General features: G+C 37.6%; 1 protein-coding gene and 1 long non-coding RNA gene across 15 annotated transcripts; one reads left to right on the top strand and one right to left on the bottom strand.

The window, feature by feature from the left end:
* Window positions 1-19,756: 19,756 nt before the first annotated feature.
* tai (taiman) lies at window positions 19,757-121,078 on the bottom strand. Of its 10 annotated transcripts, none has more exons than XM_067764004.1 (14): window positions 120,917-121,078; window positions 120,563-120,702; window positions 68,108-68,333; window positions 35,141-35,984; window positions 33,058-33,219; window positions 29,536-30,325; window positions 27,958-29,486; window positions 27,670-27,837; window positions 26,165-27,542; window positions 25,877-26,065; window positions 25,456-25,817; window positions 25,084-25,381; window positions 24,152-24,547; window positions 19,757-23,733 (listed from the first exon to the last, which is right to left on the bottom strand). In XM_067764004.1, the coding sequence occupies exons 3-14, from the start codon at window positions 68,134-68,136 to the stop codon at window positions 23,702-23,704; spliced, it is 6,177 nt and encodes a 2,058-aa protein (XP_067620105.1). In that variant the 5' UTR covers window positions 68,137-68,333; window positions 120,563-120,702; window positions 120,917-121,078; the 3' UTR covers window positions 19,757-23,701. The 10 variants fall into 10 exon arrangements, with proteins under 10 accessions (XP_067620105.1, XP_067620100.1, XP_067620107.1 ...); XM_067763999.1 differs by lacking the exons at window positions 120,563-120,702; window positions 120,917-121,078 and adding exons at window positions 76,388-76,613; window positions 88,961-89,465; XM_067764006.1 differs by lacking the exons at window positions 120,563-120,702; window positions 120,917-121,078 and adding exons at window positions 76,388-76,613; window positions 88,961-89,465 and having other exon boundaries at window positions 25,084-25,378.
* Window positions 121,079-124,750: 3,672 nt separating this feature from the next.
* On the top strand, window positions 124,751-134,830 carry LOC137239094 (uncharacterized). 5 transcript variants are annotated; one of them, XR_010949286.1, is made up of 5 exons: window positions 124,751-124,901; window positions 124,965-125,951; window positions 126,011-126,489; window positions 126,568-126,874; window positions 134,184-134,830. It is a non-coding gene; the product is annotated as an uncharacterized lncRNA (long non-coding RNA). The 5 variants fall into 5 exon arrangements; XR_010949285.1 differs by having other exon boundaries at window positions 126,015-126,874; XR_010949288.1 differs by lacking the exon at window positions 126,568-126,874 and having other exon boundaries at window positions 126,011-126,233.
* The last annotated feature ends 829 nt before the right edge of the window (window positions 134,831-135,659 follow it).

Here is a 135,659-nt window from a genome sequence, read left to right as displayed (position 1 = left end):
ACATAGATACACAGAAATACATACAATAATGATATATATAAAATATGAAAAGGAGTTGTCCTTCTGGTTTATAATAGATTCACGTTAAGGTATATATGTTAAAATTATTTTAATATTAAGTATAACTTTCGAGGGCTATTTATTAGTTTGCATGTGTGTATTTATGGATAATGTAATAGTTAAGTTTAATCAATTCGTAAACCAAGTTATCACTTATACAAAGTTGGTGCGACTACAGAAAAAATATGCAGTTTATAAAAATATAAAAAGCCTGGAATCTACAAAGACATCATCAAAATCTAACACAAAAGGGATGTGCGATTAGTCTGAATTAAATGAATATATCCATACATTAAATTTATTGACTTTTTGATTAATTGAATTTTGTTGTTATAGACTCATCACTTCAGCAAAACTAATTATTTAAATATAATACAAACATAGTATGGGTGCCATAAAACGACAAGATTTTCATGTATTTTAGCCACTTTCGGCATTTAATAAACTCACCACTCACCGAAATTGTTCAATTTAGCAAACATTATTTTATATTGTGTTTTTTGTAAAAAATGTCTATATCTACAATTTTAACGAAAACAATATTGAATTTGTGTTGCGTAAACATTGACGCTAAGGATATGTTTAGTTAATCTTTCTGATTGTTCAGACTAACTGAATATTATTTTAAACGATCAATCGCATATCCCAACAAAAAATGTATGTAGTTTGTCATCATGCTCCAATAATTTATAGTGAGTAGACAAATAATAAGTACATAAATAATGTCTTGTAGTTTTTTTAATCTTAAAAAGTTTTCCATATAAAAATGCATATGAAATGTTTGCAATTCGACATGAGGAAATAAACAAATACAACTGCAATATAAAAGCTAGTCAAATCGTAGTAAACTATAGAAAAAAATATATACTGAAAAAACAGTAATAATTGCAAAAAAAAAATTTAAGATATGTGTAATATACATACAACTATAACAAAATGTAGCAAGGGTCATCATATGTCGAAGAAGACAGTAACAACAACAAGTACTCCTATAAACAATATATAAACTGAACTAAAGAAACGTACCAAATACATATGTGTAAATATATACATATATATGTATTTAATACGTTAATATAACGTTGATTCAAATATTTTCACATATGTAAGAACTTAAGTTTATGAATATGTACTTGCTACTTTAGAAGCATGTAGTCACAAAAAAACTGTTTTATGGAAATACAAAACCTGATACGCTTTTTAAAACAAATAAATAGGTGATACAAGTATATATAAAAGAAACAGAAAAAGTTACGAGCGAAGCAAAAATGTTTGTGATTCATATGAACAGAGGAACGATAAAAAAATGCTGCAGAACTGTAGAAGGAGAACGCCGTTAAACGGAACACTGGAAAGCCTGATTGGGAACATTATATCATCAAGGTGTGACAGACGGAATATTTGAAATAAAGCGCATAATTACTTTTGAATGAAAATAAAGTTGGATTTACGAGTCAGTTGGGTATTCTGGGATTTAATATGAAATATAAATTTAAGGTTAAATGAATTAAATAAAAATTATTGTAAACATAAACATAATTAATTACCGTTAATTTTAAAAACAATATATTGATAATCATCATATAACTTGTATTCAACAATAGTAAAATTAAAACGGAATTCAAAAAGCATAAAGGCTTTACAAAATCGAGCGATGGATTTAAGGCTACCTGCTAGGTTATGTTGAACAAACCGCGCATTGAAACTCAACTGGAAAACTTTGACAAAATCAATGTTTTGTGATGTGAATTTGTAATAATCACTTAACTAAACCAAATAGGTAATCAGGCGGAATAATCAAATCAAATTTGATTGAAAAGCAATAGCAAATGCGTCATTATTGCTAGTAAAATAATTGCGCGTGAGCAAAAAACATGAGGTGTGACATCATGAAAAATTAATTAAATGCTAATAAAATAAATAAAAATTATAGAGTATTTGTATAAGCTTATATAAGCCTCATAACTGTGTAAACCTTAAGTGGTTTAAAAGCTTTATGTGGCCTTTATAAGTTTATATGAATTGTGAATATATTCATGCATAAATTGAAAAAAGAAAACCGCAAACTATTCGAGCTAATAAGAAAAGCAATCTTAAAAGCGGCTGCAAGCTTTTGAGAACAATTTACTGCCAAAGAATTTTAAAAATAAAAAAAACAAAGTTTTCATAGGGAAATATTTGATAATGTAAAGAGGATTGAAATTCTTAAATGCTGTATTTACATCTTGTTGTAGTGTAAGCATTTAGGACTTCTCTGCTGACGTTGGATTAGATATGGAAGCTTCATCAAAACACACAAAAACAATAAGTATATTAGGTATAAGTAAGCATGCTCTTTATATCTGAAATACAGAAATATATATGTATGTATCGACCTATCCTAATTGAAAGGTCGTAACTTAAGTTTTGTTAAAAAGGACGTATCTCTGACATTATGCTAACAAGCGAAGACGTTAACAAAATTGTATCTCAGGATTCCTCTTTTTAACCGGTCTCCTGAGATACGACTTTATTAACGATTCCGCTGAGAAACGGCCTTATTGACATTGTCTGAGATACATGCTTTTTATTAGGATAGGTCTATATATACATATGTATGTGTAATAAGCAAAAAAATAAATAATATGTATTTACATATATGCAAGTGTAACGAAATCTATAAATAGCAGTATGATATTATACATCATCATTCATCAAAATACGAGTTACTTAATATGCACTACTATACAAATGAAACAAATGTTACACTTTTTTCATCACCCTAATATACCAAGTATTACCGTTTTTAGTCATTACCTAAAGCAACGAAATATTTTAAACGTCTGCGTTTCCGCAAAATTTAATTGGCCATAGCTGTTTGTTGAAAACCCATTTTAGACCAAGCAAGTTACGTTGGTAGCACTGCCGTTCGTGTAAATGCTTCTGGCCTACAAAACTGACTTATTAACTTTGTCATTGAGCCAAAGTTAAATAAGTAAGTCAGTACGGTGTTAAGATGCTTTCGGCTTAGCGTAGCTCGAAAATGTTTCAAAGCTTGGTAATAACATTGGATGAGTAGGTGGGCAAGCAAAGGTTCAAATTCGACTAGTTTCAAATTTTAATAATCCTTCGTATATAAAATAAAATAAGTACACATACAAAGAAAATAGAAATCGTAACGCATTTGTCATTCAAGATCTGAATATGCGCTTACGCTACTTTACTTAAGTATATTTAGTATACAATAGAATTGACATAGTAATATTGTTCTAAAATACGTGATTACCATAAAATACATATGTATAGCGATTTAAAGTTGATTCATAAACGTTATCATGTAAACGCAATCAATCAACAATTCGTAGACCTAGAACTGCAACTCAATTCATAAACCAGAGAAATTATGCAATTTCAAAATAAAACACAATTTTCAGAATGGTCAAAAACGCAAGCAGAAAAATTAAAGTACTAAATATTCTCTCAACCTAAATTTTAAATAAGTTCTCATCAAGAAGGAATCATCAGCATCGATTTAGTTGCCATTGATATAGTTAACTGTCCTGTCAGTAGCTACTAATTAAAAGCATAATAGACATCTTACTAATCTAAATATCCAGTTGCAAAAAATTCCGAACAGTAAAACTAATAATATTAAAAGGTCAAAATAGATAACAAAAACTATCAAAAGCGAAAGAAATATTGCAGTGAGTGAAGGAACATGGCGAATATAGGAACAAAGAACATGCGGTGCGGTATGAGTCAATACATAAATCCTACAAAAAAGGTTTGCACGAAACAGAATAGCGTTGCCCAATAAAAATCTGAAACACATATTCAAGTTGAGGCAAAACCATTTGGGAAACCATTGGAAAGATATGTCGAAATTATATAATCTAAAAGTATATAGTTATGTAAGGTATTGACGTTTAGTCATATAGGTTGATGTTGAATTTATAAACTATATTGCAAAATATAACAGCGAAATAAAAAAATAGAATATATTATATTATATAGCAAAATAGTAGAAAAAAACGTTTGAAGCTCTCATATTTAGACACAAAATATAAATATCTGATAACATGTAAGCAAAAAATAAATCTCGAGTCAAAGCGCTCCAACATTTATGCTCATTGTACAATGTACATGTATTTGTTAATTATAACTTGTAGTTTAAACCAAATGTAATCGAGAAAATGATTGATATTGAAAGTTGCCCAAAATTTACCAAAATAAAAAGCAGTAAATTACATCTATTCTGCAATTCATATATCGTTTTGTTCGGTATTTGCTTCATATTTTTTTTTAATAAAAGATATACATATATTAGATAAACCTTAGGCCTCTATATATTTAGACAAATAAGTGAATAACAAAAATTTTAAACAAAACGAAAAAATTATAATTAATATATTAAATAAATCAAAAGGAAAAAAAATTATATAACTAACTGAAAACATACATACAAATATATAGCGTGTGTAGAAACAGTTACAGTTACATATGTATATGTGGTAATTGAACCTCAAAAGCAAAATACGAACATTACTTTAGAATACAGAATAAGTAAAAAAGTATTAGAAAGATATTCAAATTTAAAAAATATTAAAGGCGTGCTATTTAGATCGGAAGTTTCTAGACAACAATTCATTTTTTAGAAAATAAAACAAATAAGTGCACGTCAATTTTAAAATATTCATAATTTATGAATTGTGAAACGTTAAATTCGAAAATGTTACGTAGTAAAAAAAATCCAAATGACTAATATTGGAGTCAAACAGAATAAGTTTTAGAAAAAAATGTCCTAAAAATAAAACGCCCTGTTACCATACCAGTTATTCATTCACAAGATTAGTATAAATAATTAAAATGTAACGAGAACGAAAATACGAAAAACATAAAAACAAAAATTTTCAGACTCCTAAATGAATTAACTACCCTTTCAAAAAAAAAAAAAAAAAAAAAAAAAAAAAAAAAAACTTCAAAAGAAAAAAGGAACCCAAAACTACAAATAAAGAAACGAATGTGTTTTATTTTTGTCTCGCTGTTACAGCGAAAGTAAACCCGAATATATCCTTTAACCCTCCCTGGTAGAAAGTCCAAAATTTATCATTTAATTATGCTATTTTCTGCACGTAAAAACTTGATTTATTAATACACATTTTGGGCTACTGCTTTGCTTTTCTTTTTATTAACATTATTTTATACTGGCATTATCATATCGACTTATCGTTCTTTAATTAAAATTTTATTCAACAATCATAAGAGCTATCATGCAATGTTGTAAATATTAGCAAAGTTGACATATCTACTCATAATGCCTTAGTCACAACCATATTTTTAGTTAATTATATCTATTGACATCGTCTATTGGTGTCTTAATCTAAAAATTTTGAAAGTTCCCAGGCAGTTAAAATATGTAAACGCATACATTAGCTATTGACTATTTCTTGTAGATTGCGGTATGTGTGAATGTGGTCTTAGAGGGCAAACCTGCTAACCGGCACACAAATTTTACATGGCAGGTAAAAAACTATTTATTGAAAGCATAAGAATTGAACAAATCTTAACGTGGATTTACTTTTTATGTGGCTAATGTTAGAGATGTTACTGTTATGCCTGGTTTATGCATTAGCTCCTGCTCTATCAAACTACAACAGTCATTTATGGAAAAATTGGTACTTAGCAGGTTTGCACTCTAAGCCGACCATATGTACATATTTTTCTTTTAAACTATACATTTATTTATGAAAGTGTTTAGCAGTACTTACATATATGGCGAGAGAAACAGCTTAGGTTTCAGAAAAAACGCGACGAATAAATCCAAGATAATAAAATATGGTAAAATGCTGTGCGAAATAACCAATCATCTCCCGTTAACGTGACTTGTCTAGTATATTAAATTTTCGAGCTATGAGTTTTTGAATGCGCTTACTTTAACCTATAGAGTTTTTACGTTGAACACTTTCTAAAATATGAGTTCCGATAAAGCTTTCTCTCCGGCGACACACGTACCACATAAATGAAATCAGTGCGAGTTTAATCTATAGTTAAAGCTAACTAGAGTTCAAACGTGCCACTTTGTTCGATAACGTAAAACTCTGCTGCTCATCTCAGCTAAACGGTCGAAGTGGCAAGGTTAAACTCTAGTTAATTTTAACTGAAGTTTAAACTCACACTGAAAACCCGGACCTTAAATTTTGTCTTCCTTCTAATATCTTTTTGAAACAAGTTACAATAAAAAGAGGATCTCGTAGCGGTGGCCGTTGAGCAAAAGAATAAGCAGGCATTTATCCTGGCGTCCTGCTACATGGCCCATGCTGCGGAGGTTCCACCGATGGAGTGCAAAAGGCTAGTACAGGAGGAAGGGCGCAAAGGGCGGTTGGTCATAGGCGCAGATGCAAATGCACACCACAATGCGTGGGGAGGAGCAGATATGAACGAGAGAGGCGAATCTCTATTTTGTTACATCCTGCAAACCAATTTGCAGATAGCCAACAGGGGAAATGTTCCTACATACATTGGTCCAACATCCAGCAATGTTCTGGATATTACATTGAGCTCCGAGCGTGATATATCAAGGTATGATTGGATGGTTCTCGATAGACCATCCTTCTCCGACCATGCGTATATAAGCTTCAGCATCCCACTAAAGAGGGTAGAGAAGGGAGGAACCTTTAGAAACCCTAGGGCAATGAATTGGACTAAATTCGAGAAACATGTAGAAACGAAACTGGGACAACCCAAAGAGGTTGCTAATGTAGAGGAACTGGAGGAGTCGAATGAATTCCTAACAAGGACGCTTATGACTGCGTATAACAAAGCTTGCCCTCTAAGAAGATTCAGAGGAAAAGCAAAGCCGCCATGGTGGAGCAATGAGCTGAGTCTTCTAAGAAGGCAGGTAAAAGAAATGTTTAAACTCGCAAAGACCGCGGAAAGCGAAGCGTGTCGGGACGAGTACAGGGATCTACTGAGGATCTACAAGCGTGAAATTACCAGGGCGAAGAGAAACTCATGGAAAAGTTTCTGTACGGACATAGAGTGCTCCAGTGAAACAGCACGGTTGAAAAAAGTCCTAGCAAAGGGAAACATAGTCCAGGGACTAATAAAGAAAGAGAACGGGGAATGGTCACGTGATAGTGTGGAATCCCTTGAGGTGCTGCTCGATACACATTTCCCATCGGGAGACGGTTTAGAAGAACCAGCAGACATCACTCACACTTCGATCACGGAGCTAGTGGTGCCGGGCTTGGTGACCGATACCAAGATCGAGTGGGCAGTGAAGACGTTTTCTAAGTTTAAATCGCCGGGCCCAGATGGTATATTCCCGGCCATGCTACAAGTCTCAAGTAGGGCGGTCGTGGAATGGCTTAAAATAATATTCGATGGGTGCATAAGACTGAATCATGTACCGCACTCTTGGAGAACTGCTCGTGTAGCTTTTCTACCAAAGGCGGGGAAGATCGGTCACGTGTATCCCAAAGACTATAGACCCATTAGCTTAACATCATTTCTGCTCAAAACCTTTGAGAGGCTGATAGATGTGTACATAAAGTCCAACGTGGATGAAAAGCTGCTCTCCACAACACAGCATGCGTACACCAAAGGCAAGTCGGTAGACACCGCATTGCATAGGGTGGTAATAAGCATAGAGAAATCACTGGAATATAAGGAGTATGCTCTAGGAGTCTTCTTGGACATTGCCGGGGCTTTCAATAATGTTGCAAAATGGGCGATTATGGATGGTCTTAATTACATTAAATTACATCCTGCCTTAATCAGATGGATCGGCTGCATGTTAAATTGCAGAAAGATTACATCACAATGGGGATTGTACGAGGCCACGAAATCAGTGGACAGGGGCACGCCGCAGGGAGGGGTGCTATCACCTCTGCTGTGGACACTGGTCATCAACCAACTGCTCAGGCAATTCGATGAGGGACCCGTAAAATTTACGGCTTACGCAGATGACGTTGCAATTGTCATAAGTGGAAAATGCCTTCCAACGATTAGTTCTTTGATGGATCGGGCGCTTCGGGATATTCATACCTGGGCATCTAATGTCGGGCTGAAAGTCAATGCGGAGAAGACGGATATGGTCTTGTTTACAAAGAGGTACAAGTTCCCAAATTGGACCAGGCCTAAGTTAGGAGCGGTGACCTTACAGGAGAAACCTTGCACAAAATATCTAGGAATCATCCTAGACAGTAAGCTGTCATGGAAGCTCAACGTGGAGGAGAGGGTCAAGAAGGCCTCAACGGCACTCTATGCATGTAAAAGAATGCTGGGGTGTACGTGGGGCCTATCGCCCTCTCTTTCTCATTGGGTTTTTACAGCGATTGTAAGCCCTATTATATACTATATAGTTCTTGTTTGGTGGAAAGCCACACAAAAAACAACATACCTCAAAAAATTAGAGGGGGTATGCAGACTATCGATGCTTTGCATTACGGGAGCCCTGAAAACAACCCCGACGGCTGCACTGTATGCCATTCTGCACATTCCACCTGTAGACCTGGTAGCAAAGAACAAAGCGTTAACGACGCAACCAGGCTCGATGCTTCGGGGCAGCTTGAGCGCCGACCATATGGCCATAGTAGTATAGCGTCCTCAGTCACAAGACGAACAGACTACATGATTCCCTACCTGCACTTTGAGGGAGATCTTAAGGCCACAATAGAGGTGGACGGTTGGCGCAAGGGTGCGCAAATGGCGGACGAGGCGATACATGTGTACACCGATGGTTCCAAAATAGTGGAAGGAGTAGGGTCTGCGGTATACTGCGCTGATCCGGAATTAAGCAGATCCTACAGGCTGCCGGATTGCTGTAGCGTTTTCCAAGCGGAAATATTAGCCGGAACCAAAGCATTAGAAACCCTGGAAGAGAATAGCTTAAGCTGCAACCGTGTTAACTTTTATATTGACAGTCAAGCAGCAATTAAGGCAATAATCTCGCATAGCACAGCATCTAAATGCGTGTTAGAGTGTAAGCAGTCTCTGGAGAGAATCGGGACAGGGAGAAGCATACATCTATATTGGGTCCCAGGGCATATGGGAATAGATGGGAATGAAAAAGCCGACGAATTAGCTAAAAAGGGCGCATCCCATGAAGCTTGCTCCGTAGACGTCCCAATTAGATTGGGCGAGATTAAGCGAAGGCGAGAGGTGCACATGATCGACCAAGCAGAAAAGGCGTGGGTTCAAGCGCGGGGCTCTGAAGTGTCGAAGATTATGTGTAGGTCTTACAACCTTAGACTAACACAGTTGCTTCTATCATTAAAAAGAGAGGACTGTAGACTCATGACGGGTATTCTGACTGGACACTGCCTTCTGGCGTCACATGCCTTTAAATTAGGCTTGGTCAATGATAGCAGGTGTAGGAAGTGCGGGTTGGAGGAGGAAACGATCGAGCACGTTCTGTGCTCGTGCCCTGCACTTGCCAGGCTAAGACTACAGCTATTAGGAGTGATACAGCTGTCAGATCTAGAAGCAGCAAGTGGCTTAAGTCCTAGGAAGCTTCTAGTATTTGCCAAGAGGACGGAGTTATTTTATAACATAGGTCCTGGTTTTTGATAGGGTTTTTCAGTTTGGTCGTTAAAACAAACTTCTGGTAACACTACGGAATCAATCAGTCTATGTGAGGTCCTCATGGACCGGCCAGTTCAACCTACCTACCTAAAAAGAGGCTTATTTGAAGAATCAAAAAAGAATACCTCGATACCTCGTATTAGAAGCAATGTAAAACCCAGGGTTGGGCCTGTAAACTGTTTACATAGTTTACAGCAATTGTTTACATGTAAACAATGTAATTGTTTATGCAAACAATTCACTTTTGTAAACAATTGTAAACAATTATTTTTTTTTGCTTTTTTTATGAGTCAGAAACAATCTACCACTAATTAAGCATTTTCACTATTTTTCAAACAGTTTTCCAAGCTTGTAAAAAAATAATAAAAAAAACGCTTTAATATTTAGTATTTTAATATTTTTTATACATTTTCACTGCCCGATTCTTCATTGTTTTGGTCAATTTTCATTTTATAATAAATAAAAAGTTACTTTGACCTTTCAAATCGATCAGTTTGACTTGACAGTTTATAATATAAGTTGAAATGATATATGCTGGTAAATGTTTACAATTGTTTACATTATTTACAATTGTTTACAATGAAAGTGTAAACAATCCAAACAATTTTGTAAACGCGCAACCCTGGTAAAACCCACGGAAATATTGATGCAAATACATTTTTGTGTTCAAAATCATTTATAAAATAGTTCAAAATTTTTGAGATCTAGACGGCGGCTGCCAAGAAGTAAGTATATTGAAATGTTCGCCTTCCCCACCCGTCAGCGATATTTGGATACTTCCTTAGCATGAACATCATCCTTCAAAGCCAACGAGCTAGCGACGGATATGCTTTTAAAAGAAATGTTTGGTATGTATCTTTTCTGAAACTGCTTAATGTGCATATCATAAAAGCAACGTTTTAGCTGCACATTAAAATGCGACTATAGAAATGGTAAGTCTAATATCGATAAGTTATTCCTGGAGAAAGCAAGTAAAATTTAAACAGATGTACTAAATATGCCACCAATTTTCAAAACAACTCTATAATACTTTGAAACGGCCTATCCACGCCAACGTTTTCCAACTGTATTTGAAAATGGAAAAATATATTTGAAAAAAATGGGCAAATTAATTAGAGAAATATATTTTACTAATGTTTTTGATTCCTCTGAAGTACCAATATACCTTTCTCAAATACATTTGCCAGTTCCTTAATCGGTTGACTAATAAATACTGTCAAATTGAACGATTAAACTTCTACGTGCGATTTATCGGTTGATCGATCAGTGCTGACTACTAACAGTTCTTTGTGTATATCTCTTGAATAAGGCAAAAATCAAGTTTTTTTTTGCATTCATATAGCTGCTTACTTGTAGATTAATCCACAATTTGACTCGGTGTCCTCTCGTTAACGGTTAAGGCGCTAAATTGAACCGTTAATGATAGGACCCTGAATTAAATTATGGCTAAATCTGTAAGTAGGCGGCTATATAATGCAAAACAAGAATTTAGAAAATCTTGCTTGGTTCAAGACATGTAGGGCAATTTAAGTGTTGGACCATTTGTGTACCAATAAACTCGCATTTTTGCCTTGAAGGGTTAAAGTTGGAACTTTATATCAAATTGTGGACTATCTAGAGGTAGGTAGCTATATATTGCAAAAACAAAAACTTTGTTATTTGACTTGGTTCAACAGATATACGCAAATATACAGTAGTCATCTGAGTCGTTGCACTTGGAATAAAAGGCATCGGCCTAAAAGTATGCAATGGTCGTTGTGAGGAAGCAACAAAATTTTACACACACACCCACATGCTTTAGTGAAAATTGTCTGCCTTTATAGTTCTGCGAGCCTGGTAATTCATCAATTTCCAAAAACGCGAATGGAAAAAATTAGCCGCCACGAATATTGATGGATGATGACGTTTCTGTTCTGTGTGGAGTAATTCTAGCAAATACAGGTATTCCTGCTACCGTTCACAAAGATTCTGAGTTCAGTAGGGAGGGTCGCTTTCCGTAAAGGTCCTTTCGTTAACGGTTAAGACGATACGTGGATTTATACATTTTTAGATAACTACATCCATTTGTGCATATATTTTGAACCAATGTCAACGTTTTTGGTTTTGCAATATATAGGTACTCACCTGTAGATCGACGTACAAATTGATTTAACATTCTATCATTAACCTTTCAGGGCAAAATTAGAATTTATCGGTACACAAATTACCCAGGGCCTAATTGTCCTATATCTCTTGAACCAAGCAAGTTTTTTGAGTTAATACACTTAGCGCCTTAACCGTTAACGGGAGGACCTTGAATCAAGTTGTGCCTTAATCTAATAGTAGGTAGCTATATAATGCAACAAAAACAACTTCGAAATTTCACTTCGTTCAAGAGATATACTCAATAATCTATTTGGTCGTCAGTAGTTGTCGATTGACCGGATATCTCACGTAGCGCCTGAACCGTTAATGATAGAACCTCGAGACAAATTTTTGATCAATCTTTACGCAAATAGCTATATGAATGCAAAACAAGAATTTAGAAAATTTTGCTTGGTTCAGGAGATATTGGGTAATTTCGGTGGTGGGTCATTTGTGTACCAATAAACTCGCATTTTTGCCTTGAAGGGTTACAGTTGGAACTTTATATCAAATTGTGGACTAATCTATAGGTAAGTAGCTATATATTGCAAAAACAAAAACTTTGTCATTTGGCTTGGTTCAACAGATATACACAAATATACATAGTCATCTGAGTGATTGCGCTTGGAACATATAACATCGGCCTAAAAGTATGCAATGGTTGTTTTGAGTTAGAGGAAGCAACAAAATTTTACACACACAGCCACACACCCACACGTATTACTGAAAATTGTCTCCCTATATAGTTCTGCGAGCCTGGTAAATTCATCAATGAATGTAGATTTCCAAAAACGCGAATGGAAAAAATTAGCCCGCCACGGATCATGATGACGTTTCTGTTGTGTGGAGTATTTCTAGCAAATACAAAATAAGTTATTCCTGCTACCGCTGTGGTTCGCAAAGATGCTTAGCAAATATTCCGAGTTCAGTAGGGAGGGTCGCCTTCCGTAAAGGTCCTTTCGTTAACGGTTAAGGCGCTAAGTGGATTTATACATTTTTAGATAACTACTATCCATTTGTATATATATTGTGAACCAAAGCCAATGGCAACGTTTTTGTTTTTGCAATATATACGTACTCACCTGTAGATGAACGTGCAAATTGATTTAACATTCTATCATTAACCTTTCAGGGAAAACGGGAATTTATTGCTACACAAATTACCCAGGGCCTAATTGTTCTATATCTCTTGAACCAAGCAAGTTTTTTGAATTTTTTTTTTTTTGTATTATGTAGCTACCTACTTTTAGATTGATCCACAGTTTAATATAAACTTCCAAATTGTGGATAAATCTTCAAGTAGGCGGCTATATTATGCAAAACAAGAATTTAGAAAATCTTGCTTGGTTCAAGTGATATGGGGCAATTTAGGTGCTGGGTAATTTGTGTACCGATAAACTCCCATTTTTGCCTTGAAGTGGTAATGATGGAACTTTATATCAAGTTGTGGATTATTCTAAAAGTGGGGATATGCATATTGCAAAAACAAAAACTTTGCCGTTTGGCTTTGTTTAAGAGATATACGCGATTCGACAGTAGTAATCGTTAAGCTTCAAAGGACAAAATGTGAGCAAAGCGACACTTGTCTTCTTCAGCCACATCCTGCCTGCCACTTTATTTCTTCTCTCCAAAAATCACGTTTTTATGTGACAAGTCATACGATTACCATTTGATACCAGGTTTTGCTGGGCCATTTCGCAAATTAAAAACCCAATTTATTTTTTATACGTATATTTATAATTAGATTTACATCTGAATAACTTAAAAGCTTTCCGACTATGACGTGCGCATTTGAAAGACATTATATAATGCTACATACATGTGTACAAATTTAGGAAATAATAAAGTGAAAGGCTCTTGCTGCAATTAAAGCAGACTTTTGGTTTTTGTTATATCGAAAAGATTTTATTGGATTTATTTACCTACGTATGTATTACAATTTTCATTTGTATCCCTTCAGTTTTACTTAATGCACTTTGCAATGTACTCTTTAGTATTATTATTTGTATGAAATTTTTATATTTTGTGATTTTTATTTAAACATTTTTTGTTTTATTTGCTTCTGAGTGTATAAAGATTTTTACTACTTACAATTAGTCTTAATTAACATTAAATGCCACTTGTCGTTAAATTTCGTGTGCTCTGAGCTTTAAACAACTGAGCGTGTTATAAATATATATCTTTTTAATTCTTTTAGTTTTGTGTTCATTTGTTTTACAGATTTACTTCCTATCTTACTTTTATAAAAAAAAAAACAAAAAAAACATTACCAATATATAATCTGTGTTCGTTTTTAAATTTTGCAATCAATACTTTTATTTATTTGTATGCACATATATTATCCCCAAATATACCTTCTTATAATCCCTTTAATAACACCGCGAGACACAAAATGAAATTTAATAGACTTTTAGACATAAATGATATGCCGACCTAGTCGAACATACAATAACCGCATTTTCATATTTTCGAATAATAGTCATCACTAATAACGCTTTAACTCAAAACTCGGTTTAAGAGCGCCATATCCTAGAATTTTTTTCATAAACTCCCTATTTACTCTAAAATATATTAAGGCAGTTCACGAGCCAGTGCAATTGGGCTTGACTCGTTGCATAACAAATTTTCATTGCATACTATACGCAATGCAAGAAACAAAATATATGCAAGTGCATCTTTCGAAAAATTTTAAGAATGCAATACTAAATATCCATTGCTTTTGGGATGCAATCCGCAAAGCATCATTTCGAACAGTCGATATTCTCCGCAAGAACATTCAGTTAGTTTGCCAATGATATCATTAAAGGTTTTTACGAGTTTATAAAAGAATATTACCTAACAAACAAATTGATTTCAGTTAATTCGCGATTCAAGAGTTGTCTTTAAACATTTTTTTTATCTAAGTCTTCACTTAAGTCGTGTCTTATAGGTTTGCTTTCGTTCGTGCATAACTTTTTCACCTCATATGCAATTTATAGAGCTCTTTTTAAACAAATTCTAAGATATGGCGTTCTCGAATAAAAGTTTTGAGGTAAGTCCAGTGCAGCCACTTTATAACAATTGCGTTAGATCTACCAAATTTTTGGCAAATTTCTCTTTCCACCTCATCTAACGCATTTTGCTACTACAATTTTATTTGCAAACACAAAATATTTTAGAATATACAGTTTTGTTGGATTCGAATTTCATAAAACTGTTTAAACGTTTTAAATTATTATGAGGTGTAGCTTTTTATATTGAAATTCATACAGAAAACATATTTTAGCGACCTCGGTTGGCATTTGCCGGGTGTAATGCAATTGGAACAAAATCGTTTAAAAGTTATACTATGCTTAATTTGGAGATCTGCCTTAATATTGTTTTTAGACATACCATCAATTTGATTCTTGAAGTGGCAACACTGGATGGAACGTTCTTTAGAACATTTTCGAATTGGCAGTCGATTTGGATGATATTCAAGTACAAGTTGATGTATAGTACAAGAATAGAAATTTCTTACATACTCCAAAGGCATCAGAGCTGAAAATATCGAGTACAATTACCAGTACCTGAAATTGAGCTGACGTGAACACAGCAGTTATGAATAAAAAAGGTAACAAATTGCACAAAAAGTGAGCAGCGCCCCTTATATCAAAGTGCAGCAACTTTCTGATTCCTCGAGAACAGTTTGAAAAATTTGGTGTACGTATTTTTACGAAATGTTTAAACTTTAAGGCCCACTTGCAGAACGGCAAGTTATCTTTTTAACTCAAGAGTTAACTTGGCATGAGGGGTTAAACTGATACATTTTTAACAATTTTTTAAAATTAACTTTGAGATAAAAATATAACTTGCTGTTCTGCAAGTGGGCCGAAAAGGTACCAAAATCTTTCTGGCTGAGTCTTAAACTCCAAGGACACTTGCCAGCCAATGTGGAATGGCAAGAACGAGAAGAGTTTCATATATTTTCAAATCTAAATTCCACGGAAAATTATTTCATTCTTTAAAAAGAGATCCAAAAGTTTGTATGATTTACAATTTTTTCTTTGTTCCTATAAACTTAATAATATTTTTTTCTATTACAGTTACATACAATGCAAAATTTAACAGATTTGTATAAAAAAAAATTGTACAGTGTTCTAAAAATTATCGACAAATGCTTGGCTTTCATTAGGTCAAATTGAAATATTAATACCAAATTTGCCATTCCTTTGGGCAAATGTCGTTTTCACTTATTGGTGAATTTAATTGTCATTTGTAGTCAAAACGGACGACAAACGCATTTGACTTGGTATGACGAGCTTTTTTCATGATATCTTCACCTAGTGAAAACCAAGCATAAGTAATTTTATAGCTTGTTCAATTTTTTTAATAAAGTTGATAAAAAAGCACAAAAATCAGCTTTTTAGTGCATTTTTTTAGAATTATTATAAAGGGGGTCACCTTATGCCCGGTTTTTAAGTGCGAATTTAAACTTCAGTTTAATTTGACTAGGGTCTAACACTGCCGCATTGGTCGATAATATAAAATTTTGTTGCTCATCTCAGCTTAAGCGGCCAAAGTGGCAGGATTAAACTCTAATCTACTTTAACTGTTGTTTAAACTCGCACTGAAAACCTGGGCCTTGATCAAAGAAATACATAATTTGTATCAAGTTCTTAACATTTAATATTTCTATACAAATTTCCAATTACAGCAACTTAAATAACCTATTTTATTTTTTATGAATAAGAGGATTAGTCGATGACATTTGTTTTTCCATGAGTTTAGCCAAAAAAAATTCGAAATTTTTAAAAGTTGACTAAGTCCTGTAAGTGAGCATTAAAGTTAATCAGACTCAAAATGCAATTATTTTTATTTCGTTATTTCTTCTCTTTTCAGAGATATTATAAAAGAATTTTAGTAAATTAAATATTTCCCAAGCATGATGAAGTAATTGTATTTAATAACTGAAACTTTTAACTACTGAGCATTTGTAATTAGCCAATTTCAGCTCAAACTGACCTCATCTGCCCCTAAAGCGCTCCTGCGTCAACAAAATCCTCCGTAATTCGATGCATATGCTGCATACAAATATAAGTTTCCAGTATATTGCGCATAATTTTTGCTACTTAATGCTATAATTCATTCTAATAAATTAATCATTGAAAACAGTACGGGCTTCACACATTCAAAGTAATTTTTTTTTTGTTTTTTTTTTTTTCAACTTCATACGTTTTTTTGGAGTGTACGAATATGTACATGCATGTGCACGTATATACATATAAATGTATGTATGTGCTTCGTAAATCTATAATTTTGGTTTCTATTTTAATTTATCTTATATTTTGCCTTTCTTTTATTTACAACTTGTTTTAACTGTGCTTTTACTTTATACGGCACTATTAACTCATACGTATTTTTCTTTATGTTAACGGATTTGCAAATCTTTCGGTTTATTAGTTTAGGGTCTGGAGCATATACATACTCAACATTTTTCGAGTTCACACCTGATTGCACATTTTATAGTAATTTTATTTTAACATCAATTATTACATATATTCATTTATTTCATAGTTTGAACTTATATGAGAGGTATTTCTATTTTCCCAAATGTTTTTTGTTTTCGTTATTGACCTGTGCTTTCTAAAAATCTTTCTTTTCCACGTTTACACTTATAAGCACATTAAACGCTTTTATTGATTTCTAATCATTTCAAAACTCATTCATAAGTGAATTCTCATACCATATTAAACAAAATTATCAGTTAAAATGAGCTAGGGATGTGCGATTAATCAATCGAAACCGTATACCTGATTAATCAAACCTTCTATGATTAATTAATCAGAAACTAATCCGTATCTGCCGATTAATCCATTTTGTTTAATCAAAACATAATTAATATGAGTAAACAGTAAATACTCAGTATTAGATTCATATTACAAATATGAGTAATCAATCATTTTTAACACGCTTTTATTAGCTTGGCGTGTATGTAACGGAATATTTGAGCTTATTATATTATTTATATATTTATTTATTTATCTTTAACCGATTAATCATGAACGACGGCAGGCATAGCACCAGTGTCCTAGATGTGCGTACACTCCTTTGAGCAGAGACGAGAGTGCGCTCAGTGAGAGGCTTTTTTACGACGCAAACGCTTTCTTTGACCTGATGTTGGAGACCATAATTCTGCAACTCAACCCAGGGAAAAGTGCTATCCTTTTCCTGTAACTTCCTTGGTGCTCCCAATTGGCATACACACTCTTTCAAATAAAGTTTAAAACTCTATAAAACAAAAAAAAACATGTATTGGCATGCATTTCTATAAAAGAATAAACAGCGAAAAATGTTGAACTTTTTTGTTAATTCAATATATGTAAATAAACGATTTTTAGCCTTACCGCTTCAAATGGTAACAGCAGCGCAAAAATAGCACATGCTTAATTTTGGTTCCCACTTGAGTCGTAAAGACGGTCGCACAATGATCGAAGTAAAAAAATTTGTTCTGCGAAGTCTCAAACAATTTATATTTTAATTTGTATCTAATGTCCAAAATTTCGAATACGATAGTAGACAGTTTTACTGGAAACGGTTCGACAGTGGATTAAATATCAGGTTTTACTATACTATTGCTTAGGGTAAGCTAAACTTGGCGTGCTATAAAAATCTCTGTATGTTTACAACCCGGACCAAAATTTATATGCCATATCCAAATAAAAATATTAATTTGTTGAGACCCCAAAGAAAATATCTTAAATTGACCGCCGTGCGACACCCCTTGAACATCTCCAACCGGTTACCAGTGCATCAAAAAACTCTCTTAGGCGCCACTCATCTGTCTTTTGGTTAGGTTTACAGCGTTGGAATAATAATTTGTACCATTGATTGGAATAATCAGCAGAGTAAGTTACACGAGTTTGTTTAAAACTCGCATCTCGTATCACCTGATTTAATTTTATTATGAAATGGGAAAATTTAAACCAAACCCATGTTTATTAAATATTGATTAATTGATTACTCCAAGTATAGGCCATAGCGAGACAATATGAGCATTATTTTTTAATAGTGGCATGGTTATTCTTGTGCTAATTTTAATACATACAGTTATCCAAAATTAGTGTTAATAAAATTTCCAAAAAAAAAAAAAAAGGACCGCTATCAAAACTAATGGCTCATATGAAGAAGCTATACGCAACTGAGGTGAATAGTTAAACTATATCCGGAGTGTGCATCAGCATATGAGGAACTACGTTTTTTTGTTATCAGCGGTAATACACAGTATTAAACGGCTGAATGGTGGAATATTAAACACTTCACCTTAGGCTCGTCCGTGCGAGCCCCACATTGGGCGCCATTGTTACATAAAATGTGTGGGTCGCCAAATAATAGCTGAAGTATTGCTAAAGTGTTACTTAGTTGATGGAATGTTGCTAGTACTTAAGATGAAAAAATGTGCTGCAATAGCGTAGTGAAATTTTTATGTTGCGTTTGATTTGCTAGCGATGACCAATAGGTTGTCAACACTTTAATCACCAAACGCGTAACGTTTTCCACACCTGCACCAACAACATCTTGAAATCCACCCTCACGATGAGTTTTAGTTGGTCTCGCCACCATGCTAATTTCCACATTACCAGTTACGTAACAACTGACAGTCAACATGTTAAAACTTTGCACTGATACCTGTCGTCCAAAATTAGAACATAAAATCCTTCAGAAGTTTTTTTTCACAACACTTTAAGTGAAATTTCAAGTTAAGTTGAAACTCTGAACATACCGGACCCTAAAACAAAGAGTCACAACTCAAAAAAAATTTGTAATGGATTTGTTTCCATTATTCGATTCGAGCAATAAATAGCTCATACATTTTTATTTTGTAAAAAATTGTTTTATTTCGTCTCATTTTGAGCTGTGGTTATTTTGGGTGCGATATGTGATAAGTACGCATTGCGTTAAAAAAAAAGAAAATAACAGCATTTAACAATTGCTTTTTTAAATGTAAATTCAATAGCATTCAACAAAGATAATCATAAACAAACACAAAATTAAACATTTAAACATAGCGTTTTTATTCTGATATCAACTTTTAAATTTTATTAATTTCCATTATAAACTTAAGCAAAAGAAACACAAAAAGCTTAAACATTAGAAAAAATTTACTATTAATTTTCGTTTTATTTATTCAATGTTTAACATTATTATTATTAACTACGAAAAATAAAAAGTAATACGTTTGACCTATATGAAGGAATACAGACGTCTACATGCATATAAATACATACACAGATACAATCGTGTAAAAACTTAATTGTTAAATTAATAAAAAAGATAAATTCTTTCAACTTTTTCTTCTATACATAAATGAAAATAAAAATAATAATTTAAACCTCAACTATTACTGCATCATACTTTAAAAACATGTATTGTGTATGTATACTTTTTTTGTATGTAATAAAATGTTTTTAACAAAAGAAAATAGCTTCATAACCTGTTTGCATTTATTTTTCATTAGAAAACCATAAAATAAACAATAACGGTTTAACCACTTAACATCTGAAGTAAAAAAAAAATATTAAGATCATAACATATATATTTATTTATAACTATGTGTTTTTAATATACATGTAATTAACTAAGTTTAATCATCCCTTATTTTAAATTTTCATTAGCGATATGCGACTGTAAATTATACATATTTAACATGCATATCCTTATTGGACTAATATTTAACAATTCAAAATATCTGCCTGTAAAAAAGGTAATGAAACAGAAATGAGCATATGTTATATATGTACATATGTTGTATATATGGTGCCTGCATAGTACATACTATTTTAAATAGAAATAAGCTTAGCCATTAAATTCATAAAAAATATTTAGTCGAACTAACTTATATATGTAAACGTAAAATATCATAGTTTAAACGGCCAAGAATTGATATGGTTATAAAAATGTCACACTTTTTATATTTAAATTATGATAATTCAACTTAATTAACAGCAATTATCGAAATAATAGTTATGTACAATTTTATATAATATATATACATACATATACGTGCGCAAAAGTTATAACGAATAAAATCTATACATGTATGCGAAAAATGTGTCCTACAACCCAAATGGAGGTTCTGGTTTTCTTTGTATACGTGGATTTAGATAACAGAAATTCATGGGGGGGGGCTTCAGTTTTTATTTATGCTGCCACCTAAATCTTGTACTTTGGGTTAATTCAAGAACATACAAAGATAATCATTGCAAACGGATCAAGCAGCAAAAATTACTTACCAATTTTACTTGTTATTTTCTTTTCTGTTTAAATTCGTTAAGTTAAGAAAATACTTTGATGCTTTCACTACCATGAGGATCATGCATTCCAATAGAAATTAAAAAAGTCGACAAAAACCGGCCCTATTGGAATAGGCAAGCATGCCCTTGGTATTTATAAGTATTTTCTCTTCACCATCAGCTGTTTTATGCTCGTTAAGTGAGTTTATACATTTTTACAGTTATTATTTTGGCAACTGTTATTGACCAATATGACCGTGTCATTGAATCCCATCGGTATGGTTTAGGACACATAAATGGGACATGTTATCCCATTGGTGTACACATATGGGACAACAAATTTCATGTTCGTATAAATGATACTGATGGGCTAATAATTTCCAATCAACGGTTAGTAAAAATAGCCACTGGGACATTTTACAAGGACACTCGATTTTTTTTTAATCTTTTTTTTAGCAAATTGAAAAAATTACCCTTATACGTGTTAGTAAAATGCTTATAGTACGGTAGTGAAAACGTTACCGATTTGTATAACGAAAACAAAAAGAAACAAACTAATATCAACGTTCTCGAATGAAGTGTTTAAAAATCGTGATGAACATTTTTACTTTGAACTAAAATATGATCCACCATACTTTAGATCCCAAAAATAGTTAATTCTAAATAAGACACGATTTCTTTACTAACGTACGTTATAATTTCATTCAATTTATACGACTGGCGTATCGCGCAATTTTCTTTCTTTTCTTTGTGATCCGTGATCACACCAGATTTTTTTAATTGGTTTGCATAGCTTTAGTTATACAATTCGTCAAGGTTTTTTCTTAGCTCAACGAAGAAAATATAAAAAAATTTAATAACTGATAAAATTTAATATTTGCTAATTTGTACTACATTTATGTTCACAGCTGCATCTTATGAGGTTTTCAAAAAAGGAAAATAGGCGAATTTTTAATTTTCCCCATCATATCCCTGAACTCAAGGGTCGAATAGGGAGTTATTGGAAAAAGGAACATCGCTGTTTTCATGACGTGCTGAAAACAAAATATTAAATTTTTATCTGATAAGCTCCAAAATACGATTTACCCTTTTTAAATCTAGTTTAAAGTGTTGACGTTTTCTTGGCAACACAAATATGGAATTGTTTTCGAAATTATAATTGACATAAATTTAAAATAATAATAATAATAATAAATAATAAAATATGTTCTCCATCTAAGTTGTGCATGTATGAGTTTGTCATGTCGCTATATTGAATTTTTATGTAGAAATAACATTCGCAAAAACTTCATTCTTCATATATAACTAACGTCCAAAGGTGCGACATACAAACTTCATCGATGCAGGTCTTCAATTATTTTGTCAGTTAAACTAAAAACAAAATTAAACTTTGCGCACATACTAATGTACATATCTTTTTATGTATACGACATTATTGTTATACAATTTTTGGCTATATCTCCCCCACCTTCAATTGTTCAACGGTATTTTATACTACATACATATGTATATAATGTATAAGGTATATATTTCTATTATTTATATTTCCGATAACTTTTTATATAATATTTGTTTCTTTATCACTGAGTTGTTTGTTTGAAACATTTAACTAGTCCACTAATTTATACTAATACATTTTACAATTTGGTTGAAATGAGAATTTCAACCTTTTTATCTGGAAACTTAATTGGTTGATAGCTATTCAAATGTTTAATTGATGATAATAGAAAACATCGTTGCAACTTTCTTTGCTCGCTTTTAATTAATAAAACGTAGTTATAGAAAATTGTGCTGTTTTGCAGTACCGTAAATTTCAATTGTTGTTCATCAAAACGACGCGTTAATTATATATATATATATATATATTTTTTTTTTTTTAATTCATTTATTGTTAAATATATATTCTGGTACGCGTAATTATTTGTATGTGCTTTCATTAAATAATTAATGTCGATTCCTCCACTACAAATCTTTTAAGCGATTCAGTTGTTGGTAATTATATAAATATATCAGCCGTTTTTTAATATCGACACAGATCTACGCTGTGGGCGGTCTTGTGGAGCCAGCCTTATTTCCTGTATCATTCATAACAGTATCAAACGTAACTAAATATTATTAAACACCTTATCAGCTCGTAACTTGAAATCAATTTAATTTTGTACAGTTGTCATTATTTGAAATTTAATTTGCGTAAATATTTTTTTTTTTATAATTTTACTACTTTTTTATACAGAAATTAATTCAATTAATTTTTTCATAAGTGCTAAGAGCATTTATTTTGTTTCTGTCGTTAATAACCAGGGCTTATTATAGTTGTTGAGAATTTAGTTCATGTAAAGATGTTTTATAATAATAGTTTGTATTACATTTTTTATATTGTTGTAGTAAATAAATGCTAAATTCTATTGCACATCGTTCGAGTTTAATAACTTTTTCTGTTGTATTTCTCAATTTGCTTAATTCATGGATCCATACAAAATTTATCATTTAACGATTTTCTAAAATTTAGCAGCTGGTTAGCATAACGGTCTATAGTTAGCACGTATGTACATACATATATTTAACACATACATATTACATTATTATTTGTTTTATTTTCTTGTTATGATCACAATGTATTTTCCATTTTTGCTACATAGTGGTCTTTTTTATTTATGTTACTGTTATGTTGTTTGCGTACGTTAATAGAGGGCATTTTATTGTCACCTTGTAGAGCTGCTTCCAAAAAAATCTTCTGCAAGTGAAATAAAAAGTAAAAGGTAAATTAATTTAAAACCATAATTATAGGGAATCTGAAAAGCATTGATCATACTGGCTGATGTGACAGGCATTTGGGCCCTGTTAAACACACTCTTCGGACATCTATGTATTTCGGCTTTTTTTGGAAGCCGGAATTCAAAGATGTCCAAAGAATGCCTTTGTGAACGTCACACTTGCTGAATGAAAGAAAGCCATGGTAATTTTCGTGATTATAGAACGTGGTAAGGAAGATGCAATGCTGCTAATAACTAACTTTCATCTGAATTTTAGATCTTATAGTTTGTTGGCACAGAACTAACAGGCGCCAAATTAGAAAAACAATCGTTTGAGTTTTTTTCCTTACCCTGTGATAACCACTAACTACTTAGTTGTATGCATGGGTCGTTACTCACGTGTATCGAAGTTAAAATTTATTGATGTATCAGGTTGAGCATTCAGTAGAGAACTCTGGCCTGAACTACTAGAATTTCCCGTTCCAATGGAAACAGTTTGCTGTTGTTGTTGCATACTAAGATGATTCGTACTGTTCATACCGCCACCACTGCCCCCGCTTCCCAATGATCCCTGCTGATGATTGCTTAACGGACTTTGCGGTGTAGTATTAATACGCATACCGCCGGGGCCAATAGGACCGCCGTTTCCACTGCCTACCCCACTTCCAGGTACTCCATTGCCACCAGTCGATGTACCCGCTCCCCCTGCTGCAGCAGCGTGTTGTTGAGCTCGTACACTCACCACAGCACGTAGCTCTTGTTTTACGAAATCAGAAGAATTTCCAGTGTTTCCAACTGAAAAAAAATGGTAAAAATATAGGAATTTTATTTCATTTAAATTTAAATATTTTATCATAAATTTTCTATATTTTTGTATATTTTTTTTGCTTCTTCTTAATAAAATTTTTTTATTTCGAAACATCAGTATGGACCTAACTTGATAAACTGCAGTTTTTTTTTTCTCGGACGTTGTCGCAGCGCACTACCCTCAAGTGGCCCGATGAAACCAGGCTAATCCTTTTTTGTTTTTTTAATTCATACATATTTTTTTTATGTTTTTTTTCTTGTTGCTTTGAAACATTTGATTCAAAATGTATATGAAATTTATTAACTCACGATGTTTACAAAAGCTTGAGGTACATAGTTTAAATGTGGTGTTGTGAAAGTGAGTATTCGCAATTACCTATCTATACTTGAATAAATAATTCGTGTACTGTGTACATTTTCTCTTGATAGGAACGTTGTCATAATAATTTACTACTTCGCCTCTGAAACCTTTTTTTGAACTTATTTGGCGATTTCGGCCGAATTATTATATAAATATTACATACCAGGTAAATGCTGTGCTCCTTGTGGTACACTACTTTGGCGTTGCATGCGCTGCTGAATGTGCTGCTGTTGAAATACGTTACCGCCAGATCCTCCGTACGGTGATTGTGGGGATGCAGAGCCCGATGTACCACTAAAACTGCCACCCTCACCACCATGAAACGAATTCTGTCGCTGCAATGCGACATTGGTACTAATATTGTTTCCGACAGCATTCCCAGGAATGCCACCACCACTTGGAGAGTTAAGACTGCGCCGTTGATTATGATACGGACGAGCTGAATAGGGGCTTATGCCCTGCTTTAATATAAAAACAAATACAAATATTTCATATTTATGCAACAAATTTAAAAACAGGGTGGTTATCCACTTACTTGCAACTGTGCACTCAACATTGGATTATGTTGTTGTAACGACTGACCTCGTTGAGTTTGTGCATTGCCACTTATTTGCGTGGTAGGTGCACCGGCGGCATTACCACTAGTATTCCACTGTTGTGGTGAAGAGTTCGACAAACTACCGGGTGACTGTACGGCACCTGTTCCTGGACCGCCTCCAAAAGGTGGTTGACGTGGTGAAAGCTGGGATGCTACATTGCCGCCAGCCGTTTGAGCAGTCTGAAATGCGATCTGCTGTTGTTGTTGTACATTTATATGTTGTTGCTGCTGTTGAGAGAGATGCTGTTGCTGATGGGGCGATGAGCGTTGCCCACTTTGCGAGAATTGAGAACCATAACCTGTAAAGGAGCTTACTTTAACAAAAATACTGTTATCTAAACTTGGTCTTATCCCATACCAGCATTCGTTTGTGGACTGAAGGGTGTGTTGCGTTGTCCAGGGCTAAGTTGTTGTTGTTGAAGCAAACTCTGTGCGAAACTAGGGCTCAATTGCGAATCAGGTGGCAAGTTGGTACGAGACAGAGCGACATTTGGTGCAACAGTGTTATTCAGCAAGGAACCAATGTTGTTAATATTGGGATTAAGACCTTAAAACATTGGTTATTATATACATATATGTATATATTGGTAATTATGTACATAAATAGCTATAAATATACAATTTTAAATGGCAAATTTCTACTCACATAATTGGTCTGTGCGCGCAGTCGCGCTCTCAGGTACCAAAAGCTGCTGTTTTTGTTGCTGCTGCAGTAGCCGCTCTTTTTGCTGCTGCTGTTGCTGGCGTAGGCGGTATTGCTGTTGCGCTGGAAGAACTGCGCCCCCAGGCGTCGTAACCGCGTTCATGGGGCCCCGATTACGCGCTGCCGTATACATAGGGGGTGGACGCTGAAAGCCTTGATTGGCATTAACGCGTAGCACCTCCAGCATTTGCTGTACCTGGGACGGCTGTGCATTTCCGCCAATTGCTGCATGCTGTCTTTGTAGCATTTGCAAGTGTTGATGAAGCTGTAACTGGTGTTGTTGTTGGTGTGTCAAACCAGAGCCACCAACGCCACCACTTCCTAAGATATTGCCTGGATATGCAGGCGGTTGTGGCTGTTGCTGATGGTGTTGCTGTTGTTGGAGTTGGGAAGTTTCCACCATTAGCGAATTCTGTATGGCGTTGATTGCCATTCGCTCATTAATCTCTTGTTGCGTGAGACCAGCCATGGCAGTGGGTGTGGGCACAAAGGGCCCATCGTCTGAAACGTAGTCCATAACGCTGTCAAGGATTTTAGAAAGTTCTGAATCGCCATCGGCATTGCCTATTGGCGCTAGCTGTGCATTCGGTTGCGATGTTACAATCGACGATGTAACAACTGACGTGCCTGAGGTAGCTATGGTGTTATGTGAAGGGGTTACAAAAGAGTCGGATGACGAGAAATTTATATGCGGCTGTGAGTGTTGTGGTTGATGAGGCTGCTGGAGTCGTAGCATACTATGCTGTTGGTGCTGTTGCTGCTGCAATGTCGGGTAGGCATCAGCGAACTGTTTACGTAGGCTATTACCCCGTCCAACGCCACCGAGTGTACTGCTGGCACTTACTGCTGGAGCCGTTGTCATTGAAACGCCTTTAGATGGTATACTTCCTAGAGTATTTGGCGTTGAAACGCCTATCCCACTGATAGTGGAACTGACGCGACTTGCTGTAGGCGCAATATCGGGTATAGTTTTTATCTGAGGCGGAACAGTGACTATAGGGTTCTTTGGTGGATTTTCCAGTAACGAAGCGAGCATTTTGTTGTTCTCACGTAGTTTGGACGGTCTGTCATTTTCTCGCTTTGCTGATATGCCATCGTCTGGCTCATTGAGCGAACGTTTGCGCGTGGTTGGATCGCCTTGGTACTTTAAACTTTTAAGCAAATCTTCTTGTGACATATCTTTGGAATTATGCGGTCCATGACTATGCCCATGCGAATGACCATAATGCCCATCGTCTTTCTGGAGCTGACGCATTAATTCACTTGGACGCCCGACCGAAGAGCCTTTTCCATCATCATCTTCAGATTTTTCATTGAGCAGCTGTAGAGAAGAGAAAAAACAAGAAATTTTCATGTGCTTTAGATATATGTGTACCTCTATTTATGTGGAGTGCTTAAAATTGGATAAATGTAAGTGAAGCTTAAAGGGATGGTGGGGCCTTACTTACCGACAGTAACATGGGATTGCTAGAATTCGTAGATTTTGGCATAGCGCCACCGCCAAATAGGCGCGCGCCCGTCAAACCAGCAGCACCCATTTTAAACATGCCGGATGAACCCATGTTGCTACCGCCGGCACCGCCACCATCCTTATCATCATCGGCACTGAGTAGACCCTGATTGTAAAACTTTTATAAGTTAAAAAAAAACCACATAAAAACATGTAAAAGTCGATATCTCTTAAGAAGTAAATCCCTGAAACGCGTAATCTAAACAAATATACAAGGAAAACATACCTTATGACGCATATTATGGGAATCCTTATCACCTTCGGCCGGATGCAGCGAAGAGGGCATTGAATGCGTTTTATTTGTGAGTAAATGACGTAGGCGTTCAGATTCGGGTTGTGGTGGTGTAGGTTGTGTATGGGGCTGACCCATAGCTCCAATTGATGTTAGCAGTGATAGGCCCCCATTCTGTAAATTTCCAACGCTATTCAATGTACTACTGCCGACATTCATTTGAACTCCTTGTGGGGTATTATTGTTACCGCTGCTAGCATTGTTATTACCACTGGCGCTCATATGCTCCTTATCGCTATTCTTATCACATGCGTCGAACGTCGGAAAGCCAAAACCAAATGATCCCCCACCTGGCCCTGCAGACGATGGTTGGCTAGCATTTGACTGTGGAGATGGCAGGCTCGCGGCTGAATGTGAAGAAAGTTGATACGGTGTCGACGGTGATGCACATACTGCCGGACTAAAACCATGCCCTGCAGACGGTGGTCGCGGTGTACTCACCGGTGTGGTGACAGATGCCCGAGAGTTGGGACGCGAATCAGTCCAACCAGTCGCATCCATTTCGAAACTGGAATGTGCCAAGTCAAAATCGAAAGGATCAGCGCCGCTATAGAAAATGGTTGCTTCGGGGCCAGCAGGGGATGCGGCAAATGAATTGACGAGTGTGGAATTATTCGAAGTTGTACCCGATGATGCTGCGGTTGCACTATTGCGTTGCGCACCGCTACCAGTACCATTAATAACCGCCGACGTCATTAGAGGGCCACCTACATTCGTCGTTTGTGTGTTGTGCGCTGGCATGCCCCCACCACCAACTAAACCTCCTAACAAATGTGCACTGCCGCCTGATCCCCCTAAAGCCGATGCTGAAGATGATGAACATGACGAGTTGTTATTCACAAGCGAATCGAGAGGCAATGAAAGTGGCGAGACTAGGGAGGAACTTGGCGATAAAGTGGAAATGCCACTTGATGGAATTATACTACTACTACTCCCAATGACTATACTTCCACCAGCACTTATGTCAACATCCGGATTAAGAAGTGTTTGCAAGGACATAATGTAGTCACCCTCAGTTTGGGATTGATTGAGAAAAAGTCGTGAATTAGCTTTGACGTGCACGTATACATCAGGCCCACCGAGGCGAAGTCGAAATGGACGTGACATAACATTCGCAATGGGGGGGTTGATGAGAGTTGCTGGAGTGCCACCTGGTGATTGAGCTGTTGGGGAACTCATTAAATGGACAGATGCAGCTGACTCTTGAACCTCGTGCAAGTGCGTCTTGAGAGCATTTAAATCCTGGGGATGGCAAAGATCCTGTAGCAGTCTTCCTAACCAACTACTTAGATGTTGCCGATATGGCTCTCTTAGCGCGGTAGCATCCAAATTGAGTATTTTGCCGTGAACGTCGAGCTTAAATGTTAAATGCTCGATAGACTGCGGTTGTATCTGTTGCATAGGCGTCTCATCCTCCGGACGCGTGATCAAACACAGTATAGAAGATGAAGAGTCGCCATCATCTAAAGACAATAAAATAAATACACACATATTTGAAGAATTTTAATTTACCTTTCATTGGTGTTGCCAGCAGCATAACCTCTTCATATTTTTCTGGTTGTGTGTGCCGCATAGTTTTTTGGTCAATAGCATCATTGGGGTGTGCCGCCAAAATATTCGCAGATGTTTGAGTAGCCGACCGCATGTCTTTGACTAGCATTCGCACCTTGGCAGCTACGTTACGTTTCGTCTTTAGGCTGGTTGGTCCCATCGAACCGGTTGAATGCTGCGAACTGGCGGCACTATTACCATCTTCTAAATCCACCCAACCGCTTTGACTACCACCAGCACCACTACTTGCGTTTGCACCACCGCTACATGTCATATTATTTATGATTGGTTCTAATTTCACATGATCTCCAGGATACAGGTACTGATAGAGTGGTTTACGATATAGCTCCTGCTTGTCATAGCCAATCAGCTCACGTATATTTTGGGTACACGACTCTATGATGCCATCAGCAGTGACTTGCAACAGCACCCAGTCGACTGAGGAGAGGTAGTGTTCAAGTGCCTCAAAATAGGCAGATATTTCAGGCACCTGGCCGTTTAGAAGTGATGGCTCTGGCAAAGGAGGCTCGGTTGATGACACATCGCCTTGTTGTACGGGATGTATAGAACAATTATCAGTCGCACAACGTGAACAACGGTTTGTATTGTTTTTGTTTTTATTGCTGTTCAGAATTAAAGTAGAGTTTGTATTGTTATTATTCGCTGGTGTAGCATTGGCGGCTGAAGAAGATGCTGATGGTGTCGATGAAGAAATATCACGACTTTGGCCCTTATCACAAAATTCACGATACTGCAAATGGAAGAATAAGATATGTATTAAAAACCTAAAGCTGATGCCTGAGGTAGAGCGTGATATAGGGTGATATTTCACCCCGAATGGAATAAGTGGAAAAAATCGTTTTTGTTGTTTATTAATTGTTCAAAAGAAAATAATGCTGTTAATAAAAATTTGTACCAAATAACGCGTTTCACGACCCCTAATTGTCTCGGAGAAAGGAATGCCTTATTGCAACTTCAGCTTGTTAGTAACCAACAAGGGTTGTATGACTGGTTATATACAAGTATTATAATTGCATTAATACATTTCTGCAGCAATGTTATTTGTTGGTCGAAAATCGGATTGAACCTGCTCGGACGTTCCGTTTTACTCTTCTAAATAAACCATGAATTTAAAATAAATGTTTATTAACTGGTATGTTCATATCTTATTGTAAGGCCCGGTTTCTCAGTACAAGTTCAACTCAGTTTTTCAGTTAAACTACGATCAAACTTATTCTGCAGTTTTTCAGTCTACTTTAACTGAAATTTAAACTGAGCTTAAGCGGCCGATCTGGCTGGGTTAAACTTTAGTTAACCAATCGGCTATTTCCGTTCGTTCGAAATGGTATCGAATATACCCAACAAGCATTTGCGCTTGAATACCATTAAAGCTCATGTTGATAACTAGGCATACTTCTAAAATCTCAAGAGCTGTCTTGAAACAGTGGCTCAACTCGAGAAAAGAGGGAATTTTATAAAGCAAAATAAGCCATTACTTAAGTTGAACAAATTTAATTAACAACTTGTGGTTCTTTAACTGGATTCAAATGTAAGATTCCATACTACAGTTTTTCACGAAAATAAAATGAAATATAAATAATTTAAAAAATAAATAAATGTTACACGCTAACTTCCGAAGAGATTTTAGGCAGAGCTTCTCTTCCATTTTGCGTCGTGCTCCTTTTAATTTTTCCTACAAATTGGCCGGACGGGAACTACTTATTTTATTCCGACTCCGAACGGCATCTGCAAGGCAGATAAGTTTTCACTGAGAACTTTTCATGGCAGAAATATAAACGGAGTTCTTGTGAAACACTGCCGAGGGGCAATACCGCTTAGAAAAAGTGGGTTCTAATTGACAAACCTTTTTTCTAAAATTTTGATGTTGCTTTCCTCGGGGCATGAACCCAGGATCTTATGTGTGGTCGGCGGAGCACGCTACCATCACACCACGGCGGCCGTCTATATAATATATTTTTGATTACTTACGCCTCATTACTGCTATCAATTAGGTGTTTATTTCTTACAATAAATAGCTATTTGCTTTGGTGGTACCACCTTGGAGATTTTTTTCAACTTCACCTCAACTCGATATCCAATGTAGGATATCAACTGGAGAAACTTGTTGAATGTTCATTTGAGAACTGTGCATTTCTCAAGATCTCTCAAAATTAGGATATTAATTGGATAATATTAATGACGTTGGAGATTAAATGAAAACTTTTAATTTTACAAAATTTCTCAAAGGTTGAATAATGATTGGAGAATGAAGTTGGATATCAACTCCAGAACTACATGCTTTAAGAATATTTAAATAATGATGTTGGATACCGGAACTATATATAATTTCGCTTGAGAATTTTTTTCCATGTTTGTTGGGTAAACAAAATCCAGCTGTTGCCGTATCTACAAATTATATAGATAATAAAAAACAATGTTGCCGCAGAAAAAAGCATAACCCAAAGGCGGCCTTAAACTGTAACTGAAAACAGCTCAGTAGTTTAACTGGAATTTAAATTTGACTACAGTTTAAGCAAACTTAGTTTAAGATTAGCTTAACCAACTACTGAAAACCGGGCCTAAATGTGCAAGTTTATGTCGAAAATTGCATCAATTTTATACAAACTCATTTTTCAACTTCATCGCTCAGATGTGAGAAAATCTTTTTCAAACAAATTATGATGAAATTTTGATGAATAAAAAAATAGAAAATTTTCTGAAAAGCGTTCGGACATTTGGACTTTTGACATCCTTGCGGTCTTGGCTGCGAAACCTTCCTCAAAAAACAAATTATGACACCATTATCTGTTGAAATTTTTACACTTAAAACCACCGCTAAGGCCAATTGTTTTGAACTTAATATATAAAAAACGTTCGAACACTAGCAAAAAATTACGTATTTTAACACCATCTCAAACTTTAACCCGTACACTTTAATGATATTCTTATTATTAGTTCTTATTCTTATTTCTGTACTATCCAGGAGCGCCATTCACAGATTTTAACTGCCATATGTTGCGCATATAAAGGCATATTTTCAATTTTATAGCACGTGGTAAATTTTTAACGGATCACAAAGATTTTTTTATACAACATAGATGATGATATTGGGTACGTTTATATGTTATTAACTCAAAAGTCATGTTTTTTGAGTTATGACACTATTGAAGTAAATGAGCGATATATTGCTATATTAAGGGCGATTTGGGAAGCTTAAGCAAAAAAGTATTGTTGATTAACCGTAAACATCTTCTATTACCAGCCAGCAAACTAGTCCAATAGTTTGTGTCTCAGAGGACGCCATATGTGAGCGTCTTTGCTGACATTTTTACGGATACCTTCCATATGCTCCAGCACATAATTTCACCCCATTCGACTAAAATATACCTATGCTATATCCCACACAATATTTTATGGTGATGTTTTTAAATTTAAAATCCATGTCATCAATATATGTACATATGTATGTATTTATATCCGTACCGTTTTCACCACTTGATTCAATATAGCTGCTTTATCCGGTTTAGTTGATGTCATATCGCCACGTTTGTTGAGCTGCAGAAATTCGGATAATTGTTCGATATAATTGTTTTCCAATTCGCGACGCCGTTTCTCATTGTTGCACTTGTTGATTTGCGACTGTGGCTAAAAGGTGACAAAATCGAAATATTAATAAAATAAAATACATATATATATGTATAATGTTTAAATTTTCTAGTGTTAAATTTTTTTAGTCTTTAGCAATCATTTGTTTGGCAAATTTTTTTAACCCACCTGAAGGTACATTAGAGCGTATCCCACTGTTAAGAGAATAAAAAAATTCAAACCCCTATAAAACAGCGTTTAATTAATTTCTCCGTTTGATATTGTGTATTTATGTATATACCACTTATTGTTGGTTGTAGCAAAGAAATGCACATTCCGGCGTTATAGGTTCGTATAACCGAAATTCGCCTAACACCTTCACAAAAGTATATCACTCAAAAAAATTCAGAATGAAATTACGCTGTTTTCATCAAGAAGTGTCCTGGAATTCAAAAAAGGATTGGAAAAACTTCGCTGAGGCCGGACCGTACATCTGTACTGCGTTCCACGTCATAAAGGGATAGAAGGTAACGAAAAGGCCGATGAGTTGGCAAAGGAGGGTGCAGCATTTGCTGAAACGTCACAATCTATTTGGGGGAAATCAAAAGGAGATGCATATGATCCATCAAGCAGGAAAGGCGGGACAGAAGTGCGTTGCTGCAAAATTTATAAGATCATATGCAAATCCTACGACATCAGACTCACAAAGTGGCTCATATCTCTGAGAGAGAAGGCTTAGGGCTGACGATGGGCATTCTAACTGGAGTAGTAAAAGCTAGTTCAACCTAAACTAATGTACATATCGTCACCTTAATTAACAAGGACCTTTTTTAAATCGCATAACTCTGTTGTCTTTGACAATATTCATAGTTGGGCACTTTGCACTATATTTTCATTTCCAGTACCAAAGAATTTTCCGCTGTTACTTTAAGGAGTTATGCCAATTTCACACAGAGGCTTAATCAAATAATTACCCAATTTTTCTACATTAAATCGAACTCAATCTTCCATACAAAATACAAATTCTTAATTATCTCATTATTGCTTTATTGAATGCCTAATCGAGTGAAAAATCCAGTCGGTTTTGCTTGGTGCTTCGAATTTTATTTTCAATGTAACAAATAACAATCAAAAATAAATAAATTGTTTTCAATAATTTACAAAAAATAGAAAAACACGAAAAAATTCAAAATTTTATTTTCGCTGCATTTGCTGCAAAAATAATATGGCTTTTTCGAAAATAGGCACATATTTGGTTAGGTGCCACATCTATGGGTAGTTGCGTATGCATTTTACTTTGATTGTATTTATAGTTAAGAAGGAAACGGCTGCTTTCCATTTTAACTATTTTTTGTAAAAACGAAATATTTTTTTGGGGCTGCTGACAGATGTTCGCTTAATGAAGCAAAAGGTTCTGTATGAAAAGGGAAACTTAATTATTACATTAAATAAAATTGTGATTCGATTAAGTTTCTGTGTGAAAACGGTATTACTTCCACTAATTTTGTGCCTAAAAAATTTAGTGAAGCCCATGCAAAGAAGTTTTAGTGGAAAAAAGTTAAGACAATTTTTTCAAATCCACTAAATATTTAGTGGTAGTGGAATGATTATTGCACTTTGCCAAACCATGATACTGAGATTGTATTTGAATATATCATACCAAAATCTGCGAAAGAAATTTTGAAAATGGTGTTGCTTAAAGCCTATGGAAATTAAATAATACAAGGCGCGATATATCTCTGTAGAGAATTTAGGCGGAGCTTCTTTTCCAATTTGCGTCGTGTTCCTTTTTAATTTTACCTACGAATTGACGGGACGGGATCTGCTTCTTTTATGCCGATTGCCAACGGCTTCTGCAAGGCAGATGAGTTTTCACTGGGAAGCTTTTCATCGCGGAAATACACACGGCGTGTTTGCCAAATCACTGCCAAAAGGCGACCCTGCTTAGGAAACCTGTATTCTAATTTTTGAATGTTCTTACCAGGTTCACTTTTGGATCAGTTTTCCTTCTGATCTTTCGAGTCGGCGTCGCTGGATTGTTAGACATCGGTGATGCTACCGCATTCATAGTGATCGAGTTTTGGTACGCGCTGGCCAAGCTGCCAGCTGTTGTAGCCTTCTGTGGCAATATCAAATTAAAATTATTATTATTATAGATATTTCTACTATTGTTATTCAGTAATATATTATTATTGTTTTTAGGTTCTTTGTTGTTTTGTAAAAATAAGTGGCTGAGTTGTTCAAATTGTAGCTGTTCTTGTTGCCGTCTCAGCGTTAGCGTTTCACTATCCGTGCCGTCGTTGCAATTAATTTTAAATGCCACGCTAGTACCACTGCTGTTGCCACCACCAGGAGGGGAGGTCGCTGCCGATAGCAGTAAATTCGAATCGCCCCCAACTCCACCGAAACCGGTGAGGGGGGCACCTCTTGGAAGCGAGGGTGCTGAGCCCACTAATGAGGCCGTTACCACGTTATCACTGCCAGCTGTCGAAATAGTAACTGCGGCGGTTGCGGCAGCCGGTGATGCAAGAGGGAGTTTGTAGATGAGGCTGGGAGTAGTTGTTGCTCGTTTTGTTTTTGCAGACAGCGGTGCAGGGCCAATGTAAACTCCTGCCGAGGATGTCCCAGCAGTTGATGTACTTTTAAACAACACACTGTTGGTTTCAATATTGCGGTTTTTAGTATTTGAAGAAGTTTCTGTAATGGCTGGCGAGAATGTTGACAATTTTGGCGTCCCTTTAATGCCGGAAATGATGTTAACTTCTTTGCTGTTGCTATCAGTAGTGTTTGGTACCCAAGTATCTGGTAGGTCACATGGGCCAAGCCTAAATAGAAAAAATATTAAAGTTTTATATTATTAGTAAGTTTATAAAGTTTTGTTCACATATATTTACAAAGATAAGGTAATTTCTCACTATAATAACTGTACAATTTCGAAATGAAAAAAAAAAAAACAGCTAATTTCAAAGTGTTGCATATAGACTGACTTTTTAATCACAAAGATATATTCAATTTAATCTTATTTTATCGCGGGCTCAAATTTTTTGGGGGTAAACATAATAAGGATATTCGTATAAACATAAAAATGCCTCCTTACTGCATACACCTCATAAAGACATATATTATGTAGTTTATGTCCAAAATAGATGTTCAGAGCCACAGCGCTGCGTGGCGAGCTCAATATATTGGTTAACAAAAAAAAAAAAACAAGCCTACAACAAAATGCCAAATAAGCAAATAAATGTCATTGCTATTGTTTGGTTTTTTTTTAATTTTTATTTATTTATTTATCGAAAAGTCAAAAACAACGGCGGTTCTTACTCACTAAAACAAAATTCAACAATAGAGAGTTAAGTTAAAGAAGTTAAAGAAATCAAACTGAAACTAGAAATAATTTTTTGTTGTGAAATTCAATATAAAGTGTTGAGTTTAAATTAGTAAAACAACTGAAATGACGGGAAAAGATTTATTCATTTGGCATTTTGTTTTGTGCTTGTTCGTTATTGTTTGGGTTTCTTGTTACCCAACACTGATTTAATGTCGCAAATTTTGATTGAACGCTGCTTAGCATGCAGCAACACATTTGTTTTGTGTAGTGTAATAGAGGTTTACGCCGATCGCTTTATCGGCGGCGGTGGCGGCGTAGGCTCGGTGTTCTTACTTTAAAAATCTTGATTTTTCTATTTAAAAAAATAATATTTAGGAAAGGTTTTGTTTGTATGTATTTTAGGAAATCAACGTGTTGGCCATTTCGGAAAGATCCGGGGTTTTTGCCTCAAGATCTTGCAGACCGTTCAAAAATTTTGAGGAGTAGATCCTTGCGGAGGGATTGTCCGTCGTTCACTTATCCAGAGAGGCTTCGAACCTAACCCCGGTCTTTGGAATTGATACTGCTGCGTCTGCTGAAAAGAAATAGAGATACATAAAATAGCCACACTTTTGTCTGCATATCTCGTGCAATGCCTAGTTTCACCTAGGGTTAACTCCTAATAATCGTCGCGAACACAATTTCTTTAAGTGGAAGTCATTGCGTAATGGGTGAAAATCGTATAATCGCCGGCGCATCTGCATGATTAAAATTTTACAAGGACCCTGGAAAAAATTTTTAAAATGTAGACCAAAGTTTGTAGACGTTTGTGTTCAAAACATTGATTTCAATAGTCTTCCTTAAATCAAAACGATATTTTAGAATGAGAGCCGACCGATTTTAAATTGAAAATGTTTACTGCCGTTTTCCGGCCTTATGATATAACAGCTCATTATGGATGACCGCGTAGCTTCAGTTTTCAGACTAGTTCGAATGTCCACTACGTTAGGGTAGTAGTACACACGGTCATTAGTTCGACTGTCTTCGGAAAGATTTTGCTTCACCACTTTGAGTGTTCTTGCGAAGGACAAAACCTCACCTGGTAAACATATGTGCCTACGTATTCACATTTGTAAAAGGAGCCGTAACGTGTACTTGATATTTAAACTTGGTTGATAGGCTATAATCAATGTAATTCACTCCAAAGGACTAGTTTTGGATAGGACCGCCAACTTTAGGAAATGTCAAACCGGGATACTTGGATGTTGAAAGATGAAGTGTGAAAATCAAAATTAAAATTTCAGACGCTATTGTATAATTTCGCAAATAAACAACAGATGTTTGAATGTAAGCCCAAGCGATTTTTCAAACCCTTCTCATACATACATATATCCTCAACTTAAGTAGGAGGTAAGAATCATTTCAATGGACTGTTTATGCCCCTAGAACCTGCTAAAGGATTTTGGATCACTGATTTCGATTATTCTTTCAGCCAATCGCAATATAATATTTAAAAAAAAATCGGCTCCTTTTTTGGGTATTTTGGTTTTTTTTTTACAACTTGAGGACAATTTGAAAACAATTTGAAACGCCTTGGGTCATTTTATTTGAATTCATTGTTCATTATTAATTTTTTGAAAAAAATATGCAAAGTGAGCATATAAATTTATTATATAACTTTTCTTTTAGTGTTTTGTTTTAATAATTTGGTGAATTGGGTGATGGAAAGACCGTGTTAAGCAGACATCGAAAACGCCTGTTTTTGTAAATAACTTTTGAATATTTAGAACGAGTTAAATTTCGCAATTAGTTTCTTATAACTGGCAGTTATGCGCATCCGCTGATACCACTTTCGACCATATCCGACCAATTTGCGACATGAACAATAAATGGCATAAACAGTCTTAAACGAGTAGAAAATATAGTAATGCGCCGGACGCCGCCGCGCCGATATTTTTGACTTTCGGCGGCGGCGTGCAAAAAACGACCCTAATCGACGGCGGCGGCGTATATCTCTATAGTGTAAGCAAGTTTTAAGAAAATTAAAAAATTTTTATTTGGAGGCAGTTTTGTAGCTTTTTTAGACTGACAAACAAAGTACGAGTAAAGGTGTTTTTATTTATTTATTTATTTATTTATTTATTCATATTATAGTCTAGGACAATCAGAACCTCCTTACAGACTATTTACTAATATATCTTAACTAATAAATATAAAATATTCAAATAATTTCATTCAATAGCAGTTTAAACCTAAATTTATTTAATGCAAAATCAATATCTATAGAATACAGCAAATTAAACTCCCTCATTGCCCTAGCAATTGGAGAGTTGGAAGCATAAGTCGTTCTAAATCTATCTAACCAGAAAAAATCGTGACATCGAAGGGTTCGCGATGGTACATTGAACCGTATACGTTCTAAAAGATAGGGCGAGTCAACCGTCCCATTGATGATATCATATAAAAATGTCAATGAAAGCATTGATCTTCTACTCACTAAAGATTTAAGGTTAATTAAAAGACACCTAGAACTGTATGTTGGAACAGGGTCCTGAAAACGCAAAGACCGGAGGGCAAATCGCAAAAATATTTTTTGAATACGCTCAAGTCGGTCTATATGGCAGGCATGGTACGGCCTCCAAATGAAAACAGCATATTCTAGTTTAGACCGCACTAGGGTTGTAAATAAAAGTTTTAAAGTATAAGGATCACTAAAATCCATACTGAAACGGCGAATGAACGAGAGTGTGGAATAAGACTTCGCAATGACATAATTAATCTGACTGTGGAATAGAAACTTCGCATCAAAGACTACACCAAGATCTGATATTTCATCAACAACCCTCAGCGTAGAGTCCCCAATATGATACGAAACAGGAAGAACATTTCGAGTTTTAGCAAAGGTAATACTAAAACATTTACTTATATTTAAAAGCAGACGATTCCGTTTACACCAGTCCATTACGTTATCAAGATCAGCTTAGAGCATAGTGGACTCAGATTGAGTCGTGATTGATGCAAAAATTTTCAAGTCATCAGCAAACAATAAGAATTCAGCATAACTGAAACAATGACGTATGTCATTAATAAAGATAACAAATAATAAGGGACCCAACACGCTCCCTTGGGGTACACCAGAATTGGCAGTAAACGACCGCGAAGAAATACCATCTACCACAACAACACAGCTACGATCTGCCAAGTAAGATCTCACCCAAGATAGCATACTAGAATGGAAGCCGAAGCCAGCAAGTTTAGATATTAGTAATGAATGGTTGACTTTGTCAAAAGCCTTCGAAAAATCGGTATAGATAGTATCAACTTGCGCCCTCCTATTAAATGAAGAAATACAGTATTCAGAAAATACTGCTAGATTAGTTACAGTTGATCTGCCAGGCATGAATCCATGCTGATTAGGTGAAATCAAGGTCTTTACTGCGAAGAATATTTTATCCTTAACTACAATTTCAAACAATTTCGAGACAGTGGAAAGTTTAGAAATAGGACGGTAGTTGGCAACATTACTTTTATTACCACTCTTGAATATCGGGGTAATAGACGTTACCTTCCAAGCGTTTATGAAATCTCCATTCCTGAGAGATTTATTAAAAATTAATAAGATTGGATACGCAACTGCTGCAATATTTTTAAACAAAAAAGAACAGAACCCATCTACATCCATTTGCACTGACGACTTGATCACCGAGATGCCACAAATGACATCTTCAAGAGTCAGGGACAATTGACCAAAATTAATAGGGGTGTCATTTTCCGTATCTAGTTCCTCGGTGAGAAACGTCCCAGTCTCAAAATTCGCCCCGAAAAAATCAGCAAAGAGGTTGACAGCTTCGCAGAGGGAATACGCAGATTTTCCATTGTAAGAAACTTTAGATGGGATACTTGCACACGACTTTTTAGCCTTAACGTAACGCCAAAAAGATTTAGGGTTTAACTTAATATTCCTTTCAAATTTAGCAACATACTCTTTATGAAGTTTCTTACTCAAAGATTTAAACTTACTTGAGTATAATAAATATTTATCCTTATGAAGACGCATCTTCGATAATTTATACCTTTTAAAAAACTTATTCCTTAAATTTTTAAGTCTTTTCAACTTTCTTGTATACCAAGGTATTTTGTAACATTTCCTTTTCACTCGAGGAATTAAAGTGGAGCAAATTTCATTGACTTTAACTTTGAAAAGATCAAAGCATTCATTTACACTCTTCCCAGAAAATATAGTATCCCAATCATGCAAATTGATTCTATCGCTAATGGCATTAAAGTTGCAATTTTTGAAACAGTAATTATCCGGTAGCAAATCTAAGTCGACATTTCTAAATTCGTAAAACTCCAGTTGCAGGACAAGAGGAACATGATGCAAGCCGGGGCATGACAGAGGGTCGAGACATTCTTCCAAAGAAAAACTCATATCTTCACTTAAAAAAATTAGATCTAATGTTTTAAACAGTTTATTTAAAATTGAATTAATTTGAGTAAGATTGACGCTTAATAAGTTGTCAACAACATACGTTTCGGAAAAGCTAGTTACATTGTTGGGGTACAAAGTTAAACTCTCGCCCACTGGCGCCCAGCTCACATCTCCTATATTGAAATCACCTAAAATACAAAAATTACACTCTGATTTCGTAGAAACTAGGTCTATAAGATTATCAGTATGTGCTTTATACAAACTGTCAATACTACCAGGCGGAATGTTTTAGATTTTTCACCATAGAAAGTGTGAAACACTGCTGTTGAAGTCCCCCAGCTAGCTCTTAAACCGATTCTGACGGAGTGGCCAAGCTAGGCTGTCGCCCAAGGTCACTACCAAGCGGCTGCTCAGAGGATACTTAGCCGCAAGCGAGAACAAGTAGTGAGCTGCTTGAACCGCATGCAAACGAATCACCCGGGCGATTTCCTGGTAAATGGCGATCAGAAACTTTCCCCACTTTCATACGTGGACTTATATACCCGGATCCACCTTCCTTCTCCGAAAGGCTTACGGACCTCTACATGTTGGCGACGGCGAGTATCGAAGAAGATTTAATGATGAGGTATACGAGCTTTACGCAGACATCAACATAATCCAGCGAATTAATTGGAAAGACCAGGTGGAAAACGATTTAAATCGCGCCGCCAGTTTACCCAACAAAGAAGCCACTGACGCGCATTTTGGACGGCCATAACCGTTTAAACGGTTAAGTGCCAGTTGAGTAGGAAGTACGTGCCCTGTTGTTGTTGTTGTTGTAGCAATGCTCGCCCCACCTAATAGCCGCGACCGATCACAAATTGTCATCAATATCCTCTAACGGGAGTCCAAGGAAACTTGCCGTTTCAACAGGGGTGGACCATAAGGAAAGGGGTGTTAGAGGCGTTGGTTCCACATTACAATTAAAGAGATGGTTGGTGTCATGTGGGGACACATTGCAAGCGGGGCATACATTTTGTATGTCGGGGTTGATTCTGGATAGGTAAGAGTTTAACCTGTTACAGTATCCAGAACGAAGTTGAGCAACAGTGACACGCGTTTCCCTGGGGAGTATGCGTTCCTCTTCCGCGAGTTCTAGATACTTTTCTTCAAGTACTGGATTCACCGGGCAATTCCCGACATAAAGGTCCGACGCCTGTCTATGGAGTTCACCAAGGACCTGCTTGTGTTTTTTCGCTTCATACGGCTGGGTTCTCAGGTGCCGTATTTCCTCAAAATGCTTACGGAGATGACTCCTTAGGCCCCTAGGCGGTGCTGGTTCGTCAATCAGATGTATGTTGGGATGCCCAGGTTTCTGGGTATTCAACAGAAACTGTTTGGTCAGCATCTCATTTCTCTCCCTGATGGGGAGTATTCTCGCCTCATTATGCAGATGGCGTTCTGGGGACATAAGAAGACAGCCCGTGGCGATTCTGAGAGCAGTACTTTGGCAGGCCTGTAGTTTCTTCCAGTGGGTAGTTTTTAGGCTTGGCGACCATATGGGTGACGCGCAGCACGTAATCGGCTGGCTAATTGCTTTGTATGTGGTCATGAGCGTTTCTTTATCTTTTCCCCAGGTACTGCCAGCAAGGGATTTGAGGATTTTATTACGGCTCTGAATTCTCGGAACAATTGCGGTTGCGTGCGCACCAAAATGTAGATCCTGATCAAACGTCACACCCAAGATTTTGGGGTGTAGGACAGTCGGTAGCGTAGTGCCATCGACGTGGATGTTCAATATGGTCGACATTTGGGGCGTCCATGTTGTAAATAAGGTCGCAGAAGATTTAGTCGGTGACAATGCCAGGTTTCGCGAGGCGAAAAAACTGGAGAGATCAGGGAGATAGCCGTTTATTTTATTGCATAGCTCATCGATCTCTGGGCCTGGGCCTGTGGCCATTATTGTGCAGTCATCGGCGTAGGAAACGATTGTGACTCCTTCCGGTGGTGAAGGTAGCTTAGATATGTAGAAATTAAACAAAAGTGGGGATAGGACACCACCCTGTGGCACCCCTTGTTTAATTCTCCTTGGTTTTGATGTTTCGTTTCTGAATTGCACCGATGCCTGCCGACCACCCAGATAATTTGCGGTCCACCTTTTAAGACATGGGGGAAGGGTAGACCCTTCCAGGTCTTGCAGTAATGAGCCATGGTTGACCGTATCAAAGGCTTTTGATAGGTCTAGCGCTACGAGTACTGTTCTATGGTGGGGGTATTGATTCAAACCGCAATTTATCTGGGTGCTAATGACATTTAGCGCGGAGGTAGTGCTATAGAGTTTTCTGAAGCCATGCTGATGAGGGGCTAGCTGCAAATGTGCTTGGAAATAAGGGAGCAAAATGTCTTCAAGCGTCTTTGCCACTGGCGATAGGAGAGATATCGGACGATATGACTCACCTACGTTAGCTGGTTTCCCAGGCTTTAGTAGCGGGACCACCTTGGCCATTTTCCATTTCTCGGGTATGGCAAAGGTGGAGAGGGACAGGTTGAAGACATGCGCTAAATATTTGAAACCCTCTTTCCCTAGGTTTTTAAGCATCGGCATGGCTATGCCGTCTGGGCCCACTGCTTTGGATGGTTTAGCGCGACCAATGGCGTCCTCAACCTCTCTAGCGGTGATGGTGATTGGTGACGCGCTGAATTTGTGTTTATGTGCGTGTCTATTGGCTCTCCGTCTATCTTTGTCGACCGTAGGATGCATTATATATTGTCGGCAGAAAGCGCTCGCGCATTTTTCCGCATCCGACAGCACCTTATCGCCAAAGGCGATGGAAACTTTGTCTTTGTGCTTAGTCGGATTCGATAGGGACTTTACGGTGGACCAAAGTTTACCTACACCGGTAGAGAGGTTACAACCTCTTAGGTGCTCTTCCCATTTCGCCCGCTTGTGTTCGTCCGCAAGCAATCTGATACGTTGGTTTATATCCCTTATTTAGGGGTCGCCTGGATCAAGCTGTCTTATAAGGTCGCGTTCCCTCGCTAAGCTCGCGGCCTCCGCCGGGAAGTGGGGCCGGATTTCGGGAATTCTCCCGGCGGGAATGAAATGTGCCGAGGCGGATTCAATGATCTTACGGAAGGCACGCTCCCCTTGGCGGGCATCAGTCGGGATAGGGAGGGCAGCAAAGCTGCTGTCTGTTTCAGATTTATATTCTTCCCACTTTCCTTTTTTGAAGATTATGAAAGTGCGTTTTTCGGTGACGATGAAGTCGGCGGTACGCTCGAACGAAATAAGTATGGGCAGGTGGTCGGATGCCAATGTTACCATCGGCTGCCAGTTGACGCAGTTTACGAGTTCTGCGCTCACGATTGAGATATCTGGCGAGCTATGACAGCTTCCTACCATACGTGTGGGGGCGTCTCCGTTTATTGTGCAGAACGTCGTTTCTTCTATTTGATCTGCCAACATCTCACCCCTACTGTCCGCCCGCAAGTTTGAATGCCATAGGTCGTGATGGGCATTGAAATCGCCTAAGATAATGCGATTGTTGCCAGTGAGTAAGGCCTCGATTTTAGGGCGGTATCCACTGGGGCAACAGGTGACAGAAGGGATGTAGATGTTGATGATTTCTAGATTTGCATCGCCTGACCGGACAGATAGGCCTTGACGTTCTTAGACATTGTCCCTGCGGTCGATGCCAGGATCAAATATATGATATTGCACAGAGTGGTGTATAATAAACGCGAGGCCGCCTCCATTTCCGCTCTCGCGGTCCTTCCTGTGGACATTATACCCAGAGCAGGTCTGCAATGCAGATCTTGCTGTGAGTTTAGTCTCTTGAATCGCAGCAATGCGGATGTTGTGCCGCTTCATGAAATCGACTATCTCCGTAATCTTCCAAGTTAGTCCATTACAGTTTAACTGCAGAATTCTGAAGTGCATGAGGGGTGACGCCGCCTAGGTTGTGGAAGGCCAGGACGCAATTGCTGTTGTGGCCTTGGGACTGGGCGCCCTTTGGCAAGCATTGGGGTACCCGGATGATTTGGGTTAGCGACCTGGCAACATGACGCGATGAAACCCGTCGAGGGGTTGCCGTCGCGGAGACCATAACATCTAGGAAAGTGGCACCACCCAAGGCAGGAGCTGCATTGAGCGGATGTCGCAAACCTATATATTCTGTGCTGGCAGACGGTGCAAACGGAGGTAGGGACTAAGAGTCTGTTTCCCTGACCTGCACTATTGCTGCCAGAAAAGAGGGGGGGGGGGGGGGGGGGGGGGGGAGAAGAAGACGGGGGCAGGGGCTGATGCTCAGCATTGCTACCAGCTCTACTACGAAGGTAGTAGTTATGAGTGGTATCAGCTGTTTGAGTTGTTGGCGCCGTGGGGCGCGAGCAGCAGCGGGTACTTGTTGTGGCTTGCTGAGCAGCGAGGCTGCTGGAAGGTAGTGGAGGGGTGCTTAGGCGTAGACTACGGGACGCCCTTGGGTGTGAGCAGCAAGGAGCCACAAAAGATTTATAAAAGTTACGTGGACGTCGGGTTTTGGGATCAAGCCCAGAACAACCTGTCCGATGCAACCATCCCTTGCACGAGACACACTGAACAGAGTATGACCGTCCTAAAAAGATTCTTTTCTGGCAAATGCAGCAAAACCATTTCTCAGGACCGGGGTCAGGAGACGGACCCGGATTGGGTTCGATACCTTCCCGGAGTAAGAGAATATGTAACAGTCCTGCTGCAAGGAGCTGCTGGGAGGATGACAATTTGTGGGAGGGACGAAACAAATTAAATGGGGTCACACTGAAATGACAGTCCTTGGTCGGGAAAAATCCCGAGTCGCTCCGGTACATAGAACCGACTGCCTTGGGAAGCGAAGTACGTGCCCTCTTGCCAGACAGTTTTCATTGAACTTTTATTGTTTGCATTCAGCTCAACGGAAAGCATGAATTTTGGGCAATAAGATTTTCCTCCGCGCACAGTTAACATCTTTGGGACATTGTTAAAGAAATAATAATTTCATGATGATATTGGTTAAATAATATTGCAGTTCTGAAAGAAGCATTTCCTGATTTGATGCTGCCAAAATTGCGAATGAATTGCATCATATATAATGTGGACATCATATAATGTAAACACAACTTTTCTACTAGCTAGATCTACTAAATGTGCAAATTTGGTTGTTGTTTGTTTGTTATGCTTCCTACCTGTTACGTATATGTAATTCTATCGGCTGAGTCGTCCATAGCAACTGTTGCTGAATAAAGCTGGCATCACTGGCCCGCATTTGCCATACAATACTCAGTTTAGCGTACATACAGTTACATTCACACATATGTACATATGTATGTACCTGTAAGCTGACTGATTACGGCAGCACAATGTTGTTAAGCGTCGACACTGCCGTTTTATAATAAGTGGGTCATGGATGAAGGAAAAAGCGTAAGCAATGTGGGTCATGAATTTTTTTTCGCTAACGTTCAAGTATAATTCGAGTTTATTTTTTGCAAACAATTCTTGTGATTTTTGTTGTTGTGTTATCTATATGTTGCTTTTTTAACATCAATTGTTTAGTTCCTTTTTTGCACAAAATATGATAGTGACAAGTGTTTGGTCATGAATCATTTGAGCAAAATTTTATTTCCTGAATATGGAACATGGTAAAGGAAACAATAATAGAAAAAGGGGTATTCATGATTTACTGAAATTTCTTTTTAATTGATGCTGCAATTATACATAGCGAAACAAACTAAATCAAAATTTTGGCTTGCGTTCTATTAGAGCTCAAGCTGAGAAGTAACATACTTCCAAGTTTCAAGCGTTGTTTATCAACAATCCAAATCGATAAGCTTTCTTGGCAAAGGGGTCTTATGTTGGGAAATAAAACGGAGATCAAAAAATTGTAAGCATTACCTTTATATAAATGAATCAATACTCAGCGGGAAATATTTTCTCAACCACAGACAGTCGATTCAAGTACCAGTCTATCCGTAGTTCGTTTCTTAGAAAAACAAGTAAGGAAGGTTAAGTTCGGGTGTAACCGAACATTACATACTCAGTTGAGAGCTATGGTGACAACATAAGGGAAAATAACCATGTAGGAAAATGAACCGAGGGAAACCGTGGAATGTATATAAGTATTTTATGAGGGAGTGGGCCATAGTTCTATAGGTGGTCGCCATTTAGGGATATCGCCATAAAGGTGGATCAGGGCTGACTCTAGAATTTGTTTGTACAATATGGGTATCAAAAAAAAGGTGCTAATGAGTATTTTAAAAGGGGGTGGTGGTAGTTGTATAGGTGGTCGCCTTTTCGAGATATCGCCATAAAGGTGGACCAGGGGTGACCCTAGAATTTGTTTGTACAATATGGGTATCAAAAAAAACGGTGCTAATGAGTATTTTAAAAGGGAGTGATCCTTAGTTCCATAGGTGAACGCCGTTTTGAGATATCGCCATAAAGATGGACCAGGGATGACCCTAGAATTTGTTTGTACAATATGGGTATCAAAAAAAAAGGTGCTAATGAGTATTTTAAAAGGGAGTGATCCTTAGTTCCATAGGTGGACGCCGTTTCGAGATATCGCCATAAAGGTGGACCAGGTGACCCTAGAATTTGTTTGTACGATATGGGTATCAAATTAAAGGCATTAATGAGGGTTTTAAAAGGGAGTGGTGGTAGTTGTATAGGTGGTCGCTTTTTCGAGATATCGCCATAAAGGTGGACCAGGGGTGACTCTAGAATGCGTTTGTACAATATGGGTATCAAACGAAAGGTGTTAATGAGTATTTTAAAAGGGAGTGGGCCTTAGTTCTATAGGTGGACGCCGTTTCGAAATATCGCCATAAAGGTGGACCAGGGGTGACTCTAGGATGTGTTTGTACGATATGGGTATCAAATTAAAGGTATTAATGAGGGTTTTAAAAGGGACTGGTGGTAGTTGTATAGGTGGTCGCCTTTTCGAGATATCGCCATAAAGGTGGACCAGGGGTGACTCTAGAATACGTTTGTACAATATGGGTATCAAACGAAAGGTGATAATGAGTATTTTAAAAGGGAGTGGTCCTTAGTTCTATAGGTGCACGCCTTTTCGAGATATCGCCATAAAGGTGGACCAGGGGTGACTCTAGAATGTGTTTGTACGATATTGGTATCAAATTAAAGGTATTAATTAGAGTTTTAAAAGGGAGTGGTGGTAGTTGTATATGTGAAGCCGTTTTCCAGATATCGACCAAAATGTGGACCAGGGTGACCCAGAACATCATCTGTTGGATACCGCTAATTTATTTATATATGTAATACCTGCAAAGATTTCAAGGGTTTTTTATTTCGCCCTGCAGAACATTTTCATTTTCTTCTACTTAATATGGTAGGTGTCACAACCATTTTACAAAGTTTTTTCCAAAGTTATATTTCTCGTCAATAAACCAATCCAATTACCATGTTTCATCCCTTTTTTCGTATTTGGTATAGAATTATGGCATTTTTTCATTTTTCGGAATTTTCGATATCGAAAAAGTGGGCGTGGTCATAGTCGGATCTCGTTCATTTTTTACATCAAGATAAAGTGCGTTCGGATAAGTACGTGAACTAAGTTCAGTAAAGATATGTCGATTTTTGCTGTAGTTATTGTGTTAACGGCCATGCGGAAGGACAGACGGACGACCGTGTATAAAAACTGGGTGTAGCTTCAACCGATTTCGCCCATTTTCACAGAAAGCAGTTAACGTCATAAAATCTATGCCCCTACCAAATTTCAAAAGGGTTGGTAAATTTTTGTTCGACTTATGGCATTAAAAGTATCCTAGACAAATTAAATGAAAAAGGGCGGAGCCACGCCCATTTTGAAATTTTCTTTTATTTTTGTATTTTGTTGCACCATATCATTACTGGAGTTGAATGTTGACATAATTTACTTATATACTGTAAAGATATTAAATTTTTTGTAAAAATTTTGCTTTAAAAAAATTTTTTTTTAAAAGTGGGCGTGGTCCTTCTCCGATTTTGCAAATTTTTATTAAGCGTACATATAGTAATAGGAGTAACGTTCCTGCCAAATTTCATCATGATATCTTCACCGACTGCCAAATTACAGCTTGCAAAAGTTTTAAATTACCTTCTTTTAAAAGTGGGCGGTGCCACGCCCAATGTCCAAAATTTTACTAATTTTCAATTCTGCGTCATAAGTTCAACTCACCTACCAAATTTCATCGCTTTATCTGTCTTTGGTAATGAATTATTGCACTTTTTCGGTTTTTCGAAATTTTCGATATCGAAAAAGTGGGCGTGGTTATAGTCCGATATCGTTCATTTTAAATAGCGATCTGAGATGAGTGCTCAGGAACCTACATACCAAATTTCATCAAGATACCTCAAAATTTACTCAAGTTATCGTGTTAACGGACGGACGGACATGGCTAAATCAAATTTTTTTTCGATCCTGATGATTTTGATATATGGAAGTCTATATCTATCTCGATTCCTTTATACCTATACAACCAACCGTTATGCAATCAAACTTAATATACTCTGTGAGCTCTGCTCAACTGAGTATAAAAACAGTGTCGTAAATACTGATCTAGGCAAAGAACTGCTATATACCAAATTTCAGACAAATGAAGCATGCGTAGAATTTGTTCGAATAGATCTGTCCCTGTTCCACCTTCCGGAAAAACTAATCTATGCAAAGGGCTACCTATATAACACATTTCAGGCAAATCGAACCGTGAATACAATTTGTTCGAATCGATCGGTCCCACATTCCAACTTCACAGGAACATTCTCGTATTGCTGTCTATCCTTTAAATTTGAATAAAATCGGCGGATTGGTTTCGGAGTATATAAGCTGCAGCAAAACATAAATCACTCATATATATGCAATCGAATTGTTTTTTTTTTTTAAGGAAATTTGCCACATTCCAACCAAATGAAATGTCAAAATGGGTCCGTCTCATTGCAAATTATAAAATTTTTCTCACAGAATGAGAATCAGAAGCAATGAACACGTTTGTTCAAACTTTTTGCTGGTCCAATACGGCTTTTATATTGATGAATTTTGATTTTGAAATCTTAACAAAAATCATTGTAAAAAAATTATGTGAAACAAAACCATAAAAGTGGAAGCCAATTACCGAACTTAGGTAAATAATTACTTAAAGTCCCACTAGAGTGGTAATTTTACAGTAAAGCACATATTAAAATCCGCTCCATATTTATAGTTTTGTTTTCGAAAAGGGGTTAACGCACCAAAAGAAATGAAGCTAGTAAAATCAACAAATCGAACAAATTTGTTTGGTCAATTCAGTATAAGAGAAACTGTTGGTCTGAACTGAAATTTTTCCCAAACATTTAATAAAATAAAATTTAAAAAATGTTGTGCAAAAAATGTGTGCAAGCATTTAAAAGCAAACAATTAAAGTCATTAATATAATTCCTGTGTTTAAGAACACCTTTTCCGATGCTTTTTGGTGTTTTTATACTAAAGTAGAGTTTAATATTGGTCTCTTGCTACTGTCCCTATCACTTGGTTTTTTTCTATTGCTATTAGGGCTGGGACTATCCGGATATCCATACGGATATCCGTTGACATGGATAAAATCCGGACGGCATGTATATCCGGTTAATATTCGTTTGTGAAGCTAACCGGATATCCGGATTTATGATGATCCGGTTAATAACCGTGTTTTTGGATATTTAGTGAAAGCAACAAATTGATGTACCATATATGTTTATTTAATATTAATAACAATAAATTCGTGGGGCATTTAAATCAATTAACAGCGTTTTTTCACAATATAAACAAATGGCACTCTGCTTATTTTTACTTGTTTGTAAAATTGTAGCTTTTTAATTTTTGACGTTAATTTAATAATCTACAACATATTTTGTGAATAATTTTTCGATGTTTGCTTCGTTCAATTCTGATATGCAGATATTCAACTTATATATTCCAGTATCCGGACATACGGATATCCGCATTTTCCGTTTATCAATCCGGATAGCCGGATTTTTTGCTTAGCTATCGGGTTCTTCGAATATCCGGTTTATCCGGATAGTTGAAAAATCCGGATGCAGTTCACAGCCCTAATTGCTATGTCACCTGGTTCTCAACAAACGCTTCAAATTTAAAATCCGGGAAGCTACTAAAAGTCGATACCAGGATTAAGAACCTCGTATGCATTTTGGGAAGATACTTAAAAACCGATATTAAGATCCAAATCTCTTGGAAATTTTCTAATTATCTCGATCTGAACGCCTCCAACAGGAACAATATCTTCTTGCCTGGTTGTTCTGAACTATGTGTGAGGTTTCAAGTTTGGGACGATTTATAAAACTGATCGCTTGATTCCCCCGTTTTGTGTAATTTCTTTCAATATCTTGATTCGGTGGCGCCAGCTGAACTTTTTCTTATAGGCACACCCATTGGTATCTAAAGCACATTTGAAAGTGACGATTTCGTTTTTTTTAGTTTTTGGAAGATCTCGATCCGAATTTCTTAAAATTTTTTTTTTTTGCATTTAGATTATCGGAAAAAAATACTGCAAAATCCCTAATTCGGGCGAGAGGTTAATATTCCACTGAGGCGTCGGTAAACCATTTTTTATTTCTCAAATGTTTTTCATCAGGCACACTAATATAATTGTACACGGTTTTCACTTTCTCTCTCATCATCCAAATACATTTGTTGGCTTTTAATTACTTTATATGTATGCATATATAAACAATATAAATATACTGCTAGTAGTTAGTTTAAGAAAACAGACAGCTATTGTTGGTTAATAAAGGAGCATAGTAAAGTAAATAAATCGCTCCAAAAGTAAACAAAATATTTAAAAACGTGCGTGAAATGTAAAACATGTTCATGTGTAAAATATAAAGCTACTTGTTCAAAAAATTTTCACATGTGTATGTAGCAACTATTTCAATAGAAAAACGACAAAAAACGCACACAAAATATATATTTCAAATTGCGTTCGTTTGCAAGTTATGCTTAATTTTAGTGGGGGTTCGAACAACCAAAATTTCGCCGTGAGCGCACCATTTTCACCTCTGGGGCCCTATTCACTATCCGTGAGTTTTAAAGTGTACACAAGAAATTGTGTAAACTTTGAAATTGTGATTCTGTAAAGCAAAACTCAAAACAAGAAAATTCACTGATAAAAACTTCAGGCGTCTTAAGCTAGCCCAAACAAAAAAAATAAGACCGTACTAAATTGACAATATTTAATGCTAATTTAATACGGGTTAATTAAATTTATTAAACTTGTACTTTGAAAAATATCGAGGGTTGGGCTCGTGCAATTTAGTGCGGTATCGTGTTTTGATTGGGCTGAAAAGGTTGGGCTACCTTAAGAGACCTAAATACTTCCTGAGTTTTATTGACAGCCAGTGTACACTATTGTGACATTCAAAACCCATACGCACTGTTGCCGAATAACTTTTCCTTTCATGGCGTTTAATAAACTGACATATGACTTTTACATTCAGCACTCATTCAGCAAAACAATGTGCACAATAGTTTTCAGAATCGCATGAAAATTTTAATTCTAAATTTTGTGTACAAATGAGTTTTCAATAAGTGTACATATTTCAGTTTCTTACAGTTAGGGAATTGACCCCCCGGTCTGAGGGAATCTAAGCTCGGGATAACGGAACATTAGTATGAAGGAGTCTAAGCTCGGGGTAACCGAACATTATATTCATACTAGCTGTGAACTTTAGAAAGAAAGCTGTAATTGCAGTTTGGTTCAAACTTGAGTGGCACCACGATTAAATGAAGTGTATCGGAATAATTTTTTTGCTTGTAAAGTTACAATAGTACAGTTCATTTAGTGTGATAGATATTGCTTTTTTAATAAGACAATTTTTGATGCTATTACGAAAAGTTAATAATTACCATCCGATTTCGTTTATTTTAAATAGCGATAGGAGATGGGTGCCAAGACTGAGTTTACACATAAAAAGGTTTGTTGTTAATAATCGGTAATTTCTCTTTTGGACTTGACAGAGATAGTCATACAAAGCGACAATTCTCCATTACAGTTCAAACAACTGGTGCTAATCGTATACAGTTATTAGCCACACATGTACCAACAGCGCTGAAGTCTGAGTCGATTTTTATGGACGAAAGTTAACCGATATCTCGCCATCGATTTTTCGATAGGATTTGGGCTCAGGAAAAAAATGCCGAAAGGGTAAATTTTTCGACCAAAACACTACCCAAAACCCAAAAAATATTTTTTTTCTAAAAACTTGTTGTTGTTGTAGCGATAAGGACACTCCACGAAGGCCTTGGGGAGGGTGAAATGGAAGACAAGACGGACAGAGGAAGAGGATATCGTGATAATAAGAGGAAGGGTAAACAATTTTCGGTTGTGCTCCACATAGTTAAGAGTGCAGATTTGCACTGTTAAGAACTTACGACTCATCATTCCTGACCTACTCTCACACAAAGCGAACATTGTTACTATTTACATAACAAGCAAAACTATCGACAAAATATAAACATTTAGGCAATTCACAAGGTCTCCTATTCGCCATATGTGGTATGCTTTAATCAAATTTTATATTGGAAACCATGAAAACAACATAAAATTGTACATGAATACGACACTCTTGTGAATTGCCCAATTACATATTTCCTAAACTACCGTTATAGGCTAAAGAGCACATATTGATTGATATCCGCTCCGACAACTCGAAACTTTAGTCCTTTTAGGGCGGTAGTGCGACGAAAGTGGGAAAGCGGAAAAACAAGCTTTTCCGGCATTGTTTCTGCGTTTTGCTGCTTAAAATGATTTGGCAGACAATCGAGCTTGCCTTTGATTTGTATACAATGCAGTTAGCTCTTTTCTTAAGCAGGTGGTTAGTTCTTAGGTCGACCGGTTGCCTACCAATTTTTTTCAACCAATAGTTTAAGCAAAAACAAACATAAAGCCATTTTATGTCCCACTTGCAGTCGCTTAGAGAGGTAAAAATAAACATGTTCGAGCGCTGTTGGAGAGAAATTCGCTCATGCAGACATAAATATGTACGTACCTACATACACTTCGTACAATGGGTGGTGGCCGCGTTGAAGAGCACGCGACAGAAAAACAAGTTTCTTTAGTCTCTATCGCTTTTTTATATATATTTCATTCTACTCATTCGCTCCAAAGAATTAGCTCGATTTAACTAAGCCCCCAACAAAAATACTGCATATCTTATATAAGGATTATGTCATTTCACCAGAATGCTTACAGCCTACTGTCAACATAAGGAAATCAGATGCATTCTCATATCCTTATTGCAGACCTCATTCGCTCAAGAATCAGCTCGATTAAACCAAACGCCCAAGAAAAAATACTGCATATCTTATATAAGTAAATTAGATGCATTAATGTATCCTTATTATGCACCTTATTTTCGAATCCTGAAGTCATCAGCTTAAAGGACCATGATTAAGGACATATAGCCCTATTTAGAAGAAGGAAACATGATGCCGAAAGATGATGACGACCAGGTAATCGTTGTGCGCAGCGTACCAAAGTTAGGATGGTTACACTTCCATTCATTGTCCGATAGTGAGGGATATGACAGACCACATACCCTCATCCCACGCAGTTTACGCCCATGATGAAGTGAGAACCCTATTTATTCACAGTATTATTTCATTCATTAGCTAGTGTTTAACCGCGATTTTGTCAAGACACGCTAGCTATCCCTGTTTCGCTATAACTGACCCCAGTTGGGTGCATCAAGACAGTTGAAGCTTTCCTCCGCCTATCCCTTCCGATTCAGTGGAGGTTTCTCCTTTCCACTGCATCGAAAAACGAGAGAATAACTTTCTTCATTCTGATAGCATGACCTGGCCGCCGAAGCCTTTAGAGCTTTATCGAGTACGATATTTTTTTTCTTGGGCACTCCAAGAGCCATCCCATATACGGTGTTGAACCGTATGATAAGAGACTTATAGAGCGTGACTTTCGTTCGTCGATAGCAGAGCTGGGTAGTAATGATTACTTTAGGTAATCAATACCCGTCGATTCCCCATTACATTTACTTGAGAAAAGTAATCAATTCCTTTCCTCCACAGCAAAGGAATTGATTACATTTCAATTCCTCCAAAAAAAAAAAACCAAAGTAATTTCTTTTTTTGAGGCTCAAGTACAAAAAATTTCTTGTTTGTAATTGAGAAAAAAAATACTTTGTTCAAATGTAATTTCTGCCCCAGTACTTTCGAAAGGAATTGCAAACGTAATTGAAATGTTTCCAATTACATTACAAGGAATGGATAGAGTACTTTCGAATTTCCCATTCCTCAAAGGAATTGCAAAAGTAATTGAAAAATGCTTAGTATAAAAAATATTTTTTCGATTCAAGCGGTGATTTTATGAGGCCATAGTAACTTTTTGGACCATAAGAATATGTTTTTAAAACACAAGCACTGCCTTCAATGACTTGCAATTCATTTCTTCTCGCCATATATAAGGAAGGTTATGGTAGGATTGTATCATCGTATTTTAGATTTGCTGTTGAGTGGCCGGCCAATTGCTTTGTACGTGGCTGGCAACGTTTCTTCATCTTTTCCCCAAGTGCAAGCGACTTGAGGATTTTTTGCGGATTTGTACTTTAGATACAACTTCGATGGCATACGTCTTGAAGGTGAGAGTGTGATCGAATGTTACTCCTAAGATATTTGAATGGCTGACAAACGGTATCGCAGCACCATCGACGTGTAAGTCCAATATTCCACGTCGCAAAACAGTGACCGTGGATTTGGCCGGCTAGGTTCCGATAATTGGAGTTTATCTTTTTATACAAAGGGGAAAGGATGAATCTTCTATATCTTGGAGTATAGTACCGTGGTTGACTGTGTCAAAAGCTTTTGACCGTGCTGGTAGTGCTATGTATTTTGCGGAAGCCATGCTGATGAGTGGCTAGGCGAAGATTCGCACTAAACTGACGGAGCAGGAAGGTTTCCAATGTCTTCGCTACTCGCGAACGGAGTGATACCGATCGTTATAACTCACCTTCGTTAGTCGGTTTCCCAGCCACAAGCCGACAAAATTTAACCAACATTCAGACCCAGATACCGGACTATATATTTTCGAAGTTTATGATGCGCTGAATCCAAATCTGGCCTCAGAATTGCTCATCAGCTCTGGTTGAAAAACACCGTTTTTGCCCATATTTGAGGTTATGTAGTCTTGCAGTTGTTTTCTTTCACCAAAATTAACCGATAAAAAAAATAAATAAAAAAAGGCCAGATTTCGATTCATGACATCAAAATCCTTCGAAAATATATAGTCCGGTTTCTGGGTCTGAGACGCTGTCGGCCTGTGTTATCATTGTGTTTTTTTGGGTTAGATAAGGACTTTAAAGAATCTTTTAATTAATTTTTAAACATATCTCAGGTGAGCTCGAATCATAGCACTGAGCCTGGTGATATTGCAGCACAATCGGATTTTGATTTTGCAGAAGTCGCAGTGTATCCTTCGACTTCATTACGCATGGTATCCATACTTTAACTTTTGGTACCGTGGGGATTTGCGCTTTATCCACCACCTCGAACTTCGCGTTCGTGCCTTGGCTTTGGAGGTTTGGAACCACTTCCTCCAGCTCGCGGACGCTATCATCTTCACACCAGGGCCTCACGTGGTTGTTCCCGTATCATCTTAAGCATTAAATAAATAAGCTTCCTTTCTACAGATCTCCACTTTTCAGTAGTCATCTGTCCGAAAGGATTCCTACGATCAACCAGCGCCAAAGTCAGTGACTGCCTTACCACATCATTCATCTTCTCGGGAAAAGCCGGAGTCTTAGCTTTTTCTCCCTTTGGCTTATCTCCTACTTCCCTAGTTCGCACTTCGCCACTTTTGATGTCCTTCCTCGGACTTGCAGCTTTCGAGGTAGTTACTATCTCGCTATTGGGGCCACCTGTGCTACAGCTTTAGGCCTACTTATCTTGTCTATGCGACTGCCCTGCTTCGCGGCTCTGGGACTGGGTCCTTTCAGACTCTTGAAAGCAGACTTTTCGCCTTCCGCCGAACGCTGCCTCTTCATTCTGCCATTCGACAATTCTTCCTACTCGTACTGGTTGCAGTGCCGCAAGTTTCCCGCAGCAAGCCTTTTGAACTGCCTTCGGCCTACTTCTACTGCCTCATGAGCCCATTCCAAGCGCTCGATATCCGCTTCTGTTGGGTCGACCACTGCTCCCAGGCTTTGGGCAATTCTTAGTGCTGATCGGTAATGCGACAGGGCTCTCTTACTTCATCTGCCCAGTACCCTTCTCCACTCTTCGACTCCGTCTTCAGTTGTATGCTTTTCCAACACGGAGTTCATTGAATCAGCACTACTCTCGCTCCCCGGGTCCGACGCATCGCTTAATACGTTTTTGTCGTTTTTGGCTTGTGACTCAGTCCTCCCATTATCACCGTCCTTATTAGAATTAGATAATGAGTCGTTCACCTTCGTCGCATGACCACCTGCCCGACAGGGCGGGCTCAGCGGTTCAGTATTATGTACGCGGAAAGAACCGTCCTCCACAGCAGCGCCCCTTACTGCGGTAATGCCATCAATACTTCCCGAGTTGTCCGGTATCGGGAAGGCTTCGTTCGAATTTATCCCCTGGCTGCAAATCGTCCAATACGCACGGTCCGAATAACGTCGTGAATTAGGGGGTTGGCAGTTCTTGGTCACCGATATTCCGCCGCCCTCCTATGAAGCGAAATGGCGTAGATGCCAGTCCTAAACCGCTGCGCCTCATAATCGGGGGCTATGGTGTTCGGCTAAGTCCTCAGGCAAACGACAAGGTGCCTACCTTAGTGAGGGATATTATAAGCATACTTCCAAACCTTTTTCCCATATAAAGCCAGGTAATTCATGCGAAAAATTTACAATTTCATCGAAACAAATGGTTTTTATTGGAATACGTTTTACATCTGTGCCGGAATCCTGTTTTCTATATTTCATTTGTGAAATATGTAACAACAAAAGAAAACGCATTTTAAATAATTAATGGTGTTTACGTTATGTCAGCAGAATATATCAAAGAAAATTAAAAAGTATGCTGCTTTCCTATAGCCACCACCCTTTGATAGCGGAGGAAGGAAAGGATATGCCCTTACTTAGCTGTGAACTTTAAGAGGAAAATGATTTCATATTCACTGGTGTTTCCAAATGCTGTTCAGTTGTGGCCAAACGTGTTTCCATTATGTCACATTAATAAGTCGATGTCGAAAAAGCAGTGTGTGGTCAAAACGCACGCTAAAATTTTCTGTTCATTTATTTCACAACCCATTTTATTATTTCCCGTTTTTTCACACGTTTCGGAATTATTTATTGATGCGACGCCTATTGGGAAACGAAAATAAATTGCCAACAAGCTAGCAAATGAAATTTGAATGTCAAATTTGCTATATCGTTAGGCAATAGCGGGTTTCACTTACAGGCCAATTTCATTGGTATTACCAAGTTTGTGGTCAAATTTGACCTAGTGAAAACCAAGCATTACACTTGGTGGCAAGAGTGATTCAAGAGCATTCATATATATATTGATGGTATTGAATTCATAGTTAGGGATATTCTTCAGCGTAGAATCTATCTTTGGAAGGGTAAATTTACCGAATTTCAGTGAATTACATACATACCTACTTGAAACAAAAAAATTTGTTTTAGGATGAGTTGGCATGGAAAGCCAATGCAGGGGCGATCGTTGCAAAAGTTACTGTGAATATTTATAAATATACAACTATTGATGCAGTATATGGACGTATATACATATAAGAATGCATATACGATGTATGTTTACTTTTACCAAAAAAGGAAGTCTTTACCTATGTAACAGTGTCTTATATCTTATAATAATAATTTTACACGCGGAGAATAACATTACAACAAATTTCGAGAAGTGCAATAAGAACGTAATATGAGAATTATACGAGATAAAATACGTTTTAACGAAATGGCAAAATGTCAATGTCCTGAGTTGTCAATAAAGCAAAAGAGCGAATTTTAAAAGAAAGAGAATCAGCGTATATGGAAAAAGTGAGAAAGAATGCAAACAAATGGCGATAAAACAATAATGAAAACATTACTCGTGAGAGAGAGTCATTAAAACACATTCCGGCATACATACATTGTAATATTGTATAATTGTATTAAATGTTGCCAGAAGAAAATTTCGATAAAAAAGCTATATAAACAAGTAAAGGTATCTGAGTTCGGGTGTAACCGAACATTATATACTCAGCGAACTTTAATTGTACATTTCATTTCAGATAAATTACTTTTCTACATAACACGTGGCACCGGCCGTTTAAAAGAAAAATGTTTCCCCATTTCCTCTTACAGTAAAACTTGATAAGTGAAATATCATTGATTCAAAACTATTTTTTGCTAAGTTATAGCTTATTATTTTCGTCTACGACCCTTTTAAAAATCTTTTGTATAAAAGTGGGCGTGGTCTTTAACCGACCTCGTCCATTTTTTCTAGAAATATTTCCTGCTATAAAGAAAATATGTGTACCCAATTTTGTTACGATATGTAAATTTTTCTTCGAGTTATGGCTCCGGAAACATAGAAAATTGCTTAGTCATAAACGGGCGGTGCCACGCCCATTTATAAAATTTTTTAGTTTTTCCCATTTATTGTTATAAATCCACTCGGGAAATAAAATACCATTGATATAGCTTTTTTTTTGCAAAGATATAGCTTATTTGATTCGTCCACGACCCTTTTAAAAATCTTTTATATAAAAGTGGGCGTGGTCCTTAACCGATTTCGTTAATTTTTCTTCAAAGCATTCCTTATAGTAAAGACAACCTCTCTGCCCAATTTTGTTACGATAGGTATACAAATTTTTGATTTATGATTAATAATGTTTGTAAAATTGATTTTATCACAAGTGGGCGGTGCCTCGCCCATTTGTTTAATTTGTATCAAGATTAGTCCACGCGTCAAATTTCAACATTCTAGGTGTATTATTTACTAAATAATCAGGTTTTTGTGTTTTCCCAAATGTTATATACATAAAAAGTGGGCGTGGTTATCATCCGATTTCGCTCATTTTCAATACTAATCTATTCTTGGTCTAGATAAGCTCGTGTACAAAATTTGGTGAAGATATCTCGATATTGACGCAAGTTATCGAGTTAACGGACAGACGTACAGACGGACGGACGGACATGGCTCTATGGAATTTTTTTTCGATACTGATGATTTTGATATATGGAAGTAACATTTATTTGAAGCAATTTTTAATTTTATATTTATATTACTTTATACCTGTACAACCAACCGTTATCCAATCAAAGTTAATCAGCCCAATTCTAAACGAAAATTCCGTGCGAGTTTTTTCCCCTCTCCCATTCCTCGTATTCCTTGTGAGTTTTTTCACTTCTCCCTTTCCTCCTATTCTGAACAATGTTCGAAAAAGCGGAAACCGGTTATGGGAGAAAAGTAGGTATTATGAATCTGAGGGAGAGGGAGATTTCTCTGCCATTTCATAGGAGTTTTTTCACTAGCTAAATTAAAGGGAATGCATCAAAATAGTTAAAGGAAATTGGTTATTTTAAGAAAAACACTTATTTGTACAAATTTGTGCTAAATTATGTATTTACATTCTACCACAATATTCTCACTGTTAATACAACAACACCAACAACCACAATATTCTTTATTTTAAGTCGAAAAATATATCATAAGCAACGGAAGAGCTCTTCGCATATTTGATGCAGCCATCCAGAAATTGCGCAAGGATTTTTTAAGAAGGCTTAAATAGATTTTGGCATATGGCGGAAGGCGAACTCAACTCAACTTGGCCGCCAGAAAATTGCTTTGCAGAATGAATGCAGGCAACTCCGGCGGATTTGTGTTATCCCGCCGGTCTTCTTCTTATGCTCCTCTGTTGATGTTGCTGTGGCACCAATTCATTACTCATTTCAGTGAATACCACATGAAATGCAATAATGTGCATTGTTTATACCTTATTTCTTAATTTCAAACAAATTGGCAACAATAATTTTACAATTTTTTAAACAAAATAAGAAATGCGCAACAAAATTTCAATTGACAAAACAGCTGACTTCGAAAATTCGAAATTCCTATTACCCAATTACTCTTCTCCCTAGGAGAAAAGAATTGGAAGAATTTTTCCGCGGGAATAAAAAAATCCGCGAAAACAAAATTCCGCGAGAAAATTTAGAATTGGTCTGAATATATTCTGTGTGCAAAGCACGGTGAGTATAAAAAGGAGCTAGAAAGAGTTTTTTTTTTTCAAATGAATTTAAGACTACTGAAATAAGTTAGGACGAGACTGTCTTCGGCGTCATACTGAGAAAAAATCATCCTATTTGTATAATCCGAAAAATCGGCTAAATAACATGTGTTATATATAGAGAAAAATATTAATTACAAAATAGATCGGTAATGCTCACTATAATTCTCGGTTTTTCAGTGCGAATTTAAACTACAGTTAAAGTTGACCAGAGTTTAACCCTGCCACTTCGGCCGCTTAATCTGAGATGAACAGCAAAATTTCATGCTATTGAACAAAGTGACAAGGTTTAGCTCTAGTCAACTTTAACTGTAGTTTAAATTAGAAATGGCCGTGTCGTGAGTTTGGCAGTGACAGTGCATGAATCATGCATGAGCGTGAGTTGGGGTTAAATAACGCACTGTCACTCATGTCATTGAATACATTTTAAATTATGCCTACAGTATTTATTGAACACCTGACACTCGCCAACGAACTTCAAACAACTGACATTTAAAGCCATTTGTTGGAGGCAAATTATTGCAAGAAATTTAGTGTTTCCGGTGAAGTAATATTCTATTGAAGTAGTGCTAGTAAACTGTTAATTTCTTGAAATATGGACAGAGGTAAATAAAAACTACTTATCAAAAATTGTTTAAAAGGGAATGACGCTAGGTACAAGCTGGTTGGACCCAAAGGTGCTAAAAGCGACATATGGAAGAATTTTCGTTTGGTAGAGTGTGAAGACAAAGCAGAACCATTTTCATGTTGCATCAAATGCTTACTTAAACATAAAAGCCGGAAAAGCCGACGCGACTTCAAGAAGTGAACAGTTTCATGCCAATCTTCTCATATTATTGATTTTCTTGATTGCACTAATAGCAAAAAGGCTAGACTGGATATTGATGACATATGTGAAGAAATAAGAATTTACAAAAAGAAAACGGTACTTCCCAATCAAGATATATTAGAGTTTTGGAAAGAGGCCGTTGAACTGCCATTACTTCAAGAACTGTCGACTACGTTCTTAAATGGACCCGCTAGTTCTGCTACTAGTGAACGAGTTATTTCTACATCAAGCAGAATATTAGAAGAAATGAGAACACGCTTACTAAGTGAACATTTCGATAAAACACTGTTTTTAAACAAAAATTTGTATGCATACTTTTTTTTTTAAATTTGGAAATGAAATTTTGATCAAATTTCTTATATAGTCAGTATGAATGTAAGTGTACAAAAAAATTTGAAAATTCTTTGTAAAACTTTCAAAATTTAAATGAAAAATCGCCGATGATCCGCGAATTTAGCACCAAGTTTTAAGTTTCAATTTATATTGTTGGTATTACATATGTATGTATAGGCATTTATTTTTATAAAAATGTAGCGAACATTATTTAACTGAATCGAAACACTGAATGTATTTACTTCGATTTTATTTATTCAAATTTATCAATTACTAGCAGACCCGGCAGACGTTGTTCTGCCCTAAATTTGGTTTATCTGCATACATTTTAATAAGCTTTTTCCGTCTAAGTCTGCCCTCGCTCCTCTACACTTTTTCCTAATCTTTGTATTCACTCCTCCCTCCGTATTTTTCGCTTCATCTATCTCCATCTTCGTCTCATTCTATCTCTTTCTCAGTCCCCTTCTACTTCTCTCTTTTCTCTTCTCTCAAGTTTTTCTCATTCTCCTTCATATCTTATTGCCAGTCCCAGAGGGTGGTATGTATTTTGCTCCAGTCCCACTCCGAGTCCCATTCCTAGTCCTAATCCGAGTCCCAGTCCGTCCCTGGTCTACTTCCCGGAAAAAAGCATCGTAAATACTAATATAGGCAAATTTATATACCAAATTTCAGGCAAATCGAATAGGACGTATGTAAATAAGTATGTGGGTATTATTAATTCATGTCTTTATTTCGGCTTCGCATGCATATTTATCAGCTTTGCCAAGTTGATGCGACTAAATCGAATATCGCAATGAAAATTACTTTAAAGCTCTCAGCAACACCTTTAATTTGATATCCATAATACACACACATTCTAGGGGTATCCGGGTCCATATTTGGCCTATATCTCGAGACCATAGTCACCCAGCGGTGTAAAACTTACTCTGTACTAAAGCACACATCAACACCTTCAATTTGATACCCATAATGTAAAAACACATTCTAGGGGTATCCGGGTCCATATTTTGGCCTATATCTCGAGACCCTAGCCACCCAGCGGTGTAAAACTTACTCTGTACTAAAGCATACAGCAACAGCTTAAATTTGATACCCATAATGTAAAAACACATCCTAGGTGTATCCTGGTCCACGTTTTGGCTTATATTTCCAGACCCTAGTCACCCAGCGGCATAAAACTTACTCTGTACTAAATCACACATCAACAGCGTCAACTTGATACCCACAATGTAAAAACACATCCTAGTGCTATCCTGAGCCACGTTTTGGCCCATATCTCGAGACCCTAGTCACCAATAGGTATGAAAACTACCCTGTACTAAAGCACTCATCAACAGCTTCAATTTGATACCCATAATTTAAAACACTATCTAGGCGTTCACGGGCCCACGTCTTGGCCTATATCTCGAGACCCTAGTCACCCAGGGGTATGAAAATTACCCTCTACTAAAGCACTCATCAACAGCTTTCATTTGTTATCCATATTCTATGAACACATTCTAGGGGTACCCGGGTCCACGTTTTGGCCTATATCAAATTTGTTAACAAATAAACTGAATGAACATGTATTTCGTTATTTTTATTCTATATGTATATGGTACTTGCAGTGGCGGATTTACGGGGAGGGTTTTCGGGTTCAAACCCGCCCAACGTGGAGATGTTGATAGAAAGTATCAATATGGCTGTATATTCAAGCTTTAAACACATACAGCATAAAGAAACTAATTTTTCCCATAACTATTTCCCAACAATCGCCTATGTTTTTTGAAAAACTCTTCTATTACTTCGTTTACAGAAAGTGGTATATCAATATGGATATTCAATAAGCGAGCCCATTCAAACGTTCTTGACTGATTGTACTCAGCAAGTATGCTTTTAACCTTTTGAGGGCAGAAAATGTGCGTTCTGGTGTTGCTGTCGGAACTGGTAGAACGGCTAATATGCGCAATATCTTATTTACATGTTCGAAAGCATTTCGATTCACCATCTGAAAAAATAAGATAAATAATAAATATAGCATACAAATTTTGTAGGTAGTCATCAAAATTGTACCCACCTCAACACATTTTGACTTCCATTGCAAACTCAGTTTTGGAACAATTTACAACACTTTCATAAAATTCATGCAGTGTATTGCATTTTTCAGCGTTGTGTTCATTTTTGGGGAACAAAACACCGAAATTTTCGAAAATTAGTTGGTGCTTCATGTAACGGCTCCTGATATGAGTTATGAATGCATCAAGGAATGGAATATAATATGCTATTCTATAATAATCTTCGACGTTCTCAGTATCAACGTTGCATCTATTTAATTGATGTTTACTGATGCGTGGTTTCTTGTGTAGCGTAACTCTCTCAAGGGGTTGCCAGCGCATTATATAGATTATCCAACCCAATTGTCAACCTCACCTACCCATAGCGAATCCTGTTTCATTAACAGCCGAGGCTCTGGCGACCCCGAACTCCTGATGGATCAAGGGGATGGGAGGGCGGTATGGCCTAGAAGGTTTCATGTGGTCATAACAAATCGTTTCCCGAGATGGTCGGGCTGGTACCTTTATTGTGCTTGTTACCGGAACGTAGCGGATCTGCATCCGGCAAAGGACCAACAACATCGATAACACTCCCCAAGGCCTTCGGGGAGTGTCCTTGTAGCTACAACAACAACAGCAACGTTTGGAATTGCACTCTAGAAATAGCAGCTTGAAACTGAGAAGCTTGTGCTGAATTTTTGTCGTTTTTCCCGTCTGCTATCTCTTCAAACGCTTCGAATATTTCTGGCTGAAGTTCAATGTAAGTGGATACCGCTTCATGACATTGGCCTATCTTGTTGGGCGACGCTTTGCAATTTTTGCCTTCGACTTTCTTTTTATACCCAGCTGTACTTATACACAGGGTATTATAACTTTGATTGGATAACGGTTGGTTGTACATGTATAAAGGAATCGAGATAGATATAGACTTCCATATATCAAAATCATCAGTATCAAAAAGAAATTTGACTGAGCCATGTCCGTCCGTCCGTCTGTCCGTTAACACGATAACTTGAGTAAATATTGAGATATATTCATCAAATATGGTACACGAGCTTGTCTGGACCCAGAATAGATTGGTATTGAAAATGAGCGAAATCGGATGATAACCACGCCCACTTTATAGATATATAATTTTGGAAAACAAAAACCTAATTATTTAGTAAATAATGCACCTAGAATGTTTTGATACAAATTTGAAGCAAAAAAAATCAAAATGGGCGTGGCACCGCCTACTTGCGGTAAAATCAATTTTCCAAATATTATTAATCATAAATCGTTAAACCAATCGTAACAAAATTCGGCAGAGAGGTTGCCTTTACTATAAGGAATGCTTTTAAGAAAAATCAACGAAATCGGTTAAGGACCACTTTTATATAAAAGATTTTTAAAAGGGTATTATTTTAATCTTTACGTATTTGAAAATAAAAGCAGTAATAAAAATATTGATCTTATATCTGACATTTTTCAAAGTCCTATTTAGAAAGTATATGTTACATTTCTTTCTTATATTTTAAATGAATTAAATAATGTGAATATAGAAATGCAGTCTGAAGATATTCGCATACATTTACTTATTACCAAATTAAAAATTTTATAAAAAAAATCTTATTTAGACTCCAGTCCTATTTGGATGTTAAATATTGATTTAGAGGAAAATCACTTAACCCCAGATGAAGTTTACTGCTGTGTTAATGTGGATATTATTCTATCAAACAACCTTTTCGAAATAGATGACGTACACATATTTAAGAGCTGTGCTAAACAATTTTATATACAATTTTGTAGTACTTTATTAAAGAAAGTAAATTTAAATGATAAAACTTTGTTATGGGCTGCAAAGCTTTCACCAGAAAGTATTTTAAGTCGTGAAACAAATAGTATTGTGGCTTTAGTTATGGACTTGTTTCCAAAATCTGAATTTGATAAAATAGAGAAAATTAATTCTGAATTTAAAAGGTCTAAAGCAGAGAATTAGAGCCTTAAAAAATCAAGAATTTAAATATGTATATGCAGCTTTTGGGAAGAATTAAGATCAGTTAAAAATTAATTAAATGCCCAAATATTTTCCAATATTTATAGAATAGTTCAAGACATATTGTCGATTTCACATTCATCCACAGACGTAGAAAAGATATTTTCTATACAAAAATTAATTAACACTAAGTGTAGAAATAGACTTCAAATAAACACGGTTTCGAATTTAATAAAAACTAAAGACTTGATGAAATCAGCTGACAGTAGTTGTCATAATATAGATACGAAAAAAAGCTTTTTGGCAACTGAGGCATTTAAAGAACTCAAAGAAGAAGAACTGTTAACGTAGTGATTGAAACATGAGTTATTAGTATACATGTAGGCGACAATTTGTCAACTTTTATACCTGAATCTAAATCTTTTGTACCTAAAATGTTTTGATGAAATGTTTTTGCATTGAATGCAAGTGTTTTTTTTTTTTAAATATTAATTTTATGTTCCTTACTGGTACTCAATAACGAAATGTTTTTATATATGTACATAATCGTACGCTTCAATCGACAAACTTCTTTTATTATTTTTACTGGAAAAGTATTTCCCTGTTATACTTATACTATACCTTTAATTTGTGTTAGAAAGTTTCCTGACTAAAAACAGTTTTTAGATAAAGAAGCTTGAAATTCGCATCCGAAGACTTTTGGTACATTTTTGGATGATTTGGTACATTTTTTTTCGTCGTTTGGTACAAAATGAAAAAATCCATTTATCATTCCTGATCTTAACCCGAAATTTCGGAACTAAATGTCAAACACAGCATCAACATATCTCCAAGAGCACCAAAATGGAAGCATTGATTGATTTTTTTTTTGGGTTTAAGTTACTCCCGCACCGTGGCTAGGGAGGCCGATTATAAATCGAATTATTTGGCCCATTCAATGAACTATAGCGCCATCACCAATTACTCTCTGTTTTTTATTCCGTTATGCTCACTTATACTTGTTCCGTTAGTTCACTTTCAATTATGCTGATTGAATTTAAGAGCGTCAACAAAACTGTGTTAGTGAAGGTGACTCCATCTTGGTAACGCACCGTAACTTATTTCGCACTGACGTGTACTTCTTGTTGCGATGGTGTCATAGATCGGCACCGTGTAGTAAATTTAAATTTTTACTAGGATTATAATTTTGTTGCAATATGTAATAATAACCTAAGACATATATTTTTACATAGGGCTTACTCTCCAAGAAATCAATACATTAGGTATTGAAAGCTTTCAGACTTCACGACACACGATATTTTCACTTCTGTACAATTCAAATAGCAAGGCAAGCACGGTGAAGTTTTACAAAGCCTCAAATGGCCGTGTGGCTATGTATGGAGTTTTTCGGCCAATAAGTTTCTACATTTCCGTTTATAATAGGTGTGGCAGTTGTTTAATTTGGAGATTTCATTTGAAGTTTGATGTATTAGAAAAAAAATTTCTTGACCATATTTTAATGGAGAGACTAGTGGTCTTAATGCCGTAAATATTTTGTGCAATATACCCAATGCCCAGTTATGGCTTTATTAAGCTTTTTCTTTTCTGGCAGAAGTGTTATCGCGATAGCGCGATATAGGTTAACTTTCGTCCATATAAATTGAACCACCCTAATGTACATATTCTCAAACAAAGTATTTGTCTTCAATATGTACTTTACTTTCTTTTCCCCCTTTTTCTATAATCACTCATCATTCTTAAATTGTCGCACAGTGTTATTACTTTTATCGTATTTTTCAAAAAAGTGTCGTTTGTATCCCAAAAGACTTACCCTGCATTTTCGGCTGCAGCAATTGACATGTGAAGCTCATGTGTTAGCAAAAGTGAACCGTCCTCGCACTTTTTTCACACGAAGGTGTAACAAGCTCGTTGTAAAATTAGAATGCTTTTAATGCATTTGTAAAATAACGATTTCATTCGTATTATCTAAAGCAATCACTTCAATTCATTTTTATTGACGATTTATTTGACATGTTTAAGAGCATTTTAACGAATAACTGTAAAGAGAAGAATAATACAAAATTATTAAAAATAAACATTTAGTTGTAAAAGAACATAATTATAACTAAGAATTATAATGTAGCATTGGTAAAACATATTTGCTCAATGTTTTTATAAAAACAGAGTAATGCGTCAATGTAATATTACCAGTACGAAGCACCCCAAAAAACTTATGTTCAAATTTGTGAGCAAAAATAAATATGCCTTAGTAGACGGCGTTTGAAGCTGGCATAGGCTACATACATATATGTATGTAGTTTAAAATGATGTTAAACTATTTTCCGTTATGCGTTGATTTGAACGATGAATTGATTGAATTATTGGGATCAGACTTTTAGTGAAATAAGAGCATAAAAAAATAATTAAAAAAATTTTTTTAAGTTAAACGGTTTTATTGAAACCAATACTTACATGAAATAATAATAATACGAAAAGCTAGAAAATAATTAGGTAGGTCCTAGGTACTAGTCATCACACTCCTTATCAATCTAGGGCGTTGATCAGACAATTAAATAAAAGCGTTGGGCGCGTGAAATTTCTAAAAATGTGAGGCGTAGCATAACCTGATTCCGGTTCAGTTGGTTTTACTTATAACTATCAATAGAAATAAGACGCGTCCAACGCTTTTATTTAATTGTCTGATCAACGCCCTAGATTGATAAGGAGTGTGATGACTAGTACCTAGGACCTACCTAATTATTTTATAGTTTTTCGTATTATTATTATTTCATGTAAGTATTGTTTTCAATAAAACCGTTTAACTTAAAATTTTTTTTTTAATTATTTTATTTTCAAGTTTTTAGTCTTTATTTAATTGCCTATTATTTCTCATTCTATTTAGTTCATTTAGTGACTCATTATTACAAGGACTCTTTCCTGACAATTTGTTACAACCTAAGTCCTCAATACGTAATCCTTCCAAAGACTTTACTCGACTCTGCGCCGCGTATGCTTGTCCCTCCTCCAACTCCAAAATATGTTGATGTCACTTCTACTGGACTGTATGCAATATTTGTTCCAAATATGAGCCAAATCGGGCATCAGACGTCGCTTTCTATTCATGTTCCAAATATGGGCCAAATCAAATCGGACCACAAATACGATTTTTGTGAATATCTCGATCCTTGCGCCACCTAGCGGCGATTTTTTTTTTGATAGGTCGCTTTCTATTCTTGTATGTATTATGTGTTCCAAGCATGAGCCAAGTCGGACCACAAATACGATTTTTGTGAATATCTCAATCCTTGCGCCACCTAGCGGCGATTTTTTTTCATAAGTCGCTTTTTATTCTTGCATGTATTATGTGTTCCAAATATGAGCCAGACCACAAATACGATTTTTGTGAATATCTCGATCCATGCGCCACCTAGCGGCGATTTTTTTTCACAGGTCGATTTCTATTCTTGCATGTATTATGTGTTCCAAATATGAGCCAAATCGGACCACAAATGCGAATTTTGCGAATATCTCGATCCATGCGCCACCTAGCGGCGATTTTTTTCACAGGTCGATTTCTATTCTTGGATGTATTATGTGTTCCAAATATGAGCCAAATTGGACCACAAATGCGAATTTTGCGAATATCTCGATCCTTGACGACGATTGATTCAGAATCAACAATTTGTGCGAAGATGATTCAACAGCTGTTTACAGAACAATGCAACCTGACCAGTAATTCGGTTAATTTAACCCTGTTTTTCTTTCAGTGTAACGTCTGAAAATGTTGTAATATTTGTATATGTAGTATTCAGTAATAGTAAGATAAGTTCCCCACAGGGCTATACATATGCATATGCAAATGTACATACATATGTGTTTATATGTAACCTCAAACACGAGTATTAGATCTTTCCAAATTCTTTTTCTTTTTCTCAATTTATTTTACTGTTTTTGCCGGTGTTTGCCACAGTGTGCATATGACGTTGATGGTGTTTTTATTAATATTTAGTATAACAGAAAATTCAAAACAAGTTCTATATCTATACTAAGATAGTAAACTAACAATACGTGTATGCTTGATCTCTCAGTACGAAATTGGTGGGTACCTACGAAGAAAAATTAAGCGTTTTTTGGCTTTGACCTTGAAAAGCTTTATCTAAAAATCGAGTGCAATCAACTTTTCCCCTTATGAATTTGATTTGTATTTGACGTTTTCGATGTATTGGTGGTGCACATAGTACCGGGATGTTTATTGTAAAGTTCCTTCTATCAACATGAATTTCTGTTGGTTCATACAAATTTGGTTCTTTTACTCTCCGCATAATTTGTGTGTTTGATTGCGTCGTGTTAGCATTTCTTATGGACAATGAGGTGAGCTTTATGTTTATAAAGTATGTTTAAGTTATAAAGTATGTATATATGTACTTACAAACATAAACATACATTCACATGTACATATTAAAGATATACGCCGCCGCCGATTTTGGCCATTTTTCGCCAAGTGGCTGCCTCCGCTGTCCGAGCGGAGACTTACGTAGGCCGTTGTGGCCCGTTGTGCTACCACACTGGGCCCCTATTTCCTGTTATCCTAATTTCGAAGAAGAAGAAAGTTTAGACCCCAGTGAGGCTAAACCAGCGCGTTTGCCTAATGAAACGCAAGATGTCGTTTGGGTTTATAGATTCAAGCTCCGCAAGGCAACCAAAAGAGTGTCTGTGGAGGCATTGGTACCTGGTTTTTGACAGTGCGGGACAGTGGCACAGATAGTGCTCTACGCTTTCAATCTCCTCCTCGTCCCTACAGCTGCGGCAGAAGTCATTTGTCTGCAGGCCCACCTATGCACCGTGAGTGCCCATGAGACAGTGACCTGTAAGAAAGCCCACTAATGGGCTTATAGAGATACGGTTTAACAATATCACCGATTCATCCAGCTTAGGCCAGATTTGCTTGGATATACTACATGTAGGTTCCTTTGCCCATCTGGCGTTTGCCTGATCCGTGAAAAGAGATCGCAGGCAGTGTTTGCAAGTGTTTAGAGGAGGGCTGGCCCAACCCGCGGAGGTTATTGTTTGTAGGTTGGTGCCTTCCCTAGCTAGCTCATATGCGGCGCAGTTTCCTGAGATGTCACAGTGGCCAGGAACCCATATTATGCTTAGGTTGCAATTTTCAGCTAGTTTGTTGAGGGTTTCTTTGCACTTCAATGCCACTAGTGACGAGGTGTGCATTGCAGGGATTTTATGGCAGCTTAGCTGTCAGAGAAAATTGAAATAGAATTGGTCACCTGCAGGTTAGCAAGATAGAGGGCTGCTTCCCAGATAGCTATGAGTTCAGCCTGAAAAACACTGCAGTGGTCGGGTAAGCGAAAGCTCTCGCTTAGATTGAGCTTCTCCGAGAATATTCCGCTGCCGACTCTGTTGTTTAGTTTAGAGCCGTCTGTAAAAACGGAGATTTCGTGAGATCCCGGCTCCACGCCGTTTGCCCACTCGTTCCTCTCTGGGATTCTTGTGGAAAATTTGTTGTCCCAGCAAGGGGACGATGTTGTATGGTCCAATTTCAAGAAGGTTTCGGGGACCTGCTTCAGGATCCGGGTGTGACCAAACCTGCAGTCCCTCCATGGTTCGATAGCGTTGAGCCTTGCCGCGTTGCAGGAGGCACAGTATCTACCATATAGATCAGTTGGGAGAAGGAATAATATGGTTTCAAGAGCTTTGGTGGGAGTGGAGGGAAGGGCACCGCTGGTAAGCATTACCGCCATCCACTGCACTCTCGTTACTTTGCTCTTGTTAGATTCGATATCGAGTGCCGTGTAGATCCAATGGACTAAGCATGGCTGGAGACCCCACCTTTTCCGATTGCTGACTTACAAGCGTAGAGAGCCGTTGTGGCTTTCCTGGATAGTTCCTCCACATTTCGCTTCCAGTCAAGCTTCCTGTCTAGAATAACTCCGAGATATTTAACCTCGGTAGAGAGTTTGATTTCCCTCCCATTTAGGGACGGGAGGGTAAATTCAGGTATAATGCGTTTGCGGGTAAAAAGCACCATCTCAGTTTTTTCACTGCTAATGCTGAGTCCGCATTCCCTAGACCAAGTGTTTGTTAGATTAAGAGCATTTTGCAAGAGTTCGCCAAGCACCGGAAGGTGTTTGCCGGTAACGGTCAAGGCTATGTCGTCGGCATATGCAATGACTTGGCATCCGGTGGGCTGTAGTATAGATAACAGATCGTTCACCGTCAGGTTCCATAGTAGAGGAGAAAGAACGCCCCCCTGGAGGTTCCTCTGTTGGGATACCTTATTAACGATGAGCTGCCCAGCTCAGAGATAAATTTTTCCTTGTTTAGAAGGAGCTCGACGAATTTCACAAGAGGCTCTTCCACCCCTAGTGAACGTAGAGATTTTGTGACCGCTGCTGGGAGAACGTTGTTGAAGGCTCATTCTATGTCGAGAAAGATACCCAGCGTAAATTCTTTAAAGGCAAGACCCTTCTCTATCTTAGTAGTGATAGCATGTAGAGCTGTCTCTACGGATTTGCCCTTAGAGTAGGCGTGTTGGTTGTTGGAGATTAGTGCCTTATTTGCCGATCGTCTAATATAGGCGTCCAGCAATCGTTCTAGAACTTTTAGGAGGAAGGAGGTCAGACTTATTGGTCTGAAATCCTTTGGACTGTTGCCCGATATCCTTTCTCCTTTGGGTATGAAGACTACCTTTGCCTTGGCTAGCAGCGGGCTTATAAGATCGCTTGCAGCTTGCAACTCAGCGGGAAATATTCCATCCATTCCCGGAGATTTGAAGGGTTTAAAGGACTTGATTGCCCATATAACTCCTTTTTCGCTAACTATGTGGTCCAGGGGTCGAAACGGCCCTGAGTTAGATCGCGTGTTTAAGAGGTATTGTTGAGAGGTGCAGCCTGGAAAGTGAGTGCTGACCAGTGTATCTAGAAGTGGCCCATTCTCCGTTCGCTGTGCGAATGCAGCTGGGAGGTATGGGGTTTTTGGAGAGGACCTTTCGTAGGCGATTGGCCTCTGAGACTTCTTCGATGTCATTGGTGAAGTTCTTCCAGGAGTCCATTTTGGCCTTCTGGATTGACTTCTTGAAAGATTTTAAGGCGTCCTTATAATGGGACCAGATTCCAGTGCGCTTAGCCTCGTTAAACAGTTTTCTGCTGTTTTTCAACGGATGCGCATCACTGCCAGTTATAAGTAACTATCTGCTAAATTTAACTCTTTCTAACTGTTCAAAAGTTATTTAAAAAAACAGGCGTTTACGATGTCAGCTTAACACGGACTTTGCATCACCCAATTCACCAAGTTATTAAAACAAAACACTAAAATAAAAATTACATATATAATAAATTTATATGCTATGCTCTTTGCATATTTTTTTTCAAAAAATTAATAATGAACAATAAATTCAAATAGAATGACCCAAGGCGAACATGTTTTCAAATTGTCCTCAAGTTGTTAAAAAAATCAAAATACCCAAAAGGTACCGATTTTTAAAAAAAACTTTATATTGCGATTGGCTGAAAGAATAAGCGAAATCATTGATGCAAAATCCTTGAGTAGGTTCTAGGGGCATAAACACTCCTTAGAAATGATTCTTACCTCATACTTAAGGTAACGATATATGTAATGTACGCATGAGAAGGGTTTGAAAAATCACTTGGGCTTACATTGAAACATCTGTTGTTTATTGGCGAAACTATACAATAGCGTCTGAAATGATAATTTTGATTTCCACACTTCTTCCTTCAACACCCAAATCTCCCGGTTGGCGGCCCTATCAAAAACTACTCTCTTGGAGTGAATCACATTGATTGAGCCTATCAACCATGTTTAAATATCACCTACACGTTACGGCTCCTTTTACAATGTCAGCCATCTTACGATGCCGAGGTCCTGGGATTACATTTATTAAAACCCAGGGATTTCAGATTCATATATTGCAAATTTAAATAACTTTAATTGTCGAAGGTGTCTCTGTTTTAATTTGTGTATGTATTAATTTTAAGCAGATTCATATATTGCAAATTTAAATAACTTTAATTGTCGAAGGTGTCTCTGTTTTAATTTGTGTATGTATTAATGTTAAGCCTCAATGATACGATTTCAAAGGAAACATACATTTTCTATCCGATGGATCACTAAATGTATACCAATTTAGAAATGTATATGGAATGGTATAACAACAATTTCGACTACTAGTGTGTAGTATGAAGTTGGTTAAATATGTAACAAGTTAAAATCTAACCTTTCGATGTTACTTTAGATGATCTAATAGTTTCAGGACATTTTTTAAAGCAAAAAAAAAAAACAGGATTTTTGAATTGGCTAAAGTTTCATATGTAATAAATGTGCTAAAGTGTGCAACACAAATATTTGATCTGATATATCTAATATATAAAATTCTTCTGTCACGGGTTTAGAGGCTTAACTCCTCCGAAACGTCTGAACCGATTCTCATGAAATTTTGTGAGCATATTGGGTAGGTCTGAGAATCGGCCAACGTCTACCTTTTTTTTCGCTACGTGTCTAGGGTCTTGAGATCAAAACGTGGACCCGGGTACCCCTAGAATGTGTTTATACAATATGGATATCAAATGAAAGCTGTTGATGAGTGCTATAGTACAGGATAATTTTCATACAACTGGGAGGCTAGGGTCTCGAGATATAGCCCAAAACGTGGACCCGGGTACCCCAAGAATGTGCTTATACAATATCGATATCAAATGAAAGATGTTTATTAGTGCTATAGTACAGGATAATTTTCATACCCCTGAGTGACTATGGTCTCGAGATATAGGCCAAAACGTGGACCCGGGTACCCCTAGAAAGTGTTTATATAATATGGATATCAAATGAAAGCTGTTGATGAGAGCTCTAAAGTTCATTGTGATATTCGATTTAGTCGCGTCAACCTGGCAAAACTGATAAATATGCATGCGAAGCCGAAATAAAGATAAGAATTAATAATACCCACATACCTATTTACATACATACGCCCTATTCGATTTGCCTGAAATTTCGTATATAAATTTGCCTATATTAGTATTTACGATGCTTTTTTCCGGGAAGTATACCAGAGACGGACTGGGACTGGGACTGAGACTGAGACTCGGAATGGGACTGGACAAAATATATACCAACCTCTGGGGCTGGCAATATGAGATGAAGAAGAAGGAGAAAAACTTGAGAGAAGAGAAAAGAGAGAAGAAGACTCAGAAAGAGGTAGAATGAGACGAAGATGGAGATGAAGCGAAAAAGACGGAGGGAGGAGTCAATAAAAAGATTAGGAAAAAGTGTAGAGGGGTAGGGCAGAGTTAGACGGAAAAAGCTTATTAAAATGTATGCAGAAAGGCCAAATTTAGGGCAGAACAACGTCTGCCGGGTCTGCTAGTTTGTTTATAAAGTTTTTTTTAATTAATTTTAAAACAGATTGAAATAAATTTTTTTTGGTAAACTATTCATTTTTATATACATTACATATTTTTGAACCAAAATAAAGGTATTGGTCTCTAATGATTACGAAAATCGCGGCATCCCGGGACTGTCATTTTCGATCCGGAAATCCCAGGATTGCGGTATTCAATAAACGGTTTGTGGAACATAAGGTTAGACAAGCGAAGACGGCTTATCTGGGCCCGTATTGCGTGTCAAAGTATTCATAGCAAATCCGACCTTAAAATACCATTTTGAATTGTTAAAATTGGTGTAGAAGATCCTCGAGAGGATGACTTCATTGTCACAATTAAGAGCTCAATCACCTGTATTTACAACGTCTTTCTTTTATTTACACAAAACATATAAATGTTTATACATTAGAGCCTATAACGAAAAAAAATTTGTCCGCCACGTTCGAATACTTTTAACTTTTGAAGATTTTAGAAATATGAAACACAAATTTGCTTACACCCCTTATGAAAACAGCGAAATTCTTTTTTTCCCTCACACATTCTCTATTTGATCTTTGATTTAAATGGGTGGTATCAATGCTATAAAACCTCACATTTCTAATATGACAAAATATATACGAGACGCGATATACCTCCGAAGAGAATTAAGGCCAAGCTTCTCTTCCACATTTGTAATATTATTTATTTTAATACTTTGTTCCTACCTTTCTTTGATTCGCTGAAGCATTCATCCAGCCTCTTCCAACTGGTCATTGGAATTATTATTTTTTCACACATATGTAGGTATGTATGTATGTTTATTTCTTTCTTATTTTATTATTTACATAAATTTGATTAACTCATACACTTGAATGGTAAATATTGTAGGTTGTAAGATATTTTAACTTTTCCGTAATTCACTTATTTTCGAAGTAAAGCTTGGGTTTTTTGCTGCATACATTCAACAATTGACATTGGACGCATTCAGACCACACAACGAGTTAGTGATACGTTCGGACCATGTTTTCCTCAGGTGAGTAATAGTAAACGTGTTTTTTGAACGGCGTGTTGAGCTAACTGTCTAATGAAACTATTTTTCGTGAATTTTTTGGAACAGATTCAAGGATTAAACTATTTTCACACTTTACTATAATATTAAGCAAAACTTTGAAATGTCAGCCGATCAAAGTCCGTTAAGTTAATGTGGGGTAAAAATGCATAGTCGGAAGTTGATGTAAAATCCAACCTGCAGGTTGATCAACATTTGTGCTTTCTGAATGTGCCCAATGCCTTTATTAAAAAAATATACACTCAGCATATTTTCTGTACAACATCCATTCTATAGCTTTCAAGTAATTTTTTAAGCTGGTAATGAAACCGTTTCAGACACTTCTATTTCACACACAAACAATATTGTACTACGTCGAGTAATATTTCAGAACTCTGCTTTGAAAATGAATTTTTACTCTTTTTTTGTTTCCTCACTTATTTAATATATTATTTATGTATTTAGTTGTGTACTTCATTCAATGCACTTTTTATAATACTTTTGTACATTTGTGTATACTCCATTTTAATATTAGAACAAATTAATTATTAGCTGCTGTTGGTAGTTTTATGTTGTTTGATTTTGTAAAAAGTCAATCGTTTTTAGATCGTTGGTAGGAAAACATTTATATTAAATTATAGCTAGAAATGTCAATAGAATTACGTTAAACCTAGTTCAGCAATAGCAAATGGGTTCGTAAGCCGAGCATGTATAATGTATTGGTGTAACTCGGCGAATAATTTGCTAGAACAAATTTCGAAATGAACCAGTGATTATTAAAAAAAAAACGAAAGATACGCGATCTCACATACGAACGAACGGAAGTAGACCAAATGGATGACATACAAAAAAAGCAATGCAAACAGTTGAGTGGCTAGTGCCTGAAGAGTCGTTCCGATTTTATCTTTGTCAGGTATAGTTGGTGCTGGTAACTTTTTTAGTCAACGGAAACTTACAAATTTGTTTAAGAAGTATGAATAAAATATCAAGCACTTTAACGAACAAAAAACTTTTTGTGATCTCAGTAGTGCTTCCAAATGGACTACCTGTCCAGAGAGTCAGATTTTCCAAAGTTTGTGCAGACTTGAATATTCGAAAGAAATGTATTAGAAAGATTGAACTATCTGCAGTTTGTAATTTATTTAATAATTTGGGAAAAATTTAAACAACGTGACATCAGGACGGACGAGGCGACAGCTGTTTCGATTATACCTTGTAAATCTCTTCAAAGCATTTTTTCCCGGGAGTGGCATTTGAACCCGCACTCCTACGATGGTTGAAGTGTTACAAGCGCATTCATCCACGTCATGCCTTAGTTGTTGTGTTTTTCCCAATTGCCTTCTTTGCATATGTTATTCTTTTGCACGCTGCTTACTTCGTATGTAATTATATGTTAAAGTTATGCTGTTTTATAATCTGGACTTGCTTCCCCAAAAATATGTTTGTTGAAATTGAATAGTCCATAAGTGACATTTCGCGAGAAAAGACCCCTAACTCGAAAACAATGGTCAAGGTCAACTTACTCCACAATTAATCTCAAGGAAATAGAACCATACCCCCTTATTTTTAACAATTGAAGTTGTTTATTGGGTTTGGGTTTTCAATCTAAGATCAGAGAAATATGGAGAAGAACCAACAAGAATAATTGTGGTAAACAGTAAAACATCACATCGCGGGAAATTTACATTTTACTTACTCGTACAATCATATTTTGGTAAAATTTTGACAAAACACCGTGTATTTTTATATTTTAAGGCAGGATATCTGCAGAATTATCTATCGGCGGATACCCTGCACTCGAAATAATTGTATAGGATAACCAATTCTCTTAAATTCGAATTTCTTTACTTTAGGGAAACTTCAGAATTTTTAATGCACGTAACACTTGGTTCAACTATATGGTTGGCTCATCTCTACAGCAACAAGGAACATACCTTTGTTCAGATTGTCAAAATCTGCGTGTTGGTGTTAGGCGAATGGAATAGAATGAAAACATAAAACTTAGCAGTTGTTGTGTGTTGTAAGAAAATGTTGTCAATGTGTTGGTTTCATTTTGAGTTTGCCATCTTCTTTTGACAATCCCTACTCCAATGAAATGAAAAAAACAAAATCAGCTGATGAGATCAGCCAACCATATAGTTGAGCCATGCACGTCACCATAGATAGGCTTCTTCACAAAAAATATCCATGAGATTTACATACAGTGGCTCACAAAAGTATTTTGCATGATATCATGTGTGCACAAATTTCGAGCATCTTATAAGACATGTTTCATTTTTCATTTGACTATTCTTATCACTATATATTTACTAAACAGCTGGTTTGTTTATACAGGAATATAGCCCATGATGTTAAAAAATTGATATCTACTTTTAACATCAAACGCTTACCAACACCTCCTAAAAGTCCTGACATAAATCCGGTATACAATTTTTGGTGCTTTCTAGAAGAAGAGTGGGAAAAAAATCTGATATAATTTTGCAGAAAGCTGGTGTGATCTATTACAAATTGTTTGGATCCTGTTTCCAAAAATTATTGCTACCATACAAAGTATTAAAAGGCACTTACTTAAATTTTTTACAAATACTTGTGAAAGGCACATTACCTTTATGACCAAAGAAATGTGGATATTTATGTTTTGTTTAGTTTACGGAAAAAAGAAATTATATTTTGAAATTTAAATAACTTATGTACATATATCACTAGTTTGAATCATTAGCTTTAATACCACTGAAACTTTTTTACTGAATAAATAATAAAATATGAAATTACCCAAAGGTTTTTATAAATAGTTCGAATGCAAAATGCTGTGACGAATATTAGCAACACTAAGGGATACTATCATCTCTAAGCCGATGCTAAGCAGTGACTTGTATGCACATCAATAGATCAATCATTCAGCCCTATTCTTGAATCCATCGTATACTCGATTTTCGTAAGTTCTACGAAAGTACGTTTACTGAATCCATCGTAAGTTCGAAGAGTTCGTACAAATTTTCTACGACGCGTATCAGTTTGCGGGAAAAAGTAAAATCATTAAAAATTTAGAATAAAAAGGGATATTAAACAAATAAAATATAAGTATATTATTAAAAGTGATATGTATACTAATTTAATTACAATCTATTGTTATAATAGGTCAAAAATTGTCACAACTCGCCAACAATGTTCCCGCTTACTTGACCTATTGCAGCAGCACTCTGAAATGGTGCTAGGCTTTACAAAGTGCCCAAAGGAGGAGGTTAACAAATTTTGGGAAAACATTGCAAATAGTATTGCGCCACCAACAAAAGATGCAACTACCTGGAAAAAAGTAATGGTTTTGTAATATGTATGCATGTATGCATATCGGTAACAGAGCTTCACAGATTTGGAAGAAAGCTTAAAAGAATTAAATTAAAATTAAATTACTAAAATATTTATTTAAATTTTTAAGGGTCTTATAATAATGACAATTATTACAAAAACTATAAAACATGATTACACCCTGAAACCTATATTTTTCGTAGAAATCCCTTTTTACGCTACGTTTCTCTTCGTTGCTCATATCTAAGTGTATCATTTGTGGACATAGCCGCGTTTGGAAAATTAATAAGGCATCTTTCAAAACTTTGGAAAATGTGGTCTGACACATCGGAGAGTCAAAATTTTTTCCAACTCCGTGCTGATAGCTACCTTCCGCAAAAAAAAAACGTAATACCGATGCTAAGCGTATTATAGGAGTCATTGAAGATGACTCACCCAACGGTGTACTTCCTTCATTTATAACACCGAGCACGTAGGTAAACGCAGCCTTGTTTAGGTGGAAAGTTTTTATAAAACACAATTTTTTAAAACCTTTATAAGTTCATTAAAACACGGATCCTTTCACATACATAGCCTCTTCTAATTTCAAGACTCCTCGCAATTTTTAAATCACGCCTTTCTTGCTCATTTTCTTCTAACAAAGCTGCAAATGATATGGAATCCATTTTAAGCACTAAACTTTTATTTTAAATGATATAATGCAATTTTAAACTAAAATTTAAGTTGAAATTTTTTATTTACAATCGCTCAGCTGACTTCGAATAACCAAAATTTGACATTTTATGTTGGCAGCACTTTTCGGTTTCACATGAGTTCAGTGATAGCAAATTCTTCGTATTCGTAGCGGAGGGTTGTATTCGTAGATTTTCTACGATGGATTCAAGAATAGGGCTGATTATGTCTACACATATGTACGTACACGCAACGGAGAAGAGACGCACAAACACATGCAGAGATCTTATCTGAGATGCTTCCAAAAGTATGCAATTATAATTGTGGAAGTGTCGCTCACAAATACACGCGCATATGAGAAGCTATACACGAGCATCTGTAGTTATAATTATATAGCAGTAACTAAGTAAATTCTGGAAAAGCCTGGAAGTATAAATAAAAAATAAATAAATGTAAGGCGCGATAACCTCCGAAGAGATCTAAGGCCGAGCTTCTCTTCCAATTTGCGTCGTGCTCCTCTTGATTTTCCCTACAAATTGGCCGGACGGGACCTACATGTTTTATGCCGACTCCGAACGGCATCTGCAAGGCAGATGAGTTTTCACTGAGAGCTTTTCATGGCAGAAATACACCCGGAGCGCTTGCCAAACACTGCCGAGGGGCGACCCCGCTTAGAAAAATTTTCTTCTAATTTAAAAACCTTATTTCTAAAATTTTGATGTTGCTTTTCCCGGGGTGCGAACCCAGGGCATACGGTGTGGTAGGCGGAGCACGCTACCATCACACCACGGTGGCCGCCTGGAAGTATGCAAACGAGAAATCACAGAGCATAAAAGGCCGCAACAGTAGAGGCACGACAATCGGTTTGATGTAAGACGCTATCTGGCCATTTTGCATTATTGAATAGTGGGTTTTTTATTCAACAGTTCAGTGATTCGAACGTTAGCAGAAGATTGCAAATAAGCAGTAAATTCGTTACAATAATTTTGTGAGCCCTGTATGTAAGTGCTCAGCATTCTGTAGAACGTATGTAGGTCCCAGAGATGAGAGTAAAGGTCGCCAATGCAGAAACGTGTTCTGCCCAAAAATACTATGGATCCCACCGCGGTTTCGTAGGGACCCGGGGCAATTTTTCGGTTTTTCGTTAATATCTTTTGAACGACCTAAAATTCGGATTATTGTTGTCGAGATCAATAGGCATCTTTTGACACCTCTCTCGTATTAGCAGTGTTACGCTGTCGTATAGAATTATCCTAGTATTTTTCGTCCATTATTGTTTTAAACTTATTTTGAAAATTATCTTCTGATTATTTTCGGCCTTAGAATTATAAATTTTAGGATAGATTTTATATATATGTATGTATATATATTGAAATTTATTTATTTTGAAAATTATTTTTAACTTTTTAGTTCAATATCATTTAAAAGCGTGGTTTTTAGTTTTTTTTTTACTATATTTTTTTTTCATAAATTTTGTATATATCGGGTAGATAAATATTAAATTTGAGATAAAGAAACCGCTATTAATGTATTGAGAGAAATCTACACCTTTTTCATATGTTTTAGAGAAACGGAACAGATAAGGTCAGGAGTATTAAAGCGATTCGTCTATTTTCATATATTATGTTCACGCAGAAGAGAACATTTATTTCTTGAACCAAAAGTGATATGATCCCCTGATATTACTCCCAGACACACCCCGTGCTTAATATTTTTTTTTGCTGGGAAAGAATTATTGTCTGAATGCTATGAACATGCAGATGTAGATGTATGTACATATGTAGTTGTGGAATAATGTGAGCTGGAACGCGACGATAAAGGTATGTATAAAGTAGATTTGAGTAAAATGGTTAAGATAAAAAAGAAAACACAAGGTATAAAACACTACGTTTTTTTAATACGTAAGCAAAAACCATGAAAACTCAAAAATTACGATACATATGTACATACATATGTATGTGCTGAAAGCCACGCACAAATAAACAAACAATTTGAATTGAGTGGTGAATAAAATTGTAATGAAAAGAGAAACAGTCAGTTATCAGCAAAACTGCAATGGTATTTTCACTTCTTTAAAATAGACGTAAATTTATTAGCCTTTGTTACATGCACATGTGAAAATCTACTACTTCGGTATGTATGTTTGTATATACATATGTACATACAAATGCATATGCCACATGACCATGTGTGCATACAACCCATGCATGTGCATATTTTTCGTTTTGACAACTAACAACTGTTTCCAAAGATGACACTCTTTCTCTAACTAGATATGGTAAACACATTTTGGAAACAAAATTGAGATAAAAAGGTATAATAGCGATGAATTTATAATATAAAAATATATATTATTGTAACTGTATACCCATACATACATATTTATGTTTGAAGATATACATACATACACGAATGCACAATTCACGTATGTATATAAATTTATGTTCCGAATTCCAATACGTTCTCATAAATAAAACGCATATCGTATAGTTTAAAGCCGGAGTCATTGGTGCCGTATGTCGTATCGCTGTATCCGTATCCCTAACGTAATCAGCTGTTTATCGTTACGACGGTAAACCAAAACCCAGTTGGTTGGCTACGATACGGTTACGACCTTAGCGGCACCAATAATCGATTGCATTGATTCTCATAAGGTTGGTCGAATCAGCTGTTAAAAGGTTACCGATACGGTTACCGATAAAGCACCAATGTCTCCAGCTTAACCCAGTGCTGGAAAACTACGCATAATCCTGATATTTTAAGGTTTTTCATTCTCAGAGGCACTTTTGGCACTGTTCACCCCTCTCATTATGGTCCACCCTTGTTGAAACAGCAAGTTTCCTTGGACTCCCGTTAGAGGATATTGATGACAATTTGTGATCGGTCGCACCTATTGGATGGGGCGAAGCACTGGTACCAAAGAGTATATATTGTCAAGAGGCGTCACTCGATACTTTTGTTGTTGCCAAAGCAAATTACTCGATGTTTTCTCAAGGTAGTCGTTGTTTTTTTTTATCAGATGTATTTATAAAAACGCCTTCTATACATTTTCGTGGGGTATTTGTGTTTATTTTACTGATTGTATTAAATTAATTAATTAATTCTCTTTCCAAAAATCGTAATTATGCAAAGTCACTTTACCGCATAACTATATAGGATTCAATTAAAAAAAACTAAACAAAACTTCCTTGAGAATCACATTCGACATGACAGGGTTGCTTTGGCAACAACAAAGTATCGAGTGACGCCTCTTAACAAATATATACTCTTTGCTGGTACAACAACAACACTGTTCAAATTGATGGAAATGCAAAGTTCGTGTTATCTAAAGTGGTAAACTTGTCGTCTATTAACTTTCACACTCTTAGCACTCTGGTAAATTTTGGTACGGATACCAAGAGCGCTAGTCACTGACCTTTTAACATTTGACAGCGGTTAACAGCAATTCAATACATTTAACAATAATTTTAACCAGGGATGCACCTTAACGTTAAGCTAATCGTTTATCAAAAAATTTCCACCGTTTCCGTTGAAACACTTCGAAATATTATCGATAAAGAAATTATCAAGATAAATTGTATCTCGTTTTTAACCGAAACGAAAAGCTTTCGTTAACGTTAAAAACGTTACGAAAACGTGATACTTTATGTTTGAATTATGCTGGCAATGCTATAGCCATGGTGAAGCCGTAAGGTGGCAACAACGAGCGCACATACACACACAAACTCTATGTAATTTGTTTGTGTAATTCGTTGGTGGTAATGTCAAAAATACTCTGAGAAATGTTCGTACTGTCAAAATTCATGAGAAAAGTTGCAATCAGCTTGGATAATGCTTTCACCTTTAATGACTCCGCCATCAATCAGCTTTGCCAGCATAGTTTGAAATTAATAATCAACATAAACGATTTGATTTCGTTTTGATATGGCAGAAAACGAAACGAAATCATTTCGTTAATTTGACGATCTTAACGTTAATAAACGAAACGAAATGACTTCGTTTCGTTTATTAACGTTGATTATCGTAACGAAATGATATCGTTTCGTTGGTTAAGCATGCCTGATTTTAACAATTAAGTTGGAATTTTATCTTGGTTTTTGTTGATGTGGTTTAGCTGTCGAGAAAGTTGGCAATATTTATTTACTGACATAAATATTGAAATTATTTGTTATTTTGAAGTTTAGTTTGTGATTTTTTTTTTCAGAAAATAGCATTTGAGTTTGTGGTGTTTTTGTATGTCGCGGAACGCGTCTGCAAATAGCGCAAGAGTAGTGAACCTTGCAGATGGACCCATTGAGAAAAAATTAAAATTATAAAAAAAGGGCGGTAAATTTTCAAATTACCTAAATAATAAATTAAAATTTCAACAACAAATTTTTATCGATATTCGTTAATAATTATAATCAAGAATATCTAAATTTTGTTAACGGCATTAGGTGTGAACCTACTTTTATTCCAATTAAATAAAATATATTCACCTCATAATGATGTCAAAACTAAGTCAGTGTATAGCACAGTCGTTATCACAAGTGAAAATTCGTTAGTTAAAATTTCGAAAAATCGCATCTAGAAGGTAGTTAATTTACGCACAGTAACTTTGCCACAAAACTCTAACTACCCCAAATGAAGTCTCTCAAGTTCAGAGTTTCGTGCATTTGATATTGGAAACGTTGCAACAGCAAAGATAGCAACTTTTCTAATTTCAAATTTTTTTTTGTACATTTTGTTTTGTATTGACAGTTGCTGAATCGCTATTTTTTGTTGAAAAAATATACTACAGTTTTTGATGTCGCGTATTTGCAATGACGTAGCAAATGCAATGATTCTAGATGGGTGCTTTGTGCCATATTTTTCGTATATTGAGCGCCTGAAGCTTTTTTCACAATAATACTAGTATTGGTAATTCTATACGACAGCTTGACACTCTTAATACACGTCCAAAAATATCAAGAGGGGTATCAAAAAACGCATTTTGGATCCAGGATAGCGAATCCGAAAACGGAGGTCATCAATTTGGTAATTCTTTACTTTAGCTCACAACTGCTGAAACCAAATAAAATTTTCAATTTCCGCTTTCGGATTCGTGATCCTGGGTCCAAAGCGCGTCTTTTGGCACCTCCCTATATTTTTGGACGAATTTTAGCAGTTGTGAGCTAAAGTAAAGAATTACCAACCATTTTGGGTCTGTCAAGAGATATTTGCAAGAGATTGAAAATTTTCATGTGGTTGTTGTAATTTTGATGATGTTGTACGCACAAAAAAAATGTGAACATAAGTGTTTTGTGCGGATATAGTTTTGGTCTCCAAACCGGTGTTGGACACACCCAGGGCAATTTTATATAAGCGCGGCCGAAGGCCGCCAATGCAGAAAGGTGTTCTGCCCAAAAATAATATGGATCCCACCCCGGTTTCGGAGAGACCCGGGGTAATTTTTCGGGGTTTCGTTAATATCTTTTAAGCGAGCTAAAATATTTATTTTCCGTGTTTGGATTATTGTTGTCGTAATCAATAGGCGTCTTTTCACACCTCTCGCGTATTAGCAGTGTATTAATTAAAAGCGTGTTTTTTAGTTTTTTTAAACTATATTTATATTTTTCTTCATAAATTTTGTATATATCGGGTAGATATATATTGTAACGAATTTTAGTGCAATTCCTCTTATTTGCAACCTTCTACAAACATTCGAATCACTAAGCTGTTGAATAAATAAATCCACTATTCAATAATGCAAAATGGCCTTTATTCAAGTCTTCACAATAACACCACTTCTTCTCGACATATAGCGTGCTTAAATCAAACTGACTTGTCGTGCCTCAACTGTTGCTGCTTTTATACTGTTTGGTTTCGTTGGCATATTTCTAGGCTAGGTTCTATTTCTGGAATTTACTAGTTAGTTACCAGCTATAAAATTACCAGCTATAACTACGTTTATAGCTTCTCATATGCGCGTGTATATGGAAGTGATACTTGCACAAATTATTGCCTACTTTTGGGAGTATCTCAGATATATGCATGTGTTTGTGCGTTGCTCTCCGCTGCTTGTATGGACATATGTATAGACATAATGATTGATTTATTGATGTGCATACAAGTCACTGCTTAGTATTGGCTTAGAGATGATAGTATCCCTTGGTGTTGCTGATTTTCGTCACAATATTAAATTTGAGATTAAGAAACCGCCATTGTGTATTGAGAGTAATCTACACCATTTTCATATGTTTTAGAGAAACGGAACAGATAAGATCAGGAGTACAGTAGTCGCTCACAAATTAGAACCTTGAGTAATTAGAATGTCCAAAAATTAGGATCAACTTTTTCAATACATTACACGATCTAAAATTAGAATCGCAAATTCTAATTTCTGAGCGTATTTTGTTTTTTTTTTTTTGTTGCAAAATAGACATAAAAAGGGGAATCCTCAATTTATCCCCCAATTTTTTCATGTTACGGTCGGTAGTCGTTGGATTTTCGGAGCGGATCTGTACAGTTTTTGTGTGAAATTCGATACGCGTGCACGTGCTTTGGCATTGTTTGCTTAAAAGTAATTCGCTGAAATGGAGACCAAAACAAAGATTTTGGAAAAGCTTGACAAATCGGTTCAAGGGTTAGCCCTAGAATTTGATGTGGCGCGATATGCAATCAGTTATATCAAATCGAATAAATCATCAATTTTAAACGTTGCTTCTAATACCTACCATGAGGCTAACAAAAAGTCATTGCACATTGCTGAATATTAGTTATGAAGTTTTTCATTAATGTTTGGCTTTTATAATGTATTTCTATCGATCTTTTATGTATTTTTAATGAAAAAATATATTTTTTACATTTTTTTTTAATATACACATTTCACGAATAGAATTATTAAAGTCATATAGAAATAATGGTCCTAAAAATCTTTTAAAGGGTGCAATGTATATACATTATTAACATTTCTAAGATCATGTGCAAATCCTACAATATTAACTCACAAAGTTGCTCATTCATATCTCTGAAGAAAGAAAGACTTAAGGCTCACGATAGGCATACTAACTGGACACTGCAAAACAAACTATAGCTTTAATTATGGGTCTAATATTGTTCGACCTATGCTAGTACTCGAGACGAAAAGAAATTCACTAATCCAAGAAAATGCAAAGTTTAGTGGAGAACTCGCCCATTCCGTGCTCTAGCTCAGTTTTTTTTTTTTAAGACTTACCGAGAATTTCGCGCTATTTTCGACTTCGAATCAATTTCCTTAACCGGATCGGAGAGAGTTGATTAACATCATTGTGAATTCATACAAGTGAAAAATCTTTCTATTCCTCCATTGCCATACCTACCTGACAAATAATAGCTGACAGGGAGAATGCCTGTCGCGAAAGGCCAGAGAATGGAAGAAAGGTTTATGTTTTGCTCTCCGTTATTAAATTGAAGTGCCATGAATCGCCAATTTGTGTTTCAAATCACCTTTTTTTAATTGTATATACAGTAAATGATACTAAATTACCTACAAAAATGTTCGAAAAACACTATTTGCAAATTATTTAAGTAATCGAACAGCGATTAAACAGGTGATAGTGGCTGTTTACTATTGTGAACTTTTTTTTCAAACATTCGCCACTTGTATGAATTCACAATGATTAACATTATTCATTATTTTTAAAAAAATGGTTTAGATTCATTTGGAGAATTTAGTATAACATAATGCAGGTTACACGTTTAAATCCTTTCATTAAATTACATATAAGATTTCTTTTTATTTGTTGTGAAAAATTGATTTTATTCATGAGCTACATATATGGAGGAAAAATCGCAACACCCTCCACAAAACAAGCTGGGTACATATATATATATATATATATATATATGTATGCATATACGTAAATGTGTCTTTTTACGTATGAGTACGTACGTAAATTATATGTGTGTGGATTCGTGTTGCCTTGTATTCGAAAAAGAATGACGACGACCGACTAAAAAACGATGTTGGAATACGGCGACATAAAGTCGTATGATGTATTGGGTTTGAATAAGAGCGTACACAAATGGTGTAAAACGAGAGACAGAAGAAAGAAAATAGTGTAGGTAAGGTATATCGGAAATATAGAGTCAAAGAAGAATTGGTGTAGATTAAAATTCGGTTTGTAATATTAAAAACGAGAAGATCGCCAACAATTATTCAAATAAAACTTTAGCAGTTCAAATTTTTTTTATACTCTGATTTGAATTATAGCACTTTCATGAAATTTCAAATTTGAAGTATTGGAAATTTTCGCCACTACTATGTATTTACTTTTTTCTTTTTAAATATAACCATAGCACACATTCGCGATGAGTATGCGCTCGTTGGTTTCACTTGCTTATCTTTTTTTACATTTTCTCTTCCGAACTTAATATTTTTCTTCTTCGTGGCAATGATAGATTTTTTCAGCAAATTTTTTCTTAAGACGTTGTGCTTTAATGATTTTTTCATATTGGTATTTACACTATTTTTATATTCTCGATTACACAAAATACCGTAAGACATTATATACCATATGTAAGCACTAATGACCATTATTTAGCTACAACATATATATGTATTATGTATATATATATACATATATTCCGTTGTTACTTCATTCACTTCAAACAAGGAATAATTCAAAGAGGTTTGCATATAATAAATAGAACTTCTGTGATCAAGTTTTGTCAAGGTTCCAATATTTTTCACACTATAATCCTAATATTGAGAAACTATAGTGATGTATATGCTTTCAAGTAATCGCATAGTCCGCGAGTTTATAAATCGTCTCCAATCCGAATAAAACGAAACACAAATTCGAACTAAAAATGGTTGCAAAGAGCACAAAGCAGTGGAGCTCGGACACATACATGCATAAGTGTTTACACCAGCGCTGCACCCAAAAGCTGCTTGGTGTTTAGTGCGTTGGGTAGGTACCCCATGATCCAAAACAAAAAGATTTCTTTGATTTCAATGCACACCGAAAATATTGAAAGCGTAACGAGCTCAACCATTCGTAATTAAAGTAATAGTTTAGTTGAGGGGTTGATTGCTAATACGCGTCCAAAAATATCGAGAGAGTTGTCAGAAGACGCGCATTGACCTTTACAACAATAATCCGAAGGCGGAAAATAAAAATTTTAACTCGTTCAAAAGATAGTAACAAAAAACCGAAAAATGACTCCGGGTCCCTCCGAAACCGGGGGTCGGATCCATAGTATTTTTGCGCAGAAGACCTTTTTGCGTTGGCGGCCTTCGGCCGCGGTTATAAAAAATTACCCTGGCCGGTCCACCAATGGGGTGGCATCAAAATTGAATGCGTGCAAAATCCCTTTCTACACAAAATTTTGTTCAGTGCACAACAGTGAGCTGCAATTATTCATGTTTTAAGGTTATTAGTGGACTAACCAAAAAATTAGTATTAGTGCGTACACAAACAAAGAATATCAAGCACTTATATCCACTAAAACACATTTACATAATCATGCTTCGTAAAATGAATAACCGCTCATAAGCCACGAAGCAGTTCAGTACTCAATTGTCTTATTGAGCAAGAACGTCAACTGTGTTATACGAAAACACTAATTTGAATCAGTATGACTAACATTACAATAAAATGAATAGTCATATCAGTCTAGTGGTGGGTAATGACACTATTTTTTGAGTGTTAACACAGTAGCACAGGCACACTTTGCAGTGTTAACACATTGTGTTGACACAATTGTGTTATAACTGATTATCGAAAGTCGATATGAGTGTAGGCACAATATCAGAGCACAGTACTGTGTTACTTACCTTTAACGCCACGTTTGCCGCCATTTAGAAGAGTAAATCATGGCAACATTTATCTTCTTTCATACTCCAATTTTTCAAAGTCACATCATCTGATCAAGAGGATAGTAAGTGCCCCTGTGGACACCATTTAGAAGGTTAATCATGGCAATATTTATCTTATTTCATACTCCAATTTTTCAAAGTCATATCATCTGATCAAGAGGATAGTAAGTGCCCCTGTGGACACCATTTTTTTAAGAAAAAATCAAAATAAAATAAAAATTATGAGAGCGCAGTGATAATTTTAAAATCTTTTTAAATGTCATTATCCTCTCACCGATTTTATCTTGTAATATTTGTATCATGTGTATAAATAGGTTTTGAGTGAAGTGTTATTGGAAAGCAATACAATCAAGACACAAGAACAATGGACTATGTATGTATGTGCACTTACGATCTGAGTGTCATTCTGTGTGCTATAGAGTGTGTTACTGTGAGTGTGCCACTGTCTTATAAATTAATCGATAAGTGTGCGTGTGCGTGCCGCACATTACTGAGTGTTAACACAATAACACAGCACAGTGCTGTGTTACTCAGCCTTATATCAGTCTTCTGACGCTAGCAACACCAAAGAGGATAAAGCTGGAGACATTGGTGCTTTATCGGCAACCGTATCGGTAACCTTTTAATGCAATCGATTATTGGTGCCGCTAAGGTCGTAACCGTATGGTAGCCAACCAATTGGGTTTTGGTTTACCGTCGTAACGATAAACAGCTGATTACGTTAGGGATACGGATACAGCGATACGACATACGGCACCAATAACTCCGGCTTAAATATAATAAGAGCCGTCACTCGTTATTTTTTAGGCATTTACTCGATGTAAACTATGAGGTAGTCGCTACTTTTTTTTTGGGCGAGATGTTTATAAATGTCTTCTATACATTTTCATGGGGTATTTCTGTTTATTTGTATTTAATTAATTATTTAATTCTCTTTCCAAAAAACACGTTTGCATAAAGTGATAACACCGCATGGGTAAATGGAAGGCAATTCAAAAATGTCCCTCATAAAACAAAAGTAGCGACTACCTCACAGTTTACATCGAGTAAATGCCTAAAAAATAACGAGTGACGGCTCTTATTATATTTATCCTCTTTGGCAACACAACGATGTACAAGAAACTAAACTGAATACAGCGCTAAAGAAAAACCGATAATAAACGAAGTATACAGTGTATTACACACGAAACCAACATTCTACTGAGTTAAAGCGACTATGATTTCAGTTTATACTCCACAATGTCATATATGTATGGGACATATGTGTTGCGGGGCACTCGTATGTATTTTCTATTTTATGTGCTAGTCACTCATAGTATTTGTCTGTACTTGACTAAGTACACATTTAGACACAATTTTTTGGCTCATGGGTCATGACTAAGTGTACTAACTTTATTAGTACTCAAAGCAGACCTCTGGTGCACAACAACATTACAACAACCACATGAAAATTGCCAACTTCAACTGGAAATATCTCCGAACAGAGATAAAATTTTTATTTTCCGCCTTCGGATTATTGTTGTCGGGGTCTTTTGACACCTCTTTCGATATTTTTGGACGCGTACTAGCAGTCGACCCCTCAACTAGACTCTTACCGTAATTAATTTAAGATATAAGCAAATCTCTGATCGATTGATATGGAGCCTTTTACTTCTTACTATCTCTGCTGTTATGCTTTGCGTTAGGTGTTACTGTCAACTCTAAAACTCTTTGTTCGAAGGAATCAAACGAATCATTCTCGAAGTAGTTCGGCTAGTGCCAAAAAGTCTTCAATGATTTTTGAAAAGGTTTTACCTCTACAATAACAATAAGTTTACATTTCCACACTTTCCTCTTATCCACGTACCGATACAAAAAACGTTTAAGGTATTAAAATCTCTGACGGCTCTGTGCACCACTGATTTACGAGCTATATTTGTATAGCAACCCACCAAATGGATTATTCCTTATGTAAGGCTGATTTAATTTGTCAAAAGTCTTACAATATTAAAACCAAAATATATAATAGGGCATCAATATTACTTAATCCACGTCGTATTGTGCTGCAGTCTATGTCCGAGAGAAAATTTTTTTGCTATTTAAGAAGAACCTCATTATAAGACATTTAATGGAGTATCACTCGTCTTTTAATGCTCGGGCTGGAACGATATACTTAAGCAAATTATTGACCGAAGAAGAAGAGTGGTATTAAATCAGCAAATTCGAGAAACCACGCTCAAAGCCAAAAAGCGGTTACTGGACGTAGGAGCAACAAAAGGCTCATAACAAATTGAAAATATGAAACGCAATCCTGAAACAATGTAAAAGCTGTTTCATGGGTTTTAAAGCAGTGACAATAATTAAATTTTCGGGGCAAAAAACTCTATTCGACCTTCACACGTGCACAATCGGCTCTTTACATGTAGATCAGCGGTCCTCCTCGTCTTTATTCGACTTTAGTTGTCGCTGAAGAAGCAGAGTAGCAACATGGGATGAGGCTATTGTTTATTTACGCATTTGCAAAAAAATATTTTGCAAACAAATGTTCATGGTTTAATGTTAACAATTTATTTTGTTAAAATTTTTCCTTAGACTCAAGCAATAAAGTAGAATTTGTGTGGCATATTTAAGAATTAATTTTTGTGTGTTAACAAACATGCATGCATACGTCCTACCTCATTGATTTTTCATCAACAATTAAACCACTACCAATAACATTGTTTTTGTTTTACTCACACAGCCACAGTTTTCATTTTGAGGACCACTGATGTATACAGATATATAATGTACAATATATTATACAACCCGATTTTACGCCCCATTGTTGATTTATACAATACCACTAACACACACTCATTTTTGGTTTAACACACTAATACATTCTCATATTCAAAAATAAAATTTAAGGCGCGATAGCCTCCGAAGATTTTAGGCCGAGCTTTTCTTCCAATTTGCGTCGTGCTCCTTTTAATTTGTCGGACCGGACCTACTTGTTTTATGCCGACTCCGGTCGGCATCTGCAAGACTGATGAGTTTTCAACGAGAGCTTTTTACGGCAGAAATATACTCGGGAGTGTTTGCCAAACACTTCCGAGGGGCGACCCCGCTTAGAAAAATGTTCTTTTAATTGAAAAAACTTGTTTTTAAGATTTTGATATTGCTTTTCCCGGGGCGTGAGACCAGGATCGTCGGTGTGGTAGGCGAGCTCGGCACATGATTGCTGTAGCGACGGCATTTATGGCGCATTAGACTTTACATGATTAACCCCCTAAAAAAAATCGGTCATCGGTGCTAGCTGTGCTGCCAACGCGTTTTTTATTTATTATAATCGCTGACATAATTTTTTTATGGGATTTGATGGTATAATCTCGTGAGTATACAAGTTTTGAGCAATGCAAAATATTGGGGAAAAAATAATTCAGAGCAAGATTTTAGCAAATGGGGAGCAGATGAATCAATGAGGGAATAGAAATTAGTTTCCCGAATACAGTGAACGCGTAGGCGCTTTGTCGTAAGTCACGCGCTGTCTTGTGAAAACGAATGTAGGAGTTCATTTTAGGCTGAGTCGTGTCTGTACGAAATAAAAAAATACCGCGCCTAAAGGGCCCATTACTAATACTTAGCATAGACTTGACTTGAGAACTGTCACTTACAGTTCTGTTAAATGAACATTGCATGTTACTGATTATTCAAAACTTAGCAACACTTAACTTGACTTAGAAGTCTGTTGAATTTTGATTTTCTATGTAAGTTCATTTTGAGATGCCATTTGTTTGTTTCCATTTTATTTTGACATTTTGTCATACAAATATACATTTATTGATTATGATGCCAGATTGTATGCGCTAAGTGGAGTATAATCGTGGCTAAATTGCCAAGTTTACGCAAAGTCAAGTCTATGCTATCAGTAATGGGCCCTTAAAGCTTACATATGTTGAGAGGCTCTCGCAATTTTTTTGTTAGAATTGATATGTATGTCATTATATCGGGTCTTAGAAGGTCTATATTTCCTTCAAAGGTCTATTTGAGGTTTGCTCATCTAGTTCGTTTTTGTTTCTCTTATTGTAGAAATAAAAAGAATTTTGAGAATCTCTCATGTTGTTGTTGTAGCACCATAGGCTCCATTATGCGCGATCTTTTCCGACTTTTTTTTTTGCTTGCTTTATTTAATGAACCAAATATAAGTTCCGACGCAAACGGCCAACAAGCATGAAAAACCAGTTGTCCAAACAATTCCGTTCAATCATTGAACATTTCGACTCTTGACAACAGATAAAATTTCCGACAACACGCACACGCGCTCATTGCATTTGTTCTTTATAATGATGGTCAGCCAACAACTCTACTCAAAGAGCGTGTGCGCTTGATGTACTGGTATTTATTGCCGAGTGAATGGGAAACTTAACTGGTAGTCCCAAAATTGTTGCTGTTCTATTGAGAATAATGCCGGCAGTTGTTGTTTTTTAACACACACAGAAAGAGAATAAATGGAACTCACGAAAACCAAAGAATATAATAATGAATAGATATGTTTGAATAAAGATGTATCTCACAGATACGAGTAAGGTCTGATTTTACATTTCAATTTCTCATTTATTTATTAATGGCGGACTGAAGTAAAGAATAGCAAGAGTGACAAAATATAGCCATTACTAAATAATGCGCAAAAAGCAGTATGCAACGAAGAAAAAAGGTGCAAAAATAATCGAAAAAAGAAGTTTGTAAACAACATTAAACTTTATAAATATATGTATGTAGTTAGGGCAATTGCATTATATAACTCTACGTCGTACAGCATCGTTATCGAAGTATGTACATTGCTTTAGGTATTAAAATTGTATTTAAGGGCTAAATAGCACTGTGCGAACGCAATAATGATACAAGAAAACGCCAACACACCTCAACAAAATTTTAGTCATGCATGGCCGAATAGTAACATACGATCACGGTTTGAATACGATACGAATGAATATTACGTGATACGTCAGCCGTATTAAGTTGAAGGGATTATAGCCTACGATGGCGAAAAAAACTACTGCTACAACAACAACAACATAGCGAAAAAATCTCGATTTATTTTGAATGAGCTGTTCTTTTAAGTTTGTACCAAATTGACGTTGGAACATATTTTATGGTCATAATAGATACAAAAATGTCGACTTGGTTGTACAAATACCAAAAAATTATCAATTCAGCGATTACGATAAATTACTTGTTCACGTATGTCATCATCCCGAATACGAAACAATTAGTACGGTCACGTATGTTATAATCCATGGCGGAACGATACAAGGTGGCAGCATGGTGACATACCTACAAACATAAATAAAAATTCCATGTACTTTGTTTTTGTATCAAATCAAATAAAAAAGTTAAAATCAGCTGTCCCATGCTGACACCTTGTATCGTTCTGCCATGTTATAATCCGAAAACCATGTTTTTACGTGACGAGTTATACGACCACGGATGTAACGATTTCATAACAGTATCCCGTTTTTCAAGTTAGGCTATTTTCATCCGATATTTGATTTTCAAATCTGCATTGTTAATATTTTCATTCAACAGATTTATGACAAAGAATATTTTTGGAAAAGAGGAACAAACCCTTCCAGACACCACTTCCGCCCTACGATAGATGAGGGTAATTCTCTGGCTATAGAAAGCAAAGAAAAATTATGCAAAGAAATGAGTAAGTAAGTAAGGAATGTGTTCCTTAGAGTAAGATATCAAAATATAGCATATAATGGATGGCGTAGAAGGTTCAGCGTGGCCACATTAAACCGCTCCCGAGATGGGCGGTCTTGTACCTTAATGGCGCTTGTTACCGGAGCGTACCATCGCAATATCCGGCGAAGGAACATCAATATCTATAACAATCCACAAAACCTTCGGGGAGTGTCTTTACCGCTACAACAATTACATGATTTAGTACGTGCAAGTTAAGTGCAGTATCTGCGATGCTGCCGAAAACTAGCCTTGGAGAGACACATGCAATTGGGTGCAAAGTTCTATTGGCACATCTTCTACATTCGTTATTCAGTCGATGCACACTCGAAGGCATTTTACTTATAACTCACTTCGAGAAAAGGCTGGATATCGAATTTAGAAGAGTGTGCAGTAGATTTCAAAACTAAGAGCCTGAATCGCAAGCGACCGTCTTTTATCGAGCAAAATATCGACCTATTTCAAAGCTTATTATCGAGGACGGTCCTCCCCTCCCACCCGACCGTGATTTCACAAAGCCCTCTGAGTGAATTTCTGTCATGAAAAGCTTCTCAGCAAGAAGTCATCCACCTCAGCAGATACCGGAGTCGGTGTAAAACATGTCGGTCATAAAATTTATAGGAAACCACGAAATTGAAGAGGGGAGGGAAAATTAATATAGTTAATGAACGTGAAAATATGGATGTTGGTAATTAAATCAGGAATTCGAATGTGATAAAATTACTATTTTAGTGACGCGACTAATACTGTCTCATTTAAAATAACTTATGTTAATTAAAAAATTTAATCATAGCTGAGCGTGGGGCAGTTGAGGGCGAGCAGTTTAATGTAAGTTATAAGGGAGTAATTTGATGTGCTTGTACGCGTATGAGTCGTGGCACAGTGGATGACGTACCCGACTCAAACTTTGGGGTTGCGGGTTCAAAGCCCACTGCAACCAAGCATTTTTTAAATTTATTATTTTATGAATTATTAGTTTAGTGGACTGTATTTTATGTGCATATATTTTATGGTGTATTTAAAAACACGGGACGATGCAAAGCATCGGTACACCTTTATTTATTTAATTTGCGGCGAGCATAGGGAACTCTGAGGTTTCGCTCTAATGAGCCACCTCATCTTCTATTTGAAGACCCCTTTAAAAATGTGATATGGAGGCGAGCAGGGGGCTCTGAGGTTTTGGCATCCCATTTTCTACTAGAAAAACCTCTATTTATTTAATTTGGGGCGAGCATAGGGAACTCTGAGGTTTCGCTCTAATGAGCCACCTCAGCTTCTATTTGAAGACCCCTTTCAAAATGTGATTTGGAGGCGAGCACGGGGCTCTGAGGTATTGGCACCCCATTTTCTACTAGAAAAACCTCAATTTTAAATTAAAAACTAAAACTATGTCTTTAGAATATTTCATAAGCCGGATGAGAATTTGAGCGCTTATGAAACAAACGAAAGAAAAAAACTCATAGTTTAAGTCGCTTAAACAAATCATTTATTATTAAAAGGGCACGTTTCAAATATGTGATCGATGATTGGTGGTCAGCGTACTAAAAATTAGCCTTACGTACTGAAGTAATTTTTGGGCAGCTTTTGTATTACAAAATGTAGCATTATATCGAAAACTCCATTACTGACCGTGAAAAGACAGAACGAATAAAAATTGGGGTCACGCCTTGAAATATGCAACATATATAATAACTAGCCTTTACCCGCGGCCCCGTCCGCAAGGAGAAAATAAAATATATGTGCTATTCACGTTAGCCTGCTTATCAAGTTGTCTGTTTAAAAATTTTTTCTGTCAATGTATTTTATTTTTTAATACAGTAAAAAAAAAGAACTAACTGAGCTGATGGGCACGCTTACATGAATAGTACAATACACATTTTTCGAATTAAAAAAAAGACATTTTGTTTCTAAGTTAAATTAATTGATATGACAGGGGTGAAAGAATTACTACTCATAGAACAAAGGAGTGAAACTACAATTAGCTAAAACCAAAAAGAAGTTTTTAAATGAAAGCAGTGTTGCTTTTTCGGGTATTTAGTTGGTTAAAATATTACAAAGATTTTAATTATAGTTATAATAGTTCGTTACAGGATTCATTTAAAAATAGAACGAAAAAGCTGTGATATATTAAAGATAAAACATACCGAATTTTAATTACGAATAATTTGCCGTAAATCCACGGCCATGTGTGCTGAATTACCGGTTTCGAAGAGACCTAAAATGATCCCGGGAGTGTCCCTAAATGACACCAAATAGTGACGAAATGATGCCGACGGGATCCTGGACAAATCTCGAAAACTATCCAGAAATAATGCCGGAAGGGTCCCAAAATAATCCCGAAGTAGTCACGAAAAGTCCCGAAATGACCCTGACGGGATCCCGGACGGGATCCCGAAAACCATCCAGATTTGATTCCTGAACGGTCCGCAAATGATCCCGATATAGTCCGAAAAAGTCCCGAAAAAACTCTGACGGGATCCCGGACAAATCCCGAAAATCGCCCAGAAATTATCCCGGAGGAGTCCCAAAATGATTCCGAAATAGTAGTCACGAAAAAGGCCCGAAATGACCCTGACGGGATCCCGAAAACCATCCAGAAATGACTCTGGAGGGATCCGAAAATGATCCCGGAAAAGTCCACAAACCATCCAGAATTGATCTCTGAAGGTTCCGCAAATGATCCCGAAATAGTCCCGAAAGTCACGAAAAACTCAGACCCATCCCGAAAATCATGAAGAAATTATCCTGGAAGGGTACCGAAATTACCCCGAAATAACTCCGACGGGATCCCGGACAGATCCCGAAAATCATCCAGAACTGAGCTCTGAAACGTCCGCAAATAATCCAGAAATAGTCCGGAAAAAGTCCCGAAAAAACTCCGTCGGGATCCCGGACAGATCCCGAAAATCACCCAGAAATTATGCCGGAGGGGTCCCAAAATGATTCCGAAATAGTCCCGAAAAAGTCCCGAAATGACCTTGAGGGGATCCCAGACCGATACCGAAAACCATCCAGAATTGATCTCTAAAGGGTCCGCAATTTATCCCAGATAAAGTCGCGAAAAAACTACGAAGGGATCCCGAACAGATCCCGAAAATCATAGGGAAATTATCCCGGAAGGGTCCCAAAATGATCCCGAAATAGTCCCGAAAAGGCGCGAAATAACCCTGACGGGATCCCGGACGGATCCCGAAAACCACCCAGAAATGATCTTTAAGGGAAACTGACCCCGAAATAGTCGTGAAAAAGTCCCGAAATTACCCCGACGGGATCCCGAAAACCATCCAGAAATTATCCCTGAAGGATCCCCAAATGATCCAAGAACAGTCTCGAAATTCCCTGACATTTTCCCGAAAAAGTAAAAAAATAAACCCGACGGGATCTCGGACGGATCCCGGACCATCCAGAAATGATGCCGGTTGGTACCCCAAAAGGATCCCGGATGGATCCCGAAAACCATCTAGAAATGATGCCGGAAGAGACCCCAAATGATCCCGCAAAGGTCCCAAAATGACCCCGACAGGATCCCGGACGGATCCCGTAAACCATCCAGAAATGATGCCGGAAGAGACCCCAAATGATCTCGCAAAAGTCCCAAAATGACCCCGACAGGATCCCGGACGGATCCCGTAAACCATCCAGAAATGATGTCGGAAGAGACCCCAAATGATCCCGCAAAAGGCCCAAAATGACCCCGACAGGATCCCGGACGGATCCCGAAAACCATCCAGAAATGATGCCGGAGGAGACCCCAAATGATCCCGCTAAAGTCCCAAAATGACCCCGACAGGATCCCGGACGGATCCCGTAAACCATCCAGAAATGATGCCGGAAGAGACCCCAAATGATCTCGCAAAAGTCCCAAAATAACCCCGACAGGATCCCGGACGGATCCCGTAAACCATCCAGAAATGATGTCGGAAGAGACCCCAAATGATCACGCAAAAGGCCCAAAGTGACCCCGACAGGATCCCGGACGGATCCCGAAAACCATACAGAAATGATGCCGGAAGAGACCCCAAATGATCCCGCAAAAGTCTCAAAATGACCCCGACAGGATCCCGGACGGATCCTGTAAACCATCCAGAAATGATGCCGGAAGAGACCCCAAATGATCCCGCAAAAGTCCCAAAATGACCCCGACAGGATTCCGGACGGATCCCGAAAACCATCCAGAAATGATGCCGGAAGAGACCCCAAATGATCCCGCAAAAGTCCCAAAATGACCCCGACAGGATCCCGGACGGATCCCGAAAACCATCCAGAAATGATGCCGGAATGGACCCCAAATGGTCCCGAAATGACACCGACGGGATCCCGGACGGATACCGAAAACCATCCAGAAATGATGCCGGCAGGTACCCCAAATTATCCCGAAATAGTCCCGAAAGGACCCTGACGGGATCACGGACGGATTCCGAAAACCATCCAGAAATGATGCCGATAAGGTCCCCAAATGATCCTGTATTAGTCGAGAAAAAATTCCGAAATGACTCCGACGGGATCCCGGACGGATCCCGAAAACCATCTAGAATTGATACCGGAAGGTACCCCAAATGATGCCGAAATAGTCCCGAAATGACATCGACGGGATCCCGGACGGATCCCGAAAACCATCCAGAAATGATGCCGGAGGAGACCCCAAATGATCCCGCTAAAGACCCAAAATGACCCCGACAGGGTCCTTGACGGATCCCGTAAACCATCCAGAAATGATGCTGGAAGAGACCCCAAATGATCCCGCAAAAGTCCCAAAATGACCCCGACAGGATCCCGGACGGATCCCGTAAACCATCCAGAAATGATGTCGGAAGAGACCCCAAATGATCCCGCAAAAGTCCCAAAATGACCCCGACAGGATCCCGGACGGATCCCGAAAACCATCCAGAAATGATGCCGGGAGAGACCCCAAATGATCCCGCATAAGTCCCAAAATGACCCCGACAGGATCCCGGACGGATCCCGTAAACCATCCAGAAATGATGCCGGAGGAGACCCCAAATGATCCCGCTAAAGTCCCAAAATGACCCCGACAGGGTCCCGGACGGATCCCGTAAACCATCCAGAAATGATGCCGGAAGAGACCCCAAATGATCCCGCAAAAGTCCCAAAATGACCCCGACAGGATCCCGGACGGATCCCGTAAACCATCCAGAAATTATGCCGGAAGAGACTCCAAATGATCCCGCAAAAGTCCCAAAATGACCGCGACAGGATCCCGGACGGATCCCGTAAACCATCCAGAAATGATGCCGGAAGAGACCCCAAATGATCCCGCAAAAGTCCCAAAATGACCCCGACAGGATCCCGGACGGATCCCGTAAACCATACAGAAATGATGCCGGAGGAGACCCCAAATGATCCCGCAAAAGTCTCAAAATGACCCCGACAGGATCCCGGACGGATCCCGAAAACCATCCAGAAATGATGCTGGAAGAGACCCCAAATGATCCCGCAAAAGTCCCAAAATGACCCCGACAGGATCCCGGACGGATCCCGTAAACCATCCAGAAATGATGCCGGAAGAGACCCCAAATGATCCCGCAAAAGTCCCAAAATGACGCCGACGGGATCCCGGACGGTTCCCGTAAACCATCCAGAAATGATGGCGGAGGAGACCCCAAATGATCCCGCAAAAGTCTCAAAATGACCCCAACAGGATCCCGGACGGATCCCGAAAACCATCCAGAAATGATGCTGGAAGAGACCCCAAATGATCCCGCAAAAGTCCCAAAATGACCCCGACAGGATCCCGGACGGATCCCGTAAACCATCCAGAAATGATGCCGGAAGAGACCCCAAATGATCCCGCAAAAGTCCCAAAATGACCCCGACAGGTTCCCGGACGGATCCGGTAAACCATCCAGAAATGATGCCGGAGGAGACCCCAAATGATCCCGCAAAAGTCTCAAAATGACCCCGACAGGATCCCGGACGGATCCCGAAAACCATCCAGAAATGATGCTGGAAGAGACCCCAAATGATCCCGCAAAAGTCCCAAAATGACCCCGAGACGATCAAGGACGGATCCCATAAACCATCCAGAAATAATGTCGGAAGAGACCCCAAATGATCCCGCAAAAGTCCCAAAATGACGCCGACGGGATCCCGGACGGATCCCGTAAACCATCCAGAAATGATGGCGGAAGAGACCCCAAATGATCCCGCAAAAGTCCCAAAATGACGCCGACGGGATCCCGGACGGATCCCTAAAACCATCCAGGAATGATTACGGAAAGGACCCAAACTGACCCCGAAAAAGTCCCGTAATGATTCCGGAAACCATCAAGAATTTATCTCTCAAAGGTACGCAAATAATCCCGAAAGTACTCCGACGGGATCCCGGACGGATCGCGAAAACCATCCAGAAATGATGCCGGAAGGGTCCCCAAATGATCGCGAAATAGTCCCGAAATGATTCCGGAATAGTCCCGAAAATGTCCCAAAATAACCCCGACGGGATCCCGGACGGATCCCGAAAACTATACAGAAATGATCCCGGAAGGGTCCCAAAATGATCCCGAAATAGTCCCGAAAAAGTCCCGAAATTACCCCGGCGTAATCCCGGACCGATCCCGAAAACCATCCAGAAATGATCCCGGAGGGTCTCGATATGACCCTTACGGGATTACAAATAAGGTGAAGCTAATTATAAAACCATGTTAATAAGGCAGCAGGCGCATTGGAGTGAATAAAAAGTTACATAGAAACATACAGGTAAAGCTAATAAAAGCGTGCTAGTAAAAACAATTGATGAAGGGCGGATGGCGGGAGTAGAGGAGAGGACCACTGATCGTTCCTCCAAAATTGTCTAGATCTCGTTCTGTATGTACCAGATACCAAAAACTATTGATTTAGGAGAAAATTTATATTGATTTATAACAATTTATAGATTTTACACCAGAGGGGCGATAAAGGGGGCGCGGGGGCGGGCGGAGGGTGTCACTGCTTACTTTGTAAGCCCTCGACATATTTGACCACTTGAGTCTGTGATATTGGTGAAGGCCAGTATACATAAAGTTATGTGTAAAAATTATTGAAAAATAATTTCTCGAAGGGGTCGTGGGACCCCCACCCCTCTTTCCATGTTCGAAAAAAATTTCGCTAGTAGACTACTGTCTGTGTCCCAAATTTCATCAAAATCCGTATAGCCATTCTAGCGTGATTCAGTCGAAAAGACGAAAAAATATAATAATTAAATTATAACTGTTCATAGGGGGCGGGGACCACGCCCCTTTTCAAAAATATATAGTTAGTAGATCCTTCTAGACTATTGGCTATATGTGTGCAAAATTTTGTCCAAATCGGTCCAGCCGTTCTTGCATGATTGAGTCACAAAGACAAACGTCTGGACAAACATCCAAACATCCAAACATCCAAACATCTTCACATCCTTTGCCATTTATAATATATATTAGATTATCTTTGTTGTTGTTGTTGTTATTTTATTTTTTTACAGATGTATATTACTGATAAAAATACATCAAACTAACATACCAACAATAATGATTTGCCCAGAATACTTCAAATAAAAAACTTTAAAAAATCGTTGCACATTTCAAGGCGAAATTTTTTCTCTTTTGTTTTAAATTAAAAAAAAAAAATAAAGTAATTAAAAATAATGAAATAATTGAAATTAATCAGAATAAATTTAATCAAACAGTTTTTAAATAAAACAAAATTATTTATTCATTATTTCCAATTATAAAAAATTAAAAAGAAGAATTTCCAAGTAAATATTAAATTGCTGAAACTAAATTCACTATGCACGTACCTATATACTTGTATTTATAATAATAAATAATACTCAATTAACGTTGGAAAATGCATTTATATGTTATGCAAAAAATAGAAACTACTAAAATCGCTTAGTTTTCTAATTTCTCATAAAATTTTAGCAGAAATCAAATTCGCAAGTAATTATTTGGCTTTGAATATGTAATTTTATAGATTATTTATTTTATTGTTTGACAGGGTGAAACGAAAAACAACTTCTTTTAATAGCTTCCACCAGTAGTAACAAAAACTAGATTCATTGCGGGCATTGCATAGTGACGGGTGGGACATTTAGATTTGACTTCGATTCAAACTTTGAGTAATTTCTCTTTAACTAGCAAATATGTATATAAGTTTTGAAATTTTATCCCTCGAAGGCGAATAATCATTTGATACGAAGCTTACGAAACATAAAACTGCCATATGTAATTTACACGTAAAATTGGCATTGGTGGGACCAGAACATCACACGCCTATGTAAGTGGATGACTTCGCTTTCCACTTTCAGACAAACTACAACATTCTCATCAATATTGGCTGTACAATTTGTTTTAATAAGAAACTAAGATCCATCATTCCTAAAACAGTCTCAAAATGATTCTGGCACTGTTCCAAAGTGGTCCATAAATAATCCCGAAGTGATACTGAAACTTTCTTAATATTATTCCGAATTGGTCCCGAAATGGTCTCCAAATGAATCCAAAGATAGTCCCAAAGTGTTCTCGAAATGATGCTTAAACTGTTAAACAATTGTCCCATAGCTTAATATTAGTTGAAATTCTCCTTAATGAACTTGGGGTGGGGAGGGAGGGAATGGCCTGAAGGTTTAATGTGGCCACATAAATCGTTCCCGAGATAGTCGGGCTAGCACCTTAATGGTGCTATGGTACCGGAGCGTACCGGATCTGTATCCGGCAAAGGACCATCACATCGATAACACTCCCCAAAGCCTTCGGGGAGCAACCTTATCGCTACAACAACAATAACCCACCCATCTCCCTACTAAAACACAAACGCATAAGATGTCCACCTTATTGAATGATCTGACACGGCTTCTTCTTATGAAATAAACGATGAGTCCTTGTTTTATTGTCATTTTGTCCTTGTTTTAAGGGGTGAAAAAGCTAACTACCGTTTTTAATGCTTTTTTTATTTTTACCGCATTTTTACGGATATGTTTATAAGATTCACTTTTATTCACTCTTAAAATAAATACGTTTTTCTCGGCGGCCTTTTATATGAGATATATTATAAATTCATACAATTCCATTTAGATATCTCAAAAATGGGGTTTCCGTTCACGCACACAGACGGCCGAAATGGGTAAATCAACTCAGCTCGCCATACTGATCATTTCGGTATACTTGTGGTTGGGGCTATCCTTTAATTTTACAGGACTTGTATTTTATTTTGATATAATCTTGGCCACCGTGGTGTGATGGTAGCGTGCTCCGCCTACCACACCGTGTGCCCTGGGTTCACACCCCGGGCAAAGCAACATCAAAATTTTAGAAATAAGGTTTTTCAATTAGAATAAAATTTTTCTAAGCGGGGTCGCCCCTCGGCGCTGTTTGGCAAGCGCTGCGGGTGTATTTCTGCCATGAAAAGCTCTCAGTGAAAACTCATCTGCTTTGCAGATGCCGTTCGGAATCGGCATAAAAGATGTAGGTCCCGTCCGGCCAATTTGTAGGGAAAATCAAGAGGAGCACCACGCAAATTGGAAGAGAAGCTCGGCCTTAGATCTCTTCGGAGGTTATCGCACCTTACATTTATTTATTTATTTATTTATTTACTTGTGTTAAATATACTTTATTACTTTACAATTCTTTTGTTATAAATAAATGTTGGATATAATTTTAAAACGAAAACTTTTGATATTTTAAAAACTATCTTTCAAATAAAGAAATGAGTATTTTAAAATAAGTGAATATGTTATTAAATAAAAGTATCATTGATACTATACATTTACAGTGAAAGAAGGAGCAGCAAGCATACATTAATCATAAAAACTTAAACGAATGTTTAAAAAATCCTTGCCGTACTAGAATTGGTTAGTAGCTCTTCCAGATATTTTATGGAAGATTGTTCCTTCAGTGCAACAAATTATTTCTTTCTTTTATGGAGACATATATATGTACATATATTCCTACATATATACGGTAAAGCATTAACAATTCTTGGTTATATGAGCGAGCTACATACGTACATATACATATATATGCCCAAAACTTAATAAACAGACGACATAAATATAGAATTTTGAAAAAGCTTAACATAGAGAAAGTAGTTTACATGATGGAAAACGTCCACGGGAGACCCAAGTCACCCTGGTCCACCTTCCATGCGATGTTTCCCCAAATGACACCAACCATATTTTCAATTGTAATGTGGAACCTACGACTCTAACACCAATCTCCCTATGGTCCGCCCCTGTCGAAACTGCTTGCCAACCGTTAGAGGACTTTGATGACAATATGTGCGTGGTCGTGCGCGTTGCAAGGGGCAATGCACAACACCATGGAAAACGTCTTAAAATGACACAGCTTCGAAGTACTGTCATAGAAGCAAAAACTATTAGCGTCTTTTTTTATTTCAGGCACAATCATACTGCCAAACAATTACCCTACTCAACTTAAATGTGAGGAGTTTCCTATGGGGCATGCACGGACATAGGTATGTTCTTGCTCACGGATAACTAGCTCTGAAATTTTCTTTAAAGTATTGAATACTTAATGGTCTTGGACAACCCAATCCCTATTTCAAAGTTCCACCCATACGAAGTAACGGGTAATAGCTACACATGTACGTTCTTTTTTAGCTTTTCGGCAAGTCAGCCAAGGGCAAACCTTTTCTAAAAAATAATAATTTATGGTGACTTTCTTGAAATTCGGTACCGGGGTACCACTTTGACCAAGTTTTCATTCCGAACAGTGAACCAGGGGCCGACCTATTTCGTTCCCAAAATGGTGGGGCTTGGTACCGGAACATACCGGATCTGCATCAGGCAAAGGACCATCAATTTCGATAACACTCCCCAAGGCTTTCGGGAAGTGTCCCTACCGCAACAACAACAGCAACAGAATCCCTTAAACCCTACGAAAAAGTTTTTTATCGTAGTGTTCGGTACAGCGGACTGGTTTTTTACAACAAACTACATATATACAAATGTGTAACTTTTTTCTACCAACTTGATATGACCTCTAAACTACTATTTTCACTGAACCGGTACAAATATATGAATAAATTTCATGCACCAATGAGTTAATACGTTTTTAACACTCATTTTGACGGATACCTGTATTGTCCTATTGAGTACCTATGGTTTTGGCTGGACCCCAAAGAAAATTTAACATCAATTTATGGAAACTGCACTCTATTTTTTTTAATAAAATCAATTTATCGAAACTGCACTCTACTTATTTTTTTAATAACATCTTGAAAACTTTAATAAGGCATTCTATTAATAAAATAAAATATTTAAATTAAAATTAATTTGTTTTTGTGCACTTAAAACAATAGCATTTTGAGTGTTGCTGACAAACAGATTCTTCACACTCCTCGCAAAAGAATCTTGTTTTTCTACTCAGAGGAAATAACTGCCCTATTCTTGTGTTTTTTCATTTCGGGTGGGATGCATGGTTTATTGCTTAGGTTCCAATGTAGGACAGCTCGAAGCTCATTAGACGCTTACATCAAATAAAACTAGAAAAGAAGTTATCGGCAACTACTGTGCACCCCAAGTTTGCATATTTTTAACCAAAACGTATCCGTTCATTTTCTCCTTGGTTTTTTGCTCTCTCTTCATTGGCTACTTCTCCAGTATAAATATCTCCAATCAAAGGATAATAAGTTCTTGCGTCACATGCCCACAATAGCAATAACCAGATTGAAAAACAACAAGGCCGTGGGCGCTGATGGATTGCCTGCGGAGCTATTCAAGTACGGCGGCGAGGAGTTGGTAAGGCGCATACAGCAGCTTCTTAGCAAAATATGGGCGGACGAGTGTATGCCCGACGGTTTGGAATCTAAGTGTTCTTTGCCCAGTCCACAAGAAGGGGGATACTGCAAAATGCACCAACTATCGTGGAATCAGCCTTCTTAATATCGCATATAAGGTACTTTCAAGTGTATTGTGCGAAAGATTGAAGCCCACCGTGAACCGGCTGAGTGGACCTTATCAGTGCGGCTTCAGTAAATCTACCATCGACCAGATTTTCACAATGCGCCAAATCTTGGAAAAAACCCGTGAAAAGAGAATCGACACACATCACCTCTTCGTCGACTTTAAAGCCGCCTTCGACAGCACGAAAAGGAGCTGCCTATATGCCGCTATGTCTGAATTTGGTTTCCCCGCAAAACTTATACGGCTGTGCAAAATGACGTTGAGCAACACCATCAGCTCAGTCAGAATTGGGAAGGACCTCTCCGAGCCGTTCGAAACTAAACGAGGTTTCAGACAGGGTGACCCGCTATCGTGCGATTTCTTTAATTTGATGCTGGAGAAAATTATACTAGCTGCAGAACTTAACCGCACTGGAACAATATACTATAAAAGCGTGCAATTACTGGCATATGCTGATGACATTGATATCATCGGCCTAAACACCCGCGCTGTTAGTTCTGCTTACTCCAAACTGGAAAAAGAAGCGGTAAAGATGGATTTGATGGTGAATGAGGACAAAACGAAGTACCTGCTGTCATCGAGCAAAGAGTCAGCGCATACGCGCCTTGGCAACCACGCTACTGTTGGCAGCCATAATAAGGTTTTTATCAGGAAAGGTATATTTTTCGAGTTTGGTGATAAGGGATAATGTGTAGAAAAAACAAATTAGACTTTAAGATAAAAAAAATTGAGGAGAGATTTTACCATAATAAATGCGAACGGACGTGTATTTGGAGCTCGTAAATAGAATAAACATTATTAAGTCTGTGTGCTTTGATAAACACTAAAAATTGGTGAAACTAGCAAAGTACTTAGTGACAGGTGATGTACCAGCATTAATAAAGTCCCTGTGAGATTCAATTATATTTAATTTAAATAAAAAGGTGAAAATATATTTTGCTTGTGCAGTTTTGTGTAACTGTTAAGCAGAAAATGGAAGTGTGCGGGAAATGTTGCAAAAAAATAAGAGGGGAAACAGGTGTAAGATGTGAGGGTGTGTGTGGTAAGGTTTACCATAAAAACATTGCGTGTGCATCTATCGATGATTATGGCCTTAATTGTTTGCAAGGTTGTAAACTTTTAAGATTTATTTGTGATGATTGCATGACTTATGTTTCCAATGTTGATGAGGCTTTAAGGAAAATCTTGGCTATTTCAGAGGTAAACAAAGTAAATTTGAAAGAGCAAAAAAGCGAAATTGAAAAAATGTTGAGTGAGCATAAAAAGGAAATAAGCGCTTTCATAACTCACAACGAAAGAGAGATGATAGTAGAAAAAATCTATAAGGTGAACTCAGAAAAAACTAGAGTTAATGAAAAAAATAGAATGCTTGTGCTTAGAAAATAAGGATAAACTAAGTAAAGTTAGTATACCGAATGAGGCGTTCACTAAGCAAAAGGATGAAATTATTATAGAAGTTAAAAAGGTTGCTAATATCCCTAATGAGGCATTTAATAAACAGAAATAGGAAATTATAAGAGGTTAAGAAGGCTGCAAATCAGAATAAAGGTTTTGACGGTGGAAATGTTTCTACATATGCCACTGTTACAAAAGGCATCCCTCCAATTGTTATTAAGCCCAAAGTGAAACAAGCCATTGAGAAAACAAAAACTGTTTTAAACAAAATAGATCTATCCCATTTAAATATAGGAAGGGTACAAAACAAAAATAATGGCACGATAATTATAAGCGCTAATACAGCAGGCGACAAGGACAAAATTAAAGATACGCTAACAGAAAAGTTGGATAAAAATGTGTATAATATAGCTGAGCCAAAAGTGTATTTTCCTAGAGTTGTGGTAGCTAATATTAGTGCAGAGCATACCGAGAGCGAAATAGTTAGCCGGATCCTTGCGCAGAATCATACACTGAGGGAAGCTTAAATGAAATGTATTACAATTAAACGCGCTAAAAAAGAAAATATAGGACAACATATTAATGCAGTTATAGAAATAGAGCATAAATATTATGAGGCCATCCTGAGACATAAGAAAATTAATGTTGGATGGGATCGCTGCCCAGTTTATGACGGTCAAACTGTAAAAAGGTACTACAAATGTTTAGGGTTTAACCACATAAATGCCAATTGCACTCTGAAACAGAGATGTTGTAAATGTCTGGGAGAACATGGGGCAGAAAACTGCAAGGAGAGCATGCCCATTAATAAATGTGGTAATTGCGTAGATGCCAATAATCAGTTAGGTTTTAAGCTCAATATAGACCATAACATAATGAGCCATGACTGCCCAGTTTATCAAAGGAAGCTTAAACTGGATAAACAACGAGTTGGTTTTTAGCAACCAAGGCGTACAGGCCCAGTAGTAAATGTTTTTGATTTGAAATGTGTCTACTTGAATATTTGTAGTTTGTTAGCAAATAAAGCAGAGCTCGAAAAAATGATAGAAGAAGTGGATCCGGACATTGTTTTATGCTCAGAAACATGTATAACTTCAGATATTCTTCATTCTGAAATTAATATTGCACCGTATACATTAATTCGCTGCGACTCTCATAGTAGACATACGGGAGGGGTGGTTTTATTACTGAAAAAGGAAATAAAGTACAAAGTCAGGTTTAATCGATCAATTGATAGAAATGTATGGTGTGCTATAGTAAAATTAAAGCAAGTGGTCATTAAGTTGGCATTCCCCAAGTTCTAGTGACAGTGAATTTTTAAATCACGTAGAGAGCATTTTATCAGAAGTATTAGAAGCAGGTACGAATTCCCTTTTAGTTGGAGATTTCAATATAAACTTAAATATTAACTCTTCGAGTAGCTACAAACTGAATGAAATTTGTGCACGTAGCGCAATGAAACAAAAAATAAATTTCAATACAAGAGTCGCGGAAACTTCTCAAACAAAAATAGATTTAATATATGCAAACGCTGATATACTGTCTTGTGTAAATCTTGAAGACCACAGAATATCCGATCACGAAACTATTTCATTTGCTATAAAAGTAAGTAATTCAAACCCGTTACGAAGAGTCATTTCATCAACATCCTGGGAGAATTATTCGGCCGATAACTTGACGACTCTACTGAGGAATTGCGATCTCAGTTTAATAAGAAGCATGAATGTCAACGACATGGTCAACTATATAAATACTTGTTTACTAGATTGTATGGGAGTACTAACGTTTGAAAAAAACAGTACGGTAAAGTTAAGAAATAAATGGTATGACCAAGAATTGACAGAATTGAATAAACTGAAATACCGGTTGCACTCACAAGCTAGAGCAACGGGTGACTATACTGAATATAACATGGTCGCGAAGTACTACAAAAAACTAATCAAATTTTAAAAGATTAAATACATGGAGAATACTATTGATATCAATTGTTCCGATAGCAGGCTAATGTGGAAACATCTTAAGCATGCTGTAAACTTAACGGGCCACAAGAAAAGATCTTGACGGTGATCGTAAAAGGTGTGACATATGATACACCTCCCGATATTGCTGAAGCATTGAACTCCTTTATAGATAGCATTGTTGATATAAACAGGGAAATTGAAGTTGTTCAGAGTCAGAACGACTTCCAATTTACAACTAGGTCATGTTAAAAATTCGAAGAAATTACGGTTGAGGATGTTATACGTATAGCAAAAAGGTTCAAAAATAAAACTGGGGGGAAAAATTTACTTTCAGAAGGCGTAATTAAAGAAACTATTCTCCACGGGGTAACCAGCATTTGCGACACAATCCCTCTGCTTCGGCAGCTGGCACATCGGATGTGGAGGTGCCAAATTTACGCTTTAATATTAGGATGAATGAAACTGAAACGACCGACCAAGATCCTATTCCTGAAAGTAACCAACATCACAGAATCGGCATGAAGCATAAAACACAAATATGTACATGGAATGTACGAACTCTCTATGAGAGTGGTAAGCTTGAACAGCCACGGAGGGAAATGCAGCGATACAAAATAGACATATTGGCCATACAAGAGTGCAGATGGACAGGATATGGCCGAATAAATGACCAAGGAACAACGTTCCTATACTCGGGCCGAAATGAAGGAGAGAGTCACACCAGCGGCGTAGGTTTTTTAATAACAAGTACAATAGCGAAAAGTATTATTGAATGGGTGCCGATAAGCCCCAGAATTATTATACTTAAACTCCGCACTAGAGCAAGGAAACTAGTCATCATCAATGTTTATGGACCAACAGAAAGCCAAAATGACGAAATCAAAAACGAATTTTTCGATACGCTCAACAGCTGCGTGAATTCACACGTTAATCAAGGGGACATATGTGTTATTCTGGGCGACTTTAATGCTAAAGTTGGATCTGACAATGATGGTCTAGATATATACATGGGTAAACACAGCCCTGGTACCCGGAATGACAATGGTAGTAGGCTTATAGAATTTTGTTGTGAAAACTGTCTGGTGATCGGTGGAAGCTTATTCCCACATAAATTAGTCCACAAAACAACATGGACGTCTCCGGATCAACGCACTAATAACCAAATTGATCACGTACTAATAAACAGCAGATGGAGGTCATCCTTGCTAGATGTGCGCGTTAAAAGAGGAGCAGATATTGATAGCGATCACTACCTTGTAGCTGGTAGTTTCAGATTTAAGGTAGCCGCAGTACAGAAAAACCTTCAAAAAATGAGCAAGAAAATTGATATTGAGAAACTAAAGCATGAAGAATATCAAAATGCCTTTAATGCCACAGTACGCGAACGTGTTGAACAGGTAAACATGAGTGGTAGTACAGGTGACAGGCTAGACTCCGTTAATAATATCTACCAAGAACTTGGTAGCAGTATCCTTGGACACAAAAACAAAGTAAAGAAAGTATGGCTAACAAATAATACGTGCACTTATTGAACAGCGGCGGAAAATTAAAGAATCGCTTCTCAGACGGACGAACAACAATGACACGGAGGAAGCAAGGCAGTTATCCGCAAGGTATAAAGAAAAATGCAAGCTAATTAAGAAGTCTGCTAGAAAAGACAAGAGGGAATGGGCTGACACATTAGCAAGTCGAGCTGAAGCGGCAGCCAGATTAAATAATATGAGGGAACTCTATGAGATTAGTAGGGAACTCACCGGAAAATACAGGAGTGGTCAAAAACCAGTAAAAGACTTAAACGGAAATCTTATTACTGAAAGCGAACAACAAATGAGTGTATGGGTGGAACACTTCAAGAAAGTATTAAATAATCCTGTAGGTGAAGCGACCTTAAATTCCAACACTATTGCTGCAAACTACAACAACCAACCCCACTTCAATGGGGTAAACAGCGCGCCCCCTACGAAAAATGAAATAATTTCAACAATCAAGTCCTTAAAAAAGGGCAAGGCCCCAGGAACTGATGACATATATGCTGAATACCTCATAGCAGATCCAGATACCGCAGCTGAAACCTTACTTCTAATCTTCCGTCAGGTATGGGAAGAAGAATCCTACCCTCGTCAGTGGAATGAAGGCATACTTGTAAAAGTCGCAAAAAAGGGAGATACCTCTGATTGTAACAACTACAGAGGTATCACCTTACTCTCGATTCCTAGCAAAGTGTTCTCCACGATCTTACTGTCCCGAATTCAAGAGGCGGTGCACGGAACTCTAAGAGAAAATCAGTTTGGCTTTAGACAAAACCGATCCTGTGTTGATCTAATAAATACCGTCCGAATCATTGTTGAACAATGCTGTGAATACAGAACATCAGCTTATTTACTTTTTATCGACTTTAAAAAGGCTTTTGATAGTCTCGACAGGAAATATATTTGGGAAATACTACGAAAAAAATACTACCAATAAAATAATCAACATTATAAAGGCAATGTATGCCGAATTTAAGTGCCGGGTCAGTCACGATGGGTGCCTCTCAGAACCCTTCGAAATTAAAAGCGGGGTGCGACAGGGATGCATACTCTCGCCGCTCTTGTTTATCTTGGAATTAGACGAGATTATGAGGAACGCAGAAAATGGTTGACACGGTGTACAGTGGACGCCTTTCACTCAGCTAGGGGATTTAGAATATGCAGACGATGTCTGTCTGCTAAGCCACAGAAGTACTGACCTTCAACACAATTTAGAAGCTGTCAACACACATGCAAAGGAGGCCGGACTAAGCATCAATACAGCGAAAACCAAAGTCATAAGATGCGGCTATATTATTTCATCAAGGCCATTGATGCTTACGGTTGACGAAAATGAAATCGAAGGTGTAGAGTCCGTTGTTTATCTTGGTAGTATTGTCTCAAATAAGAGCGGTGCAGATGAGGACGTTCAGTCTCGCATAAACAAAGCAAGAATGGTTTTTGGGCAACTGGCAAACGTGTGGAGGTCCAGCCAAATATCTTTAAAAACGAAGCTTCGACTGTTTAATTCGAATGTTAAATCAGTACTGTTTTATGCTTGCGAGACGTGGAAAAGCTCAACTTCAATTCAGAAACGTCTACAAGTTTTTATTAATAAATGTCTGCGCCGAATCCTGAAAATTCGATGGCCGGAAAGAATTTCAAATGACGACTTATAGTCTAGAACAAATCAACCTAAGGCTGCCACAGAAATAACCAAGCGTAAATGGTCGTGGATTGGTCACACTCTCAGAAGACCTCCAGTAAATATAGCCAGACAAGCATTGCGATGGAATCCACAAGGAAGCCTACGACCTGGTGCACCTGCGAAAACTTGGCGCAGAACTGTGGATAAAGAACTCGAAGACGCAAGATATACGTAGAATGACATCACAAGAACTGCACCTAACAGAATAAGATTTAAGTCGGTGGTCAAGGCCCTATGCTCCAATAGGAGTTGAGGAGGATGATGATGATGATGAATTAAAGATTCGGTATCGTACATGGATTTCTTCTATGCAACCGCTATATACAAATCCATGACTACTGGAATAGTGCCAGACATGTGGAAAATTTCGGCAATAGTACCAATTAGGAAAGTAAAAGATTCAATAATGGCAGAAGAACTAAGGCCGATAAATGCATTGCCGAACATAGAAAAAATTCTGGAAATCGTAATAAAAAATCAACTGCTTAACTACTTAGAAAATAATAAAATCCTTATAAAGGAACAATCCGGTTTCCGAGAAAGGCACTCCTGCGAGACGGCATTAAATTACGTCATATCTAGCTGGAAGGAAGAGCTGAGCCTAAAAAAACATATAGTAGCAGTTTTCATTGACCTGAAAAGAGCGTTCGAAACAACTGATAGGAATATAATGCTCGATAAACTACAAAAAATTTGTATTAGGGAAAATGAATTGCAGTGGTTTAGAAGCTTCTTATCAGACCGGAAACAAAGAACAACCATCGAGTCAGTAGTCTCACCCGAGGCACAAGTTTACCACAAGGGTCGGTATTAGCACCAATCCTGTTCAACATTTACATAAACGATATATCATCAGCACTGAAATATAGTAAAGTCAGGTTGTTTGCAGATGATGCGCTACTTGAAGTAAATGAAACGGACATTTCAATAGCAAGGAGCAAAATGCAAGAAGATTTGGACTCACTGTATAGATGGCTTTGCACTAATAAACTCAAGCTTAACGTTAACAAAACTAAGTTATCTAGGACGACCAATAGAGAATCACTTAATTAAGATCTAAAAATAATGAATACGAGCTTTGAGGATGTCAAAATATTTAAGTACTTAGGGATCCTGATTGACAATAAACTGAGGCTTACAGATCATATTGATTATATTGTTGCCAAAATGGGCAAAAAAATTGGATTTTGAAAGAGATCGTGTAAACTTATTAGTAAGAAATATAAGTTGAAAGTTTATAGATCCATCATAGAGCCGCTCTTCTTATATTGCTCTACAATATTCTTTATTGCAAATGAAACACAAGTAGACAGGTTACAAATTATGCAAAACAAATCTATGAGATTTATATTGAAAGTGAGGTACGACACTTTCATAAAGAGTATGCTTGATGCACTAAACTGGCTGAGCGTGAAACAGTTTATATTTTACTATAGTATGAAATTTGTATTTTATATCAAGCATGGTAAATTACCAGCCTACCTAAGTGAAAAACTTGTTTATGTGAATGAAACCCATTCTTACATAATCAGGGAAAATAATAATTTTAGATTACCTCTTCTCAAAACAGAAATGGACAAGCAAAATATATTTTACAAAGGCCTGAAATGTTTTAATGAACTACCTAATACTGTTAAAAATTGTGAAAACTTAAACACCTTCAAAAAAAGTTTATTAGAATATTGCAAAACCCTTCCAATAAGATAAAATATTTTGTATCTGTATTTCATGTTACTGATCCTTGAGCGTACACGGCAATCCAAATAGACACAGAGGAACCTTATGCATCAGGTCAAATACATATATCGCTCGCAATCAAATTAGGAAAGAATTCCTGAAAATATCGTTCCAGACAAACAGTTGGAGTGTTGATGTGAATCACGTATATTCCTACAACAATGATATATTATAATTAATTATGTTTACATAAAAGCTGGTACAGGGAGGATTGGAAACACATCCTTTCCAACCGTCCGATAAGAGTGGCTCAGGGCAATTCTAGGGATTCAAGGGGTTGTGTAGCGCAATATATAGCTTCTCCAACCCAATTGTCAACCTCACCTTCGAGCGGCGAATCCCGTTTCACTAACAGACGAGGCTCTGGCGACCCCAAGCTCCTCATGGAACTTGGGGGTGGGGAGGGAGGGATGGCCTGAAGGTTCAATGTGGCCATATAAATCGTTCCCGAGATGGTCGGGCCAGCACCTTAATGGTGCTGTGTTACCGGAGCGTATCGGATCTGTATCCGACAAAGGACCATCACATCGATAACATTCCCCAAAGCCTTCGGGGAGTAACCTAATCGCTACAACAACAACAACAACAGTGGCTCATTCTGCTAGGCTGCTAGCTTGACCGGAATCAAATGCATTCCGACAGAATAAATAATAAAACTGTGTAATCATACGTCTTGGAGTAGGGCAGGATTGAGAACACGTCCTTCCATCTCCCAATGATATGACTCCAAGACTCGCCCGTTGGGACCACCAGTTCCCGTGCTGATCGGAATCTCATGCACTCCGACACCCCAAACGCTAGAAATCCTATTATTATTAAAATGTATTTATAATTTGTAATAATCTAAGTTTTAGGCTTAAAACGCCGTAATAATAAATAAATAATAATAATAATTTCGAAATAGTAAAAGACTTCGTTTATTTGGGAACCAGCATCAACACTAGCAACAACATCAGCACTGAAATCCAGCGAAGAATTAATCTTGCCAATAAATGCTACTTTGGACTAGGTAGGAAATTGAAAAGTAAAGTCCTCTCTCGGCGAACGAAAATCATACTGTACAAGTCACTTATCGTACCCGTCCTGCTATATGGGGCAGAAGCATGGACCATGACAACAGCAGATGAAGTGGGTTTGGGAGTGTTCGAGAAAAGTTCTTCGAAAGATTTATGGACCTCTACGCGTTGGCGATGGCGAGTACAGAAGAAGATTTAATGATGAGCTGTACGAGCTATACGCAGACATCAACATAGTCCAGCGAATTAAAACGCAGCGGCTGCGCTGGCTAGGCCATGTTATGCGAATGAATGATGATGCTCCGGCCAAGAAAGTGTTTCTATCGGAACCCGCCTATGGAAGCAGAGGTAGAGGGCGGCCCCCACTCCGTTGGAAGGACCAGGTGGAAAACGATTTAAACTCCCTTGGTGTGACCAATTGGCGCCGGTTGGCGGAGCGAAGGAGCGACTGGCGCGCCTTGTTGGACGGCCATAACCGTTTAAGACGGTTAAGCGCCAATTAAGTAAGTAAGTAAGTCACATGCCCACTATACTTTTATACCGTACTTAGCCGGTTTTGAAGGTATGTATTGAGTAAATTTTGTTCTTCCTCGATAAGGAAAGAGTTGTTGTTGTTGTTGTAGCGATAAGGTTGCTCCCCGAAGTCTGTGGGGAGTGTTATCGATGTAATGGTCCTTTGCCGGATAGAGATCCGGTACGCTCCGGTACCACAGCACCATTAAAGTGCTAGCCCGCCCATCTCGGGAACGATTTATGTGGCCACATTAAACCTTCAGGCCATCCCCTCCCTCCCCACCCCCAAGTTCCATGAGGAGCTTGGGGTCGCCAGAGCCTCGTCTGTTAGTGATACAGGATTCGCCGCGAATAGGCGAGGTTGACAACTGGGTTTGGAGAAGCTATATATTGCGCTGGCAACCTGAAGGGTTGTGCTACACAGCCCCTTGAATCTGGTATTTTAGTCGCCTCTTACGACAGGCATACCTACCGCGGAAATATTCTGACCCGCTAACCCGCTGTGGTGGGAAAGAGTTGTTCGTCAACAGTTATCTCACTATACGGACGAAAATTCTTTTGAAAGTTTTCATTTAGAAAGTTCCAAATATCTCATATAGGGTCATTTTCTGAGCGAAAGGATCTAGTGCGTTCGTCATCGAAGCGTATATAATGGGATATTGTCAAAAAACAATAGTAAGACATTGTTGCTCTGAAAATCGGCAATTAATTCGGTTTCCATAAAACCGAGGCCGCCTGGTTATTGCTATTGCTGACTCCTGTTGGAGTAAGAACACCAAAAAAAACTCTCAGCTCTGCTTTTATAAGATTTTGCCATTCTTTCAAATTAGTAGGAGTTTTCAAGTTCTATTCATATGTGTTTTCCATGCCGTGTTTGTTTGTTTCACTTATTCTAATGTATATGTTTGGTGTATAAAACTCATCAAAAACTTCAACAGGAGAACTCGATTTGATAGTCGATCAAATGGGAGAACGTAGTACATTATGGTAGCGAATACGACCACTTTGCGGTACTGTCTTACTCCAAACGGTTCCATCCTTACCAAAAAAGTCGTTACTTGCATCAGTATTCAAATCATCGTCGCTATCAAAATTGGTATATATTTAACTGCTGCGACTTCAATTTCATATTCAGCTTCAATATCTGAAGTTTCAAATTCCGACTTATTTTCCACTTCTGAGGCACAATCATTATCGTCATTGTCATTTTCAATTTCCTCGGCCAAAGCATTTGCAACCAATTCATGAAATTTGGGATCACTACGTGGCACATTATCATAAATAACATCTATTTTACTAAATAAATACACGCTTTTCACGGATAACACCGAATTCGAATGACACGTGCAAAGTAAGAAAACAACAATATTTTGGATAACGGGACTTCAAACACAAAACAGCAAAGCAAGCAATGAACAAACCGAAAATAAAGTAGGCCGATGCATACGAACAAACTTAAGCACTGCGCTACTTATTTAAGGGTCTGGCCAGACCCATCAGTACTCAATATGACATTGACACTGAAAAATTATGCTAAAATACATAACGAAGGATATCAAAAAGCGTTAAAACATAAACTTATCTCCTGGCGTAAAAAATAGTGAATTAAAGTTCAAAAAGGTCTAGCTGGACCCATCAGTACAAATGAGGGTTAAAGATGTAAGTATCCCTGCGTGTTAGAGGCCTTGGAATATACCCGCGCCAGGTATGCCTGTCGTAGGAGGCGACTAAACTACCCAAATGATTCAAGGGTCTGTAGCGCAACCCTTTTAAGGTTTTACCAGCGCAAACTATACCTTCTGCAACCCAATTTTCAACTCACCTACCCGTGGCAAATGCTTTTTCTTTAGCAGCTGCGGCTTTGGCGACCCCAAGTTCCTGATGGAACTAGGGTGTTGTTGTTGTAGAGTTCCCGAGATGGTCAGGCTTGTACCTTAATGGTTGTTACCTGATCGAAAACGGGTCTATATCCAGCAAAGGATCACCAACATCAATATCAATCCGCACAACCTAAGTTTACTAACATTGAGTCAGGTGGGCATTTGCCAATATGAGCAAGTGGAAACAAGTTTGCTGTTTTTGGTAATAGTCTAGTTGAGGGGTCGACTACTAATACGCTACCAAAAATATCGAGAGGTGTCAAACGACGCGTCTTCACATCAGTATTAATAATCCGAAGGCGGAAAATAAAAATATTAGCTCGTTTTTTTGTGGGTACGAACACAACAACAACCACATGAAAATCGCCAACTTCAACTGCAAATATCTCCGGATATAGATAAAATTTTTCTTTTTCTGGTAGCGTATTAGCAGTCGACCCCTCAACTAGACTATTACCCTGTTTTTTTGCGTCTATACAATCTAGTTTTTTTAAAGACAAAGAAGCACTAAGAACTCATTTTTGCCAAAATCATGTGGCCACAGGTATACATTTTGCAGCATTGTACCTTTATTGAAGAACGTCTTCATATCATGATCTTGCTTTTAAGTCAGACCGAACCGAAAAATTCTACAATAAAGCTCAGGTGCAATTATTACACTCAGCCTGAGTTGATTTTAATTAATATTGCCAATTCTAGTTAGTCTTATTAACATATATATACGAATTACTTACTTCGTTGAACAACTCGAAATTCTTATTCATTCACTCAGATGTTTCTGCCAATATTTAGATTTCACCATAGACGATTAAATTCAACTTAATTATATTGCCAATACCGATGAGTTATCGGAGTTTATGCTGTTACAGTTTTTCTTTAAAGACAATATTATAATAAGCGCTATGATTTTTATAAGAAATACATAAATTTGTGGTCCATTTAATCTATTCATAATTGATGATCCATAGATTTTCGTATGTGTGGCTCGATTAGCCAATTTTAATTACTCCATTGTCCATGGTCGAAAATGTGGTGTAACTTCTACGTGTACTTCGAAAATATCATAAAGATTCTCAATGGCTACTCACTTTCTAGTTTAAGTAAATTTTGAATTTCCAAGTTCAATAAGGAAGCCGCATAACATTATTTAACAATTTTCGCACTTTTGTAACTCCTTTTCTATTTAATAGAAAATTTCTATTGTTTTGAAAGGTATTCAGCAAGCACAGATAATTATCGCAGCGACGAAAACAAAAAGAGAATATTGATGTAATGAAAGAAAGCAGAGACGTAAAATAAGAGAAAGCTAAAGGCGCATTTACATCAGAGAACGTGTAACTAAAGAGAACCGCCAACAGAACGGATAGTGGGAAACAGAAAACCATCAAAACGCGGGTAGGTATTTCACCATTGGAGAAATGTGTCAATTCCAACGCTAGAAAAATATCATTTTGATATAATAAACATAATTTAACTATTTTTTAACGTTTTCAATAACTTTTTTTGTGAAATTTCAACGAAAACACCACGTTTTGTGCCAATCTTCAAGTAGGTAATAAGGCAGTTTACATTCAACACGGCGTCTACAGACCACAACCACAATAAAGCAAAGCTTGAAGACAACCGTAGCCAAGCATTGCTTCTTGATTACTTTGAAAGCGGCAACCTCCAATATAAATTAAAGCAAACAATAGCGAAAAGTAAAAAAAAAATGTTTATTATGTTAAAAAAAAACGCCCAAAAGATGATTTTAGCTTTTATTATCGGTTATTTACTTATATTTTAGTTTTTATTGACAAAATAAAAAGGACGCCACTCACTGTCGCTTCCCAAAGATAGAATTAGGTTTAATCTGGCTACAACGGCTTCGTGATTGATTGCTGTGCTGCTCTGTCGCACCGAAAATAACGACACTCATAAGAACATGTGTACAAATAATATGACTGATGTGGCGGCTACACCGCCGTCGTCATCGTCGCTATCAACGATTGGGCTTCACAAAATAACCTGCGGCTCAACATTAGTAAATGCTGTCACATAACACTTACTAAGTCAATGAATATCCTTTCGTCCGTGTATTCGATCTCAAACGTAACGCTTGCCTCAGTTGATGAGTTTCGTGATATTGGCGTAATTTTTGATTCGTCTTTTACCTTTGCTAATCATGTTAACTTTCTTATACCAAAAGCTTATGCCAATTTAGCTTTCTTACTACGATATGCGAAGGATTTCAAAGACCCGTAAACCAGAAAGATTTTGTATAATTCCTTAGTACGTTCAAAGTTAGAATATGCCTCAGTCATTTGGAATCCAATATACTCTTCACACTCTTTAAGAATTGAACGAGTTCAGCCGAAATTCATGCGGTTTGCTCTTCAACCTCTACACTTTGATAATCCCATGCCACCCTACAATGCGAGATGCATGCTTATAAATGTCTTGCCACTTGAAGTCAGGCGTTCTGTTCAAGGCTTAATGTTTACTTTTGATATAATATCTGGTGCTATTGATTGTTCCGAACTTCTGGGTCAGGTAACTTTTAATGTCCCTAACAGAGCCCTCCGCTTTCACAATACATTCCGTATTGAAGTGTTGCGTTCTAATTACTTCAGCTTTGCTCCTCTTCTAAGAGGATTTGTAGAATTCAATCACCTATCTAGGAGTCTAGATCTTGACTTTGCCATGTCTAGGTCTCTCTTCAAGGCAAGCATTGAGTCTTACTATCTATCACATTAAGTCATACTTATAGCTGAATTCATTAAGCCGTCTCTAGTCACTATTAGAGACTACTTGGGGTGAAAATCACTTTTGAGACAATTTGCCATTCTGTAAGCTGTCTCGCGTCTCCAGCCTCACAAAAGCAATCACTAATTTGTGAGCTGGGCCGGGGCAGATCACAAACGTGAAAATTTCAGAAAAAGTATGAAAATTATTTGCGAAAAACGCTTTAAATATATTCTTTTTATTCTTCAAATTAAAATAAGCATAGAAAAAAATAAAAAACAGAAAATACTTAAAAAAGAGCATCGAACTCTAGTGGCGCCGCTGAGATTCGAACCTACACACTTTCGGATTTTCTATAAAAGTTGTGAACGGTGTCTTAACGACAACAACAACAAGACCACTCAACATTGCGTTGACAAAATGCAATGCTATATTATTTGTTCAATGTATGAGTAAATTGTCATTTTGGTGAATTTCGTTGATATGGTGAATTGTTTTTGTGACTTTCGTTTACTGAATACCGAAATCATCTCAAGTCACAAAAATTGTCTCTAAAAATCTCAAACTTAGAGACTTGAGATACAGAAATGAAATGAATGTAATCAGCCCTAATGTGGTGAATTACCTACCACCAGTTTGACAATTTCTCTTGCTGTCCGTCGTTGGTTATTCTCTATAAAGGCCGCAGCACAATGCCATTTTCACATAGATGATGTGTTTAAAGGCCGCGGCACAATGAAATTTTTCATATTCATGCATTTAACACAAGCTTGTACATTCCAATAACATCGCCACAATCAACCAAGTTGTTGCGTATTCCATTGTTATATTGCGGTTTTTAATCGTGAAAAATGTTAGAAAATCTACAACCAGTGGGACAAATAATCTCACTTGCAAAATGTGCTAACACCCTTAGCCAAAGCAAATTACGAATTCTTCTTATGCTTTGCTTGTAACAAAATTTGGGAGTTGGCTACTTTTCAATATCAGATGGCGCCAGTTTCGCTCATTCTACAGTTCTACATAAAAATACGTGCACTCTACTCTTAATGCATAAGCTTGCGTTAAACTCATCTATATGAAAAACTGTTTATGTGACGGGGCTTTTAACCAAGCAATTGTACAACACTTGTGTTCGCTGAAAGCGCCCATTGTTTTCTCATAGCGTTGTTAAGCGTCAAAGCCAACGTTTTTGCATATCCTGTAGAGAAAAAGTGCTTAGTTACAATTTCATGCACCATCTTCGGTCCTACCCCATTCCAATTTTTGTATTCAGCATTTGCAAGGGCTTATACATGGTTCAATTATACAGGTTGGCTCATCTCATCAGCTGATTTTATTTATGTCATTGCATGGTCGAAGGGATTGTCAAAAGGATGGCAAACTCAAAATGAAACCAACACATTGGCAACATTTTACTTACACATGCAAAAACTGCTAAGTTTTATGTTTCCATCCCAGCAAAAACTGCCTAACGCATTCACGTATGAAAATGCAAAGTCTTCAGCTGTCATCTCCTCTACAACAAAAAAAGTTTGTTCTGGCTATGGCGGAACTATAACAGGTTGTAGCACGGCGACAGCTGATTGTTCTTTTTTAATATGATTTGATACATCAACTTCCGGCGCATTACGATTTTGACATTAGTCCATCGATATACAAAAACAAAGTACATGGAAGTTTTATTTATGTTTGTTGGTATGTCACTATGCTACCACCTTGTATGGTTCCGCCATGGTTGTGGCTGAATGTCAGAGAGGGAAGGCGAGATATCATTTTTGCATTATTGTCTATTGTATGCATTCCCACTCATTTCTTTTGCTTTGTGACAGATAGCACGCCTCAAAAAATATTAATCATATTCAATTTAATTAAAAGTTTAGTGCACGTCTAAATATATTAAATGGGTCTGACCATAGTGTACAAGTACAAGTGTGTTGACTTATCTGTCAAGCATTCTGACAGGCACTCGCTGGATTCGGAATGACAGCGAATTCAAAATGGATACCATTACCGAGTGCGCCGAATGATTGAAAAATTGAAAAAGTCCATACGAATGGTAGTCGAAAATGTTGTCGTTGAGACCAAAAATGCGACTCTAGACCTGAGATTTCCATCAGGTGAGCGAGGCTGTTTGTAGTTTTGACGTTTATCGCTTAGTGAACACACTTGGTATAGGTACACTATGGGTCTGACGAAACAATACTTGGCTTATCGGCCTATAATAGATTTAATATACGTTTTAATATCATCAATAGTTGCCGATCTAATGTAAATTTTGGTGAATATACAATACAATTGAAAGCCAATATGCACTAGCCGCAGGTGCTGAAAATGTTGTTATTTGGGGTAAGGGGTGGACTGCAAATTATTTATGTAATTAAACTGAAACTGATTTTGCGTTTACTTTAGATTGGCTCTACGTGCATTGACGCTGCGATGAAATGGCATAGTGAGCGGCAGCCTTGATACGGAATTAATTGTGATGGATATTGCAGAACAGGCGGGACGTCAACGTCTCATTGGTCATAATGCGCCCATAACGGACGAACATTTCTTACAACATTTTGCTGCAGAACAAAACATTATTGTTAGCTGTTCAAAGGACACTAAGATAAAATTTTGGAATTTAGAAACGCAAACTTCAAAACTATTGTAGACAACCAACAGAAGTTTGGGCATTAGCATTGGGGGATAAATTTATGATTGCCGTTTGTTAAATTTTAAACTTAATTAATTTTAATATAATATTAAATTTTGTTAATTTTTTAATTCATTTAAAAAAAAAATTTTATTAAAAAAAGTTTAGTGTTATTTTGTTCGTTATAGATGCGTTAGGACTATGGGATAAATACAACAGCTAGATAATATGATATTTATGCCATAACGCTAACGCATAGATTTATGACATTCGTTGCTGTATAAATCATGTTATATATGGCATATCAATAGCATATTGAAAAGAGAAAAATATATGAAAGCTTAATAGCAGAATTTAGTGAACTTAAAAGAGAAGGCTGCTCACCTGTATAGAAAAATATACGTGAGGATTTGTCACTCTGTCTTAACAAACTGATGTAAACTTTTTGAATTTCTCACGCATAGTTTTTGTAGCACTATGGATAATTTAATACATTATATAACAAGTAGCGTTCTAACTGGGATGGGCTTATATGAGAATTTTATCGGAGTGATAAACAATGAAATGAAATGATAAATAACAAAAATACTTGACGCGATTAATAATAAGATTATTAAATAGGTTTGTAAATGGCAAACCGAAATGTTGGTTGCTCCCATACAATTTGTATATGCAAGTGTAATTTTGACAGAAAACTGCCGCAATGCGTGTTTGGTGAACACTAGACACTTATACAAAAAGGCCAAGTTTTGGTCCAAGTGAGTAAAACTGGCAGCCATAGTTCGCATTGATGTGAAAATCTTAATTTCCTTTAAAGCAAGGTGCCAAAGTCATCTATGCCAAAGTCAACGTGAATCGGGCTTAATTCGCCTCGGTCATAATCTTACACAACAAAGGTCTAAATCACTACGGGGTTGTTGATGTCCGCGGTAATTTTGGACAGGTAAAATTTTACCATGTTACTAGGTCGGATGGCATTTTGCGATGGTTGGAAATGTGCAGCAGCAGCAGCAAGGGCATATACGCATGCCAATTAACAGGTTGGAAAACCAATTGTCAACATTCACTAGGCGAATCTTGCTAAAAATATGAATGTATTATGCATAAGTATTTTGTATTGGTGGCTCTGGCGACCCCAAGCTCCTCACGGAAGGTGAGGTGCGATAACCAAGAAGGTTCAACGTGGTCGTGTTAAAAGAATTCCGGGATATCCGATACATCGATAACACTCCCCAAAACCATCGATGAATATTTTTATCTCTGAAAGAAGCAGTAGATTGGCATACATTACTCCAGGTATACCTCTTTCAATTATACCTTCCTTACTGAACGAATAAATAATGCCTAATATTTTCTTTAATATATGTCCGAGAGTGATCAACCTGTGTAGCAGACAATCAACTGCGTATACGGTAACTTTCTCTTCATCAGCATACCGCATTAGTGTGTAAGTTGTTGTTTCTCAACGCTCCGGAGATGCTACTCATTATTTGCGCCAGCCATCGTCGGTGGAAACAATACTGCTTAGTGGTACTCGTTCGTTACATCAGAGAATCCGATCTTGATCACAGTGTCACCACCACGGCGGTTGTAAACGATATAGTAGAAGTCAATTTCAGTTCAATATTACTAATACTAGAGCTCAAATAATATATAAATATACCTTTTTTTTATGTTAAAGGTAATTGGAACTACAGAAATCATAACGGTTCTGCAGTAGATAAATGTACAAGAAAAACTATAGTATATACAAACCTAGGCGATGTGTAAAGGTTGGAAACCAAAGTTTTTCAAACTCTTCTAAGAGCTTAATTTTTATTGTTTAGTTTCTGCACCAGTTGAGAAGCGTATTTCGATCATTTGTTGGAAAATGTATGTTCAGCCTTCACAAAAACCCAATCGACCGTTTCCAAGGACCACAGCGGGTAAGGGGGCTTAGAATATACCCGCGGCAGATATGCCTGTCGTAAGAGGCGACTAAAATACCAAGGCAGTCGGTTCTATGTACCGGAGCGACTCGGGATTTTTCCCGACCAAGGACTGTCATTTCAGTGTGACCCCATTTAATTTGTTTCGTCCCTCCCACAAATTGTCATCCTCCCAGCAGCTCCTTGCAGCAGGACTGCTACATATTCTCTTACTCCGGGAAGGTATCGAACCCAATCCGGGTCCGTCTCCTGACCCCGGTCATGAGAAATGGTTTTGCTGCATCTGCCAGAAAAGAATCTTTTTAGGACGGTCATACTCTGTTCAGTGTGCCTCGTGCAAGGGATGGTTGCATCGGACAGGTTGTTCTGGGCTTGATCCCAAAACCCGACGTCCACGTAACTTTTATAAATCTTTTGTGGCTCCTTGCTGCTCACGCCCAAGGGCGTCCCGTAGTCTACGCCTAAGCGTATCCCCACTACCTTCCAGCAGCTTCGCTGCTCAGCAAGCCACAACAAGTACCCGCTGCTGCTCGCGCCCCACGGCGCCAACAACTCAAACAGCTGATACCACTCATAACTACTACCTTCGTAGTAGAGCTGGTAGCAATGCTGAGCATCAGCCCCTGCCCCCGTCTTCTTCTCCCCCCCCCCCCCCCCCCCCCCCCCCCCTCTTTTCTGGCAGCAATCGTGCAGGTCAGGGAAACAGACTCTTAGTCCCTGCCTCCGTTTGCACCGTCTGCCAGCACAGAATATATAGGTTTGCGACATCCGCTCAATGCAGCTCCTGCCTTGGGTGGTGCCACTTTCCTAGATGTTCTGGTCTCCGCGACGGCACCCCCTCGACGGGTTTCATCGCGCCATGTTGCCAGGTCGCAAACCCAAATCATCCGGGTACCCCAATGCTTGCCCAAGGGCGCCCAGTCCCAAGGCCACAACAGCAATTGCGTCCTGGCCTTCCACAACCTAGGCGTAGTCACCCCTCACTTACCCCTAGAGTGGCGGCGTCACCCCTCATGCACTTCAGAATTCTGCAGTTCAACTGTAATGGACTAACTGGGAAGATTACGGAGATAGTCGATTTCATGAAGCGGCACAACATCCGCATTGCTGCGATTCAAGAGACTAAACTCACAGCAAGATCTGCATTGCAGACCTGCTCTGGTTATAATGTCCACAGGAAAGACCGCGAGAGCGGAAATGGAGGCGGCCTCGCGTTTATCATACACCACTCTGTGCAATATCATATATTTGATCCTGGCATCGACCGCAGTGACAATGTCTTAGAACGTCAAGGCCTATCTGTCCGGTCAGGCGATGCAAATCTAGAAATCATCAACATCTACATCCCTCCTGTCACCTGTTGCCCCAGTGGATACCGCCCTAATATCGAGGCCTTACTCACTGGCAACAATCGCATTATCTTAGGCGATTTCAATGCCCATCACGACCTATGGCATTCAAGCTTGCGGGCGGACAGTAGGGGTGAGATGTTGGCGGATCAAATAGACGAAACGACGTTCTGCACAATAAACGGAGACGCCCCCACACGTATGGTAGGAAGCTGTCATAGCTCGCCAGATATCTCAATCGTAAGCGCAGAACTCGTAAACTGCGTCAACTGGCAGCCGATGGTAACATTGGCATCCGACCACCTGCCCATACTTATTTCGTTCGAGCGTACCGCCGACTTCATCGTCACCGAAAAACGCACTTTCATAAACTTCAAAAAAGGAAAGTGGGAAGAATATAAATCTGCAACAGACAGCAGCTTTGCTGCCCTCCCTATCCCGACTGATGCCCGCCAAGGGGAGCGTGCCTTCCGTAAGGTCATTGAATCCGCCTCGGCACATTTCATTCCCGCCGGGAGAATTCCCGAAATCCGGCCCCACTTCCCGGCGGAGGCCGCGAGCTTAGCGAGGGAACGCGACCTTATAAGACAGCTTGATCCAGGCGACCCCCAAATAAGGGATATAAACCAACGCATCAGATTGCTTGTGGACGAACACAAGCGGGCGAAATGGGAAGAGCACCTAAGAGGTTGTAACCTCTCTACCGGTGTAGGTAAACTTTGGTCCACCGTAAAGTCCCTATCGAATCCGACTAAGCACAAAGACAAAGTTTCCATCGCCTTTGGCGATAAGGTGCTGTCGGATGCGAAAAAATGCGCGAGCGCTTTCTGCCGACAATATATAATGCATCCTACGGTCGACAAAGATAGACGGAGAGCCAATAGACACGCACATAAACACAAACTCAGCGCGTCACCAATTACCATCACCGCTAGAGAGGTTGAGGACGCCATTGGTCGCGCTAAACCATCCAAAGCAGTGGGCCCAGACGGCATAGCCATGCCGATGCTTAAAAACCTAGGGAAAGAGGGTTTCAAATATTTAGCGCATGTCTTCAACCTGTCTCTTTCCACCTTTGTCATACCTGAGAAATGGAAAATGGCCAAGGTGGTCCCGTTACTAAAGCCTGGGAAACCAGCTAACGTAGGTGAGTCATATCGTCCGATATCTCTCCTATCGCCAGTGGCAAAGACGCTTGAAGCCATTTTGCTCCCTTATTTCCAAGCACATTTGCAGCTAGCCCCTCATCAGCATGGCTTCAGAAAACTCCATAGCACTACCTCCGCGCTAAATGTCATTAGCACCCAGATAAATTGCGGTTTAAATCAAAACCCCCACCATAGAACAGTACTCGTAGCGCTAGACCTATCAAAAGCTTACTGCAAGACCTGGAAGGGTCTACCCTTCCCCCATGTCTTAAAAGGTGGACCGCAAATTATCTGGGTGGTCGGCAGGCATCGGTGCTATTTAGAAACGAAACATCAAAGCCAAGGAGAATTAAACAAGGGGTGCCACAGGGTGGTGTCCTATCCCCGCTTTTGTTTAATTTCTACATATCTAAGCTGCCTTCACCACCGGAAGGAGTCACAATCGTTTCCTACGCCGATGACTGCACAATAATGGCCACAGGCCCAGGCCCAAAGATCGATGAGCTATGCAATAAAATAAACGGCTATCTCCCTGATCTCTCCAGTTTTTTCGCCTCGCGAAACCTGGCATTGTCACCGACTAAATCTTCCGCGACCTTGTTTACAACATGGACGCCCCAAATGTCGACCATATTGAACATCCACGTCGATGGCACTACGCTACCGACTGTCCTACAACCCAAAATCTTGGGTGTGACGTTTGATCAGGATCTACATTTTGGTGCGCACGCAACCGCAATTGTTCCAAGAATTCAGAGCCGTAATAAAATCCTCAAATCCCTTGCTGGCAGTACCTGGGGAAAAGATAAAGAAACGCTCTTGACCACATACAAAGCAATTAGCCAGCCGATTACGTGCTACGCGTCACCCATATGGTCGCCAAGCCTAAAAACCACCCATTGGAAGAAACTACAGGCCTGCTAAAATACTGCTCTCAGAATCGCCACGGGCTGTCTTCTTATGTCCCCAGAACACCATCTGCATAATGAGGCGAGAATACTCCCCATCAGGGAGAGAAATGAGATGCTGACCAAACAGTTTCTGTTGAATACCCAGAAACCTGGGCATCCCAACAGACATCTGATTGACGAACCAGCACCGCCTAGGGGCCTAAGGAGTCATCTCCGTAAGCATTTTGAGGAAATACGGCACCTGAGAACCCAGCCGTATGAAGCGGAAAAACACAAGCAGGTCCTTGGTGAATTCCATAGACAGGCGTCGGACCTTTATGTCGGGAATTGCCCGGTGAATCCAGTACTTGAAGAAAAATATCCAGAGCTCGCAGAAGAGGAACGCATACTCCCCAGGGAAACGCGTGTCACTCTTGCTCAACTTCGTTCTGGATACTGTAACAGGTTAAACTCGTACCTATCCAGAATCAACCCCGACATACAAAATGTATGCCCTGCTTGCAACGTGTCCCCACATGACACCAACCATCTCTTTAATTGTAATGTGGAACCAACGCCTCTAACACCCCTTTCCTTATGGTCCACCCCTGTTGAAACGGCAAGTTTCCTTGGACTCCCGTTAGAGGATATTGATGACAATTTGTGATCGGTCGCGGCTATTAGGTGGGGCGAGCATTGCGACAACAACAACAACAACAACTAAAATACCAAATTGTTGGTTGCGAGCGCAATATATAGCTTCTCCAACCCAATTGTCAACCTCACCTACCCGTAGCAAATCCTGTTTCTTTAACAGCCGAGGCTCTGGCAATCCGAATTTCCTTATGGATATAGGGGTGGGAATGAAGAAGGCTTAATGTGGTCTTACCTAATCGTTCCAGAGATGATAGGATAGTACCTTAATGGTGCTTGTTACCGGAACGTACCGGATCTGCATCCGGCAAAGCACCATCAACATCGAAAACACCATCAAGGCCTTCGGGAAGTGTCCTTATCGCTACAACAACAACAACCGCTTTCCAGGACACCAGAATCCGACCGATGCTTAAGTTTTGGCCGATGCCGATTGATTGCTCTAGTATACAACTAGATAGTATACAGCAAAATTAAATTAGCAAATTCTATTTAGTTCAATGTAAGCCACAGTTGAAACTGCTAGTTTCCTTGGACTCTCGTTAGGGTATATTGTGATCGGTCGCGCCTATTGGATGGGGTGAAGCACTGCTACAACAACAATAACATTAGCTGTTCATTAATTCAAATTAATCAAATGCATTAGTGGATTTTTTTATAGGGCGCCCGTAAATTGTTTAGTCCCGGGCCCGGATTTTCTATCTACGGCACTGTGTAGGGTTATAATTAAGGCATGTGTAAAAGGTAATACCGACGAAATGCAATGACCATTCAAAAAATTGTTAAATTATATTTTCGCAAACAGCGTAGGGTGGGTCGCCAGTTTGCATGGAAGCTTCGATTTGGGTTTAAATGTTCACAGCTGTGCAATCCTTATTAGGCTGATTGTGTTGCTCAATGATTTTTGGCGTATAAGCTTTGCAAAGAACCCAAATTCAGACATAGCAACATACAAAAAACTCCTTTTCGCGCTGTCAACATTTCTAGTTAAAAAGAAAAAGTAAGTGCAATGAACGGCAGCAAGGCTTGCGGTGCTCCGGCCTAAACTAGCGTGATTTTAGACTTATTGTTCAAATAAGTTTGAAATTTAAGCTGAATAAAATAAAAAAAAAAACAGTAGTAAATTCAGAGGTTTCCGTTTTGGTACAAAAAAAGTTAAAAAAATTTGTTAAGCCGAAGAATGGGAGGGCGGGATGGCCTAGAAGGTCTCATGTGGTCATACCAAATCGTTCCCGAGATGGTCGGGCTAGTACCTTTATGGTGCTTGTTACCCGGACGTACTGGATCAGCATCCGGAAAAGGACCATCAACATCGATAACACTTCCCAAGGCCTTCGGAAAGTATCCTTATCGCTACAACAACCCGATTCCAAATGGGCGTAACACTTGTGCTACTGCAGCAACTATAGCGGAACCAGTATTCTTAGTATTGCATATCAGGCCTTGTCAAGCATATTGTGCGTAGGATTAAAGCCGATGTAGACGGAATGATTGATATTTGTCAACAACAACCTGTTGTTGTAGCGATAAAGACACTCCCCGAATGTTTTAGGGAGTGCGCTGGCCTAACCTTGAAAAGATTGCGCTACACAACCCCTCGAATCAATTGCGTACATTATTCGCATCTTACGACAGGCATACCCGTCACCGGTATACTCTAAGCCCCTTAACGAACACACATCACCTCTTCGTCGATTTTGAAGACGTCTTTGATAGCACGAAAGGGGGCTTCCTATATGCCGCTAAATTTGATTTCAACGCATAAATAGTAATCGAGAGAAAGTTCTACGAAAGCTTTTCGCACCCCAACACGTTGGACAATACCGCAGATGATGAGTCTTGTGATGTTAACATAGTTCCGTGAATTAAAACACAGCGGCTACCCAGGCAAGGCTATTTGATGCAAACGAAAGTAGATGTTCCGGCTCAGAAGTTCGTCTAACATGCCTGAGGAAGCAGAGAGAAACGAAGGCCACCTCAGGGATGCAAGGGGCTGAAGAGCGCAATACAAAGCTTTATACCTTCAAAGCTTCCGCAACCCAATTGTCAACCTCACCTACGCGAGGGGAATCTTGTTACAAATATGAATGTATCATACACATATTTAGCAGGCGAGGCTCTGGCGACCACAAGTTCCTCATGGAATGAGATGATCGGGCTAGTACCTTAATGATACCTTGTTACCAGAAAGTACCAGATCTATATCCGGCAAAGGACCATCAACATCGATAACACTCCCCAAAGCCTTCGGGGAGTGTCTTTATCGGTAATACAACAACAACAAGGCCACCCCACTTCGGTAGCAGGAACAGGGGCTGGAAGCAATATGTATGTACATTTCAAAATTCAAACGTACTGAATCTACCCCAGATGGCAAATGATTTAACATCCTTTGATGTCACCAACTGGCGTCAGTTAGCTCAGCGCAGAAGCGACTGGCGAATTTTGGCCAATAAAGTAAGTTTCTTCTGCAGGGTAACCTCTCCTAGCTAAGTCCAATTCGGGACCTGATACCTCCTAGTGAATGGGAATACGTTTTATCCGCGTTGTTCAGTACGATTACTGAAAGATCAACTGGGGACTAAGTAAGTCTGATGGGTCCCTCGTCGAATCTGCGAGAACGGTTTTTATAATTAACGTGAAGATTGTTATTAGTTTTCCCTGAATTCTATAAATCGTCATTACTGCAGAAAATGTCAATTACTCTTTTCTAGCAAATTTCACAATAAAAGCAAAACTGCATAAAATATCTTAAAATATATTGAGTTGGCAGCTTTTCATAGATAGGAGGTTTTATTAACCATTTAGAGGACTTCGGAATATTAAGCCTTTAATTTTTTCTCGTCAAAATGTGCCATCCTCTCCATAAGTATCGAAAAGTTACTTGTTCAAAAAATCGTTACTGGTATTTTAAATTTGGCGTACTAAATTTCTCTTTTTTCTAAATTTGGCAACCCTCTCTGAAGCTTACTTGCTAGATATTTTTAAATATAAATAATAAAGGTTCTATTTGCTTTTCAGGAAAGAAATTACACAAACGATAAACTATCAAAAAATAAATACTTCAGATGCTTGTGTGCACACTAATAATACGCTATGCGTACGAAAGTCATCAAATTTTAAACCATTTATGTATGTATGAAACAACAAAACACACAAAAAATATTTCAGCAATTGCAAGGTGGAGAGCAGTAACCGGAGGAGCAATGACAGTAGCTTATTGATATTGTCAGCCAAAAATAAATAACATAAGATTAAAAACAAAAAATGTCACTAACTGTGCAACATGTGAACGACGGTTTTTGTTCATGGCGAAGTACGTGACTTAATAATGCACTACTCGAGAATCTTAAGAACGCTCCATCATTGTTAAATCGAATTGCATGAACAAATGAAAATGTTTCCATCATTGAAGTGCACATCCATTGGTATACATTGGCACACATGATATTGTTGGTGTTCATTCACTACAAACAAAAGGTTGTCTACCCACAAATACAAATATACAACAACTATAAAAACAAAATAAATGAGTAGTTGACTTTCTTGTTGATATGATATTTTTACGAGTTATAAACCGTTCGAGTCACTTCATGCATTATTATTATCATTATTACCTACTATCATTATCGTCTTTATGGCAAGCAACAACAATGCATTGAATTTAAATTGGCTTAAGCAATAGAATGTATATGGTAGAATGTTGGGAAAGTGCAATTTGTTCTGGCAAATATATATTTATTTACTTTTGGGGCAGCATTTCCAAATTTGAACTATAACTCAATTTATATAAATGCTATGCACACGGTCATTTCAAGGTTAGTTTAGGTTGAGTTGAACTGACCGGTCCATGAGGACCTCACATAGACTGAATGAGTCCGTAGTGTTACAAGTAGTTTGCTTAGCGAACAAACTGAAAAACCCTATCAATAAACTCCGTCCTTTTGGCAAATACCAAAAGCTTTCTTGGACCTATGCCATTTGCTGTCTTTAGATCTGAGTCTTAGCCTGAAAAGCTAAGGGCACGAGCACAAAACGTGCTCGATCGTTCCCTCCTCCAACCCGCACTTCCTACATCTGCTATTACTGACCAAGCAAAATTTAAAGGCGTGTAACACCAGAAGGCAGTGCCCAGTCAGAATATCCGCCATGACTCCACAGCCCTTTTTTTAATGATAGGAGCAACTTGCAGATGACAACAGCAGATGAAGCGGCTTTGGGAGTGTTCGAGAGAAAAGTTCTTCGAAAGATTTATGGACCTCTACGTGTTGGCGATGGCGAGTACCGAAGAAGATTTAATGATGAGCTGTACGAGCTATACGCAGACATCAACATAGTCCAGCGAATTAAAACGCAGCGGCTGCGCTGGCTAGGCCATGTTATGCAAATGAAAGATGAAGCTCCGGCCAAGAAAGTTTTTCTATCGGAACCCGCCTATGGAAGCAGAGGTAGAGGGCGGCCCCCACTCCGTTGGAATGACCAGGTGGAAAACGATTT

Source organism: Eurosta solidaginis, chromosome 2, assembly GCF_040869045.1.
Source record: "Eurosta solidaginis isolate ZX-2024a chromosome 2, ASM4086904v1, whole genome shotgun sequence".
Taxonomy (NCBI): Eukaryota; Metazoa; Arthropoda; class Insecta; order Diptera; family Tephritidae; genus Eurosta; species Eurosta solidaginis.
Note: the sequence above shows the minus strand (reverse complement) of the source record. Positions and strands in the feature narration are given on the sequence as shown.

Bases quoted from the DNA above. Each gene is read 5' to 3' on its own strand.
- tai (XM_067764004.1), bottom strand. From the start codon at position 68,136: ATGTCAATTGCTGCAGCCGAAAATGCAGG. The intron at 25,818-25,876 runs GTATGGGATAAG...GCTCCTTTACAG, and splicing joins CAGTCCACAAACGAATGCTG to GTTATGGTTCTCAATTCTCG. The intron at 24,548-25,083 runs GTATGTAATATT...ATTTTTTTTCAG, and splicing joins AGGAGCACAGCATTTACCTG to TTGGAAACACTGGAAATTCT.